The 142,286-nt window shown below is 37.6% G+C and overlaps 3 protein-coding genes across 4 annotated transcripts in view; 1 reads left to right on the forward strand and 2 right to left on the reverse strand.

The window, feature by feature from the left end:
- Positions 1-8,331: 8,331 nt before the first annotated feature.
- LOC149774873 (uncharacterized) lies at positions 8,332-90,472 on the reverse strand. Of its 2 annotated transcripts, XM_089944709.1 has the most exons (14): positions 90,353-90,472; positions 88,252-88,325; positions 86,029-86,158; positions 80,621-80,758; positions 78,275-78,461; positions 76,697-76,797; positions 68,534-68,606; positions 66,802-66,905; positions 49,961-50,332; positions 43,016-43,312; positions 31,765-31,791; positions 27,910-27,933; positions 25,117-25,176; positions 8,332-17,853 (listed from the first exon to the last, which is right to left on the reverse strand). In XM_089944709.1, the coding sequence occupies exons 2-14, from the start codon at positions 88,273-88,275 to the stop codon at positions 17,741-17,743; spliced, it is 1,650 nt and encodes a 549-aa protein (XP_089800835.1). In that variant the 5' UTR covers positions 88,276-88,325; positions 90,353-90,472; the 3' UTR covers positions 8,332-17,740. The 2 variants fall into 2 exon arrangements, with proteins under 2 accessions (XP_089800835.1, XP_089800836.1); XM_089944710.1 differs by lacking the exon at positions 43,016-43,312.
- Positions 90,473-131,313: 40,841 nt separating this feature from the next.
- LOC149774874 (uncharacterized) overlaps positions 131,314-142,286 on the forward strand; it is a 16,592-nt gene continuing 5,619 nt past the window's right edge. The window contains exons 1-2 of the mRNA XM_089944643.1: positions 131,314-131,412; positions 136,189-136,514. Of these exons, the coding sequence (XP_089800769.1) occupies positions 136,197-136,514 (318 nt within the window). The 5' untranslated portion in view covers positions 131,314-131,412; positions 136,189-136,196. The remainder of the gene's footprint in view (positions 131,413-136,188; positions 136,515-142,286) is intronic.
- LOC149774875 (uncharacterized) lies at positions 136,516-138,402 on the reverse strand. Its single transcript, XM_089944649.1, has 3 exons — positions 137,770-138,402; positions 137,539-137,727; positions 136,516-137,308 (listed from the first exon to the last, which is right to left on the reverse strand). Exons 1-3 carry the CDS (start codon positions 137,987-137,989, stop codon positions 137,148-137,150), a joined length of 570 nt encoding a protein of 189 aa, XP_089800775.1. The 5' UTR covers positions 137,990-138,402; the 3' UTR covers positions 136,516-137,147.

Here is a 142,286-nt window from a genome sequence, read left to right on the forward strand (position 1 = left end):
CAAGAATTATAAATCATTTTATATTGTTTCAATGCACACGTTTAATAAGTTATCTGATAGCCATAATTTTGCACTCACTGCCTTAAATCGATAAATGAGTTAAGCAAGAATAGAGAGAAAATAGAGAAAAAGCATAAGGTATTTAAACAATAACAATACTGAAAATGAAAGAAAAAATAATAAAAAAATAACAGTATATGAAAATTAAATTTAATACTTATTCAAATCGATCCTTCATTCGAGTACAACTGTTGTTGAAACATTTAAATCCTTCTGAAAGCATATTTCATCCATACATTTTCAATCCAAAAGAACAACAATCCTGTAAAATACTATTACTATTTCTTGAAACACTTATGTATATACGCTAATTACAGTAGAGCATTAAAGCTCACACTTCACATATTTTTGGAGAAAGCCATTGTATCAACAGTGTGTCAATCAAGTCTCATGGTACTCATTAATGCTTCTCAGGTAAAAAAATCCCCAAAATTGGTGAATTAAACGAGTCCTGCTTTCTCAAAACTACTAATAATAAGGTCGGATCATTCACTCATTGTCACATAAGTGCAATTGTCCTTTCAGCGTGGAGCGGGGGTCTTAGCTGAATTTTACCACCTTTAAGCCACTGTGTTAACGCCATGATCATCAGAAAGTACTGATGGTGCAACGTGATGGACAGTGATGTAGCTAAGAGATCATTCTTATGTACTTTAATAACCGATTGGCCTAGTGTTGTTGGCTGCATCGGCTTCCTTTGATGTTGAGCACTCAAATGAAAACAGCGAAAGTGATTAATCTTGACATGTGTTTTATTTGTGCTCATAGAGATGGAAGTATTGTTTTAGTGTTGTTGGCTGCATCAGTTTTGACTGATGTTATTCACTTGGTCGAAAACACTAAGTATTGAACTTGAGAGGTCTTTGATTTGTGCTCATACAGGTGGTAGTATTGTTTTAAACATTAAAGTGAATGCTGTTTGCATCAGCATAGTGTTATTCTTTTGTATTCTTTATTTTGGGTATTTGTAGAGGTTAAACCATGAAATTAAATACCTATTAATATGCATATTTTGAGAGGCAAAACCATGAATTTAGTTACCCGCGAAAATGACATTTTTTTCCTCACAAAATCACGTGAAAATAAATGATACTACATTAGTGCTTTACCAAGCATTTCAATCAAATTTGTCACGTAGCTGTTGAAACAGTTTGATAACCAGGCTTACACAGTATTATTTCAAGGAGTTATGGTTCCTTATTGTTTAACTTTGGTTTTAGCAGTAAATTATGCCAAGTGTTATTGGATTTCAGTATAGCACTGTTATATAGATGAGACCATGAATTACTTTGATTTCCTACAATCTATTTCATCCTTTATAGGAGTTATTTCACCAGGCTGCGTACTATGTAGCCAGGATTGTGTTGATGTGGTGTTACCTACCTATGTACATTTCTACATTCAGTTGTACCGGTATATCATAAAAACTCAGATGAGTTCCATTCTTTGACATCATCCCAATTTTCGTTTCTTCTACAGAATAACTTTATCCGGGGTGATGATTGAAGTGCAGATAATAATGAGAGAATCTCAAATAACCTTTTTTTCAGAAATCCTTTTGAAACGATAAAGATACAATATCAACACGGTGCAATACAGTTCATTCTTGTTGAGTACACTACTTTTGTTTCCACCAAATTTCTCACTTTTAGGGCCCTGTTGAGCAAACTATATTAAGTGGTCCTTTTCATTGCACCTATCTGAATAGTTCTAGTTTCCAAAATTATTTGAGTTTGTGTGGACAGACTTAAGTGATATATAATGTTCCCTGCAGATGATACAAATAATGAACCAGCATCATCATTGTTGTAATAGTCGTCATCATCATTGTTATTATTATTATTACCTTGTTTTAGCTGGGTTAAGTTTGGTGTTGGCACCAAATCTTAAAGTGAAAAGAAGTAGGCAAAATGGGAAGTCTTGTAACATAAGTTAAAGCAGGTATAACATCTAAGGCTAATGTCAAAAGGTCACTGAAACAATCTTTTAAATTCAGTTATGGATACACTCTGTTAAAGTCTTTTGGATCTGGCAGTATATATGTTGTTGCCATGGAAACTAATACATATTGCTTAGTAACATGCCATGTACTATGAAGTATATAATGGAATTCTTTTTTACAAAAAAGGTCCAAGATAAGGGTCACAGTGACCAGTTATTTATAGTTTCAAGCAAATTAAATTTTTTGGCTATGGAGGGGCATTATAATTGGAATCTGATTCAACATGCATTTGACAAGGATTGCAGATCCAAATATAAAGTAAGGTCAGAGGATGCATGGTTTTTAGGTTTCAGATTAACTGTTGAAGGGGTTATGAAGTTGGTCCATATTTTGTTTCCATTGAAAGTTACAAGATTTGGTACAGGAGATATAAAAAACCTTAGGCATTGGAGCTCAAAAGGTCAAAGATCAGGGACACAGGATATTTATATTTGTTACAAAAGCAGCAGGAAGAAACAGAGTTTATTTTGCAAAGTACAAAAGACAAAGATCAAGAAAGTTTGAGATGTGCCCCCCATTGGCCTAAAAGAAGACTATGTTTCGGGGTCAAGTACATACTGGGTCATGGTCAGAGTAACCTTCATTGTGACCTTTTGTTCTCTGGACTGAAAGGTTTCAAACTATCAAATACACAGATTTAAGTTCATACATTTTCCTTATGTCTAGACAGAAACCCTATGCTTTAGAATCAGCACTTTTGATGTCATTGTTATTTTCCTCCAAACAGAAGGTGAGACATGAAGATGTCCATCCATCTATCTGTATAGTACCAGTGTTTGGGCCTCTTTCTCTTTTCTATATCAGAAGCAGGAGTCTAAGATAATCCTTGTGTCCATCCATCCATCTTTACTTGTGTCTGTCCATCCATCTTTACTTCTGGCAATATTTTATTAGCACAACTAGTGTTGCAGTTCTTAATGAATTTCCATGTAACTTACTGATATTATGGTCATCACATACAGAATAACATCCCTTTGCTCCCACAGTATTGATCGCTTATTGTCTTTACACATGACACAATCTCATTATCTTAACTTGTCTTGCAGTTTTTTGACTGATTCCCATGATATTGTGATCATCACCTGAAGATGACAAAGCAGCTTATGACTTTGGAATTTTTCTTTATTTATTGCACTTTTTATACACACTCCATAAGGTGCAGTATATTATGTAATATCTGTCTGTCTGTCTGTCTGCTAAATTCATTTGATGTAAGTTTTGTTTTCCACAGTCTACAATTATTAAATAATGTGGATGGTCTGCACTTGTGGTAGCAAGCAACCCTGCCAATTTTACAGTCAAAAGGTAAAAAATCAAGGTCACTATGACGAAAAAAAGAAACGTCAAGTTCTGTGATACTGTGAATGGCACTTTGTATACCTGTCTCATGTTTAATCTGTTTATATAGATAAGTGTGCAAAAGCCACTTTCCTTCTTTAATTACAGCGACCTTGACCCTTTAACCTACAGAGGTTGTTTCCCTACCCCATGTGCAATTAGGCATCCACAAAATTTGGCCAGGTTTAATGCAGAACCCATTATTTTTCTATCAGTCGTAGAGATGTTCACCTTTCACTCCCAAACTGATAGGATTCTTCTCTACTTTTCTTTGTTGTCTGGAGACTAATGGATTGTTTGATAATCCCATAGGATTCATCTTTACTTTTCTTTGTTGTCTAGAGAGTAATGGATTGTATGATAATCCCATCAGTGAAACTTGTCTCCCAGTTTTTGATGGACTGCAATAAAACTTGGTAAAATATAGTAGTCATCAACAAATCACATTTCTCCTGCAATATTTGGTTATATCCCTTTTCGTTATGCAGCAAAATGCAGTGCAAGACTTGTGGATGCAACTTGCCTTGGAGTTTTCGTCGGATCACTGTTAAATGTATGGTCATCATAGTGTACATCTTGAAACTGAATGCAGTCGTAAATATATTAAATGGAATTGGGATGGAAGCTTTACACATACAAGGCCTATAATTTACACAACCATTTCTCACAGCCCTTGAGCATTTTCCATAAGACATCCGACTATACCCACAAAGTCCACTGCATACACGGCAAACTCAGCCATTGAGCTGTCTGCATAAGACGTCTGACTATATCCACTATATCCACAAACTGCAAACACTGCATGGTTTGGAGGAAGAACGCTTGGTGTAATAAAGTCAAATGCAGTGATTATCCTCCTGTTTATTCAAACTATAGAGGCCAATCAGAACATTCTTTTCTCTCTTCAATGGAAGTCAGCAGGCTTTGACTCTTCTCAATGGAAGTCAGCAATCTGGCTCTTTTTGATGCAAATCAACAGAGTTAGACTCTTTTTAATGCAAGTCAAGAGTCTCACTTTTTTGATGCAAGTCAGCAGAGTCTGACTTTTTAATGCAAGTCAAGAGACTCACTCTTTTTGATGCAAGTCAAGAGACTCACTCTTTTTAATGCAAGTCAGCAGACTTTGAATCTTTTAATGCAAGTCAAGAGTCTCACTTTTTGTGATGCAAGTCAGCAGTCTGACTTTTTAATGCAAGTCAAGAGACTCACTCTTTTTGATCCAAGTCAGCAGACTTTAACTCTTCTTAATGCAAGTCAAGAGACCCACTCTTTAATGCAAGTCAAGAGACCAACTCTTTTTAATGCAAGTCAAGAGACTCACTCTTTTTGGTGCAAGTCAGCAGACTTTGATTCCTTTTAATGCAAGTCAAGATACTCACTCTTTTTAATGCAATTTAAGAGACTCACTCTTCTTGATGCAAGTCAGCAGACTTTGACTCTTTTAAACAAAGTAAGAGGTGATGATTGTAATGTTTCCAAAATTGGTATTTTTTTATAGGCCAAATGAATATCTGGTTTGATGCGAGATGATTGTTCCTTATAATATAATAGGCATTGAAGAAACATTCAATGATGTTTCAACTATCAATAAAATATATGCGCTTTGATGTTATTCATCAACTGTTAAATGACAAAAATGCACAGAAATCATTCAGTTTCAATAACCTCAAAATATTGCTTACATTGCTGTATGTAATGATGCATCAAGTCTTTCTGGCAAGTGAGGACACAGCAAGTCATTCTGACATCAAATATGTGATGGCACATTAAATCATTCTGACATCAAATATGTGGTGGCACATGAAGTCATTCTGACATCAAATATGTGATGGCATATTAAATGATTCTGACATCAAATATGTGGTGGCACATGAAGTCATTCTGACATCAAATATGTGATGGCACATCAAGTCATTCTGACATCAAATATGTGGTGGCACATCAAGTCATTCTGACATCAAATATGTGATGGCACATGAAGTCATTCTGACATCAAATATGTGATGGCACATCAAGTCATTCTGACATCAAATATGTGATGGCACATCAAGTCATTCTGACATAAAAAATGTGATGGCACATGAAGTCATTCTGACATCAAATATGTGGTGGCACATCAAGTCATTCTGACATCAAATATGTGATGGCACATTAAATCATTCTGACATCAAATATGTGGTGGCACATGAAGTCATTCTGACATCAAATATGTGGTGGCACATGAAGTCATTCTGACATCAAATATGTGATGGCACATGAAGTCATTCTGACATCAAATATGTGATGGCACATTAAATCATTCTGACATCAAATATGTGATGGCACATTAAATCATTCTGACATCAAATATGTGATGGCACATCAAGTGATTCTGACATCAAATATGTGGTGGCACATCAAGTCATTCTGACATCAAATATGTGATGGCACATGAAGTCATTCTGACATCAAATATGTGATGGCACATCAAGTCATTCTGACATCAAAAATGTGATGGCACATGAAGTCATTCTGACATCAAATATGTGGTGGCACATTAAATCATTCTGACATCAAATATGTGATGGCACATTAAATCATTCTGACATCAAATATGTGATGGCACATGAAGTCATTCTGACATCAAATATGTGGTGGCACATGAAGTCATTCTGACATCAAATATGTGGTGGCACATGAAGTCATTCTGACATCAAATATGTGATGGCACATGAAGTCATTCTGACATCAAATATGTGATGGCACATGAAGTCATTCTGACATCAAATATGTGATGGCACATTAAATCATTCTGACATCAAATATGTGATGGCACATTAAATCATTCTGACATCAAATATGTGATGGCACATTAAATCATTCTGACATCAAATATGTGATGGCACATGAAGTCATTCTGACATCAAATATGTGATGGCACATGAAGTCATTCTGACATCAAATATGTTGTGGCAAATGAAGTCATTCTGACATCAAATATGTGGTGGCACATGAAGTCATTCTGACATCAAATATGTGATGGCACATGAAGTCATTCTGACATCAAATATGTGATGGCACATTAAATCATTCTGACATCAAATATGTGATGGCACATTAAATCATTCTGACATCAAATATGTGATGGCACATGAAGTCATTCTGACATCAAATATGTGATGGCACATGAAGTCATTCTGACATCAAATATGTGGTGGCACATGAAGTCATTCTGACATCAAATATGTGGTGGCACATGAAGTCATTCTGACATCAAATATGTGATGGCACATGAAGTCATTCTGACATCAAATATGTGATGGCACATGAAGTCATTCTGACATCAAATATGTGATGGCACATTAAATCATTCTGACATCACATATGTGATGGCACATTAAATCATTCTGACATCAAATATGTGATGGCACATGAAGTCATTCTGACATCAAAGATGTGATGGCACATTAAATCATTCTGACATCAAATATGTGATGGCATATGAAGTCATTCTGACATCAAATATGTGGTGGCACATGAAGTCATTCTGACATCAAATATGTGATGGCACATTAAATCATTCTGACATCAAATATGTGATGGCATATGAAGTCATTCTGACATCAAATATGTGGTGGCACATGAAGTCATTCTGACATCAAATATGTGATGGCACATTAAATCATTCTGACATCAAATATGTGGTGGCACATGAAGTCATTCTGACATCAAAGATGTGATGGCACATTAAATCATTCTGACATCAAATATGTGATGGCATATGAAGTCATTCTGACATCAAATATGTGGTGGCACATGAAGTCATTCTGACATCAAATATGTGATGGCACATTAAATCATTCTGACATCAAATATGTGATGGCACATCAAGTCATTCTGACATCAAATATGTGGTGGCACATGAAGTCATTCTGACATCAAATATGTGATGGCACATTAAATCATTCTGACATCAAATATGTGATGGCACATCAAGTCATTCTGACATCAAATATGTGATGGCACATCAAGTCATTCTGACATCAAATATGTGATGGCACATTAAATCATTCTGACATCATATTGTTATGACATATCAAGCTGTTGTTACATGAAATATGTGATAACACATCATCAAGTCATAGCAATATCAATACTGTTATCATGATGTACAAGCAACCAAAGGCTTGATGGAAGTTAACACATAATCAGTTCACAGCAATATCAATACAGTCATCATGATGTACAAGCAACCAAAGGCTTGATGGAAGTTAACACATCATCGAGTCATAGCAATATCAATACTGTTATCATGATGTACAAGCAACCAAAGGCTTGATGGAAGTTAACACATCATCAAGTCATAGCAATATCAATACTGTTATCATGATGTACAAGCAACCAAAGGCTTGATGGAAGTTGACACATCAGCAAGTCATAGCAATATTAATACTGTTATCGTGATGTACAAGCAACCAAAGGCTTGATGGAAGTTCATAATGACTAATATTTATACCCATGATATTGTTCTATCAAGGTGACGAAAAGGACAATGTCAGTCTGATAATAAGTGATTGCAACTTAGACCAGATGAAAATGATTTTGCTAAAGGTAGGTTTGGATTGTGTTTAGCTTGGATACACTGTTTGGATTGTGTTTAGGTTGGATACACTCTTTGGATTATGTTTAGGTTGGATACACTGTTTGGATTATGTTTAGGTTGGATACACTGTTTGGATTATGTTTAGGTTGGATACACTGTTTGGATTATGTTTAGGTTGGATACACTGTTTGGATTGTGTTTAGGTTGGATACACTGTTTGGATTATGTTTAGGTTGGATACACTGTTTGGATTGTGTTTACATTGGATACACTGTTTGGATTAACCAATAGTCCAGATGAATCAGGTTTGGATAAAGTAGATTCTACTGTCAGAACATCACAAGAACAATAATTTGTATTTCATTTTATTCACAAAATAAACATAATTTACTTAAATATCTCATATTCACAATATACTATGGCAAGATTCTTATATATCCAAGCACATCTTTCAGACTACATGAATGTTTAACTTGTCAGCACTTCCTTGGCATTTTTTCAGTTGGTCCATTTATTCAAGGATATCAAGGTGGAAAAAAAATACCTTGACACTGCTCTTGCTGTAGCTCAAACTCTATTAACAAACTGCAATGATAGAATGTTAATAAAAACCTGTGAATTAATTTTCATCAACATAGAGTTATAATATCAAACTTGAATTATAGAATGCAATTTTCTTACCAACATCTTGGCAGTTTGCATGATCTTGAGATCTCAAAACACAATTGTGACAATTCATCTGCATCACAAATACATATTATTTTGTACTTGGTACCATCAATATAAAGTGCACACAAGTGCCATTGTTCTAGACTCATTTGTAGATGGAGGACAACAACATTGTTGGAATGTAAAATATTAACAAAGTAGTATTACTGCAATATGGTACAAAAAAATGGATAGAAAATGTAATGGTCGGCATTAATCTAGTTTCGTTTTAAACAAAGTTGATTGCATGCATGTATGAAAATGTAAAAATTCCAATACCAAAAAATTAAAATGTCTATTCTTTAATTTCCTACTACTTTCACATCATTATTATGGATGTTCTTTGGCATGTATGTATGCTGTGTGGCTATATAAACAGCATCAATGACAATGGTGACAGAAAATAAAGAATGGATCTGTTACTAATTATTAATTTCTTGTTGTTTTACATGTTGTGGTTTTAATGGCACTTTCCACACATTTATTGACTATATCATGCCAAGTGCCTTTTCCTCAAGGACAAAATAAGCAGCCAAACCTGGTCTGGCCGAGGCAGGCATTGAACCTAAGTCTGACACTGTATTAACTGAGCTACTGGGGTTCCAGTATTCCTCTTGATCCCCAACCCAACCCATACACTTTCAACATGTAATCAAAATTGTCCACGCTGCTGGACTTCCAGTAAACACAGACTATTGATTGCCAGTCTAATGGAATCCTGGGAAAGAATTATTAAAACACCCCTCTTGCCCATGGTTATTGTTATGTTTACCCCGACCCAGAGTAGCCCAGTTTGAAACATGTATAATCAAGGTAATTCTGACGGGCCATTGTTTGATGTTAAACATTGCCGAAGGCTAGCGCTAATCCCTTACATAAGATTGTTGTAGCTAGACGGGAAGAACCGGACATCGGAGTTGCGAAGTCACAGACAGCCAATTATCACCTAGGTGTCGAAATGTTTCCAAGATCAAAATAAATTGCCTGAAGAAGTGGGAGTGTCCTAACTTCTTTCCCCTGCAAACAGACAGACAGATTGAACTGGCCGCTAAGACGATTGGACAGGGGCACAGCGCCACCCAATCAGAATCGAGATAGGGGAGAGACCTTGATTTGGGTAGAATGATATCCCCGCGTCTCCCGGCAAGAGTTAGTTCGCTGAGAGAAATTACCCAGAGTGGAGGTTAGCGTAACTCCGAATAGCCATTTGTTATTGGCGGGAAAATCTTAGAGCAGGAAATTCTAAGTAGAGAGCTTCAAATAAGGAAGCTTTGAGGGACAGACCAGTTAAAGTTTGGTCCCGTTGTCTCAGATAGAGAGACGGAGGGAAGGAGAAGAAGGTGAAGTTGAAGTCTGGGGGCGAAATTGGAGGAGGAGATAATAGAGAGGGAAAGGAGAAGAAAGGAGAAGTTGAAGTCTGGGAGCGAAGTTGGAGGAGGAGATAGTAGAGAGGGAAACAGAGACAAAGGAGGAGTTAGAGGAACGGAAAGAAGGAAGAATCAGCGGGAAGAAATAGATGAGTAGATGCAAGGACAGGGGAAAATCGAACTCACACTGTAAATCACGGGATGAATTAGGCTGTCACTTGGTCAAGGGAAAGACGAGTGATTGGAAGTTATCGTTTTAAATTATCAAAATTTATTAAATTGTTATTGATTGAATTTCATCTTCGTGTTCTCTGTAATTTAACTGCTGGCATTGCTGACTGGGGGCTCAGAGCTGTAAATCTATCTCGTCACTAATTTAACTTTCTAACCTAACGAGCCAGGGTGGAACTTTCATCATAATTTAATTAAATTATATTGGAAGAACCCCACCCCAATACGTGCAAACGCCACAGTTATCAGATGTACAAGTCAAAGTTTTTTGAGTGTTTATCCACTGGTGGTTGATGGATGATGTGGAGGAATGGACTGAAAAACAGTCATCACAATAGCCCCAACAAACATAGGATGGACAGATTCACAGAAGTGTTGCATTAGCCCTGACAAAGATAACAAACAGGGGATGGACAGATTCACAGAAGTGTCACATTAGCCCTGACAAACACAAGATGGACAGATTCATAGAAGTGTTGCATTAGCCCTGACAAACATAGGATTGACAGATTCAAAGAAGTGTCACATTAGCCCTGACAAACACAAGATGGACAGATTCACAGAAGTGTCACATTAGCCCTGACAAACATAACAAACATAGGATGGACAAATTCACAGAAGTGTCACATTAGTCTGACAAACACAAGATGGACAGATTCACAGAAGTGTCACATTAGCCCTGACAAACATAGGATGGACAGATTCATAGAAGTGTCACATTAGCCCTCACATACAATGGACAGATTCACAGAAGTGTCACATTAGCCCTGACAAACATAGGATGGACAGATTCACAGAAGTGTCACATTAGCCCTGACAAACATAATAAACATAGGATGGACAAATTCACAGAAGTGTCACATTAGCCTGACAAACACAAGATGGACAGATTCACAGAAGTGTCACATTAGCCCTGACAAACATAGGATGGACAGATTCATAGAAGTGTCACATTAGCCCTCACATACAATGGACAGATTCACAGAAGTGTCACATTAGCCCTGACAAACATAGGATGGACAAATTCACAGAAGTGTCACATTAGCCTGACAAACACAAGATGGACAGATTCACAGAAGTATCACATTAGCCTGACAAACACAAGATGGACAGATTCACAGAAGTATCACATTAGCCTGACAAACACAAGATGGACAGATTCACAGAAGTGTCACATTAGCCCTCACATACAATGGACAGATTCATAGAAGTGTCACATTAGCCCTCACAAACATAACAAACATAGGATTGACAGATTCATAAAAGTGTCACATTAGCCCTCACAAACCTACAATGGACAGATTCACAGAAGTGCCACATTAGCCCTCACAAACATACAATAGACAGACTGATAGAAATGTCACATTAGCTCTGAGAAACACAGGATGGACAGATTCATAGAATTGTCACAATAGCCTTGACAAACATAGGGTGGTCAGACTGATAGAAATGTTACAATAGCCCTAGCAAACATAGGATGGTCAGACTGATAGAAATGTTATAATAGCCCTAGAAAACATAGGATGGACAGATTGATAGAAGTATCACATTAGTCCTGTGAAATATAGAATACCTTATACATGAACTTGTAATCTTAGAATAGAATATGCATTTTCTTTTTTGTGTGTTGACTACAACTTGATCCTGCATTGATATATAACCATTTGTCTGTGCTACCATAACCTGATGCAATAACATACCTTTCTCTATGGCCACTAAAAAGTTCACTTTACAATTTTGTCAAAAGTTGTACTGATTCAGTTTTTCACATGTCACTGTGATTCAATTTTACACGTCATGATTCAATTGTACACAAATGGCATGAGTTAGTTTTGAACATCTGTCAGCAATTCAGTCTTACACATTTGTCATTGTGATTCAGTTTTAATCATCTGTCACTGATTCAGTTTTATGATTGTTAGTGTAGCTCAGTTTTACCCATCTGTCACAGTAATTCAGTTTTTCCCATCTGTCACTGTGATTAAGTTTTACACATCTGTATGTGTGATTCAGTTTTACACATCTGTCAAAAGTTTTTCCATTTTTACATATATATCAAAGTGATTCAGTTTTACACATCTGCCAAAGTAGTTCAGTTTTATACACCCATCAAAGTGATTAACCTTTACACATCTGTCAAAATGATTCAGTTTTATTCATCTGTCAGTGTGATTCAGTCTTATACATCTGTCACAGCAAATCAGTTTTTCCCATCTGTCAGGTTTTCACATCTGTTACTGTGATTCAGTTTTACACATGTATCCAAGTGATTCAGTTTTAGACATATATCAAAGTGATTCAGTTTTACACATCTATCAAAGTGATTCAGTTTTACACATCTATCAAAGTGATTCAGTGTTACACATCTATCAAAGTGATTCAGTTTTACACATCTATCAAAGTGGTTCAGTTTTACACATCTATCAAAGTGATTCAGTTTTACCCATCTATCAAAGTGATTCAGTTTTATCCATCTGACAAAGTGATTCAGTTTTACACATCTGCCAAAGTCATTCAGCTTTACACATCTATCAAAGTGATTCAGTGTTACACATCGTTCAAAGTGGATCAGTTTTACACATCTGTCAGTGATTCAGTTTTACACATCTGCCAAAGTGATTCAGTTTTACACATCTGCCAAAGTGATTCAGCTTTACACATCCATCAAAGTGATTCAGTTTTACACATCTGCCAAAGTGATTCAGCTTTACACATCTATCAAAGTTAATCATTGTTACACATCCATCAAAGTGGTTCAGTTTTACACATCTGTCAGTGATTCAGTTTTATGTATCTGTCAATGTGATTTAGTTGTACACATATGTCAAAGTGATTCAGTTTTACACATCTCTCAATGTGATCTAGTTTACACATCTATAACTGTTCATCTAATCAACTAACTAATATCTAGCTTCATTTTGGAAATCCCAAATATTCCCTAACCAATATGAATGTACTTTGTCTCAATATTTCATGACACATTACTTAACATGACTGTTTTTTGTCTCAATATTTCATGACACATTACTTAACATGACTGTTTTTTGTCTCAGTATTTCATGACACATTACTTAACATGAATGTATATTGTCTCAATATTGCATGACCTATTACACATGTTCATATTTTGTCTCAATGTTGCATGACACTACGCAACATGTTTGTATTTTGTTTTGTTATTGCATGACACATTACACAGTATGAATGTATTTTGTCTCAATATTGCATGACATATTACATATTAGGAATGTACTTTGTCTCAATATTGCATGATGCATTGTGCAATATGAATGTATTTTGTCTCAATATTACATGACACATTACACAATATGAATGTATTTTGTCTCAATATTGCATGAAACATTACACAGTATGAATGTATTTTGTCTCAATATTGCATGACACATTACACAGTATGAATGTATTTTGTCTCAATGTTGCATGACACAATGTGCAGTATGAATGTATTTTGTCTCAATATTGCATGACACATTACACAGTATGAATGTATTTTGTCTCAATATTGCATGACACATTACACAGTATGAACGTATTTTGTCTCAGTATTGCATGACACATTACACAGTATGAATGTACTTTGTCTCAATGTTGCATGGCACATTACATGACTATTTTGTTTTGATATTTGCATGACACATTACACAGTATGAATGTATTTTGTTTCAATGTACTATGACACATTGCACAATATGAATGTACTTTGTCTCAATATTGCATGGCACATTACATGACTATTTTGTTTTGATATTTGCATGACACATTACACAGTATGAATGTATTTTGTTTCAATGTAGCATGACACATTGCACAATATGAATGTACTTTGTCTCAATATTGCATGGCACATTACATGACTATTTTGTTTTGATATCTGCATGACACATTACACAGTATGAATGTATTTTGTCAAGATATTGCAAGACAGATTTCACAACATGAATTACTTTTTGTTATAATATGTTTAAACTGTCCAAAAGTGCTTACTGTGAACACTAGAGTCCACTTCTTAAAGATTGATCCCATATAGGTGTACACACGTATCACTGTTTAGTGTTCAAGAACTGACCAGCATTAATGATATGCCACACTTTTTATGAACTGATCATACTGTATGAACAGTACTTGGGCTGTGTCAAACACAACCAAATTCTGGGCAGAAAACATTTTCATCTGAAAAATATTTTCTTCTCATTGATACTTAACTATTGTTATGTTGTCTTACATTTCTTTATACATGCCAATACAAAAATACCTTACTTTTTAAATGATGTATTTATACCACCATGTTGGCCAATTCTACGCATCAGGTAATTCTGCACAATGATACATCATTTCTGTAAACATTGGATCATGTGGTTTTATTTGGTCAAAAATCCATTTTGTATCAAGAAAGAACAACTGTACTTTAATTAAGTAAAGTGATATTCATAAAGTGTACAAAAATATCCCACATTTCTCTCAAAATACATATGAAAATGACTTCTAAAGGTGAACATGAAGAACCACTCCATGAGCTTCTTGAACCTGTAACCCTGAAAATCCTATTTACTATGTATCTTTTAGAATCATGCAAATAAATACATTATATAAAGATGGAAATGTATACCTTAAAACAATTCTACATTTTAATCCAAGTTTCAATTTTGCATGAAGTTGTCCCACACATACAAAATCGTCTGCTACCCAACGTGTCAACTTGCCGCTAGAACAAGATTCTCAAGAAATTCCTGGGCGTACAGTCTGTTTCAAAATTCTTTAGTAATTTTTCCCCATAAACAAGACTTTGCAAACACCTTATATCCTATTCGTTGTTGTTTCTCTTCCACATAACAGCTTATTTTTTATAAAATGTTGAACTTTAAAATTTTTTTTTTACAAGATCAGTTTAGTTTTCTTAATAGTGCTTGCCATTTACGCTGAATTTTGTAAAACTAGCTGTAAACCTGACCTAATTACTCAAATGAATTGCTGACAGAAACAGTCCAAAGTAATGTATTTCATTTCTATAGCGCGATGGATAAACATTACATCTTTTCAAAGCTGTGTGCAGAATGGACCAACATATCAAGAGTCATGAAAACAAAGGGGTGGTACCCATGTGTCCAAAATTAATATTATTTTGAACAGAATATTCTGGTTACAATTGCCTCTTTTCAAATGGAAAGCATTGCAGTATTTTATTTTCATCAATTGGTCAAATTCAGTATGTGTTTTGCTTCAATATTGGAAACGGAAACCTTAGATGCGCAGAAATGCCAGACAGCATTAATGTATTAGTGTATAAGCATTACCACACTAACGGCCAAACAGTAGTAAATTCTGATTACATAAAAATGAAGAATTACACAAAACTGAAGGAAGACAAATCATCACAAATACAGTCAAACCTAACAGTTACCAGAGTGGCCATTATAATCTGCCTCTGCAAATTTCCTATATAAATGTCATGTAATCAGCGATCACCTGTGTTCTGTCATCAGCAGCCATGTGATCCTTAGCAATGCAGTGATTTTAGTCTGTCTTCTGTGGTCACTACAGTGTATCAGCAGTGATTGCTCAAAGAATGCAAATTAAATTTCCTTTGTTCGATAAGCAAGGCATGGTGTTTATATAAAGGGATATTACTTGAATCCATAGCTGCAGAAAGCATATTTTCATTCCCTGATCATCAACAGCTGCAAACGAAAGGCGACTGTAATTTGATCTCACTGAGTTTGAGCAACTGCTTAATTCATCAATTTAAAATGTAAACACCTGTTGTTTTTTTTGCCTAATTACACCAGCTGGCCTAACAAAAAGCCAGTCCTGTTTTGGTGAAATTAGGATGCAAACTAAAGAAGCTGCTAAATATTGATCAAAACTTCAACACATGATAGGAAAATCAGTGACACTGTAATGTACATCAGACATCATAGTGAAAATACATCTCGATGTGGAGAATTTTGTATTTTATTATTTTGCTATTTTTTTTTGTTTTTGCTTAATATCTACATTAAATGCATGTACCTTGATAGCATAGAACTACTATTAATAATAATATGTGCAAAAAAATAATAATAATGCTAAAGCTTTTTGGTGCATAATACACCAACCCTTTGATAACTCACACCCTGATAACTAGCAAACCCACTTATAACACGGGGTCTGGCATGGATCCCATTTTTTAAAACTAGAAAATACAAAAATTTACCCATATTTAGAGAACGTGAAGAAAATCACTATCAAAACTGGTAAATAAAACCTTGATATATTGCTTGCTGTATCCTTGGAAACGGTACATAAGACCTGGAAATTTGAATCAACATTGTGAAATTCTCAACTTTTAATAAGAATTTGTTTTGTTAAATTTTCTTTCCATGTGACATTCTTTGTACACTGTAAATACATGTAACAACATTCAACAAAAGTTTGATCACTGAAAGAATCACTAATGCTTACTGGAGGCAGCACTTTAATAAATAAATACCAATTAGATAGTGTTTTTATCTAGTGAAATTCATGTAGGAACTAAAATGTCTTGCGATTATTTTTGTATGTCCAGTGGTGATGGCATCATTATTTCTTGAGGTCCTTTGGTAACTTGCACCCTCGCTTATAGACTTGTCAACCTCATTGGACCTCATTTTGCGTGAGTTATTGACAGTGAGGTGTACATGCATTATCAGGAGTGGCAGTTGTATACGTGTTTAACTATAAAGGTAAATCTAAGAATTACATAACACTTTAAGATGACATACTATTAAAAATAAATACAAAAATGAAGAATTACACATTTTAGGACCATAAACCATTATAAATCAGTGTAAAAATGACATAGTCCAAGATAAGATATAAAAGTTATTGATATTACAATTTAAGATAAAGATACAAAATAGCAAATCCTTAAAAATATATGGTCATGGAATTTCTCTGCTGATACATCACCATAACCTGTGCCAAACTTTAAGAAGAGTAATTGGATATAGCTTTTGCTAATCTATGTGACTGATAATGGCACAATGTAACATGGCTGTTAGATGGTTATTAAATCTTACCTACAATGCAGTATTGCTGTTAGCTGGTTATTAAATACTAGGTCAATATTGACTGTTCAATTTAGTATACATAGCCTGCCTAAACAGAGGTACAAATCTGCTAATACAAACTACAGATAAAACAGAAGCTTTTTAAAATACACAATGAAAAAATCTGATCATACAATCTGCTAATTATGAATAGATATAAAAGAAGCTCTTTGAAATACTATACATGATAAAAAATGCAATATTTCTTGGCAAGTTACAAATGCCAATGCTAATTACAATAAGACTAAAATTGTGTAGTTTGCTCAGATAACTGGACTTGTAAAAACTATAATTTTATAAGAACCAAACAGGCTATATATTCAGGTTCCTCCTATTTTTGCCTCTTGATTTTTTCATGCATAGTTGATCATCCTGTTTGGTTTGTACTGTCATGGTAAATGCTACTGCCAAAAGGAATCCAATTGCTGAATAAATCAGCTGCAGCTCCTTCAGAACTGAATATAGAACCTGAAGGGTACCCTATAAATAATAATAATAATAATAATAATAATAATAACAATAATAATAAAAATAATAATAATAATAATAATATCAATAATACATGTAATAATACTAATAATAACAATAATACATGTGATAATAATGATAATAATAATAATAATAATAATAATAATAACAATAATAGAAATAATAATACATGTAATAATAATAATACATGTGATAATAATAATAATAATATATGTAATAATAATAATAATAATAATGACAGAAACAACAACATTTAGAAGGAATAAATAAACATCATCATCAAAACATCAATAAAACAGAACTAGGAAGACAACATGATACTTACATGCCTGATATCAGACCAATAAGAGAATAGAAGCTGACCAGGTAATCTGGATCAAAATCAGATTCCATATTCTAATGTAGATTTATATAGTTTTAAAACTTTATGTTAGATTTTTCTGTTAAATTAAATACTGAATTCTGCTGAAGTTATTTGAAACTTTATATCATGGTTAAGTACTGTATTCTGCTGCATAATTTATAAGATGGATATGTCTTGAGATGTTTCGTTATATTTCTTGTACATGGCAATATCAGATGGCCCCATGTTCCTCAGTTGAATAATTTTATGTTAAACCAATAATTCTTACAAGTCAATTGACAGTATTAGACATTAAAGTGGCACCTTCATATGACAATATTTTCAGTGGAAGACTAAAACAAACTCTCCTCCACAGAGATCTAATTCAGTGCAGATTCATTGATAACAACAAAATCAAAGTGGATCAAACAAACAACAATTTCAAACTATTCTTTGAATTCACCAATGACATCCAGACTACACTTCAAATTTGCACTGAAATCATCAACGAGTCCAATGTCTTTCTTCAATACTCAATCTATCCTTCTGAAGGGGAGCAAAGAAACCGACAATTAGAAAATCAACCGACTCTCACCAGTATCTGCTACCAACCAGCCGTCACCAATAGCATGTAATAAAAATCTTCCTTATGACCTGCTAGATGAGACCAAATGCTGCTCCAGTCCAGCTGTCACCAATAGCATATAATAAAAATCTTCCTTATGACCTGAGACCAAATGCTGCTCCAGTCCAGCCGTCACCAATAGCATATAATACAAATCTTCCTTATGACCTGCCAGGTGAGACCAAATGCTGTCCAGTCCAGCTGTCACCAATAGCATATAATACAAATCTTCCTTATGACCTGAGACTAAAGGCTGCTCCAGTCCAGCTGTCACTAATAGCATATAATAAAAATCTTCCTTATGACCTGCCAGGTGAGATCAAATGCTGCTCCAGTCCAGCTGTCACCAATAGCATATAATAAAAATCTTCCTTATGACCTGAGACCAAATGCTGCTCCAGTCCAGATGTCACCAATAGCATATAATAAAAATCTTCCTTATGACCTGCCAGGTGAGACCAAATGCTGCTCCAGTCCAGCTGTCACCAATAGCATATAATACAAATCTTCCTTATGACCTGAGACCAAATGCTGCTCCAGTCCAGCTGTCACCAATAGCATATAATACAAATCTTCCTTATGACCTGAGACCAAATGCTGCTCCAGTCCAGATGTCACCAATAGCATATAATAAAAATCATCCTTATGACCTGCCAGGTGAGACCAAATGCTGCTCCAGTCCAACTGTCGCCAATAGCATATAATACAAATCCTCCTTATGACCCGAGACCAAATGCTGCTCCAGTCCAGCTGTCACCAATAGCATATAATACAAATCTTCCTTATGACCTGAGACCAAATGCTGCTCCAGTCCAGATGTCACCAATAGCATATAATAAAAATCATCCTTATGACCTGCCAGGTGAGACCAAATGCTGCTCCAGTCCAACTGTCGCCAATAGCATATAATACAAATCCTCCTTATGACCCGAGACCAAATGCTGCTCCAGTCCAGATGTCACCAATAGCATATAATAAAAATCTTCCTTATGACCTGCCAGGTGAGACCAAATGCTGCTCCAGTCCAGCTGTCACCAATAGCATATAATACAAATCTTCCTTATGACCTGAGACCAAATGCTGCTCCAATCCAGCTGTCAACAATAGCATATAATAAAAATCTTCGTAATGACCTGAGACCAAATGCTGCTCCAGTCCAGCTGTCACCAATAGCATATAATACAAATCTTCCTCATGACCTGAGACCAAATGCTGCTCCAATCCAGCTGTCAACAATAGCATATAATAAAAATCTTCGTAATGACCTGAGACCAAATGCTGCTCCAGTCCAGATGTCACCAATAGCATATAATACAAATCTTCCTTATGACCTGAGACTAAAGGCTGCTCCAGTCCAGTGTCACTAATAGCATATAATAAAAATCTTCCTTATGACCTGCCAGGTGAGACCAAATGCTGCTCCAGTCCAGCTGTCACCAATAGCATATAATAAAAATCTTCCTTATGACCTACCAGGTGAGACCAAATTCTGCTCCAGTCCAGCTGTCACCAATAGCATATAATACAAATCTTCCTTATGACCTGAGACTAAAGGCTGCTCCAGTCCAGCTGTCACTAATAGCATATAATAAAAATCTTCCTTATGACCTACCAGGTGAGACCAAATTCTGCTCCAGTCCAGCTGTCACCAATAGCATATAACAAAAATCTTCCTTATGACCTGAGACCAAATGCTGCTCCAGTCCAGATGTCACCAATAGCATATAATACAAATCGTCCTTATGACCTGCCAGGTGAGACCAAATGCTGCTCCAGTCCAACTGTCACCAATAGCATATAATACAAATCTTCCTTATGACCTGAGACCAAATGCTGATCCAGTCCAGATGTCACCAATAGCATATAATAAAAATCTTCCTTATGACCTGCCAGGTGAGACCAAATGCTGCTCCAGTCCAGCTGTCACCAATAGCATATAATACAAATCTTCCTTATGACCTGAGACCAAATGCTGCTCCAGTCCAGCTGTCACCAATAGCATATAATACAAATCTTCCTTATGACCTGCCAGGTGAGACCAAAAACCTGCTCCAGTCCAGCTGTCACCAATAGCATATAATACAAATCTTCCTTATGACCTGAGACCAAATGCTGCTCCAGTCCAGCTGTCACCAATAGCATATAATACAAATCTTCCTTATGACCTGAGACCAAATGCTGCTCCAATCCAGCTGTCAACAATAGCATATAATAAAAATCTTCGTAATGACCTGAGATCAAATGCTGCTCCAGTTCAGCTGTCACCAATAGCATATAATACAAATCTTCCTCATGACCTGAGACTAAAGGCTGCTCCAGTCCAGATGTCACTAATAGCATATAATAAACATCTTCCTTATGATCTGCCAGGTGAGACCAAATGCTGCTCCAGTCCAGCTGTCACCAATAGCATATAATAAACATCTTCCTTATGATCTGCCAGGTGAGACCAAATGCTGCTCCAGTCCAACTGTCACCAATAGCATATAATAAAAATCTTCCTTATGACCTGCCAGGTGAGACCAAATGCTGCTCCAGTCCAGCTGTCACCAATAGCATATAATAAAAATCTTCCTTATGACCTGAGACCAAATGCTGCTCCAGTCCAGATGTCACCAATAGCATATAATACAAATCTTCCTTATGACCTGCCAGGTGAGACCAAATGCTGCTCCAGTCCAGCTGTCACCAATAGCATATAATACAAATCTTCCTTATGACCTGAGACCAAATGCTGCTCCAGTCCAGCTGTCACCAATAGCATATAATACAAATCTTCCTTATGACCTGAGACCAAATGCTGCTCCAGTCCAGATGTCACCAATAGCATATAATACAAATCGTCCTTATGACCTGCCAGGTGAGACCAAATGCTGCTCCAGTCCAGCTGTCACCAATAGCATATAATACAAATCTTCCTTATGACCTGCCAGGTGAGACTAAATGCTGCTCCAATCCAGCTGTCACCAATAGCATATAATACAAATCTTCCTTATGACCTGAGACCAAATGCTGCTCCAGTCCAGATGTCACCAATAGCATATAATACAAATCTTCCTTATGACCTGAGACCAAATGCTGCTCCAGTCCAGATGTCACCAATAGAATACAATAAAAATCTTCCTTATGACCTGCCAGGTGAGACCAATTGCTGCTCCAATCCAGCTGTCACCAATAGCATATAATAAAAATCTTTCTTATGACCTGAGACCAAATGCTGCTCCAGTCCAGCTGTCACCAATAGCATTTAATAACAATCTTCCTTATGACCTGCCAGGTGAGACTAAATGCTGCTCAAGTCCAGCTGTCCTTGGAAATCAACTCGGAAAGCTCAGTGAGCATCTTAAAATTGGATGAAAATACAAAAGGATATAGAGGGACAAGCTATGAACTTAATTAGATTCTTAGACAGAAAAACCTTCATGAAATACTCAAAGGGACTGATGCTCAACTGACCAAAAAGATTTTCCAGAAATGCAAGATAAGAACATTCATCTTTTTAACTGCTGAATACTGAAACCATCTGGCAGCCAAATTGATTGGATGCATGATCACCACTATTTTCAAATATGACCAAACATCATTAGAAGTCTTTTGGTAAAAGACCCAAGTCAAGATGACCAAACTTTAACAAGAATATCAATGACACACTTTCCAGCTGGCCATTAGAATCAATAATAAAATGTCTGTCTGTACCATACACATGCACACACACACAGAGTTAAGATAGAGAGCCATTATATTGGAGAAATCATACATTTTTTAGGTGGCTTCTGTGGTGAACATACTGTATGAAACATTTGGCACCCATTTTTTTAATTTAGAACCATCTACTTATGTTACCAAGTTTTGCAGTAAAATAACAAGTCATTACAACCATTCACTCAAGAGTAGGCATGATATTTCAAGAGGTCACCATGATAGTCATTTTTAATGCAAGATAGGTACTACTATGTCCTACATGTAATTTCATTCAAGACCAAGACATACTTTAATAAGTGTTTTAGAGAAAAAACTAGGTTAATACAACAATCTGTTCAGCAATAACAAGATTTTCAAGAGGACTACCATGGTGGTCATGTTGGAGATAAGCAGAAATTTTATTTAGGGACAAGTATATAGTGAAATTGTTTTAGTGAAAACCCGATGTTGATGTATCATCTGATCAAATAAATAGCAATAAAATGGATTTCAAGCCTGTAACCATACTGCAGCCATATTAACTGTCTGAGGGACACTATTTTCAAGTCATTAGTCGTACCGCATACACAATATAGTAATTGTACTGCAAACATGCTGACTGTTTGAGGGATACTAGTTTCAGGCCAGTAATCATACTGCAAACATGCTGACTGTCTGTGGGACACTATTTTCAAGCCAGTAATCATACTGCATACATGCTGACTGATGGACACGAGCTTCAAGCCAGTAAACATAATGCAAACATGCTGACTGTCTGTGGAACACTATTTTCAAGCCAGTAATCATACTGTAGACATGCTGTGTATCTGAGGAACACTAGTTTCAAGCAGTAATCATACTGCAAACATGCTGACTGTCTGTGGAACACTATTTTCAAGCCAGTAATCATACTGCAGACATGCTGACTGTCTGTGGGACACTATTTTTAAGCCAGTAATCACACTGCAGACATGCTAACTATCTGAAGGACACAAGTTCCAAGCCAGTAATCATACTGTAAACATGCTGACTGTCTGTGGGACACTAGTTTCAAACCAGTAATCATACTACAAACATACTGTCTGAGTGACAACATTATCAATTAAGACTAATTAAACCAAAAGATGCAACAGCATGCAGATTTTCCAAACTTTTCTTCAAGAAGTTTAAGAGGAGTAGCAATAACAAATTCTAATACATACCACACGATGAATATATGCCTTGTGCAGAGTCTTTGTATAAACTCTTCTGAGCTAAACTAGTATAGACAACAAAATTACAAAACTCTCTGAGGGCAGAATTGGTCCAGCAATTTTCCCCTGCATTTACAAAAAGCAGTCCAATAGGATGGCATATCAGGTTCACTTAAGTCAAAAGAATTTATGGCAGGATGCTGCATCCCTGAAAAGTTTATGTGATTGTCCATGATCTGTCCATGATAATGTGTTGAAATTCCTTGACAGCCACTGAAATAATTGTTCACTTTTTCTCAGCAATAAATTGTCACTATAGCCATATTAGATTGCAAATGTTACAATGGCCATATTAACCCTTTACCTCATGCAAGTGCCTTTGGAGGCCTCTACTCCATTTGTATGGAGGCACCTTTTGATGCCTCTATTCTATTCACATGGAAGCGCCTTTTGACGCCTGCTGTAAACATTAGCCATTTTAAGTGGGTTTTTGTAGCGCCACCTTTGGGGAAACCCCCTATTAGATGCTACATTAATTTCTGAGAATGACCATTACGTCAAATAATGTGGTCACTGTTTACGCTCTGGTCAAAATCTGCTATTTAAAGTAATTGGGTCATATTCTCCATGCTTCAAAATGGAGGTCACAGATTTCATTCAGTACTTACAAAGTTTTCACGATTAGAATCACAACTATGAAAGTTTCAATAACTTAGGTAAAGGCTCTGATATTGATGTAGGCAGCAATTAGTTTTTATACATTATCAAATTCAGATGACTTAGTGATGTAGACGCGGACAAAATCTTGTAAATATCGAGTATGAGAAATGGTAGCTACGTTTGGTCACACGGCTTCACTGACTTGACAGTAAATGAGTTCTCTCAAGATTTTAAAGCACAAAAAATTCTTCCATGAAAAATAATTACACAGCAATAATGATTGGACTTTACTCTTAAATTTTTCCATACATAAAAGATGTGTACCAAAAATGTAATATAGTTAAAATTGCTGTTAAACGTAACATAGTCTACATTGCTTAACAGTTAACAGGCAGGCCTATGTGTATGGAGTCAAATAGGTAACAGGTGTTCTATTTATAGTGCACTGCACTGGGTAACTTTGCTCTATGAGGTAAAGGGTTAAAAGGCAGATGTTAAAATAGTCATATCACCTGGGAGATGTTAAATCAGTCATATTCAATGGCAGATGTTACAATAGTCATATTAAATGACTGATGTTACAATAGCCATATTCAATGGCAGATGTTACAATAGCCATATTCAATGGCAGATGTTACAATAGCCATATTCAATAGCTGATGTTACAATAGCCATATTAAACAGCAGATGTTACAACAGCCATATTCGATGGCAGATGTTACAATGTGAACTGCAAATAAAGGTTTTCTAACCTTCCCCTCGTAATGATCGAGTTTCAGCATTCTGTGGAGGTGGTGAAGCCTGAACTGAAACTGGCAAAGAGAAAACACATTTGATTGAAATTACATACTTCAGGTAGCTTCTCCGAGTTCCTTTTTTTAAACTATAGGTCTACAGTATTGAGGTACAAGTGTCATTATTGCCTCTATTAATAATACAACACTCTAAAAATTTCTAATATGTATAAGTATATCAAATAAGCTTTGCAACAAATCAACTTGTCTGCTCATCCTGAGTGTGGTGGGTGATTGGTATGAGCAACTAAACAAGCAAAAAATAAGAAGACAAGAGGCCTAGGTGAGTATGATATTTCTCATGTGGATATAGTATTAATATAATATGTATCCATTGCTACTGGGTAGATTTTCCTTAGAAAAGGGGCATGGGTCCACACATATCCTCCCTGGACCTTTGTGACACCCCTTTCTTGAGCCTGAATGCCAAAGGAGAGGTCTAAAATGCTTTGAAAAACTTCACATAGCTGAAATCACTTCTTGGCCAGTTTCAATGGTCCTGGAGTGGGTGTGATGGACTCTGTTGTTTCTGATCTATCAAACCTGACAAAGCCATTCTGGGGATGAGCACTCCAAAGACGGTGTATGCATTCAATGAAGCAGCTCTCAAAAGGTTCTTATTGTGCTCCAGTAAGACTATGGATGTGTCCAAAAGCAACATCAATACAGAGGTGGAGCAGCTGACCCCTTATAAAGCAATGGACATGGATAACAAATGCCTAGATATTTTGGACATTGCTTCCAACAAATGCTGAAGGTCAACTTGTGACAGAGATTCCTTCTTCAGCAGGCTGAAAGATGGTGCCAAAAGGAGTTTGATTCCTAGGTACATAGCCTTTGGTTCTAAGGCTTCAAGTGCTTTAACTGGAAGGCAAACCCTGCTCCCCATGCCCTCATATGCCACTCACTGTCAATAGGAGGAGGTTTAAAGGGCCAGGATGGATTATGAACCTTTTAACCAACTTCAAAAACCTAGGATCTCAACATAAAATAAGGATGGGGGTGGAGACGTGTTGGGTACAGACCATCCTTATGGCCCTTTTTAAACATTTGGGAAAACTACTTAATGATAGCTGAGTGAGGAAGAAACAAAAGATTTGATTAAGAGGCAGCCTCCAAGCTGGAGGGAATTTTTGGGTCCTCAGAGCACAAGGAAACAAAAGATGGTAAACCTCATTACTGGTTACTGCTTTGTCAAATGACCAGATCTCTTCCCCCCTGCTGCCCTAACAGAGGAGGCAGGGAACCTGAAGGGACAGGGCACCACCTTGGCCTGTTCTGCATCAAACTCATGAGAATCAGTTAGGACAGAAAGGGCATCTTTATCCTGCTCTCACTCTTTGGAGGTAGAATTATTTGACCCAATATCATTCTCTTGTGGGGAATACTTATAGGAGCTCTCTACAAATATTATTTACTTCTGAGAGAGTGACAGGTGAAGTTGTTTGCATCAGCAACAAGCACAAAGAAAAGAATGTTGTCATATGTCTATCTTACTTTCATGTACTGTGGCTCATATTTGTTTGGATAGTGAACTTGTGGAAATTCTACATAATCTAAGTACACAGCTAACCAAAATGGCTGCTCCCATGTTCTCAAAAAATCAGACTGAATAAGTCCAAAGTGCACTCTCTTTAGCAGCTATTATAACAAGGAAAACAAATGTTGCCAGACTAGCTTCTAAAATACAAAATATATAAAAAGTCAGAAAGAATTTATGGATTATTTTTTCACAATTTATCACTTAAGTCCCTGAAGTGAAAATGACCAAGCAAAACTAGCAGTTTTTGATAGTTGCACAACTGAAGTAAGGCCAAGCTGTATACTCTATAACCCATACTACACCAATCATTCATACACCAAACTAAATATGCCTTTCATTTTGTATACAAATGTGTCCACATCAAAAATTTGATTCGTCTACAAACATACCCACATCAAATTTCATTTTTGTGCCAACATCAAATTTCATTAGTCTACAAATATACCTACATCAAATTTTATTTGCATGCAAATATGCCTACATCACATTTCATTTGTATACCTCAATATTTTTTCTTACTTAATCATGCTTACCATGTGTTTGTCGAAAAGGTCCAAGTTGCAAGAGTTCAAAAGGTATCAAAACAAATTAAAAAATGATGAAAATCTTATCATGTTATCTACATATTCATACAAATATGTCAATAAAATTCTTTTGTCTTTGTTTGTTGACTGCAAACAAGCTTCTCAGTATGTATGGATGGACAGAATGACCCTAAAAATATTTTTTCTGAGCCTCTTGACCTGTTTCCACATTCTGGTAAGTTTTATCACCCTCAAAATAAATCCTGGCAACGCCCCTTGACCCTCTAGAGTCTAGAACATTCTCACAACCCTGATTTGGGTCACAACCCAGGAGTTGGGAACCACTGATATACTGTAAGAATGGATGGATAAACAGAAGGATGTATGGACATAATGTAAGGATGGACTGGACCAAATCAAGACAAGCAGTGGGGTCCTACAAATGTACAAGTAACTGATATGGGAATTTGTACATATTAAACAGGACAAAATGCTAACATATCAGACTATGATCAACAGACAAGTAGCACGTATGAAACTGTGTAATGCCTGTCTGATTGATTTGGATTTGTAATTCAGTAGGTATAACTTGGTGACTGTTGTGGATAGGTCAACTGACTCACAAAATTACCAGAAATATATTAATTATGCTGTATATAAGCTTGTAAATAAATATAAACTTACTATTTTGCGTTTCATTCATAAATGCTGAAGAAAGAAAAAACAAGAAAGAAGTTACAAGGCTGAAATTTCTCAAATAAAAGCATAAAAGGCAGATCTAAGCACCATTAAAGCCAAGAAATAAATCTGCAGTACTGATAGACAGCAAATTACAGGGAAAAAAGGGACTGATTCTTAATTTCACCTATCTTTCTTCCCAGTGGGAAATCTAGACTGGTACTCAGTTGCATAAGGCTTCTCTTACAGGCAAAAAAATCATTCAAGCAAAAACACAAATCCAGGGGCTAGAGAATCATAAACCATCAAGTGAAGTAATATGTGGCATGTTACATTATGGTATAGATTTGAGAAGAATATGGAATTACCAAGGTTCTAATTTGATAAGTCTACTCTACAACTCTGCTATCCAACAATGCACTGGACCATTGTACAAATTACACTATTCAACAATGCACTGTACAATTGTAAAAATTACACTATTCAACAATGCACTGTACAATTGTACAAAATTACACTATTCAACAATGCTCTGTACAATTGTAAAAATTACACTATTCAACAATGCACTGTACAATTGTAAAAATTACACTATTCAATAATGCACTGTACAATTGTAAAAATTACTCTATTCAAGAATGCACTGTACCATTATAAAAATTAAACTATTCAATAATGCATTATACAATTGTAAAAATTACACTATTCAATAATGCACTATACAATTGTAAAAATTACACTATTCAATAATGCACTGTACAATTGTAAAAATTACACTATTCAATAATGCACTGTACAATTGCAAAAATTACACTATTCAATAATGCACTTTCCATTTGTAAAAATTACACTATTCAACAATGCACTGTACAATTGTAAAAAATTACACTATTCAACAATGCACTGTAGTATTGTAACAAATTACACTATTCAACAATGCATTGTACAATTGTAAAAATTACACTATTCAACAATGCACTGTACAATTGTAAAAATTACACTATTCAACAATGCACTGTACAATTGTAAAAATTATACTATTCAACAATGCACTGTACAATTGTAAAAATTACACTATTCAATAATGCATTATACAATTGTAAAAATTACACTATTCAATAATGCACTATACAATTGTAAAAATTACACTATTCAATAATGCACTGTACAATTGTAAAAATTACACTATTCAAGAATGCACTGTACCATTATAAAAATTACACTATTCAAGAATGCATTTTTAAAACCTGCAGAATACTACTGGGACACATTATGTTCTGAATAAATGCTAATGACAATGAAAGAGATTTGTTCCATTTGAATTTTGGCTGATTTGTGCTGTAAATGTTATAATGGTGAAATTGTGTTTTACTGTACAAACTTATTCTCGGCCTATGCTGGTTGGGTTCCTTTATAAGTACAACTATTCTGTGAATAAAGTACCAAGCACAAAGTTATCCCCCTTTACAGTATATTTGCTGCATAAAATGTCACAACAACAAAAAATATACTAATGATGTAGCACAGTTTACCAACTGGTGCAGATATCTAAATTTTTATTTTAGAGCAAAACAAATAAAATTAAAAAACAAGATCAAGTTCTTGAGGGTCATAATTTTACCTGATCTCAGTTATGGAAAGGATTTTGATATAATTTAAGAGAAGAAGCAATAACAAGAATTTCCAGATAGCCACCAAAACTGGCCATATTGAAAATCCTTAGTCAATACATTCATCCAATTCACAGAAGTAGCATTGAGATTTTCCAGAAGGACACCCTGTTGGCCATGCTGAACGTCTGATCCACACCACTGTCTTTTCAGACCAACTACATATGATAAGAAGTCTTCTGATAAAAACCCCAATTTGATTTGACCATCCATTTTCATATGACATGATTATCCGTTATGATACGACACATGACTGACACATGACCATCCATTTTGATAGGACATATGAACATCTATTTTGAATTGTCCATCCATTTTGATATGACACATGACCATCTACTTTGATATGACACATGACCATCTACTTGATATGACACATGACCATCTACTTTGATATGACACATGGCCATCTACTTTGATATGACACATGGCCATCTACTTGATATGACACATGACCATCTACTTTGATATGACACATGGCCATCTACTTTGATATGACACATGACCATCAATTTGATATGACACATGACCATCTACTTTGATATGACACATGACCATCTACTTTGATATGACACATGACCATCTACTTGATATGACACATGACCATCTACTTTGATATGACACATGGCCATCTACTTTGATATGACACATGGCCATCTACTTGATATGACACATGACCATCTACTTTGATATGACACATGGCCATCTACTTTGATATGACATATGACCATCAATTTGATATGACACATGACCATCTACTTTGATATGACACATGACCATCAATTTGATATGACACATGACCATCTACTTTGATATGACACATGACCATCTACTTTGATATGACACATGACCATCTACTTTGATATGACACATGACCATCAATTTGATATGACACATGACCATCTACTTTGATATGACACATGACCATCTACTTTGATATGACACATGGCCATCTACTTTGATATGACACATGGCCATCTACTTTGATATGACACATGGCCATCTACTTGATATGACACATGACCATCTACTTTGATATGACACATGGCCATCTACTTTGATATGACACATGACCATCAACTTGATATGACACATGGCCATCTACTTTGATATGACACATGACCATCTACTTGATATGAAACATGACCATCTACTTTGATATGACACATGACCATCTACTTTAATATGACACATGACCATCAGTTCAGATGAAGTAGCTGCAATAACTAGATGTTCAAGATAACCATCATAGCATGCATGGGATAACTGTGTGTATACATTTTCCAGGCAATCTACTCAGTAGATTAAAAGAAATAACAATCACAAATACAAGATATGTGCTACTGGACAGGAAATGAAAGGTGTATAGCCAATGGACAGACCATGGAATCTGTATAAACAAAGAACATACACTGGAAGCTGGACAAACAATGGAAGGTGTGCAGACAATGGACAGACAATGGGAGGTGTACAGACAATGGACAGACACTGGAAGCTGTACAGGCAATAGACAGAGTTTGGAAGGTGTACAGACAATGGACAGACATTGGAAGCTGTAAATGACAAACGAAAGTGTGCAGACAATGGACAGAAAATGGAAGGCGTGCAGACAATAGACAGCAATGGACAGACACTGGAAGGTCTACAGACAATGGACAGGCACTGGACAGACAATGGAAGGTGTACAGACAATGGACAGACATTTGAAGGTGTACAGACAATGGACAGACACTAGAAGCTGTACAGACAATGGACAGACATTGGAAGGTGTACAGACAATAGACAGGCACTGTACAGACAATGGAAGGTGTACAGACGATGGACAGACATTTGAAGGTGTACAGACAATGGACAGACACTGGAAGCTGTACAGACAATGGACAGACATTTGAAGCTGTACAGACAATGGACAGACACTGGAAGCTGTACAGGCAATGGACAGACATTGGAAGGTGTACAGACAATAGACAGGCACTGTACAGACAATGGAAGGTGTACAGACAATGGACAGACATTTGAAGCTGTACAGACAAAGGACAGACATTTGAAGCTGTACAGATGATGAACAGCAGACTCTTCTGGTCTTTGTCCATATTTGGGAACTTGCATTTAAATAAAATCAATAAATAGGATAAACAAGCTTCCAGTAAATGAAAGTGAAATAGTAAAATCTGACATATACAAAACTTACGGCTCACTACAGCAACTTTCTTTTCTTCTACAAGGAAAAACAAAAATTTCTGCTACATAACTCATTCAGATTATGTGTACATATAATTTTGTTTTAAGCATGGTTGTAAAATTGGAGTTATTAATTAGTTAAGAGGTATATAATTAACAATACATGTAATTTTATCAACAAAGATACAAATCTTCAATTCAATTATTATTACATTAAACATGCAACAAATGGATAAAACTTCATTTCTGTTTTTGCCACATTTTTCCCTTTTGGATACAATCTTAAACTGACAAACTCATTGACCTATTTTTGAAAATGCTACTCAGTGATGGATTAATCTCAAAATGGTAATTATTGTTTAGAGTAACGAATACATTCAAGAGACTGGAAAGGAAATTTTGTAGTAAATTGTTTCTCTAAGAATACTTATCTGAATCACATTAATATTAAGAATATAAGCTGAATACCACCTGAATCCAGCCCTACTGTAAGATGAAAATCGTCTTTCTAGTCTATATCATATAGATATAGGGCAGTAGCTCTTGCTCATTACCTCCCCTTGCCACTGCTTGGTGTATCTATTTTTAAGCTGAGTGAACTAGCAACAAGCATGCACACATAGAGGGGCGGTTGGGTGGGTCTTGAAAAACAATGTGATTGGGTAAGTACTATTCTTTGAGAATCACAATTTACTACAAAATCTGGTTTTTCCTATGAATACATTCCCAAATCACATTAACATTAGGAGAATAGGTAATACATTCCCATATCACAACAACATTAGGAGAATAGGTAATAGGTTGCCATATTATATTAACATTAGGAGAATAGGTAAGAGGTTCCCATATCATGTTAACATTAGGAGAATAGGTAAGAGGTTCCCATATCATGTTAACAGTAGGAGAATAGGTAATAGGTTGACATATTATATTAACACTAGGAGAATAGGTAAGAGGTTCCCATATCATGTTAACATTAGTAGAATAGGTAAGAGGTTCCCATATCATGTTAACATTAGGAGAATAGGTAATAGGTTCCCATATCATGTTAACATTAGGAGAATAGGTAATAGGTTCCCAGATCATGTTAACATTAGGAGAATAGGTAATAGGTTCCCAGATCATGTTAACATTAGGAGAATAGGTAATAGGTTGGTTCCCAGATCATGTTAACATTAGGAGAATAGAAAATAGGTTGACATATCACATTAGCTTTAGAAGCATAGGTAATAGGTGGATGGAATGCTAAGCATCATATCTATACCTCAAGTAAAGTTCTATTAAGAAATATTGGATGCCTCATTTAAAGTTTTCCTGCTGAAAGCAACACAACCTATGCTTATTTGATCTGTGATCACTCAGTCATCTTAAGAAGATGAATTTCAAAGCATTCTTACTGTCAAAATTAACTGCTGAATCCCGCAAAGCTAAGAGGCTGTCAGTTTAATTATGGAAGTTGTCTATGCTGCAGCCACAGGACCAATCCTGATTCAGACTTTGTCTCTACAAAGCTAAGTCCCTGAGTCAAAAACACCGAAAAGGTTGACTGCTTGCTAGCCAACTGCTTCTATGATGTCTTGGATCAAAATACACCGCTCCCTCAATAACTTGTGCCCGGATAACTCGCGATCCCGCTTATAACACGGTGTCCATCTTGGCTCCCGATTTTTTTTCCAGAGAAAATGTATTTAAAATATCTTTAAAATATGCTGCACATGAAAATATTATGATAAGAATTGATAAATTAAACCTTGATACATTGCTCATTTTATCATCAAAAATGGTGATTAATGCCCGTAAAAACATATAATCCATATTTTGAAATTTGCAAGTTCTAAAGAAGAATTAATTTCAGAGATCTCGAAAACGCTTAATTACGCATATATGGATGCCAATTTTTGATCTGGGATGCAGAAAATCACTGAGGCGGGAGTCCTCCGTATGCATTTAATAGGTGCGCGGTAAAATTCAAAGATTTGCCGGTCCTGTTTCAGCCACCTGCTTTGTGGGAAAATGTGTTGATCAGTTAACTGTGCTGATATTTACAATGACAGAATTCAGTGACTGAAAGACTCTTTGATGTACTGTTGCCATTTTATAAGAGTACATTACAAAAAAAAATGAACATGATGCAACAGCTAGGTGGCTAGTTCAAAGGCTTTGACTAGCGGCCGAGTGAGAAAATGTACTGATATTTAGTGATTGAATTCAGAGGCAGAAAGACCCATTTTAAAATCCTAGCGAGACCTCTGTTTAAAGATATCATATATTATGTAAGTTTTTATGATAAATAGTTGTCAGTATACTGTAAATAAACAGTCTGGTGAAATAGCGATCAATGAAAACTTTTGGTAAATGCTAACAGGTAGCAACAGAGAATGAAATAAACACCAATTCAACGTCTTCCTGTGTGAAAGTTACATTCTAATCCTTTAATTCCGTTTCAGTGTAAACATTATAATCACAACATATTCTGTTCATTGAAAACATGAAAAGAGTCAATTGACCGTCACATCGAAACCCGTGAGTACTTCTGTGAGAACCTAATTACATGTACATGCCGGCTTTGTTTTGATCAACAACTTGGGGAAGTGTTTCTTGCATTTAAAAAAAAATCGATATACAAGAGACCTCGGGTGCTGGATTAAGGGTCTTGGAGCTGCCTTTGACGTAAAGCAAAACAGTAACAGAGACAACGACGATGATAGTGACTTCGAATGTTTCAGTGAAACTGATGTCATTAATGCCGAGGCTGTTTGGGAGAAATTCATACAGACTCATGGTCCTGAGATGGGTGTTTCTCTTGATGATATGGAGGAGTGGATTTGTGCTGACAATGATTGCCCCACAGCTGAATACATGTCAGATGAAACTATAATTATTTCTATAGCGAACAAATATGCAGCAGAAGACGATTCTAACTGGAGTAACACAAGTGTTGAAAGTGATGCAGACGCAGATGTTGCACCCCCCACCCCTCTGCACAGGAAGCAATCAAATATTTTGATATTGCCATAAGGTGGCTGGAGACCCAAAATGTTGACTATGTAAAGCTCATGCAGTTGAGAAATCTGAGGGATTTTGCTCGGCGGCAGAGAAACCAAGGAGTAACACACACAAAAAAAATAACTGATTTTTTCAAAAAGTGAATTGATATTTGTCAAGCGTGGCACAAACGGCAAGTATTAACTTGTTCTAATTTACATTGTTTTAAATTTGTAGACCAATTAAATATGTTAGTACTGATTAATCCTTGTTTTTTTTTGTTTTCCATTTTACTTCTATCACATTCAAATCTATTTATCTATCTATCGTTCGATCGACACTGTTTCTCGAAAAGAGTCGATCTTTTGTATATAAAAAAACGTCTAATTTGGATCAAACAATAAAACTAGAATGTATCGTATTCAACATAAAAATTAGTGATGTAGTACACAATGTGTGAAGTGGTACACAAGTTAAGCGAACGGAAACCACGTGGAATAATGTTTTCGATGATCACCTCAATATACTGTAATTTATCCTGAAATTAATGTTGTCCTATGAGGAAATAATAAAGTACACCGTTATGAAGAGATATTTATTAACATTTAATCTCAGAACGATTCTAAAGTGAGTATTCAACAGTATAATCTGCCCACTCCCACCCCTTATTTCTCCGTTATGTCATCAATCACTTTATTGGTTTTGGGCTTATTTTATAGGTCCCTCGATAACTCGCGCCTCACTTATAGTGCGGTCGATGTTTCTGGACCCCGATGTGTGCGAGTTATCGAGGGAGTGGTTGTACTGTGTTTAAACCCAAAGCTTCCAGAGACTGCTCTAATTTCAGGAGTTGCAATCCTCACATGGCAACTTTGATTGTTTCAGACATCAGAGTATGCCTAGTGTATAACACACTTAATCCACAAAGACAGGGCTTAAAAGGTATATCATGTTTCCCCACTTTTACAGAAAAAATGGGTCTTTTGCAGTTGCTACAACTTGTCTATGTGCATTTCATTTTGTGCTTCAGGGCACAGACAGGAGCTTACATGGCCACTGCTCTCACTTTATCCACAGATTAAATAGAGTACATGATGACACTGACTGCCTGCTGACAGTAAATCATTCTTGGCCACAATGCCTTTTTTTATCATGAGGATTACTGGACAATCTGATCTGGACCCAACACAATGCCTTTATTACAGAGACGTAGCTATGATATTTTGCGCCCGGGGATGAACTATAAAATTGGCACCCCAGCCCCCTCCCCGTTTAATCACATTTTTGAATATTACCCTTGTTTACTTATTATAATGTAATGTTGTAAGCCTCATTTTGGCGCCTCTGTACTTTGGCGCCTGGGGACATATGTACCCCCCTGCCCCCCCCCCAGCTACGCCTCTGCTTTATTATGAGGATTACTGGACAATCAGATCTGGACCCACGATAGTCATGGTAGACTGAAAAGGTGTCTAACTAACTCACTGTGCAAGTTAAAGTTAAAGGTTTAGCATGATAACAACTTGAGTGAGGTCCTAGCTTATTTCTTAGACTTCTCTGAGTTGAGCAATGTTAAAACCCAGGACAGATTCCATTTTGGAAATAGGGTTAGGGATTTTGATCTATTCAAATCAAAATTGGCTAGTAAGTCTGAGAGATCTTTATCATGACCCATATCTCCTCTGTCATGTTACCTAAATGTGTCAGATGTCATGGTGCAGTAGCCTTTGATGGTGCCAACATTTTCTCCTTGTAGAACCAGAGATAAATGTCGGTCAGTTGAAGCATTAAGGTACTCAAAGGAATGATGGTATTGGCTCTATACCAGTCCCTGAAAACATGTCACTTTCCCCCATAAGCCATCAGAATGGAGGGCCTTGAGAGTCTCTCCACAATTCAGGGTCTGAACTGTTTATCTTGCAAGGATGTCCTGACAAGAGCCAAGCATGAAAAAGACAGACAGTGCATGGATGAAACATCTGCAACCTTGGTTGTTTTAGATTTGGCATGGCCATAATCTTCCTGAGTAGGTCTGTCATCAGCTTATATAGAATGTTGACCCAGAACTTGTTCCATCTGGGACAGGCTATCAGAATTATCTTGCAATTCTAACCACATATTTCTAAAATTAATTTTGGTTCTAAGACAGTAGGGGGTGTGGTGTGCAAAGGTCCACAAACCTTCCTAACTGACTGAGAGTGCATCCATGGTCCAAATGTGTGGGTCAGGAACTGGTGAGACAATGGTGGGTATTGTGTGGTTCCACCTTGTCACAAATAGGTTGATCATCAGATGCCTCCAAAGTGTAGTCAAATCTAATGAATAACTGGACCCTGTCTGGAATAAACATTTTACAGAACATCATGTCCGGCAGGAATGTGTTTTATTTGTACATCGATTAGAAGTTGGTTACACCAGCACACACTGGTTTGATGATTTTTGACCCCTGTTTGAGGCATTCCTGAACTGTGGACATAATCAGGCCTGACTTCTCCTGAAGTCGGTCTTTTCAGAGGTGAAAGGCATTTATGATTGCTTTAATTTCTTGAAGGTTGATGTGAAGAGGCATATCACCTGGTCACCATTTGTGGCTGATCATATCGAAGCCTGGCAGCAAGTGGGCTCCCCAGCCATAATGTACTTTTCTATACATATCATCATTTCCAGTTAGGGTTTCTCCAGATAAATTCCTTTTGTGAGCCAACCATAGCTGCACTACTTCCACAGGAATGCTTGTATCTCATACATTATATTGATGTTTGGGTCGACTGGACTGGCAAAGGGGTGAAATTGTGCCACCAAAGTCACTTGTAATAGGCATATATATATAGATGGCCTACTGGGTTCAAATCTGCTGCTGCAATGCAAGAACTCCATCTCTGAAATCCATGTCCTCCTGTCATCTTTCCATTTATAAATGAGGATACTGGTGGAGTTCCCATTTGTAAATGAGGACACAGATGAAGTTTCCATTTGTAAATGGGGATAACAGGTGGAGTTTCCATTTGCAAATGAGGATACAGATGGAGTTTCTATTTTTAAATGAGGATACAGGTGGAGTTTCCATTTGTAAATGAGGATACAGGTGAAGTTTTCAAATGGATGAGCAGTTTTTGAGCTGCCTGCCTCTAAACTTCTTCAAGTGTTGTGACCCCAAACAGCAAAGTGGGTCAAATGGAATTGTGATCCCAAACAGCAAAGTGGGTCAAATGGAATTGTGACCCCAAACAGCAAAGTGGGTTAAAGGAATCATTCTTAAATCCAGCACAAGAAGCAGTTTTAGCGATGTTACGCATAAACATGCATCATGACATATCAAAACAAGATTGGAAGAGGCAGTCAGTGCATTAGCCACCAAATTGTGAGCTGATCTGTCAATGAACTGAGCCATTCAGTCCATCAACTCCCAAATGTGTTGCTTTGCTGGTCAGATTCAGCATACAAGATCTGGCAACAATATATTTAACCAGCTTTAATAAGACCAAAAATAAGTTCTTATCCACCTTATAAAATGGTGGGACAGACAAGTTAACTGCCATTATATTCTTATCCAACAATGGGAGTTCATTATTATTTGTATAGGAACGTGTCCAATATCAGTGCATTGAGAACATGATTTGTACCTATCTTCCTGAAAAGAAGGCTTTAGCATTCCCCATGTCACAGATATGTTCAGACAGCTGACTGTTAACTTCCTTAAGTTTTTCTGACAGAGGAAGCAGGCAGGAAGAAGGCAATCTTTCTTATCCTCGATGTTGACAGACACTTTGACTTTAGAGTCATGCATGGTGGTAGGGGTGGGGGTTGGGGCATTCTATAGCTGGCAACACCTAGTAGACAGCCACCTTAAAACTAAACTCTGTCCTCTCCATGGTCAAATCAGATTAGGGCTGTCACTCACTGTATATATATACTTTTATCCTTTGCCTGTTTCATATCAGGATAAACCATGCCCTTAGGTAATAACGAGACAGTGCCTTCATCCCTAAATGAAACACCATGAATACGATGTGAGAAGAAAGTGAAAATCGTGCATGCATAAACCAGACTGGTCAGATTTGGTACCAGTCATGCTGGCAGAATGAATGGAGGAAAGGATTTTCTGTTACCATCCCCATCCCAATCTGAACATGTAATCTTCTTCCTGGCAACAAGAATTGATCTTTCACTAAGATTACTATCCTTCAAAATATAGAAAGCCATATTTCTGGTGAAATGGTTGGATCTGTCATTATGATTCCGATAATCAAGTCCAGGTTGGAACTGACTGAGTTGGCTGGAAAGTGAGACACTACTTCATGCCATCATCCCTAAATAAACCTCTGAGAATACCTTGTGGGTAGAAAGTGAAAATCATATGTCTGTAAGCCCTGATCTGAACATGTAATTGTCTTTTTGGTTATAGGAAAGGATCTTTCACTAAGATTTCTGTCCTTATAAATAAATGAAGCCATATTTCTGGTTAAATGGTTGAATTTATCACTAAGATCCAAATAATCAAGTCCAGGCTGGGATGGCAGGGTTGGCTGGATGGTCAAGTCCAGGCTGGGATGGCATGGTTGGCTGGATGGTCAATTCCAGACTGGGATGGCATGGTTGGCTGGACGGTCAAGTCCAGGCTGGGATGGCATGGTTGGCTGGATGGTCAAGTCCAGGCTGGGATGGCATGGTTGGCTGGATGGTCAAGTCCAGACTGGGATGGCAGGGTCGGCTGGATGGTCAAGTCCAGACTGGGATGGCAAGGTTGGCTGGATGGTCAAGTCCAGACTGGGATGGCATGGTTGGCTGGATGGTCAAGTCCAGGCTGGGATGGCAGGGTCGGCTGGATGGTCAAGTCCAGGCTGGGATGGCAAGGTTGGCTGGATGGTCAAGTCCAGGCTGGGATGGCAAGGTTGGCTGGATGGTCAAGTCCAGACTGGGATGGCAGGGTTGGCTGGACGGTCAAGTCCAGGCTGGGATGGCAAGGTTGGCTGGATGGTCAAACCCAGAATGGGCTGCCTAAATATTAGGGAAAATTCACCACTGTATCAAAATTTTCTGCAAATGATAAAAAGGGAATTAAAATTTGGCTTAAAGTCAGGAATTGTGTCAAATTATCCGAATGGATGGCTTATCCAACTGTGACTGCAAATTATCTGCATCTGTCTCCCCTAAATCTGGTGATGTCACAGTGGAAGGCATTATCCATCTGATTTCTGGTGCATATTGGACCACAGTAACCCCCTCCCAGACTCACAACTGATTCTGTATTCAGATGCATAGTCCGTAAATGCATTCTGGTCTTGAGTGCTTTTTCCTTCTCTTTGCCTATTGCTGATATCTGCAGAACAGCCTACAACTCCTCAGACCATGAATTAGACATACTGCAAGGGCTAGAAGAAGTACATTGTTTACATGCCTGTCAGAACTCAAGCATGTCTTCCCTTGCTTTGTATTTATTGCATTTACTGCTTTTAGAAGGACAAGATCTGAGCCAATAAAGAAAAAGAAACAATAGATAACACATAAGTGTACTAAAAATGAATGAATAAAACATAGCACACAAACCCTTGAAAATCAACATACATCAATGATAGGATGTTGTACCATGTGGTCTAAAAAGACCAAGTCGGAGAAAGTAATGAATTTCACAAAATATCTGCCAATTAAAACAAATAATATATACTGCCTGTTTATATCTAAATTTTGAATGGATTGTTTGAATTTTGCAAAAAAAGACTTGGATTAATGGTACGCTTCCTCCATCCAATGTTGTGCGCTGAAGTTAACCTTAAAACTGGTGACACTAAGGTGTGGCATGAGGAGGTACTGCAAAAGAGTTACTGCCCTTTGTTATAATGATACAGACAGGAAATAATAATCTTTGTCTTATAGTAGGGCTGGATTCAGGAGGCAGCAGGCTTATATTCTTAATATTAATGTGATCAATGAATATATTCCAAGAAGAAAATGACATAAAATAATAAAAAAGAATCTTTTGAACATGACATCCAAGCAGTGGTACTATAATGAATTGGTTAAATATGAATTAATTTTTTTTTCTTTTCTTTTTAAAATCACTGAAGAATTTTTCAAATCAGCTTGAGAAGCTATTATCAATGTCCACCCCTATAAGTCAGAGTTTACAGTGTGAAAGTCACAGACTTAAAGTTACTTTGAAGTAATTACCTTGAGGTGACAAGCAGTATGACTACTATTAGAAGAATAGTTCATGCCTCAGTAATTACCTTGAAGTGACAAGCAGTATGATTACTATTAGAAGCATAGTTCATGCCTCAGTAATTACCTTGAAATGACAAGCAGTATGATTACTATTAGAATCATAGTTCATGCCTCAGTAATTATTTTGAAGTGACAAGTAGCATGTGGGTTGTAGTACTAAGGGAATTATATGTAACCTTTTACCATAGTATAATGACTGAAGCATAAACAGAAGAAGAAAAAAAAATATTATACTAAAGTTAGTGAAATCTGAAATATGGGCCACAGTGACATATTTTTATGATTAGGGTTTAGTACAGATCAAGATGTATTTTCTCACCAAGTTTCATGATTCCAGGTATAACATTATTACACTGCAGATAAAAAGAAACTATGGGGTCATGAGGTCATGAGGTAAATGCAAACATTTAACCTAAACCAGTAAAATGTCAAATGTAGGTCACAATGACATTTGTTCTATGAGTGTGGTACTAACAGAAATTCACACAAGCAACCAGTTTGATGGTTCTGGCTTGATAAGTGATTGAGACTGAAACCCAAGTGAGCTGTACTAATCAAGGAGCATGCTCTCACCAAGTTTTATCTTGGTACAGAATGATGTATACAGGGTGATAAAAGTCTCTTTGGTTATGAACTGAACAAAATAATTTAACTTAAGCCAGTAAAATGTAAAATACTGGTCACTTTGATCTTCTTTTGTTCTAAGGGTGTGGTACTAATAAAGGTTCATACAATCATCCAGTGTGACGATTCCAGTATAGATAGATATTGAAAATTTAACTTAAAAATTAAACTTAACCAGTAAAGCATGAAATAAAGGTTGTAGTGACCTACACTTGTGATGAGGGTGTAGAACCCACCAAGATGCATGCCCTCAACAAGTTTCAAAAATCTAGATATAACATTATATATCGATGGTAATATAAACCTATTTCATGGTAAGGAAAGCAAAGAAAAACTTGAACTTTGCCAGAAACATGTGAAATGTAGGTCACAGTGAACTTGCTTAGTGGAAAAGGTGTGATACGAATAGAAATCCATAAAATCATCTAGTCTAATGATTTTTTAGCATGAATAGAGCTTGAGGATATTAAATTAAAACACAACAATTTACCAAAATCAGTAAAGGGTGATATACAGGTCACAGTGACTCTACTTTTGAGATGTGCATGTTGTACTCCTCAAGATACTTCCCCACATCAAGCTTGATGATTTCAAGCATAACAATATTTACACAGTATGCAAAACTCTTGAGCTAAATGAAAACATTTAAAGAATGTACAACTAATTTACATGTACAAAGACAGCCCCTACCTTGGGGATAGGTAATAAAAAAAACCCACAATCCAAGCCATTGTTTAGGATCTAGGAAGATTTTTTTGTTGTTCTTGTTGTAGGGTTTAACGCCATTTTTGAGCACACGATAGGCTATACATGGCGACCAGTATTAATGGTGAAAGAAGAACCCGGGAAAACCCCAAAAAGAACCACTGAACCACAAGAAGCTACTGGCAAGCTTTCTCACATACGATCTAGGAAGAAAGAATGATCAGTATACAATGATGGTGTAGATACATACAAATCTGTATCTGGGTGAAAACTAATGTTGACAAGACGAGTAGTACAATAGCTTAAATCTACTTCACAAAGTTAAACAAAACAAAACCAGAATTTTAGAACAAGCTGATAATAACTGATTTTATGATACTGAAAGTTTCATGGGGTATGCATGACTCAAAATATATATACAGTAGATAGTCATTGAAAATGTACATTCACAGCAGATAGTAAATAGTCATTCAAAATGTACATTCACATGCCTATGCATGTCTTCAAAATTTAGCGAGGACAAAAGATACTGACTGAATGAATATACATGTACACCCAGCTGAATGAACACACATGTACACCCAGCTGAATGAACACACATGTACACCCAGCTGAATGAACACACATGTACACCCAGCTGAATGAACACACATGTACACCCAGCTGAATGAACACACATGTACACCCAGCTGAATGAACACACATGTACACCCAGATAGACTTACTGTCTAGAGAGCCATCCTCGATCTCCACAACTGTTGTGGGTTTTTCTCTCTGTCTTGGTTCCTTCTGCACTTCTAACTGACATAAGCTATGGGCTGAATCGAGGTCAGTTACATGACGATCTGCATAATTTCCATCTGTGTGATGCAAATTTGTTCCATGGTATGAAATGGATGTACTTTTGCAGTGGGTTGCATCTGGATCATCTGATCCATTGATCAAGTTGTTGTTTGGATTAGTTTCCCTTGATTCAAAATTTTCATTGGATTGCTGACTCAAGTCTCTCGTACTTGGATCATCTGGTTTGTGAATGAATACTTTGAATTGGTAATCTATTAGTCAAATCAAAACATGTTATGTTTTTCATCACTTAATTAGATTGTAATCACAAGTATTCACATTTGCACCTACTGTAATTTCCATTGTGATTCTCTTCCAAATTTAACATCCCAAATATTCAAAATAAGTTTCTTAAATAGTTCTTTATTTTGTTTTGGAATGGAAAGACGATAAGCTGAACTCGGTCTTAAATCGACAGCATTGCCTTGTTTTCCAACATGAAATAATTTACTGAGATATAATGGGGCCACTTAGTGCACAAGCTTAGACTTTTTTACAAAATATTTTAATATCATTCATTAAATTTGGGAAATTTTCATCATTATCTATTTTAACATGTGGAATAATTTACAAATATTTCTTACCCCCCCCCCCAATATTACAGCTGTCTAGTTATTGTTGTACATGTATGTAGCTTTTGTATTATAAATAAATAAATATATAAATTTGGGAAATTTTCATTATCATCTAGGCTGAGTAAACATGTGGAATAATTTACAAATATTTCTTTACACCCATAAATATTACAGTTGTCTAATTATTATTGTACATGTATGTAGCTTTTGTATACACCGTCAGCTCCACTTAAATGCATATCACTTAATTGCATAGATCGCTTAATTGCATAGATCGCTTAAGTGCACAGCGAAAGTATGGTCCAGTTTTTCATTGTAAATATAAATGAATTCAGCTTAAATGTATACTCCGTTTATATGCATAGCTTGGGTCTGGTCCCAAGGCTATGCATATAAGCGGAGTTGAATGTATGTGTATATATATATATATAGATATATATATATATATATATATATATATATATATATATATATATATATATATATATATATATATACAGTCAAACCCAGTTATCTCGATTACGTCGGGGGTGTAAAAAAATCGTCGACATAACCGGGTCCCGAGATATCCAGGTTCATAAAAACCGGTAATTTTAAAAATGTCCTTGAGCATTACTCCTGTCTCTTGCTGGTGTTTACTGGAATCCCCTCCCACTGCATGTTACAATAAAATAAACAAAACGCTTAATTGATAATAAAATGAAATGAACTAACCTGGTGTTGTTATCATTTATTCCTTTTTTATCATCATAAGTAATTTATTAAAGAAAAAATATATCTATGAACTCCTTATATCACATGTAGCGTATGCATCCATTACTGTAGTGTGCATCACTTATGTCAGATAACACACGACGCATTTTTATAATTGATGTGAATATTGAAAAACAAATCATGTTTGGTTGTACTCAGAGGTTTGAATATGTTATCAGATTGAAAAATGGATCAAAGAAAATCACAAACGAGAGAGTGAGAGAGAAACATCCACCGATTGCTTTCAGGCACCCGCCATTCACGCATAACGCGGTGTTAGGTGCAAAATAACCAAGATTGTATTATATCCAGGTTAATATATGACAGTATCTCGCAGATAAAGATCAATAAATGTTTTTGAAAATACATGTACATGTACATGTACATTGACTGTGAGTGCAAATGACACTCCTTTCGCTAGCATGGGTTACAAAGAGTATTTATTAAAGCAAGTTAATGTTGAGTAGACTACTTACCCCGCAGGCATCAATGCGAGTTTGTATCAATTATGATTCCAGATGGCAAATAAATAGATGCGCGGGTGGTGAATAAACACATCCGGTAGCGAGCAGTAAACTAATTCTTTGAACTTACCGGCAGGATATCAAATACAAAGGTTATTTTATTGCAAAGGAAACCGACCCTGGAAACTGACTTTTGATTCTTTCAAGTGTGCCGATTCTTATTTTCTTTTCTGTTTTTCTTTTTGCCGACTTGGGTTCCCCTTTACTGGTATTCACAGGAATTTTGAAAATAAATTAAAACAATGGAAGCCAATTTTTCTGCCAGACCTAAATAAGATATATTACAAATAAGAAAACAAAACAAAATTAAGAAGACCTCAAGCATGAGAACTAAATTATGGGGCCTCGACTGCCATTGTATAGAAGCCAAGTGCCTGAGATTATCCATTCGCGTGCATATATACGAGCATATATATAGGGTGATATTCTGCCTAGAAATATATCTGTTCGTAAAATAAAGTTACATTGTAATTTGTACACACTCTTGTCTTTGTGAATCCTTGAATATTTTATGTAGTGAACATGATATATTCTTAATAAACTAATCGATTAAGCTACTCTTACGAACCAAAAATAGAAAGAATATGAAATAAACATGTGACTACTGCTGTAACGGACCAAAATTGTGCCTGAAAATCGATCGCTTTTGCTGACTATTTCTTGTACAATTTCTGTGAGATTGACGTTAAAAAGTTGCATTTCGTCGAATTAAGCGGGTCCACATGTTACTTCGGACCGAAACTTATGCCCGACATAACCGGGTTATCGACTTAACAGAGGTCGAGATAAGCGGGTAAAAAATAGCATAACAAAGAAGAATTTTTTTGGGACCGGACCAAAACGCTCAACATAAGCGGGTTGTCGAGATAACCGAGGTCGAGATAAGTGGGTTTGACTGTATATATATATATATATATATATATATATATATATACCTATGCTGGTTACTTACTTTCCACTTTAGCTCATTATGTTAGGTAGTACTAATACTCTAGTGTTGTCTATATTTACTATCATGCACCAGGAATCAATTGTAAGTAAGGCTATCTGAAGGTGTGATTTTTAGCTACTTGAAGTCTGACAGAGTGGTGTCATCTGTATATAAGTTGGCACATGAAACACAGTTACCTATTTTCTGAGACAGATCATTTATTAAAAGCAGAAATAGATTAAGACTGACACCATTTTCATTAAAGACTGACTAGATATCACATATCAATGTGGCCATCCATTCAGACTGTCTAGATATCACGTATCAATGTGCCCATCCATTCAGACTGACTAGATATCACATATCAATGTGGCCATCTATTCAGACTGACTAGATATCACAAGTCATATTTTGGTGAATACCACAAGTCTTCATTCAGGAAGAGTAGCAATAAGAAGACATTTGAGATGGCCACCATGGTAGACATTTTGGAAGACAGATCAACATTATTTGTATTTAGGACAAACTAGCATAAGAAGTCTAGTACCAAATCCCCATGTTGACACAACTTTCCCATTTGAAAGGGTAGCAATAACATTGGTTTCACAAGATGGCTAGCATACAGCCAAATCTTACATTAGATTGGCACCATTTTTACTTATGACCACCTATACACCAGTAGAAGTTTTGTATTGAAAGCCCATGTCGATATGACCATCAATCAAATAAACAGTAATATGAAGATTTACAGGATGGTCACTATGGAAGCCATACTGTAAGTTAGGTTGGCACCATTTATTTTGGATCATATACACATCATAAGAAGTCTTTTGGTGAAAAACCCAGGTCATATGACTTTCCATTTAGGATCTGTGGTGACATGATTTTTAAGATGACTGTCAAAAAGGACATATTGAAGGTTAGATTGGCATCATTTTCACTTAGGACCACTAGTGTTAAAAGATATGCAGATATGTGGGAGTTTTGGTGAACAAGCTAAGACTAAACCAAATCTGCACATTTTTAGATGCATATGTTATTTAATTATTCCAAAATAATTAGGATGAAAAAGCTTCCAATTAATGGAAGTGAAATAGAATGATCTGTGACAAAAACAAAACTTTCAATTTACTGCAGCTAATCTTTTTACTCTGCAAGGAAAAAAACAACATTAATTGCACAATTTCGTTAATATATATATATATATATATATATATATATATATATATATATATATATATATATATATATATATATATATATATATATATATTTTGTTCCAAGCAAGTTGCTACTGGAGTTATTAGCTTTGCCAAGAGGTACATGATAGACAATATTCTGCAATGTTAATTGCATTAGAAAATGTAGGACAAATATTTACATTTCTGCTTATTGACATCTTGATATTAATTGTGCTGGGGCTGGTCAAAACTGAATCAGACGATGACAATATGATATTAATTAGGTTTCTGCAAATGTCCTTTCTTAATTTTGATGCATTACAAGCAAGATATTGAAATATGCAAATACAGCCATTTCCTTGGTCAGAACATTTTCAATTACGATCTGGAACCAAATGAAGTTTCATGATAGAAAGGCCCGTGGGTGCCTGCTGTATAGGTCAAAGGGGGGTCACATGACCCCCACTGGAAATCATACAGCAAACATAAATTCCAACAAGTTTAATCATGCAAATGAAGCTGAAAATACATCACAAGATTCTGTTCAAAACACTTAGTAAATATTAGCTTTAGTTTCAGATAGCTTACTGTACTAATACTACCATCCGTGCCAGTCACTTGTAATAATATAGTATAATGTGACTGAATGACCCCCCCCCCCCGAAAAAAATCCTGTGGGCGCCCAATGGACAGGCCCATAATGCAGTTGTCACTCTGACTGGTCAGAACATTAAAAAATCATGAAAAGCAGAATTTTCTAAATAGCAAAGTATTATTAATTGTACTGTTTACCAGACTGAAATCTTATTATGTATGCATTCTTCAAGATATATTTTTATTACATAATCATGCAAAATGTTATTTCACAGGTTTACTTACATCTTTGTTTAAAATTTAATAGTCAAACCCGGTTATCTTGATTGGGGTATAAAAAAAATCATTGACATAACTGGGTCCTGAGATATCAGGGTTTAGTTGTCCAACCTATTGCATAACAATGATTTTGTATCCGTAGTACCAAAAATGTGACGTTTTGTTTCTAAAAACAAATGGCATTTCTAATGCACAATAAAAATAAAAGTTCAGTCATGACCAGATTGGCTGTCTTTTAAATGAGATTAAGTAACAACTCGCACATTTTTACAACACTTAAGTATGTTCAGTGATTTAAATTTGTTTTATCTTACCCTGTGAATAGCCTCATCCCTTCGGTAGCCTCAATAGTTTTCTCACGCTGACCAAAATCTGGGCCAAATAAGTACATGTACATGTATGACTGTACTTTTTAAAAATATTTTCTTTTGTTTGTGTTGACTTTAACTAGTAGCAAAATGTAAACGACCACAATTGTCCATGAAAATTGATCGCTTTTGTTGATTATCAGAGGTTCTTTTGCAGCGGTATGCTGGTTTTTGCCCATAAAATTAGCCTCTGTACCACAAAATAGATGAGGCTGTCAGTATTCCTGTACTGAGAAACTGTAAAATGTGTTCAATATCTTTAAAATTAACTATCTCAACATCAAATTGTGTATAAGCCAACTTAACCTATTGATACAGTTGTAGTCCCATGTCCCTCCTGACCTTGACCAGTGACCGTTGGCAACAACACAGCGCCAGAAAGAGAGTCGGTGTATCACTTTGATGGACTGAAAGGCTTTGATATTTGATTTAAGATAAAACAATACAAATTAAAACACTCTTTTCTTTCTATTTCATAGACAATAATCCAAGCGGTCACTTTTTGCTATGTTTTGTTTGCGTTGATGAATCTGTAATCATTGCACAGCCATTGATAACTTCATTAAAAAAAATAATGGACATTATGGATTTTTAAAATACCGTATGTGCTTTTATTTACTCTTGTTTAAAACAAATTAATAAGCATGTTTGTTGGGGGGGAGAACCAGCATGGTTTGGAATTTTGCCAGTTTCTATTTATAGATGATTGTAAGTCACGTGATCTAGCCATGCAGATGGATGAAGGTTTACACTTATACCAAACTTGGAAGCACATATTAACTACTGATTTACTTTATAACAAAAAACTCTGAACCAAAGTTGTTAATTGTGTATGGATTAAGATGGTAACTGACTATGACAATATTGGAATGGGCTTACACTATAGTTTGTTCCACAAAGCATGGTGAATTTTATCCTACCTGTAACTGCATCATTATATTTAGCTAAAAGTACCTAATTCATTTTAAATATACAGTGTAAAACGAATTAGGTATTTTTAGCTACAATTATTGATGTTTACCTGATAATTTATCAAGTTACAGATAAGATAAAATTCGCAATGCTGTGTGGAACGAACTATATTGTCATGGTGTTGACATGTGAACCTGTCCATTATGAATGCATCTCCTGTAAAGGTCAGAAACGCATTCATTCAATTTCTTTACTCTAAAGTATTGTTTATAACATAATTTTCTCCACTCTATGCAAGTCATAAACCATGCAATGATGAGATTGGTTGATTAACATTTGTACCAGTAAAATATTTGGTCTTGTACCAACTTTTTTCCATCCCTGCCAGTGTTAACGGAAACTCTGGATCATTTGCTGTAAAATTTCCTCCAAGATGGACATTAAAGGTTGCATTTTGTCTAAATAAGCAGGTCCACTTGTCACTTCAGACCAAAACTTATGCCCAACATAATGGGGTTATTGATTTAACAGGGGTTGAGGTAAGTGGGTAAAGATTTGCATAACAAAGAAGGATTTTTTTGGGACTGGACGAAAACGCTAAATATACATGGGTTCTCGAGATAACCAAGGTCAAGGGTTTGACTGTAATACCAATACTGTATTTGTAATTTTTCAAGCTGCAAAAGATAAAGCTAAATGAATGGATGTACCTGCACACTCATTTATGTTTAGAAGTTGGTCACTTTCTTGAAAACTGTCCTCCTCAGCTAATGTGGGTTCTTCCCTAAGTTTTGAATCCTTGTGTACGTATACGTGGCATAAACTCTGGCTTGGACCTTGATCAACTTTATCATCTGATTCATCTCCAACTGTGATATCCAGAATTCTGCCAGTTTCCATATCAGATCCATTGCTCAAGTTTATGCTGCTTGGATCAGCTTCCCCTGGTTCATGATTTTCATTGGATCCCTGACTCAAGCCACACACACCTGAATCAGTTGCTTCTGATACTTTTTCTGCATCTAATCCATTGTTTCTATCTGCGGGATCTGATCCTATCATCTTGATGCTTTCTCTATGGTCTGTAGAAGAGATATTCAATAATTTCAGAACTAGAAGTGCAAGTGTGCCTGAAAACTTTGCTTAGCAGGTTTATTTTGCTGCTGTAGGATAAGAAAGTTGGTTTTCTTGACATTTATCTCGGTATTTATAGGTTACTGCATTTGTATGAGAAATTATGAACTAGTTTTTTTGGCTGGATACTGTACGACCTTGAGAGTGCAGTATATCCATTCGACATAACGAGTTCGTATTTTCCCATACAAATGCAGTATCCTTTTCATTACATACTCATTTTCTTATTCTACCTAAGGCTTAATTCTGCAAACAAAAAATACACTACAAGAAACAAAGTAATTGAATTCATGCTGTATTCCAAACTAAATATACAAGCGCAGACTCGTCTTTACACAACAACAATATTAATGTGCACATAACTCTGCCCAACAAAGTTTTAACTTAGTCTCAAGCTTGACATCACTTTCTAAAGAAACTGTCATTTTGGTCTACTTAAAATTGAAATCAAGAGTCATATTGTGAATGAATACATTTTGCAACAACATTTTCATTTCATCTGGAATAAACGGATTTAATATTTTGTCATTTCTAACTAAATTTCATGATTATGGACTGGCTCTATCTGTGTCAGTTCTACATGAAGTACATCTGATCTGAGCAGTGAGGCAGGTATCTTGACTCATCTGCATGTTTCTGTTTTGCCATTGAACGTTTGGAATCAAAATGTGGGAAAAATATGAACCCTTTCAATTGTAAGTATCACTAAGATGCTGTGGAATATAATGTTCATTTCATTTTGAGTGCAGTAAGGAGGATGTTAATGCACTTGGAATGTAGTTGAGATTACGTTACAATTTTGAAATGTAATCAAACTTTAGAACCCATGACATGGAATGTATGTGGTATGTGGCAGTCCACAAAACAGCTCTTTAGTTCATTCAGAAACAAATTTAATCAACCAATACCTAAAGTGTCAACTACATGAGTGTACATGATTTGTTTACATCATCATCATTGGCGACTCGGTCTCTAAAGACCATGCGAATAGCGCCCTTGGGGTGTTGTCTGTCTCTGTTGGCATCGTCTGCTGTGGCTGTGCAGGCCTATACGTGAGTGACAGTCCCTACTGCAGTTGGTGCAGACATACTGGGAAGTCTGCGTTACTGTGGTTGCTGTTGTGTTCTTCTTTCTCTTATGTTTCTCTGCCGCCAACTGGCCTCTCCTTGCATCAGCGACTGATATGCCATTGTTTACCATCAGCCTCCAGGTACCTCGGTCCTCAGCCAGCTCTTCCCAGCCATCGGGTGAAATGTTGCATGCCTTCATGTCCCTCTTGCACACATCTTTGAAACGGAGTGAGGGGTGTCCGACTCTTCTCATGCCAGTGGCCAGCTGTCCATATAAGATGTATTTGGAGCCTTCCATCCTCCATGCGTCGGACGTGACCCAGCCATCGAAGGCGGCGTTTAATTAGCAGGGAGTACATGCTGGGGGTACTTGCACGCTGCAGGATCTCGCTGTGTGGAACACGGTCTTGCCAGCTGATTTTCAGGATGCGTTTTAGGCACCGTATATGGAAGGAGTTGAGCCGGCATTCTTGCCTCATGTAGGTACTCCACGTCTCACTTCCATATAGAAGGGTGCTGGGAACGCAGGCCTGGTAGACTCGGACCTTGGTGTGCTCTGTCAGCGCGTTGTTTTCCCAAACCCTCTTTGTTAATCGAGCCATGATGGTGTTTGCCTTTCCAAGCCTTCTGTCCAGCTCCATATCAATCGAGAGAGTGTTGCTGATGGTTGACCCTAGGTAGGTAAAGTTGTTGACTGCTTCCAGTGTGACACCGTTGATTTTGATTGAAGGGGCAATGGTGGTATCTTGCACGCTGACATTTGTTTTTTCCAAGCTGATTGTGAGACCAAACTGCGTGCAGCCAACAGCAAAACGGTCTCCCAGTCTCTGGAGGGCTTCCTCGGTGTGGGCCACAAGAGCTGCGTCATCTGCAAAAAGCATCTCCCTGATGAGCACAGCTCTCACTTTGGTCTTTGAGCGCAGTCGTGCCAGGTTGAACAGCCTCCCATCAGACCTGGTGTGTAGATATATGCCATCCGTGGACGTGTCGAAGGCGTAGGACAGGAGCAGGGAGAAGAAGATGCCAAAAAGTGTTGGTGCCAGCACGCAGCCCTGCTTCACACCACTGTTAATTGGGAAGGAAGTTGAGGATGATCCATCATACAGGACTGTTCCCTTCATATCTGCATGGAAAGAGATTATCATGCTGAGGAGTTTTTGGGGGGCAACCGATCTTACTCAGAAGTTCAAAAAGGCCCTTCCTGCTGACCAAGTCAAAGGCCTTGGTGAGGTTGATGAACATCATGTAGAGTGGTTGACCTTGCTCTCTGCTCTTCTCTTGGAGTTGTCGTAGGGAGAAGATCATGTCTGTCGTCGACCTGCCTGCTCTGAAGCCGCACTGTGATTCCGGGTACACACGGTCTGCCAGCAACTGCAGCCTGTTGAGTATGATGCAGGTGTACACTTTACCAACAATACTCAGGAGCGAGATCCCTCTGTAATTATTACAGTCACTGCGGTCGCCCTTGTTTTTGTAAAGGGTCACAATTGTGGCATCACGCATGTCTTGGGGGACTACTCCTTCCTCCCAGCAGCGGCAAAGTAGCTCGTGCAGTGGTTTAATCAATGCTGGTTTTCCACGTTTGATAGCTTCGGGCGGGATGCTGTCACTACCTGGTGCTTTGTTGTTTGGAAGGCAGTCGATTGCTTTGCTGAGCTCCTCTAAGGTTGGCACTTTGTCGAGCTCTTCCATGGTGGGCAGATTCTTTATGCTGCTGAGGGCTGCATCAGTGACGGACGTTTCTCGGGAGTATAGTTCTGAGTAGTGCTCCACCCATCTGGCCATCTGTTGCCCACGGTCTGTGATCTTCTCTCCCGTCAGGGATTTCAGGGGAGCAACCCCTTTCACTGTAGGGCCTAGAGCCTTCTTGATGCCACTGTACATGCCTTCGATGTGTCTGGACTCGGCACTGCGCTCGATCCCTTCACACAGTTGTTGCCAGTACTCGTTCGCACACTGTCTAGCAATGCGTTGGGTGTTACTTCGGGCACTTCTGAGAGCAGCAAGCGTCCGTTCATTAGGGCATTTTTTGTAAGCATTGAAGGCTTTTCGTTTCTCCTCGATTTGTGGTTCCATCCTTGATAGGTGTGCATTGAACCAGTCCTGGCTGGGTCGTTCCTTCTTGCCAAACGTTGACATAGCTGTACTGTAGATGGCACCCTTCATGGCGTTCCACTTGGCTGTAGCGTCATACTCAGGCAGATCCTGGAGAGCCTTGTTCAGGGCAGACACATACTCCTCCACCTTGGCAGGGACTGACATCTGTGCAGTGTTTATGGGAGGACGTCCTTTTGGTTTTGAGCGGTGTAGCGCGTGTGGCTGTAGTCGCACTCTGCTGCTCACAAGGGCATGGTCGGAGTCACAGTCTGCACTGTGGTAGGTTCTGGTGGAGAGGACGCTGTTAAGGGCAGAGTGCCTGGTGATGACCAAGTCGAGTTGGTGCCAGTGATGAGATCTGGGGTGTTTCCATGACACTTTGTGTTGTGGCTTACACTTGAAGAAGGTGTTTGTGATGCACAGGCCATGGTAGGTGCATAGCTCCAGCAGTCTCTGGCCGTTTTCGTTGGTCTTTCCAGTGCCATGATATCCGAGGCAGGTAGGCCAGGACTCGTGGTCCACACCTACTCTGGCATTAAAGTCGCCGAGGAGGAATAGTGGTTCATTTTTGGGGCATCCTTTGATCTGTTCGTCCAGCTGCCCATAGAACTGATCCTTCACGTCTTCTGATGACGTGAGGGTTGGGGCGTAGACACTGATGATGTTGACAGGACCTGAAGTAGTGGTGAGGCGGATGGACAAGAGACGCTCAGTGCCCCCGTGGGAGGTTCAACCGAGGCCAGGAGATTGTTTTTGATGGCAAAGCCCACTCCGTGCTGACGGGGCTCCTCAGGTTCTCGACCCTTTCAGAAGAAGGTGTAGTTTTCCTCTCTGAGGGAGCCACTAGAGGCGAGCCTGGTTTCCTGGAGGGCAGCTATGCTGATATTTAGTCTGGTGAGTTCTCTATCGATGATGGCCATCTTTCTGGTGTCGTCCACTTCTCTGAGGTCATTGGAGATGCCTGTACACATGGTGCGCACATTCCAGCTTGCAAATCGAAGAGCTGGAGTCTTCTTTATTGGTTTCTTGTTTCTTTTGTCTGGTGTGGAATTACCGTCTGCTTGTCATGCTGAACAACACACTGAGCTCCAGACACCCACTGGAGCAGGCAGACAATGGTGGGTCAACACCTTATTGACCGGGGGCTGCCCGGCTTGAGGTGGGCGATAGTTGGCCAGTGGGACACGATGATCCCTCCCACCATCAAAGCTGACCCGTGGCGCCCCTTCCCTACGCCAATCGGGTGGGACTTATAACCTGTAAACTGTCAGCTTCCGTGTTGTTTCCTCACTCAGTAGCGAGACTGGAGTGTCCTCTCCAGGGTGCAAGCCTGGGCGTGGAGTATGGAGATCCTGGGCTGCCCAGACGTCAGGATCCCCCTCTCGTCCTTGCTGGTGGGGTCCAAAGGAATGCTGAGCATGACATTTGGCACCAGTTTGGATGCAGGAGATGCTGGAAGGAGGTCGTAGTTGACCCTCATCCCCTTAGGGGCTCCACTCCTGATTTTATGTCTGGGTTTACTCCCGTAGCCTTTCCTTCTCCCGAAGATATCCACAAGGCAGTGGAGCCATAATCCAATGGATGGGACTTGGTTGGTTTTGAATCAGAGTTTCCTTCTCCTAGATGAACTGCCTGACAAGGCTAACGAGCTTCATCTGCCCGGGTTTGGGGTCAGAGTTTCCCTTCTCTTAGACTGGTTGCCTGCCAAGGCTAATGAGCCCAGTCTGCCCACCCAGTTATACCGCCGGGTACTCGGTCGCGCCACACAGCAGGCTCTGTTAAAACAGGGGGCACCGCGTGAAGGTGCTGCTGTGGACACAATAGTGTAGGAGAGGCCATATGCAAGTAACCTCCCGCCCCGCAGAGCGAGACAGTGGTCCTGCGGCGATCGCTACACCTGGGAAGGAGAGGCTATGAGAGACGCTTCACTTTCCTTTGGCAAGCGGGATGTCAGGCCCAGGCCACGCACTCCACTAAGATGCTGTGGAATATAATGTTCATTTCATTTTGAGTGCAGTAAGGAGGATGTTAATGCACTTGGAATGTAGTCGAGATTACGTTACAATTTTGAAATGTAATCAAACTTTAGAACCCATGACATGGAATGTATGTGGTATGTGGCAGTCCACAAAACAGCTCTTTAGTTCATTCAGAAACAAATTTAATCAACCAAAACCTAAAGTGTCAACTACATGAGTGTACATGATTTGTTTACAAAGTAGTACTTAATACACTATACTACTAATGGGCACATGTGTCTTGCAAGTGCATACAATATGAAGGTGTTCAATATCGTAAAATACTGCACCATTCTGACAATGTAAAGATAATGAAAATGAAAATGACCATATAATAAAACCCATTGACAAATCCTACAAAACTGTCATTTATTTCTGTACAGCCTGTCTAGAAATTCCAGTAATTTGTTATTTATCTCTGTACAGCCTATTATGAAATCCTACAATCAATTCATTATAAAGTGATTAAAAACATCTGACTACAGAGAAAGAGGCATAAGAAAGCAAATTTTAAAGTAAATTATGGTTCTCTGAGAATACTTACCCAATCACATTATGCTAGGAATATAAGCCTGCTACCTTGTGAATCCAGCCCTACTAAGACAAAAATCGTCTTATTGTCAATTTTTAGATAGACAAAGGGCAGTAATTCTTGCCTATTACCTCCCCTTGATACCACCAGGTGTTGCCAGTTTTTAGCTGAGTGTGACATTAATGTGGATGCTCGCATGGTGGGGTGGTTGGGAGGGTTTTATAAGTAATGCAATTGGGTATGTATTCTCCGAGAAATATTAATTAAATTTAAAATTTGCTTACTGCTTCAAATACATTCCCCAATCACATTACGTTTTGAGAATAAGTAATAGGAAGAGTGAATACTGATCATCTGCCTCTATGTCGGATATCCTTCAGGAGATGAGTGGCTGGCTTCCCCATATGAAAGATAACCTTTTCTCCTAATAACCTAAGAAACACAGCCCATGATCACTTATGGGACTCGTGTGTGTGTGTATATATATATATATATATATATATATATATATATATATATATATGGCACAGTAGATTAAGTTGAGATCTTCTCAAATACCAAAATTTACACTGGCAAATCCAGCGAAGCTAATGGGCTGTGTCGATTGGTCAAGTTGGGTCTGGTGACATCTGTGCTGCTGCCACTGGCCCTCCCAGATCCAACATTTGTCTATGCAATGCTAAATCTCTGAGGTAAAATCTTGAAATGGTTGACTCTGCATGCCAGCCAATAGATTATATGTCTCAAATTGAAACATTGCATTTAAAAGCAAGTCTCACAGAAATGGCTTTAATCTCATGAGCTGTAATCCTCACGTGGCAAGTCTATCCTTGAGAGATTTCAGAGTTCGCCGAGCATATAAACCACTTCAACCATGAAGCAAGGGCTTGAATGGTGATGCCTTGTTTTCTGACCTTGACTGGGAGGAGTAATATTTGTGCATGAAAAGACTTCTCTCTCTTGTGTCTCACATAGTGTTTGAGGGCACAGATGTCAGGCTACTCTGATCTGGTGAGATGTCAGAGCACACCAAGCATATGACCCCATTCAGCCAGGAATAAAAGGCATGAAGCATGATATTCTGTGTTCAGTCTCACAGAGATTCCTCAAAACTTCAGAGGAGAAAGCTATGTGAGAAGAGGCATTGCTTGTGCCATGACTTGTCTCTGTGCATCTCAAGTAGTGCCTGAGGGTGCAGACATGATCTTGTGCGGCTGCCTCTCTAGACTTGTCTATGGAAAAGAGAAGACAAATGTTGACTCATCAGTTACCTACAGATGACAACTGATTCTTGGCAACAAAGCCTGGTTATGTAAAGAGGGCTACTGAACAATATGAACTGAACAGAAGGTAATTCATGTCGACTAAAAGGACACGTAGCTCACTAATCCTACATGTGAAGGCTAAAAGTATCAGGAAGCATGTCTTGCATGATAGGAACTTTAGTGAAGTGTGAATGAGAGGTTCAAACATGCTTGAGTTAAGCCAAGTTAGAACCCAAGACAAATTCCATTTTGGAAACAATGTTATGGAGTTTGGTTGCTGGAGAAAATTCTCTAACAGATCTGAGAGATCTTTGTCATGCCCAATGTCATATCTGCTAAGATGTCAGAATGTTTGAGATCCCTGATCCCTGAGGGCACTAACTGAATCTTGCATGGCTGCTGTTCTTGATCTGGCTATGGAAGAAAGTGAGCAGGGACACTGGTTGACTATCAACAGTTGGTAATCTGTTCTGGGCTATGGACCCAATGGTATCTTGAGAACTACCACAATCTCCAATCTGAACTGAAGAGAATCCCAGCGATCACGAGGGGGGATGCAGCCCTCTTACCCTGCATGATGAAGCTAAAGCTATCAGTAAACACGGTCTGCATGATATTGACTTTACTGATGTGTAGGCCAGAAGTTTGAAGGGGGCCAAATCTAGCCATGTTAAAAAACACTGATTAGATCACTCTGGAGACAAATAAGGGATAATGGTCATCTTGCCATTCTTACCCCATAATTGTAGCACCATAGGGGTGTGTGGCACTGGCCCACAACCCCTCCCAGATGGCTAATAGTGAATCTCATGGCCTATGGTGCTGTGTCTGGAGCTGGGGGGGGGGTACAAAAGTGGTAGTTGTTGATTCCAGCTCATCGCCAAGGAGACAGTGGAGTACTTAGTGTGAGTGAAAGCCCAGGGGTTGATGAGGGCCGAAGGGAAGAATGGTGAGTTGAAAACAGTTTGGCAGTAAACGTGGAAACTAGCAATAAACTGGGTGGTAAGGGAAATGGAAGTATACATCTGTCAGATTGAGACTAATGGCATACTTGCCACATCCAACAGCACAAGGACATCGTCCTTCCCATCTTGAATATAGTGAGGAGATTCCAGTAGAGGATGGGCCTCCACCTGCTGTTTGCACGCCAAATGCAAGTCTTGAGTAACTCATCAGGGGACGAAGGACTAGCACCATATCATCGAAAGGCATCCATCTCCCAGTTTGAAGGTGTATCATGTCGAGGGGCGAGGGGATTGTTGATGAATGAAACCCAAAGCCCCTCTAACTGATCTGGATCAGTCCACCCCCCGTGCTTCTAGGAGAACAGGGATGTTCGGTGAGCTCAAATCAGTTTCTTACAGCCACTGTACTACTGCATGATAGGGGTTGATGTATAAGATATGATTACTCTAACATCTGGCATTGCTGGTAAAGACAGCGCTGCTGCCCTTCATCACCGTACTGCCAGTATCTCTGGCCTTTCCCATACTGTCAACATTGCCACACTACTGGCTTTTCAAGAGCCATCACTTCATATATGTCCATCTGGCATGCACCTGTGCAGGCCACTCCATAGCCATGGCTGAATGGGCAGATTTCTCACTGAAGTTGATGGTGAAATAATGACATGTTGCTGACTGCCCAGCTACACAAATGGATCTATTACCATGATCACCATAAACATTGTGTAGTTGGCCCATTCTGGCCAAGAGGTCTCCATGCTGGGATGACTGGGCTGCTGGTAATGTTGAAGCAACTGCCGGTGTTGGATGGAAGACTGGTGTTTCTGCAGCAGTATTATTATTATTATCTGAGTCCAGCTGATCAATCGTAAATCCCATGCACCCTGACTTACTGGCCTGAAGCCATGCTCTGACATATGTGGAAGCTTTCCCAATCTGGGTTGCCTAAATATGGGGAATAATCCTCTAATGTTTTGCTCAGATTGAAGAGAGTGCAGCTTCAACTGCTGTATCGATTGACGCATCTTATCCAGTGACAGATGATCCCCTACTTTATCCTCTCCGTCCCCTGACATAATGGTATGTGTTGGTTCTGTGTGACAAATTTTAGCCGGGGTGGGGTGGGGTTGTTGTTCCAGTGACTCCTCGGCCATCTTTCTTTCCCCTAAGCCATTTTCTGAAGTACAGCAGTACATGTGTTTTCTGACCAAACACTGCTCCTTCCCTTCAATGCTGAACAAGGGAACCTTTGTGCACATGCATGTTATGCTGGTAGTAAACATTCCTCCTGAACCGACAGAAGATGAGTGAAAACAAAGCATAGATTAGTAAATTAGAATGTGACTAACTGGCAAATAGTATAAATCATCTAACTCAGCAGCCCATACTACATACTATAGATGTTGTGTAACAGAAACCATGTATACATGACATAAACAAAACAAGAGTCATGGTAAATTTCCATGCTCTGAAGTGGCCTTTTGGACGTTTAATCGATATATGCTAAAAATGCACAAGAAACATAAACTGAAGCAGAAACTAGTAATGTATGACATTATTAGGTTGCTAAAAACACCGCTGTAACAAACAGATCAGTGAAGTGTCATATCATAAACCTATGGCCCTATTTAAAATTTATGCTGCATACTTGGTTAATAATAACTATATCAAAACAGCATGAAATATGAATAATATAAGCATAATTATCAAGTAGTGCTTCAGAATCCGCTATTAAGAGCATCGTTGTTGTTGTAGGGTTAAATGCCATTTTTCAGCACATGATAGGCTATACATGGTGGCCAGTATTAATGGTTGAGGAAGAACACTGGAAAACTCCGGAAAGAACCACCGACCCACGAGAAGCTACTGGCAAGCTTTCTCACATACCCACATTGGCCGAATATTAACAGCACCGTAGTTTACAGAGTAAGTGAATAAAGTAAAATGTACACTAACCCATAAAGTCAATGAGAGCATGGTGGGATGGTTGTCCTACAAAACGAAATCCCTACAAGTGACAAATTTCTCAAATTATTGGCAGAAATTGTAAAATAAAGCATACCACCTGCCGTAGAGTGATAAAACTGTATTATAAGTGCAAAATTAATGTATGCTGGGTCCATAGGAACACAAAAAACGGGCTGGGTTGTCAGAGGCTATTGAAAGCATGTGTCTCAGGACACAGTGAGGTTAAAAACTGGCAATGCCTGGTTGTATCAAGGGGAGGTAATGGGCAAGAGTTACTGCTCTTTGTCTACTCAAACAATAGACAATAAGAAATTTTCATCTTTGTTTAGCACTGGATCTGCAAGGTAGCAGGCTAATATTCCTAACAAAATGTGATTGGGGAATGTATTTGAATAAGAAACAAGTTCAGCACAATACATTTTACTGGCCATGCTAACTGACTTAATTTGCTTGCCATAATTTCAATATTCATTTAGTCAGAATGTACTGTCTTGTGATGCAAGTTTTTGCATCATTGTGCAAATTATTATTTTTTCAGAAAGACACTGTACAGAAGGTGCCGTTATCTAACTTGACCAACCTGAGGCTGATTATCTCAAAACTATCTCATAATCAAACATAACATTTAGGTCATACAGTATAAGCAAACAGACCAAGTTTGATTAAATTTATTATAAAGCATTGCATTCTGGGAGTAACAACCTTGATGAACAAAAGGTCACCTCAGGTTTTGTCAAAACTAGGATGTACATTTCAGTAAATAACCCTTATTAATATGCATAAATTTGTCTCAATACTGAAATCATGTTAGATTATTTTAAATGTTAACAACCTTACCAAACAATTCTTATTAAAACTGCTAAGAAATATAGCCTCTAGGTTTGGGACAAGCTAAGTCAGTAAGATTCCATCTAACTAAAGATATGGAGTTTAACTTCAAGCTCTCAATAGCAATCATCACAACAACTGGCTTTAATGCCAATAATCAAAACAAGACTCTGCGGTCCAAATGTTAAGGCCAATACTTTAAAAAGGGAATGACTTTGTGATCCGAATTCCAACAATATATATTGATCAGAGTAGGTAAGCTAGGGTCTATTCTAGAACTGAAAACTGTGGGCAGGGAAATTCTCCATTCCCCCACATGAAAATAAAAGCTCCTCAAAGGGATTGATGCTCTACTGTCCAAAAAAATTTCCCAGGAATTGAAGAAAGATGATTTCTTCTATTAACTGCTGAGCATGGGAACTATCTGTGCTATTCTTCAGTGAATAGATTTTCAAATGAGCCACTGTGTCAGCCAAATATCATTAGAAGACATTTTGTGAAACCCTGCTGCTGATATGACCATCCAATCAGAATTATGTATAACAAAGCAGTAATAACTGAGGTCAGATCGGCAAAGTCTTCAATTAGGACCATCCAGATACCATACTTAGTCTTCTGGTGAAATCCCATGATGACATGACTGTACAATCAGGAGGAGTATCAATTAGATTTTCAAGATAGCTGCTCTAGTGGCCATACTGGATGTCAGGTTGGCTGGTGACAATAGCATGCTGATATATATTCCATACAAAAGGAGTTTGAAGAACAAGATTTTCAAATGGCTATCATAGTGGCCCTATTCGACATTAGGTCAGTATCATAATGGCCCTATTGGACATTAGGTCAGTATCATTTTTATTTCGGACCAAGACAACATCATAATAAGACTTTTAGTGAAACCCCCATTTCATATGACCATCCATTGAATAGGATTAGTGATAACAAGATTTTCAAGATGGCCACTGGGGTGTTCATGCTGGATATCCAAGTGGAACCATTTTCACTTAGAACTAACAAGACATCATAAAATGTCTTCTGGTGAAAACCCCATGTTGACAAGACTTTCCATTCAAGAGGGGTAGCAATAGCAAGATTTTAAAAATGGCTACTGGGACATTTTCATTTTGGACAAACCAGACATAACAACAAGTATTATAGTGAAAGCCCATGCTGCAACAACCATCCATTCAGGAGTAGTTTGAATAAGATTTTAAAGATGGCTGCCCTGGCAGGTATATTGGATGTCTGAGCAGCACCGTTTTCATATAAGAACAACTAGACCTTCAGATAAATGTGTATATAAAGTTTCATAGCAATCTTCCAACAGTTTAGTAGTAGTAGTGATAATAAATTGTGCTAACAGACTGACAGACATCTGACAACAGATAGTAGGCCATCCTACAAGCTCTTTTGGTCTCTGACAAGACGATCTAAATGAGAGAAATTTTCAGAATATAACAGGGAATTACTGAAGAAATGAATAGAGAACTTGAAAATTCAATGTGTGAGGTTTACTCCTGTTGATTTTGTTATGCAATTTGTAAAAATAATTTGCTCTACAATTGTGCATCCCATATAATAATCCCAAGTTTAACCGCTTCATATGAAGCAAACAATCCCAACATGCAAAGCAGTTACCCCTAGTCTACCTGTAAAAAAATTTCCAGGTGGACTTAAGCGGATTTCAGACAGGTTTCTTAAGCGATTTCTGCCTAAACCATAATTGCTCATATTAAGGGAGATTAGGCAAATTTCAAGTGAAATTCAGGTGGATTATGGGCAGAATTTTAGGTGAAATATGCAAATTAGTTGTTCTAATATTCCACTTAAATAAAAAGAATCCATCTAAGGTTTCTGCCTGAAATAAAAATCCGTTTGAAATCCTGTACAAACGTTTCCAGGCGGACTTAAGGCAGATTTCATACTGGTGTCTTACGCATTTTCTGCCTAACCATAAACTTAAAGATGCTTAGGCGAATTCCAAGCAGACTTTAGGTGGATTTCTGGCAGAATTGTATGCAGATTAGTTGTACTAAGATTCCGCTTAAACAAAATAATCCATCTAAGATTTCCGCCTGAAATAAAATTATACCTGAAAAATTCCCGCCTGAAATTTCCACCTGAAATAAAAATCCGCCTAAAAAAAGGCTGCTTAAAATATCTAAATAAATATCATCCAGTAAAAAATCTGCTTCAGATTTCTATTAAACTGCCTAATGATTCTTAGACATCATTGGGAATGAATGATAAATATTCACAATAATTTTTAAAATGGATCATACATTTTATTTGGATTTAGGTTTTTCTTGTCCTCATTTTCTTTCTTGCATACAAAACCTAATCCATGATGGCATCATTTAAGTCATTCATTTCACTGCAAGTCTGGTGAGATTTCACAAAATTTTTGACCAAAACGTTCACTGAAAATTTGGTGGGATCTGACAAAAATATCACTGAAATATTTGTGAGATTTCACAAAATTTCTGACCAAAACTTTCACTGAAAGTTTCATGAGAGTTTACTAAAATTTTGGTCAGATTTCACTAAAATTTTGACCATTATATAGTATTTTACTGAAGTTTCAGTAATTTTAAACAGACATTTCAAAAGGTTTCAAATAAATAATGGAAACAAATTAAACAGGACTTCATTAACCAAGGTAATTTTTCAGTGTACATAAAACAAAATTATACAGATGTTGTAATTATATGACATCCTAGGCAAGAGATATGGGAGTTGTAGTGCAGACTTGATTTCTGACTAATGTACAAATTATGCTGCTGTTGTGGTCTCTTGAATTAGTCCTTGTTCCATAAGCAGCCATGACAAACGTTTATCATGATATTATTGCTCTTATTTTACACTGAATTCTAACACAACTAGAATATTTTGATAATAAAAACAATAATACCACTCACGATACTGAAGACTGATTCAACTTGTGGGCAAAGAAAACTCAGCAAAAATATTACTATAACTGATATACATGGGTATCTGGCAAACAATATCAACAATTCCCACCAGTGATCTATACTTTGTCCCTCCTGGAAGTTAATCAATTTGGATTTCAATAACTGTGAAATCACCCTGGTTCAATTCCTTGTCATATTTAGCATGTTAGCTGCTACTGTAAAGCTCTTCATGGCATAAATAACAAAATGCTGATATTACTGCCTTTGTGGAACTGATGTTTGTGTCTGGATTTTCTTTTTACCTTTTGCACTTAGATCTAAAAAAGGCATCTAAACTACACAAAGAAAGATAAAACTTTGCACAGAAAAGTTTGATGATTGGGGTAGAAATGAGCCATGACACAAAATATGAGGTCCAATAAACCCAAAATATTGTTCAATTTTCACTCTTCTGTATATGCATGAGTGGAATAGCCAATCAAAAGCAATAGCTTTTAGACCCCTAAATAACCAACAGTGCATTTCCCAGCCTAATTTTAGGCAAAAATGAAAAGAATCTCCAGAGGAAAATGAGTTAAAAGTTCTTAATGCAAAAGTTCCAACAACTAGAATTTATGCTACTATGTTCAATGACTGGACAGACTGGAGACATAACAAGATTATCCATTTACGTGTCTCCACACAGATGCAGCTGGGGTCAGTTATGACTTGCTGTCAATGACAATGACATCATCAGTTATATCTTAGCATCAAAGACAATGACTATGACTATTGTAACAGAATTGTAAAAATCCCTTTGTTATTTGCTGAGTACTAAAATGCTCAGGTTTTGTTTTTTGCATACAACAATGCCCGAGGGTAATTTATGCATATTGTACAATATTTTGAAACAGTGAGTTTGGTTCATCCTATGCAACACGTGCGAAGTGCTTTCAATGGGAAAAACTGATTTTCATCAAGGGCACAGATGACGTTGGGCTACATCATCTGTGTATAAATACCTCACCATTGGACAAAAACATTACACAACAGAAACATCTTGTCAGTGAGCGGTCTACTTAATGACTTGCGGATCTCCAGCTGTAGAGGTATATGAGTTATTTATTAATTCCTAATGTATATTTTAGGTTATAAATATTGTACTTCCACTTTTATTTTTTTGTATATTTTCTATGTAGCTCCAGCTTGCGCAGTATAATGCATATATTTTCTATTCATGTATGTGACTTAACAAGAGATCTATATTAGCAATAAAGTTGCATTTTATTAAGAAATGTTTAGTACCAAAGGATTCTTATCGGACACAGGTAGGTTCACTTCTAAACCTGTTTATTGCTTTGTAATGTTATGCCAATAATGTAATGTGTATAGCTTACCGTATATAACATCATTACATGTTATTGTATATGCCCATGTCATTCTTAGTACACTGTGTTAGATTCAGTTTTAGCTGACCAGAGTTGATGGGGTAGCAGCTGTAGAGCTGACCATAAAGCTGACCATAGCAGCTTCAGATCTGACCATAGTCATCAGAATTGACAAGGTAGCAGCTGTAGAGCTGACCGTAAAGCTGACTATAGCAGAGCTGATTGAACATCATTTTGCTGGTTGAATAGTAGGTGATCGGACCTTGCTGACTGATTGGTGGGTGCTGATTGCCTGATTTACCAAGTGATTGAATGGTGGTCAGTGATTACCTGTAAAACTGACTGCTTGCTTGACCAGTATGACTGATAGTCAAGTATTCTAGTGACCGAGTGTTTTGTGTAACTACATACATGTATTCTTTTAGCTGTGGGCTAATTTAGGGGTTTGTTATACCCAGTGTTTTGGGGCAGTAAAGATATATTGTATGATATCTGTCCCATTTTTACATCATTTTACTATTTGAGTAAAGTACCTCATTTTTCACTATTTGAGTGAATCCATCATTTTTACTATATGAGTAAAGTACATAAATTTTACTATTTGAGTAAAATACATCATTCTTTTCATCATGTGATATTACTGTGAATCATTAACCTTTGTCCTTGTACTATGTAAGGTCATTTACTTGTATTCACATTTATGTTACATTATTAGGTTTGTGCAGATTGTGTTAATTTGTCCAATACTTGGATCTTATACATGCACATATTAATCATAATTCTTTTTTTCATTCGAGTCATTCATCAATAAACACTGTATTTGTATCAACCATCAAAAGTGTTCTGTTATAAATCTGAACCCAACCCGGTTATCTTGTTACAACTATGACATTGTCAGTCATAACTTGCTGTCAATGGCAACAATTATGACATTGTCAGTTATGACTTGCTGTCAATGGCAATAACTATATTTTCAGATATGACTTGCTGTAAATGACAATGGCTATGACAGTGTCATTTATAACTTGCTGTCAATGGCAATAACTATGACAATGTCAGTTATAACTTGCTGTCGATGACAATGACCATCACACTGTCAGTTATGACTTGCTGTCAATGGCAATAACTATGATATTGTCAGATATGACTTGCTGTACATGACAATAGCTATGACAGTGTCATTTATAACTTGCTGTCAATGGCAATAACTATGACATTGTCAGTTATAACTTGCTGTCGATGACAATGACCATCACACTGTCAGTTATGACTTGCTGTCCATGACAATAATTATGACACTTAAGAGCATGTGATTTGTTAACACTCACATTTAGAGAACAGCTTACATTTTTCATTTTAAATGAAATAAATATAACTGGCTTGGTTTTCTCTTACCTTTTATCGGCCTATTGGAACACTGTTTGCAGACACATACCATAACTGAAACCACTAGTATGACAAATATGCTGCTGATGATGATGACTGGAAGAAGAATTCCCCTGTAAAAAATATTTGAAACAGAAATATACATTTCCAGTTTAGTATTATTTTACATACAATCATCAAAATTAAACTGTAATAGAATTTTATTGAATAAACTCATATGTGAATGATTACATACCTTACTAATTCTACAAACAAGATCACTTATGAAATTAAAGATCACATGAAGAAAACAAGCTCATTTTCTATGAAACCAATACAGTAGTTTGCATGTCTTACCATTTTCGAACTTACAAGGTAAAACTGATTAGATTTGTATTTGTCTAACTCCAATAGCACCTAAACCTTAGAAAAATGGAAAATTTGCTGTAATGGTAATAATAATAAGGCTTGGATATCTATTTATGTGTTCCAACATGCATATAACATTGTTTTCATCTAAATCAAATTGTATTTGGCTACATGAAATTGCTTTTGGCTTAACATCAAATTTCTTTTGGCTATGTCAAACTGTATTTGGCTACAATTAATTGCATTTGGCTTCATATCAAACTGTATTTGGCTTCATCAAATTGCTAACTGGGTAGGCCCGTTTGCACAACACAATGATTTTTTAAATAACTTGGTAGACTCATTTTCACATTCACCCTGAACTCTGAACTAATTTGGAAGGCCCCTTTTTTCACATTCACCCTGAATTTTGAACTAACTGGGTAGAGTGGGCTACTGTTTTCACATTCATTTTTCAATCTGAGCTAACTGGTGGGTGAGTTTGTTTTCACATTCACCATTAAGTTTGAACTACTGAACTAACTGTGTAGGCCACTGTTTTCACACACACACTGAAGTCCGAGCAAAATGGGTAGGCCCCTGTTCTCATATTCACCCTGAATTTTGAACTAATTGGGTAGGCCCATTTTCAGAGTCTTCCTGAATTTTGAACTAACCGGGTCAGCCAGTTTTCACAGTCACAATTACGTAGTTTCTCATATTCAATGCACATGACCTTCGACCGTTAGACTCCAGAATCTTATTATTCACAGTGTAAACCATCTACAAAGTTAAGTCAAGGAACTTACTCTACAACAAAATTTATTCTGCAAAACTCAGTTGTCTTCAAGACCTTTGTCCTTTAAATGCAAAATAAATAGGCCTCTTCCATACCTTAAGAAAAACTCCTCCACAAACTTTGGTGAAGGTACAGGGACACAGTGACCAAACCATTGACCTTTTGACCCCTTGCCCAACATGTAAGACATCCACAAACTCTGGTTAAGGTACACAACTGAGAAATGAAGTTTTGTTGCAAATCAATTTTTCCTTTCAGTCCTTAATCTTTTACATTCTGACCTGAACAGGAATTAGGCATCTTACCTAGCCAAAGTTTGGTTCAGGTCTCTGATGCAAAATTAATGCTAGTGTGCTGAAACCATTTTTTTCCTTCTATGACCTTTTGACTCCAAAAGCCCTGTTCTTCTTTCTTTTATTAACAGGAATTTGGCAATAAAAGTTGGCAATGGTAAGCAATTGTAATTGTAAATCTGAAGGCATTGTGTAGAAAAGGAAAACCACATGGACAGACAGACAGGTAATGTCACAGAATAATACACTCAACCTAAAGCTGAAGAACTAAAAATCAAATGAGGATTTGTTTTGATTGACACAATGCAGCCTGTATTCATACACTTCATTTCCTTTGGCTTCTGTGTCAGTTCCATCCTTTGTAGCATCACTCTTGTCAGTATTCTTTGTTGTGTCTGCAAAAGCAAACAATATAACAGATTTGTTTTTATTTCATGTCTCATTTTACAATGCATGGTTAAGGTAGAATACATTAAAAACTGGGAATAAACAAATAATAATATAATTCCTAAACCAGGATTAACAGTCCTTCATCAGAAAAAAAGAATCTTCTGAAATTCAAGACAAGTCTATTTCTTGTTTTTAACTTGAGCAATGAAACCATCTCTGATATTCTTGAGAAACTCTAACATACCAAATTTGGTAACAAAAGTATTTTGTCTATATTTAATAATTCAAACTTCTATGAATTGACTGTACTTTCTAAAATTAGATTGGATGTAAATGGTCATGTGATACTGATCTGGCATTTTTAACAAATTGATAAATTCTTTGGACAACTTTTGGATCCTGTTTCAAGGTCATTTTATGTGAAGTTTTATCTCTATCAATGCCTTGCACCATAATAATAACAACAAGCCCCTGCCCACCCACCCCTGTTATTTCCAATCAAAATTTACAAACCTCAGATTAAAATTGCCCATTACAAGTTTAACGTAATTGCACAGATCTTCGTGCACTCAGTACACTCTCCTTTTGCCAAAAAATCCAAATAGCAGGCTTTACTAGCCAATCTTTAGAATTTATTGCATTTTGCATCTATAACATGTTCCAGTAGCTGTTAAAGGTCATGGTCATATCACGAGTTGGGGATCTCACTAAAATGGACACGAGTTTATTTTTGAAAGATTGAAATGCCCAGAAAGGAAGAACAATGAATGCTATAACAACAATGACCATATGCAAACATAAAAACAGGAATAGCCTGGTTTAAATAGTATCAACCATTCTTTTAAAATTAAAAATCGTGATCATAACAAGCTCCCTAGATAACTGCCATGACTCATTCTGACACTACCATATACTACTTCATAAAAATGGATTAACAAAGATTAGGCTATGCATTCAGTTGCAATGAAAAGGCTAATGAAAGAAAACTTCAAGCCACCTAAACGTGAACACTTTGTTAATGAAATCTGCTGATATGATGACAGAAATAAATTCAATGTAAATTGGAATTATAAGGATTAAATGATCATGGTAGGGTATTTATCGAGGTGTAAATTGTTACCTAATCAATCACACAGTTAACATAAAGTAAAATACTCCACCATGATCATTTAATCCTAAAACATCTTCATAAGATACTTGTTGTATACAAAAAAAAATCATGGTCATCTCCTTTGACCTTGAACCTGAACAGAACATCATTCAACTTGCCTCATACAAGGTCAAGATATAACCAAGGCATAGTTTAGTTAAATCTAAAATAAACATATTTTCAAAAGAGATCTTCAAAGTTACTGATGTTTTAGTGGCCAAAAGATTTTTCAGGAATCAAAGATAAGAAAGACAATTTCTTCTTTTTAACTGCCGAGTAGGTGTACATGAATTAGCATATTAATTGCAAAATTGGTACGATAATATTTACTTATCATGTCCATAATTAACTTAACATAAAATTAAGAGTTACATGAAATGTAGCATATTAATTACACAGTAAGTGATGACAACGCTCATGCTTTGTGCAAATACAGAATATATATGTACCAATCAGGGCCAGCCTAAGGACGATTGGACCGATTTGGCCAATCAGCGCTATGCTCATAGGACCCTGTGCGTTAGTAATTTTTAAAAATATATCTATAGAGATAAAGTAATTATAAAGTGCTGGAAGAAAGTTTTAAGTTCAATATCATAAAAACTTATTTTAAAAGGTTATTTCCAAATGATGTGCTCACAGGGCTCCCTGCAAAATGATCCAAATTGGCCATGCATTTGCTAAAGCCATTACTAGTACGAAAGAATGACATCAAAAGACAGAATAAACCAGTCCAGAAACAAAATAAAATTTATTCAGAGACAAAAGCCGAAGGCTTCATACACTGATGACACAAAAAGATTAATTTGATAAACAAAGAGTGTCACAGGCTGCACTACAGTGAACAGATGACAACTTGATGTGTGAATTTCAATAACTGTAACATCAAAATGGCAACAAACAACATCAACCTTTTACAATGACTATCAAATCTGGAAAACGATGATCACTTATTAAAGACAAAGACAAGATGTAATTCAGCCCAGGCTTTACGGATTGAACTTTAATGACAAACAACATACTCAACCACTAAAATGAAGCCATTTAAGAAGGTTTCTGATTATGACGTTATTGGGATTGCATGGGTTTTTGCCAAATATAACGAAACAATATGAACTGCTGAACTGACTAATTATATCCAATGACTACTCAATTTAGAGAAGGAAAGGTTAATTTTAATTGGGATTCATTCAACTTCAGAGTTACAATGACAGTTAGTGACTGGTTAATGGCCTGTAGCATAAGACAGTACCTGCTATCAGTAGGATTTAGAAAACCAGTCACCAGACTCAACTACTGTCTTGTTTAGAACAAACCATCTTAAGTAGTCATGGTTACAAAGAATTAAATACAGGTCTATGGTGCTGATCTCTGTTTTCGCAATACAATCATTCATAGCAGTGTGGAATTGCTTATTTTGCAAACAAAACTTATAGTCACTGTTCAGTTCTGCAGTTGGTTACTAACAACAGTGTATTTATATAATAAAATCCATCTGTGCAGGATGAATGTGGCTGTATATGACAGGTTTTTGCTAACAGCTGTGGTCATTCAAGGCAGGATGTACTGTATACCATCCATTCAGGAAAGGTAAGCATAACAAAATTTTAATGATATGGTGGCCATACTGGCTGTCCAAGCAGTGCCATTTTCATTTAGGGCCAACTAAATCATGTCCAAGCAGTGCCATTTTCATTTAGGGCCAACTAAATCATGTCCAAGCAGTGCCATTTTCATTTAGGGCCAACTAAATCATGTCCAAGCAGTGCCATTTTCATTTAGGGCCAACTAAATCATGTCCAAGCAGTGCCATTTTCATTTAGGGCCAACTAAATCATGTCCAAGCAGTGCCATTTTTATTTAGGGCCAACTAAATCATGTCCAAGCAGTGCCATTTTCATTTAGGGCCAACTAAATCATGGGTTTCATGTCTAAAGTTTCATGTCAATCCTCCAGGTAGGAGAAGTAATGATGACAAATCTGTGTTAACAGATGTCCAATAGACATCAGACATCAACAGATGTCCAATAGACATCAGACATCAACAGATGTCCAATAGAATCAGACATCAACAGATGTCCAATAGACATCAGACATCAACAGATGTCCAATAGAATCAGACATCAACGGATGTCCAATAGACATCAGACATCAACAGATGTCCAATAGAATCAGACATCAACAGATGTCCAATAGAATCAGGCATCAACAGATGTCCAATAGAATCAGACATCAACAGATGTCCAATAGAATCAGGCATCAACAGATGTCCAATAGAATCAGACATCAACAGATGTCCAATAGACATCAGACATCAACAGATGTCCAATAGACATCAGACATTAACAGATGTCCAATAGACATCAGACATCAACAGATGTCCAATAGACATCAGACATCAACAGATGTCCAATAGAATCAGACATCAACGGATGTCCAATAGAATCAGACATCAACGGATGTCCAATAGAATCAGACATCAACGGATGTCCAATAGAATCAGACATCAACGGATGTCCAATAGACATCAGACATCAACGGATGTCCAATAGACATCAGACATCAACAGATGTCCAACAGACATCAGACATCAACAGATGTCCAATAGAATCAGACATCAACAGATGTCCAATAGAATCAGACATCAACAGATGTCCAATAGACATCAGACATCAACAGATATCCAATAGAATCAGACATCAACAGATGTCCAATAGAATCAGACATCAATGGATGTCCAATAGAATCAGACATCAACAGATGTCCAATAGACATCAGACATCAACAGATGTCCAATAGACATCAGACATCAACAGATGTCCAATAGGCATCAGACATCAACAGATGTCCAGTAGACATCAGACATCAACAATGTCCAATAGACATCAAAAGCCATCCCATAAATGTTTAATCGGTGAAACTAAAAACAACAAACATAGAAAGTGGTGCCATATTTCAAGGTGTTCTTCAGATATATCCACCAATTGATATAAATGATAAAAGTCCCATCACATTTCTTTGTGTTAATATGCTTACAAGCCAGAAAGCTAAAATCCTAATGTCATGACCTTTGACCTAAAACAGCCAGACAGTTGACTATCATCTTTTTAGATGGAAAGCAAAAAAATACAAAGTCTGCTCCAAATTCACTTGCACAAAATCACAATTTTCAAGAGCTCAATGAATTACAAAAATGTAAGCAATGATAACCAGCTTCACCCCTTTCTAAACTAGGTCTGGTTGTAAGCAATGATAACCAGCTTCACCCCTTTCTAAACTAGGTCTGGTTGTAAGCAATGATAACCAGCTTCACCCCTTTCTAAGCTAGGTCTAGTTGTAAGCAATGATAACCAGCTTCACCCCTTTCTAAACTAGGTCTGGTTGTAAGCTATGATAACCAGCTTCACCCCTTTCTAAACTAGGTCTGGTTGTAAGCAATGATAACCAGCTTCACCCCTTTCTAAACTAGGTCTAGTTGTAAGCAATGATAACCAGCTTGACCCCTTTCTAAATTAGGTCTAGTTGTAAGCAATGATAACCAGCTTGACCCCTTTCTAAACTAGGTCTAGTTGTAAGCAATGATAACCAGCTTCACCCCTTTCTAAACTAGGTCTGGTTGTAAGCAACGATAACCAGCTTCACCCCTTTCTAAACTAAGTCTGGTTGTAAGCAATGATAACCAGCTTCACCCCTTTCTAAACTAGGTCTAGTTGTAAGCAATGATAACCACCTTCACCCTTTTCTAAACTAGGTCTGGTTGTAAGCAATGATAACCAGCTTCAACCCTTTCTAAACTAGGTCTAGTTGTAAGCAATGATAACCAGCTTGACCCCTTTCTAAATTAGGTCCGGTTGTAAGCAATGATAACCAGCTTTACCCCTTTCTAAGCTAGGTCTAGTTGTAAGCAATGATAACCACCTTCACCCTTTTCTAAACTAGGTCTGGTTGTAAGCAATGATAACCAACTTCACCCCTTTCTAAACTAGGTCTAGATGTCAAAACTCCTTAAGAGATGCAGATATATCAGTGGTCAAATGTGCACCATTTTCATTCAGAACCAATTAAATTAGTGCATGAACCATTTTGGTGAAAACTCCATGTCAACCCCACCAATCATGCAAGATTAGTAGGGATAACCAGATTTTCAAGATGGCTAAGGTGCCATGTTGGACATGGTATGAAGTCTTTTGGTAAATACCTCAAGCTGATACAGCATTCCGTTTGAGACAAACAATGATAATAAGATTTCAGAGATGACTGCCATGTTTGACATGATATGGAGTCTTTTGGTGAACACCCCATGCAGATATAGCTTTCAGTATGCAGCCCTATTGGATGTTAAAACACAGACCATTTTCAATTAAGACCAACTGGACACTATAAAAAGCCTTTTTGTGACAACCCCATGGCAACAAGACCATCTGTTAAGAAACTAACAGATTTTCAATATGGCTATCATGGCAGCCATACTTGATATCCGATTGGCACCATTTACATTTAGGACAAACTAGATGGCATAAAAGTCTTTCTGTGAAAGACCCTTGCTACAAATTATCCATTTAAAAGAGGTACAGGAAGCTATAAGGAGATTCTCAAAATAGCCACTATACTGGCAATATTGTTAGCCAGATTGGCACCATTGTATTTAGGCCTAACTAGCTGTAAGATGTCTTTTAGTAAAATACAATGTTAGGAAGTTTTTAGTAAAATACAATGTTAGGAAGTCTTTTAGTAAAGTACATTCTTAGGAAGCCTTTTAGTAAAATACAATGTTAGGAAATCTTTTGGTTAAATACAATGTTAGGAAGTTTGTTAGTAAAATACAATGTCAAGAAGTCTTTTGATAAAAAAACAAAAACATATGTAGGTATGGCATCTGTTTAGAAGCTGTGATAACAAAGATTTGGTGTTCCTGTTGGATATCAGATATGCACCATTTTTGTTTAGTATCAAGTTAACATCACAAGTCTTTAAATTGTAACCACATGTAAATATAACTGTCCATTATGTAGCAGTGATACAGTGTTTTCCAACACTGAGACTGTGGCAGCCAGAATGGATGTCAGAAGGGAACCATTTTTAATTCATGACCAACTAGACATAATAAGAAGTCATTCAGTGAAAACTCCATGTCAGTAAAACAATTTTTCTGTGGGAAGATTTTCTGGTTCATTGCCATGGTCGCCAAATTTGGATGTCACCTTGGTACAACTTTCAGTTAGAACCAAATATAAGATTTTCAAAATGGGTGTTGTGTTGGCCATATTGCATGTAGTTCCATACCCTAGCTAATAAAAGACATGAGAAACCAAATTCATGTTGGGAGCAACTTCCTCTGGTTTACATGTTTTTGAGCAAATGGAGGAAAGAAAAGGTGTGTTGAAGTAATGTAGATTTTACAACCTATGACTACAATGGGAGTGAACAGAAACCTTGAGTGTGAGACACAAATGCTTTTTCACAGTTTGAAATATTCTTAAATATTGTGGATTATTAAATATTTCATGTTTGGAATAGGACTCAGACAACTATCTGGCAATTATTAAATGAACAAGGTACCAGTCTTCAAGTGGGGAATACTAGATACACTGAACAGGATACCAGTCTTTAAGTGGGGAATACTAGATACACTAAGCAGGGTACCAATCTTGAAGTGGGGAATACAAGATTCACTGAGCAGGATACCAGTCTTGAAGTGGGGAATACTAGATAGACTGAGCAGGGTACCAGTTTTGAAGTGGGGAATACTTGATACTCTGAGCAGGGTACCAGTTTTGAAGTGGGGAATACTAGACATACTGAGCATGATACCAGTCTTCAAGTGGTGTGTGTGTGTGTGAGACTTAGATTTTTAACGTAGCTTTAACAATTTTTCAGTCATATCACTACGATGTCTGCAGTGTGACAGTTTATAGTGATGTCTAGCACTGGGGAATCATGCCACAGACATGTAGCATGATGTCCCATCCGGTCACATTATCCTGACACCAGGCCGACCAGTCCTAACACTAACCTCTTAATGCTGAGCGCCAAGCAAGGCAGCTGTGTGTACCATTTTTGTAAGTCTTTGGTATGACTCGGCCGGGGTTCGAACCTGTGACCTCCCACATCCAAGGCGTACACTCTACACACTAGGCCACCGGAGCGGTGTCTTGAAGTGGGGAATACTAGATACATTGAGCAGGGTACCAGTCTTGAAGTGAAGAATACTAGATACATTGAGCAGGGTACCAGTCGTGAAGTGGGGAACACTATATACCATACTTAACAGTTCAAGTTCAAAGCCATTGACTGTATTATCAACATGAAATTTTTCTTCCTTAATTTTCCAAGACTGTTATGAGTGCATTCAACTTCAAGATAGATTTTGTTTGTGCATGAACACAATTTTGATTTTTTTTGCCAACCAAGACTCTTGATTAAATGCGATTTTAAAGGTATCTTCCTTTAGGGACATATATCTAAAAAGATACAGCAAAAAGAACTCGATTTTGTTTCTTTTGAAACTTTGTGCTAATTTCACTGAAAAAGTAAATGGGTCAACTAGTGCAGAAAACAGTCCTATTTTCTCAAAGTTAACATTGATGTCTAAAGAAAATGCATGTTGACTATTCAGTAATCATGGTTACAGTGGATTAAATAAATGTTAGCAGTTTTAATATGTTATTGCGATGCAGTCATTTACAGCAGTGTCAAAACGCTCATTTTATTTAACCATCATGGCCACTAGTTGCGTTTCTTTAGAAAGTCAAACATTCCATGACTGTGGTCATAAATGGACAGTGGTCACTCAAATCAAGTTTAACTTTATCACCACAAACAACTGTCTTCTTCATTTAGAAACAACACTCTCCTAATTCCAATGAAAAGCAGAGAACATCAATTCCAGGAATTGGCTTGTTAACATTTTTACTGATCTGTATTTTTATCCTATTTTTCACATACCAGTCCATGGTTTATTTGTTGGTACTGGTAATGAAGTCTTTGCTGTCCAATCCGGGTTGATGGGTTTCAAAATAGCGCTGAAGTTGCTTCTTGCTGGTGAGCTGAAGTACAATTTTTAAAAAAGTAAATTGTATTATTGACCAAACATGATTCAAATGAATCTATCTAAGTGTTTAAAACATCTTTACATACTCAACAGAACATAACCTAAATGAATATCAGTCAAAAGTAACTAACAATGTCTTTATACACTCAATAAAATAGTAAAACTTTTTATTCCAAGGAAATTATGGACCAAACAGTTTTGTTGCTTATGGATCCCTGTGGAGGCGGTAGAGTCCTTTGTGGGGAATTTCAATATACAGGTGAAATCAGGGAAGAAGTTTAGGAATGTTGCTCTCTCTCAGATCAGGTGCCCATTAATTCAAGATGTCTGATCATAGCTTGACTGTACAATCATTTTTGATCTGCCATAAATAGCTTCTCAATTACAACCATATTTCAGGAGTACAACCATGAATAACAATTACATAAGCACTAAGAATCATATTACATGCAAGACAAAACTTTTATGGTAATATGCTAGCAATATCTTTACTACAAGTATGCCCTCCATTTTGTTTGTACACCACTACTGATTTTAAACATGAAAAGCATTCAAATTAATTAAAAAATGCACACAACTTAGTTATTTCATTTACTGATTTATAATTTCTAAGCTGATTGTTGCCTAGGGGTCCCTGACACTGTCAACTTATTTGCTTCATTGCAAACAGATGCTACCAATGTAAACAAGAAGACATACTGCTTGTTGTCTATTTCTGGTTTTTAGATTGGTCTATTTTGGTTAAAACCTGTGTCATCTGCATTTAATATCTGCAATGTCTAGCTATAATATTTCTAAACAATTTAAAGAAATAAACAGGAGGAACTATTGTATATATGTTTTCAAAAATATACAACTCCAAGATTTATCAAAGACTGCAAACTACATCAGATCTGCTACTTGAAAATATAGACTGACCCAAGCAAATGTGGCAACCGCATTGCTAAAGAAACTCAAAACAACAAAAAGCTAACAGTGTTTGGGATCCCACAGCAACAATCATTTTAGAACTTATAAATCAATGAATGAAATGACCAAGTTTAATGCATTTTTTTTATACACTTGATGCCTTTTGTTTTTTAAATCAGTAGAAGAATATAAAAAACAGGATGGTGAGAGAATACTATAGTACTGTGGTGACTTTATCTTTGGTAATATGCTAGTTATATTAAGGGGTAACGTTACCTGGTAGGTAATATACTAGATATACACAGGGGTAACTTTACCTGGTCAGTAATGTCCTAGCATTAACTAGGGGTAACTTTACCTGGTCAGTAATGTCCTAGTATTAACTAGGGGTAACTTTACCTGGTCAGTAATATCCTAGTATTAACTAGGGGTAACTTTACCTGGTCAGTAATGTCCTAGTATTAACCAGGGGTAACGTTACCTGGTCAGTAATGTGCTAGTATTAACCTGGGGTAACTTTACCTGGTCTGTATAGTGCTAGTATTAACTAAGGGTAACTTTACCTGGTCGGTAATGTGGTAGTGTTTACTGGGGGTGCACAAGAACAGTCTTGAAGAACCTTCCCTATACACCTGATGTCTTTACTATCAATGCAGTTTGAAGGGTCCAGTCCACATTTTCCAACCTCTAAACTGCAGATACAAACTGTCCAACAATAACCATCAATGCATTTCAAGTCCTTCTTGATTCCTATAATAAAAACAAAATTGACATAGAAAACCACCTGGAATTCCAGGTTTCCTAAAAATAGCTATTCCATTCATTAATTAACTTCCCTACGCATTTAAAGTTAATCAATCAAAACAAGAAAATCCTATACAAGGACATGATCATGGTAAACGATGCAAACATTTAAATCTTTTAATTTTCCAGCATAAAATTCCTTTTTACTCAGTTATAATTAAGAAATAATGTATGATTTGTTTGGGAAAATGTATTTTGTCATGCAGAAAAGTGACACAGCATTATACAAGTTCATTTATAAGGAAAGGATCTTGGATAACAAATGTGGGTATGCTACTAATGCTGAGAAAAATGGAAAAATGTCCAAGTTGACCCAAATGGGGTGTACAAGAAAAGAAAGTGGTCAGATCAAAAGCTGTGAGTATATAGAAATGAAGGTGATTTGATCAAAGGCAGTTAGTATATGGAAATGAAAATGCCTGGATCAAATGCAGTTTGTATACAGAAGTGAAAGTGATCTGATCAAAAGCAGTTTGTATACAGAAGTGAAAGTAATTGGATCAAAATCAGTTTGTACACAGAAATGAAAGTGACTAGATCACAGCAGTTTGTAAATTGAAATGAAAGAGCAAGAGGAATTTATTTAATCATTGTTGGACAACATGACAATGGTGTACCAATAAGTAAACTAATCAAATAAATCACAAATATAACTCTTATCAGTTGTCTTATTAGGAGTTATTTTTTTTACTTACCCAGAAATTACAAATAATAACAAATCTCCCATTTTTCCCTGCTTGGAATTCATAGCATTTTTGCTATGCAGTAATTTCTGGTAAATTAAAAACTTCAAACACCACAATTACTCATAAAGTGCATTTTCTAGACAAAGAAAACAAAAATGAACATTTTTTTTACATATCTGAATTTTACATGCTTTACTGTATTAAACTTTGTTGGAAAGTTAAGTCATATAATGAAAGATTAATTTCCTTAAAAGTTGGTTGAGAAATTACACTGAATAATTCTACAAGTATTCGTATAGTAGGCAACTCTCATAAACTGTTTGCAAAAATACCCATCATGATCTGTCCCATATTTAAGCATACCAATGTGGTTATGACAAACATGGACTTTCCAGAGGTACTTTTTATAAGTGAAGTCCAAACGGACTCAACACAGATCCTAATCTGCTATCACATAATGTGCCAGCAGATCTTCATCTGTTCAATCTGAAATCAGACTTGACTCGAAGTGATTATACACAGTACAGACACCCTGCTGAAGGCATTTACTTTGCATAAAATCTGGTGCAAGCATGCATCCCTCAAACTATGGTCATACATACTATTTTAATTTGCATTTCTTTTAATATAAGACTTATTGTTTCATATACATACAACTAAGGATTGCATGCCTATTATATTTTCAGTGTGCCAATCTAAGAGATCTGACATTTGTAAAACTATCCAACTTATTCAAGAAATGAAAAAACAAGCAATGAAAAAACATTCATTTAGGTACATTTGTACTTTATCCATTAAGTTGCAGTTTTGGAATATTCATAGGTCAATGCAGGAGGTTAGCTTCTCATGAATGAAAGAAAAACACAGTCTGTGGCTGTATCATTGTAATGTAATATTGGTTTTCTGCAAAAACATAATTAGCTATGGTGCATTTACACTAATTTATAGAGACTTTGTGATTCTGAAGCAATAAGCCTTTATATTTATAGTTACTGTGACATGGAAGGGGGGGGGGTAGTGGGAGGGGGTAGAGTGTTTACAGCTTTAGCCATTGGGATTGACTTGACTATTGGGCAGGTAGATATGTTAGATTTTGCTGCATAATCAGAGAAATATAATGGTTGTAAATTTACATTTTGATTTTTCTTATTATTTTTCAAGGCCTGGTCATTCTCATCTTATGATTTTTCAAGGCCTGGACAAGCTGACGTAATCTCATGTGATGATTTTTCAAGTCCTGGATGAGTTGAATTTTCTCATCTCATGATTTACCAGAACCATGGATGAGTCGATACTTCCCATATGATTTTCAAGGCCTGGATAAGCTGACCTAATTTCATGTGATGATTTTTAAGTCCTGAATGAGCTGAATTTTCTCATCTTATGATTTATCAATGCCTGGATGAGTTTAATTCTTACCCTCCTCTGTACACTGAGGTTCTGCAATGCACATGGGTGAACTGCTAGAGTTTGTCTCATCTGGCTGATATTGACCAATCAGACACTTCCTTATGCTGTCCTCTGCTCCATTTTCTGTGCATGGTACCGCTTCAAATCCTAGCCAGGAAGGAATTAAAAATAATAAAAAGATAAAGGAACGATAATTGCACAGGAGTCAAGAAGTCACACCTCTGCTCAATCCACAATGATTAATTCTCTATGCCATCTCATCATTTCTGATCCTGTCCAATCATTTCATATCCTATCCCATCATTCCCCATCCTATCCCATCATTCCCACCACAAGATTCAGATTGTGATTGTAAATTGTTTTGCATCACAAGCAATTAATCACTAAAGTTTCATACTGGTATCTTAATTTTAAAAAGGAATCCCGTTTTGTCTCTAGTGGTGTGTATAGTCAGTCCACTGTCAGATGCTACTGTTTGTTGAAAAGAGGCCATGAAAAGCATTTCTGTCTGCTCATAAATATTACTTATATGTTCATGTACTACTGTGATAACAAAGACAGTTTAGACCTAAAATATTGTTTGTTAGTTATTAATTTCCTCTGTCATTTCCAAAGACATTACAGTCCAGACAAATCTAAATGGGACACTACTTGCCTACATAAAAATTAAGATAGCTTTTTTATAATTTTAAGTAGGTAAAACTAAGAGAGTTTAGTACAAATTTTTGTATTCTGATTTATAACCTATAAAAATTGTCTTGAAAAAATAATGTTAAAAAATTAAAAAATTTCACTCATTGATACATGTGATGCATCTGTCTGACAGATGACGTGATGCTATGTCATAATAATTTATGGAAACTAAAGAGTAAGATGTGCATTTTGTAATGTGTTTGAAAACTAAAAAAATTTATACATTAAGCATTTGACAATTTACGAATTTACATACAAAGCGTCTGCAATCTTCCACTTTCACTGTCATATGAGTAAAATTTACAGTTGTATTGTTTTTAAAAATAGATGTAATAGATTTATGTTAATCCTTATCCAGATAATGAAAGAAAACATCAGTTAATTATCTAATTTTTCCATCCTGTTATGTGAGTTACAAGTAAACGACTGTGATGATGTGGCAAGCAATATTTTGAAACGAAAATTGACAGTTAAGTTACTTTATTAAAGATATGATATTTGATCATTGATCCATAACTATTTTAATGTAAAAATGAAACATTTAAAATTTCATGGTATTTGTCCCACAGGATTGGTTAAAGAGCATATCTTATACCCTTTCCCCTTCAATCTGGGTAAAGATTGTTCCAGGTCCAAACTTGGTTGCATATCTTAAACAGTAAATTAAAAAATAGCTATAGGGTGGGGATTTTGCCCAGTTTGTTCAAATATCTAAATACGTTAGATATGAAATTCTCCCTGACCCCACAAAAGGACTTTATTTCTATTATCCCACCAAAGACCAATTCATTTGCCCTTCAAAAAATGTTGACAAGAGAGTGAAAAATGAGCGGGATCATACATTGGTCCTTTTAAAGGTTATGAAATTTGTGGATAAACTGGCTCCAAATAACAATAGTCCCTCACTATAAAGCCACCACATTATAACTCTTATAATATGCATGGTATATGGATCAAGTGAAATTGGTCAAGTTTAGTTTTATCATTGTTACTTAGTTTACTGCACTGTTTGGCTGTTTCTTGACTCATGTCAACTAATATGTTTTGTTTTTAAATTATTATACTCTTTTTGTTTTCTTCTCTACAATGCACATCAAATTATAAGTACTGATGTAACATCCACATCCCTTATGTATAACATGGGTCATTAGTATGGCTCCTGTAACCAGCATCATAAAGGGAGAGTACTCTGCCATATATAAGTATACTAATGAGAATGGTGGTATAAGAACAAGGCACAGTGATGGCTAAGCTTTGCTATGTAGCAAACAGCAATTTTTTAAAACTTAATGGTGACAAAGTATACCATCTGGCAATTTTTTGGAAAATTTTGTTTTGGCTCTTTAAACTTGTATATGCAGTCTTGGGTTTGGGGTGGAGAAATTCAAAGGCACGATGCAAGGAAGACAAAATTGGATATATAATGAACCAGGAGCTATCTATTGTTACATAAACAAATCACTTGTTCATCTTGACAAATACATCTTAAGCACATTTATACATCATAATCCGACTATGCAGACAACTAGCTTGGCTACTGTAAGATCTGATACACATTTATACATCATAATCTGATTTTACAGACACCTAGCTTGGGTACTGTTAAGATCTGATACACATTTATACATCATAATCCGATTATGCAGACACCTAGCTTGGCTACTGTAAGATCTGATACACATTTATACATCATAATCCAATTATGCAGATACCTAGCTTGGCTACTGTAAGATCTGATACACATTTATACATCATAATCCAATTATGCAGACACCTAGCTTGGCTACTGTAAGATCTGATACACATTTATACATCATAATCTGATTATGCAGACAAATAGCTTGGCTACTGTAAGATCTGATACACATTTATACATCATAATCTGATTATGCAGACACCTAGCTTGGCTACTGTAAGATCTGATACACATTTTTACATCATAATCCGATTTTGCAGACACCTAGCTTGGGTACTGTAAGATCTGATACACTCAGGTAGTCATGCTGCTGGATTAATTACAATTGATTAATGGAGGGCCCCGAGTGGCCGAGTGGTCTAAAGTGCTCACTATTACAGATCACTGCTATCTCACCTCTGTCTGCATGGGTTTGAGTCTCGGGTTCAACCTATATGGATATGTGAGAAAGCTTGCCAGTAGCTTCTCGTGGGTCAGTGGTTCTTTCCGGGATTTTCCCGGGTTCTTCCTCCACCATTAATACTGGCCGCCATGTATAGCCTATCTTGTGCTGAAAAATGGCGTTAAACCCCACAACAACAACAACAATTAATTAACCTTTGATGATGTTTTGTTTTCAAAAGTACCCCAAAAAAATAGTTTTGCATAAAGTTCACAGAAAACTGATTACCTCTGAAGCACTATTTGTTCTATTTAAATACTAAGCAGATAAACAAAATCTGACCTCTTCATCAAAGCAAGCTGACTACAATTTAGAATAAAATTAAAGCACCTTTCATAAAATGAAGCCAGCACCAAACTTAAATAAAAGCAATGGAAGCTGATTGATTGTTGCATTTTCCAAAGTGAATCAAACACTTTTGATTGTGCCGTGAAAGTTGCTATTTTGAAGGACAAATGTATAGGCTTACGATCACTACCACAGATGGCATCAATGGCAAATAAAATTTCAAATCTTTTGAAACCATATACATGCAAAGATGTTTGTTAAACTTTTTATTCATTAACGTGTTTTCATTCCCCTATTAACAGCCTCATCCCCTTAGTAGCCTCATCAACACAGCTGACCAAAATCTAGGCCATGTATATGTGACATGTAAACAACTATAAGTCACGTGCTTCTGGCAACCATGAATTTAATTGTTTAGTGACACGTTTTTATTGAGAGTGGGACAGATCAAACAAGGACAAATTTATTTTCTACTTACTAGTTATTTGTGCTTTCTAATGTGATGTGAATGTTATATAAATTTTCTAACATGTGATCCATACTATGGAATTTTCACATACACGTACATTACTTTATTTATTATGGATTCTTCTACACAGTTGTAAGTTGTCAATACAAGTGTATTTCAGATTAGTTTTGTCTTCAATGAATCAAAATTTTAACTGTTTATTTTCTCTCAGTGTCAAATCCTACTCACTAACGTCAGGTCACCTCTTACAGATTTCACTTGTATATGACATTTGATCTTGTAGCACTCCAACACTTTTCTCTACATCTACATAAGTCGACAATATTACCATAGTAACAGGAATATCGAGATAAACGGGATGTTTTGTATCATGAAAATGGCATTTTGTTGTTTTAAACTGGCGAAAAACTAATGACGTTAGCGAATGTTTGGGAGACAACTTTATTAATGCCAGTGCCATCCCTGCAAGAACAAAGAACTAAATCAGAATTTCTTAGACCATAAAAAGACATATCCTTTCTTGCATATATCATACTAGACTGTGAAAAGTTATCTTCCTTGGCAAGATATGAGAACAAGGTACACTGTTCTTGTAGTTCTTCTTGCCATAATTCCTAGAACCTTCTTTATAACCATTAAGAACCTTGACAGATATTGATATGTACATGTATCGCAATCTATATTTTGATAAAACTAGGCTTTGGCAGTAAAATATGTATTTGTACCATTGATGATTATTATGAATGGCAAACAAATCTGACATTGCAATAAGATTATTATGAATGGCAGACAAATCTGACATTGCAATTATGATTATTATGAATGGCAAACAAATCTGACATTGCAATAAGATTATTATGAATGGCAAACAAATCTGACATTGCAATAAGATTATTATGAATGGCAGACAAATTTGACATTGCAATAAGATTATTATGAATGGCAAACAAATCTGACATTGCAATAAGATTATTATGAATGGCAGACAAATCTGACATTGCAATAAGATTATTATGAATGGCAAACAAATCTGACATTGCAATAAGATTATTATGAATGGCAGACAAATCTGACATTGCAATTACGATTATTATGAATGGCAGACAAATCTGACATTGCAATTATGATTATTATGAATGGCAGACAAATCTGACATTGCAATTATGATTATTATGAATGGCAAACAAATCTGACATTGCAATTATGATTATTATGAATGGCAGACAAATCTGACATTGCAATTATGATTATTATGAATGGCAAACAAATCTGACATTGCAATTATGATTATTATGAATGGCAGACAAATCTGACATTGCAATTATGATTATTATGAATGGCAGACAAATCTGACATTGCAATTATGATTATTATGAATGGCAGACAAATCTGACATTGCAATAAGATTATTATGAATGGCAGACAAATCTGACATTGCAATAAGATTATTATGAATGGCAGACAAATCTGACATTGCAATTATGATTATTATGAATGGCAGACAAATCTGACATTGCAATTATGATTATTATGAATGGCAGACAAATCTGACATTGCAATTATGAATTGGAGGTGAAGATTTGGACTGGGTACTAGGCTTATGAAAAGGGAATAATATAATAACAGTGGTAATGTATTAACTTCCTATTAAACATGGGGTCTTTTGTGCCAATTTCGCAAGATATAACCATAACTGTTATTATGATTTTATTGTTTTATTCAAGCTTTAAGACTGAAAAAATTCTTTTTTTTGTTGTTTTGACTAAATTGCTCAAACAACATGAAAATGCCATCCTAAAACAAGGAAGCTAAATATTAGTTTAAATTACCTTGTTTAACAAGGATTTCTCTGCAGCATAGTAATTTCTTTGTTTCTGGATTCCAGAGCTCATAAAGGCCATCTCTGCATAAAGGTTTGGCAACCAAGAACTTGATATATAAGACTATAAAACCAAATGTCTGGAAAAAAGAAATAATACATTCTGTATGTATGAAAATGATTTGATTACACATGGCTACAACTACTTGTACATATGAAGATGATTTGATACACAGGGCTACTACTACTTGTACATATGAAGATGATTTGATTACACAAGGCTACAAATAAACATTTATGAAGATGATTTGAATACACAGGGCTACAACTAAGTATGTAGGAAGATGACTTGATTACACAGGGCTACAACTAAGTATGCATGAAGATGATTTGAATAAAGAGGGCTACAACTAAGCATGTATGAAGATGATATGAATACAAAGGGCTACAACTAAGCATGTATAAAGATGATATGAATACACAGGGCTACAACTAAGCATGTATAAAGATGATTTGATTACACAGGGCTACAGCTACTTGTATAAATGAAGATGATTTGATTACACAGGGCTACAACTAAACATGTATGAAGATGATTTGATTACACAGGACTACAACTAAACATGTATGAAGATGATTTGAATACACAGGACTACAACTAAGTATGTATGAAGATGACTTGATTACACAGGGCTACAACTAAGCATGTATGAGGATGATTTGAATACACAGGGCTACAACTAAGTAGTTTGTATAAAGATGATATTCTTACACTGGTCTACAACTAAGTATGTATAAGATGATATTCTTACACAGGGCTACAGCTACATGTATGTATGAAGATGATTTGATTACACAGGGCTACTACTACTTGTAGGTATGAAGATGATTTTATTACACAGGGCTACTATTACTTGTACATATGAAGATGATTGGATTCCACAGGGCTACTACTACTTGTATGTGTGAAGATGATTTGATTACACAGGGCTACTATTACTTGTACATATGAAGATGATTTGATTACACAGGGCTATTACTACTTGTACATATGAAGATGATTTGATTACACAGGGCTACAACTACTAGTATATATGAAGATGATTGGATTCCACAGGGCTACTACTACTTGTATGTGTGAAGACGATTTGATTACACAGGGCTACTATTACTTGTACATATGAAGATGATTTGATTACACAGGGCTACTACTACTTGTACATATGAAGATGATTTGATTACACAGGGCTACTACTACTTGTACATATGAAGATGATTTAAATACACAGGGCTACTACTACTTGTGTATATGAAGATGATTTGATTACACAGGGCTACTACTACTTGTGTATATGAAGATGATTTAAATACACAGGGCTACTACTACTTGTGTATATGAAGATGATTTGATTACACAGGGCTACTACTACTTGTACATATGAAGATGGTTTAAATACACAGGGCTACTGCAACTTGTAGATATGAAGATGATTTGATTCCACAGGGCTACTACTACTTGTAGGTATGAAGATGATTTTATTACACTGGGCTACTATTACTTGTATGTATGAAGATGATTTGATTACACTGGGCTAGTGGTCTCCCTCATGAATGGCCTGACTAGCAGCTACCCACTTTTTACAGCCAGAATCCCTTGGTACTGACACGTTTGTGTTCAAAAGTACCCCTTATGAAAGATACTCTTCACTGTTTTGCATCATCATCAATGTTTGATGACAGATCAACATCATTTCTATAAAATAAATGGCACTTATGCCATGATTCTTTCTGGTAAAGTTTACTTTATTTTGTTAATAAATTGTTGTTGTTTTGTTTGGGTTATCACTTGTGCAAATTTTACAGCCTTTTTACCAGACTGTTTTCTTCTATTTAATTTCTTAGGATCACATTACAATAAAAGTCCTCTGAAGTTACTGGTTCGTTGTTCCTTTTAGCAACAGCAGTCATATTTGATAGCAGATCAGCAATATCTGTGAAACAAACACCCTCACACTAGGATACTCTTTCATCCCAAATGTTAATTCACTGATGTAGAATAGGTCTGATGTCTACTCCTTAATGTACTGAGAGGCAACTGTTGGAGGTAGGAGTCATGATGGCACAGTTCACAACATGCTTGATTCAAGGCTGAGAGGGTACAGGTTCAAGTATTTCTCTCAAGGGAAAAATATAGTATAGTTTTATCAAATAATTTACATTTGAAACGTCTCACCTTTGAGGTACCTCTGTTCATCATCTATTGGAATAAGATCTAGCATCCTGGAGTACTAAACTTGCACACTTTATCTGAAAGATACATAAAACAAGAGGCCCAAGTAGGCTCATCTGATTCACATAACTTAACAATTGTCCATTTCACTATGCAGACTTAGATATTATTGTAAGAATACATCCTGTGTAGGCAATCTCCCAAACTTTATATCACATTACATAAATATCCTAATAAATGTACTTTCAAAAGATATAGGATATTTTTTTTTAAATTGGTGAACAATGGACATTTTTTAAAAAATCGAGTGGTGAAGAAACTCAGTATTTCCATTAGTGGCAAAGTCACATATTTACTCTTGAGACGACAATTATTCCCTTGTCATAAACAAATTTTCTTTTTATGCTCGAACATACTGGCTATCAAGATTTACTTCATAAAAGACTAAGTTGTTGCTGCTGTTGTTTTTGTAGGGTTTAACACCATTTTTTTAGCACATGATAGGCTATACATGGCGACCAGTATTAATGATGGAGGAAGAACCCGGGAAAAAACCCGGAAAGAACTGACCCACGAGAAGCTACTGGCAAGCTTTCTCACATACCTACATTAGCCAAATCCAGGATTCAAACCCATGCAGACAGAGGTGAGATGGCAGTGATCCGTAATGGAAAGCGCTTTAGACCACTCGGCCACTCGAGGTTCCAAAGACTGAAGTAGCATATATCTTACTGGATCCCATGTGATGTCAATGGTTTACTGTTTATGGTCTTCTGTGTTTTGTGATTGTTCAATCAAACAATATAAACAGTAACATGATTCTCTGTTCCAATTTGAAGTAAAATAGCACATTATGAAAAAAAGGATTTGCACCTTAATGGATTTGAACTGGAGTCATCTTTAATAGGAACAGCCATATTAACCTCTGGACAATGAAGCATCTATGAATAAATTTGAATTTCTTACTTATAATGTCATTTGCATCTATTTGACGGCCAGTGAAAAATTATATCCTATAAGCTAACATTTCAAGTTTGATCAAAATTAGAGAAGAAATATCATCTCCAGGGTGGAAGAATGTTCAACCAATCAGATGCAGAATCACCTCATTAATATGCACAGATCTCACTCATATCTAATTCATCAGGGATCCTGATGACATAAGCACATATTCCAAGTTTGAACACTAATAATACAACATTTAGCCTCTTGAGTGGCAACAAGGTGAGCTAAACTGATACTAGATTGCTTCAATATGAATTTATCTCGCTCATTATTAAATCCATCCATGACCTTGATGATACAAGTCTATGGTTCTAGTGTGATCAAAACTGGATCAGAAATACGGCCTCCTGAAGTAAAAAGCATGATCACCTCATTATTATGTATAGACCTCATTCATGATCAAACTCATCCATGATTTTGATGATAAAATTCTTTATCCCAACTTCTATTGAAATTATATCTGAAATATGGAATCTATAGTGGCAACCATCAATTTTTGACAGAATGATGATGCATGAGAGACAATACATGACACATGACAAGATAAATGATGCATAACAGACAAGACATGATGTGTGACAGACAATACATGATGTGTAACCGAATACATTATGCACAAAGTGCTATTAGCTCACTTGACCTGATATTCCGGCCAGTTAAAAATTAATAGTGTATAAGGAGTAATTGATACCGTGCTGTATTATGATGTTTGCTTTACCATACAAGAACATATGGGTATAATGTGTGACCAAAGAAATATATAGCGAGAGATGATATGACTAACGAAAAAGACTGTATGGTCCTTGTGTTTTCAAAGGAAGCTTTATAGGGGACAGAGAGCTTCGGTTCCATTGGGTCCCAAGTCTTCTAGAGTTGAAGACAGAACGGAAACTGTATCCAAGAAAGCTGAAGTCGACAGAAGTGAGGTGGCTTGACACCGCATCCAAAGAAATTCACAGACCCAAAGCTCAGAAATATCTGCTCGATATGCCAAGGCATAGATAGGTTTATCAGAACCTTGGCTATGGAAGATAACCCCACCCCAACCATATAACTCATCACAAAGTCTATGATTTATGTATGTTTTGCCCTAATTTACCTGGTTTCTGGATTTGTGGCATAGTTGCTTTTTTATCAACCCCTTATGTCGTGCCTATCATTTCTGTATTTTGAGCGCAGCACAAGTATTTTAAATTGTTGAATAAATGTCCAATAATATAACATCATAAAAGCTATAAATAGTTACACGACACTTATTCACATATTACTGGGAAAAACTAGGGAAAACCCGTCAACCAGTAAGGCTATATATAGAGTAGCAACAGGATACGCCGCTAAAGGGCACTGGCGAGCAAGATTAAAATTGTCTCAAAATGTCAACCTCATTACACCCGGTACTTTCTTTGGTTTAATATGTAAAAATGCAACATTATTACATCTGAATATATTCATGGTTGAAAGGTCAAATGTCTATATTTAGTGTATATGACACTGGGCCATTTCTACAACTTATTCAGCGGAAAAAAACGAAAACCGAATTTTTCAAAACGCTGAAAACTAAGTAAAGAACATATACGCTCACCTACACCTACGAGAATAATGGTAAAATGTGTGCGAATATTTGCAGAAAACCCAAGAATTACGTTTCTTTTAAACGTCACCCATGCCAGCAAGAACGGTAACTCTCCCCGGCACATGGGTACGTACAAAATGTAAACAATGACAACAATACGACATAATTTGGACTAAAAAACACACGAAAATTTGACTGTATCAAAAGGCAGACGTTTATAGCAAGGAATCGGATTATACAGACGCTCTGTCATTCATTATACCAAACTTATTACAAAATATTTATACAACTTTCGTTGTGTAATATATTTTCGAGGTTAGAGACTCGCCGGGAGTATCACTCACCAACTCAGTGATACTATAGACATATTGATAATATTATGTGATTGTGTCAGGTCATCTGTTCTTCGTACGGTTCTTATCTAGAGATACTGGTATTAAAATTAAAATGTTCATGTTCATGTTTAGTAGGGACGGAAAAGAGGTAAATTTTGAAGAATGAAAACAAATTCATTTAAAATTATCATGCCATTTTTTCGTGAATATCAATATGAATATTGTCATCATAAGCCAAGGAATAGAGAATTGATCTGTAGTATTTCTCCATTTAAACAAACACATAATCATAAATATTTCTTGAGAACCAACTAGGTGCCAGTTTCATCTCTATCTCTGATACCACAATTGTCTTTACTTCATGAACTATGTAATATTGCTCAAAACAATGGTCAGAATTATTTTGAAAATATCGCAAATTTAGGACATCCAAAATTTAATGTTGCATCATCGTAAGTTGGCACTATAGAAATCCTGACTTACTGAAAATGAAAACTTAGTGGAAAACCTTTTGTCATTGATTTTATTTTATAGATATAAAAACTGACCAAATATATCTTATGATAATTAAATTCTAGAATAGCAATTGTTATTTACTAAATTGTGATTTCAGATAAATGTATATATGTAGAAGAACACTGTATGGTATGACTCATGATTATGCTATTGCATGCAAAAATGTTAGGTGGCGTGTGATAAAAAGGCACAGAAAGTCTTCAGAAGTACCTGGAACATAGAAAAAGTAAATTTATTCTTGAAGCTGAATGTTCACAACACATTTATATTTAATCTTATGTAAAAAAAATATGCAACTTTCAGCATGAAGTAACATAAGTTCAAGAATTTTCAAAAAGTGACCAAAGACCAATATTAAAAATGGTGTGGTGGACAGTGCATGTCATTGAATGCTTCCTGTGAATATATTTGAAAAGATATCATAAAGATGGGCTCATTTTGTATATCTACACACTCAAATTAAGCAGAAGACATTCCATTTTAAAAGCAATATATAATTTCAACTTGTGTATGACTCAAAAAATAGTATTTCATGCACAAAAGTTTGGGGGGGTGATAAAAAGGCAAAGGGGGGCTTCTGAATTGCCTGGAACATATAAAAAGTCAATTTATTTTTAAAGCTGAATGTTCACAAAACATTTCTATGTAAAATATATGTAAGAAATATGCAAATATCAGCTTGAAATAACATGAAATCAAGAATTTTCAAAAATTGCCAAAGACCAATGTTAAAAATGGTGGACAGTACATGTGTTTGAATGCTTCCTGTGAATTTATTTGAAAAGATGTCATAAATATGCGTTAATTTTTGAAATCTGAACACTCAAATTATGCAGAAAACATTCTATTTTTATATATATTCTATAATTATGAAAAAATCATCCCCTGTTGCTGTATAGAGCCATAAACATTTTCTGGTCGGGATGATTCGAACCACATTAGTCTTACAATGTAACTATAATTTCTTTAGTCGGATTACTCTGATTCCTTTTTCTTGATGGAATAAAATTCTAGAAGTTCCATTCACCTGCAGTTCCGCTGGTTGAAATGTGATGGTAATCAAGCACTGCCTTAGTAGGTTACCAATAAGTTGGTTTCCTTAAAGAAACGAAGAAAAATGGACATGTGGTGGGGGGGATGGGTATGATATTAAACAAATTTCAATACAAGCACCAGATAAAGCCCTGGATTCTCATGACCTTGCTCTCGAGGTATAATGGTACCAATTGCACAAGTCCAGGTGGGTGGACCTTAAGGTGTAGGGAACATTGTATTCCGAAATAAATAAGAAAACTAGCTGTGATTGGTGCATTATGTAAGAGTTGTACTTTCTGTTAGGCTTAAAAAAACGTTGTGCCTCCTGGCAACATGTGAGATTAAGTTAATTCCTATCTAGATGATCTTTTGTATTTTTTTATGATTTTTTTAAAATGTGGTACACATGTCTGAAACTGTGTCTGTTGTGACTAGATAACTCTTACCCCTGTCTTGTTCCAGCAGAGTTATCTCTCTTAAATGCAACAGAGTACCTGGTTTTGTCTTTGTCCAATTGACAATCTAACACTGCTCTCTAGAAAAGTGTGTGACATGCATGCTAAAGTTGGATAGAAAATATATTTATTTCCCCAAACATTAGCATTAAGGTCTATGGAAAAACAATTGGTACCGTGATACCTCGAACCTTATGAGGAATTAAAAATGGTGACAGACCGGTTTACGTTATATTTCATTCTGAAATTTGCATAAACATTCCAGGTGAGTCACTAATCAACCCCACCTACCCCAAGACTCTCGATGGAACCCCAAGACAGGTGAAATTGCGTTTACAGTTGAAATTCTTTTCTCAGTTGAACATAAATCATTTAATTTAATCTTAAATACCCAACAACTGAAAATCTAAAAAGTGTCTTTTAACTGATTAGTAACGAAAAAGTTATCATTTGTGCATATAATTCCAAGAACTGAATAGCAGCCAGAGCCGGATTACCCATGAAGCACAATAAGCCCGTGCATAGGGCACCAGCCTAACAGGGATACCTGAAATTTCTTTTTCAAATTAACTGTTGATAATAAAAGGTAATGCCTTATATATGACCATCTCGAACTGCATGTACTGGCATTTTGATTATTTTAAGCTTGTTCACATTTTGCTGGGGTGGGGGTGCGGGGGCACGATGATATTTTCAGAGCTTAGGGTCCTCGAAAACCTTAATCCGGCACTGATAGCAGCGTTCTGTTACATATGGATAAATAAATACCAAAAGCGCAGTTCGTTATATACGATACCAGTATTTACAGTGTCTGTTTGTTTGTTGTTTTTTTTTATTTTAATTTTATTTTGTAGGTTATGAAAATAATATAAGAAATATGTAACGCAATGTGACTGAGCTCTATTTAGCATTCCATTCAACACATTCATACCCAATTTCATTTAAATACAGCACACTTATCGGCTGTTAATTTCATATCTATGACATTAGCCTTTATTCAATGTTTGTCAGTAAACATCATTATATCAAAAAGAATTCTATAAATGATCACTCAGTTCTTTAAGGTCACGATGTTTTGTATTCAGTCGAGTCACAAGCAAATGAAATCTATACAAGTAATGTTACCTGAGAACCAGTCATTGCATCAACCAGTTTTAACAACGCATTTACTGATCATGGCATCATAGCTGCTGTCCACAACTTTTTTGTTGTTGCGACATCATCCTCTGATTTTGGATCTCTCACATTAATAATTGTATTTTTGCTCATGTTGAGATCGCCATACATAATATCCCTTCTTCTGATGCGTCCAGTAATCTCTCCCATGAGTGATAGAACTGATTCCTATGAGTTTTTAATTTTACCGTTTTAGCAAACACAACTAAGTTACCTTCGGTCGCACCTGGAACTTTTAGAATAATATCTGTCAACGGGATATTGCTCGTCTTTAATCATTCTTGTTTATCATGAGAAACAACAACTTCATTTTGTTCCACATTTGCGAGACAAAAAAGACTTGCGAGTCCATCCTTGACCTCGTTAAGAGTTGCATATTTGGATAAGTCACCTTGGGGCTTGCCTTTAGCATATCTCCTGTAAATATCTACCATTGTATATTATGCTAAGACCTGTTTAAAATGACCACTTGTATGTTCGGGAACGACTTTATGCGGCGGTGTTAGAGACCATGACACAGCGTCGAGTACAGCAATTACTTCCAGACCGCATATTGGTGAATCAGTTAATGTCTGTGTTGGCAATATTGAATACCAGGTAGGCAGAATGCTATGTATTCCCGCGCTGATAATATAGTAAAACTTCTTTTGGTGGCGCCAACCTATATGAATCAAAATAAGCAAATCCAGTTTGATCAGTCGCGTGTGCAACCCAATGAGTGCCTGGACCAGAACTGCCATCGATATTAATGATACTGGTTTCAACATGGTCCGGTTGTTTTGGTAATTGATCACGCATAAAAACACCTCTAAATTGTTTGATATTTTTTATCAGCATCAAATAAATCAAAGTTGTACATGTGAAGCACGAGACGCTCTGCGTCAAACGATGTGTCCCGGACAATCTTAGATCCGATCTGCTAGCGGCTTGACCATACCATGAATAAGGAGTTCCTGGCAGTCTTAGACTCTACCCTTTTTTTCGAATTCTTTAGTCTGTGACTTGTTGCTTTCTTTAATACCATCCCAGTGGCAGTTACAACAGCACCAAGTGCAGCTGCTTTTGCAAGAGCTAGGGCTTCAGCTACTATCAATGCTGGGATAGCTGTAAGAAGTGGAAATATACCACCCGTCTTGGTTGTTTCTTTAATAGTACTCGCAGAATGATTGAGTCTTACACCGGTCTTTGCTTGTTTGGTATTATTTAAGTGCCTGAGATGACGTTCTGTCAATGATAGTTTTTTTTGGACCACCTGCGACCTGTGATGATTTCAGCAATAGTTTTATCCCAGAATTCTTTTTTGATCCTGATTGCAGATTTTTATACTGACCAGGAGTCAGAGTAACACTAACATGATGATATGACATAATAATATCATGAGCAATTTAATTATGTGTTTTCTACCAGAGGATCAATAACTCTCAACCATCCACTAACACCCTCAAGTAGCATTGTTTTGTCTGAGAGTATAACAGCGATTACTTGATAAGCACCGGCGGGCAGTCGAGTTTGAAAATGTATATCAACGACTGATTGTCTAAACAAATCCAGATTTTCCAGTGAGAAATAATATATCAGATATAATATTGTGAAATATATGCAAAGCGGAATCCACATTCTAATCACGCCCCATAAATGTCTTGAACCGATGATAAGCACGTGCAACATGATTGTGTTCAAAATTCAATAATATATCTTCAGAAGGTTCTCGATGTATATTTATCCTCAAAGAAACTTCATTAACCCCAATCGTGTCAAACACATTGGATTTCGTTCCTACTAATTGTGTTTTCCTGCAACGCGATGAATATATGTTTTGGTGCTGACACTCCCTGTTGTGATGCTATATGCCATGTGAATAACCCAGCAATATTACTTTGAACTGTCTGTAGTCATAGTCAACCATGACAGTGTTGATTTATCACCTTGATCCATGAAAGAGAGCAACCATTGTTCTTCGGCCAGTGATGAAGTTATTACTGGCATCCACAACGAACGTTTTGTTAGTATTACTTTACCTGCATCAATGGCATCAGCATGCCATATTGCATCATTGTCAGTGGCTTTTCAAACAAATACCACAGTGTGTTTAGCACTAGATATAACTTTTCTAACATTTCTACAGAATCCAAATACATGTGATAGTGGAATCACACTGAGAATTATACATCACCGTTCGACATTGATCAACGTAATGCGAATCCCAAGTTGAAGTTTTCATTCATTGATGCAACTTCAGTTCCAGCTGCATTCAGTGTCACGTAACTGCTTTCGGGATGATCAGTGGTATCCTTTGCAAACATCATTGATGGACCGGCTGATTTTGAGCGATCATTGCTGTATCTTACAAGGTCAAGTATCGTCGTGGCGACGTTGACGTTTTATATGCACGATTCAATATTTCATCCGTCGATGCTATACGTGGCACTGTTAAATAACGCCATAACTCCATTGTTGACAAAACCAACTCAATCACCAATTCCATACGCTGTAACATCTGCTTTCAGAAGTCGATCTCAGTGAATGCCTCAGCGGGCAAGAAATATCTGCTTGTATCCTGAACATGTAATTCGATTCTTCCACGCTAGTCAGGTGCACGCGCATCATAAGAAGAATACTGATAATCACGCACCGATTCATCCTTAAGGACTGATGCGTCCATGTCAAATGCTGGATCAGATACACGCTTAAACATTTTATTAGATTTGTTATCATCTAACACGAAGACCACTTCCCGCTATTAGTCTTGCAGTTATATTTTTTCTTTTTCTGACAGGGGTATAACAACCAAATCTGCTAGTTTTTTTTTAATTTGCAGCTTGATTTAATATGTTCCTGACATTTGCAGGCATAACTTCAGTACTGGCTGATTTTACAGGCTGTGGTTTTACTGGTGACGGTCTGCGTATTAATCGTGTTAGCCTATCCTTGATTGCTCAGAATGCTTTACTAGCAACATCACCAACATCACCAATACCTTTACCATGAACGACGTTAATAGCCTTCATTCCCAGTTGCTTTGCAATAGGTATTGCTTTTGGGGCTATCCTTCTAAATAGACCCTGAACAACATCGTCATCATCAATGATTTCATCAATGAGGGACCGATAAACATTATTGTCCATGATTCCGCATGTAAATAATCTCTTACAAATATCAGCCGCTTCGTTAATGATTTATGGGGAATTATTGCCAGCTCGTCTTCCACTGATTAAAATTTATAGTCTGTCTACATCGGCAGGAACGTTATTGGGGCTTGAGGTAATAAGGCCACTTCCTCGAGTAGCAAGATCACTTCCAGTAGCACTAGGGCCAGAATCTGTATGATACCATTCTTCTTCTTCATCACCTGGTGTTAAGTGTGATTCCATCTGTTTTTAATCCTCATTTACTTCCTGTTTGAATTTAGCAAAATTCATATCATCACCTTTGACACCCTGAATATTATTAGCAAAGATATATAATCCAATTTTCGCGCTTCAGAGTTTTAACTTATTTTGGTTTTAAATAATAAATTATTAAACGCGGAAATATTTATTATTTGGTCCAGATCCCTGATAACAGTGATACCTTCAGGTGTAAATTTATATAAAAAAATGTTTGTTTTTAGCTTTTGGCGGTTCAGGTTGTGGTTGAGGAGATTGCAAGGGTGGTGATAGAGTTGTTTTGTCTGGGTTTTTTTTTCTCTTACTTGTTGTTAAGGCTGTTTCCCTTTCTTGTCTTGATTTTTCAAGTTGCATCTTCACTTCTTCTATTTGTCCCCTTTCTTGTTTTGATCGTTCAATATACTCATTTACTGCCTCGTTAAAAATGTTAAACTGATTGACGTCTCTCAGATCTAATCTTTGAAGTATCAGTAGTGATGCGATATACATCCTTAACCCAATCGGCAGATTTCAAAGTGTTAACATATTCGGATTTTACATACCTATCTCTATAACGATATCCATACACGGCAATACTAATTATTTGTTTTTGGTCCCTGATAGAGGCAATACCCTCAAGCGTAAATTTGTTTGTTATGTTAGTTTTAACTTTTGGAGGAGGTTGTGGTTGAACCTCAGGTTGTGGTTTAGCTGCTTGAAGACGGCCAGAAATATCAACAGACAATATCTCAAGAGGTTTTTGTGCTGCAATCAGTGTTTTGTTCGATATTGTTTACAAAAGCTAATCAGAATATGCTGTGATGAAATTAGATACCTGCAGAGTGTGATGCTACAATGATAGGGGCAGTTATATTTTCTTTATAGCACTGGTTGAAACAATTAGAGCTGTTAATTATACTGTTTGCCCGAGGACAGTGATCCTAGGGAGTGAGAACCCTTATCTGCTTTCGTGTGTCAAGTGTCAGGTTTTAACTAGACTGAATTATGGACTGGGAAAGTGGTTTTAATATGATTCACAGATTTGAGAGAGAGGAGAAGTTTTGTAGCTCTGTGTGAAAGGATTAATTAGATTCTCTCTCTCTCTCTCTCTCTCTCTCTCTCTCTCTCTCTCTCTGTTCTAATGGATAGTTAGATTGTAACTCTACAGGAAAGTAGGGATTTTCTTGTGCAACGCAACGCAAGGCTAAATGAGTGTACATAGTGTTTTATAAATAAACATGCAAATAGCAGAATTATTTTATGGATTTATTTCTGAACCCATCACATTACAATTTGTGGTGGCAGCGATGGGATATGTTGTGTTGTGTGGGTTTGTTTTAGTATTTTTGCAACGGAATGTGTTTCAGCTAGTGTATTTCTTTTGGAGAATGATTCTCTTAAAGATGACTTTAGGACTTAAATCACAGTGATATCAATGAAGATTAGGTCTTCGATTTATTCAGATTCAGACAATTCTTATTCATTGTGTAAAAAACAAACGACGGAAAGAGGGCTTGATACCCAACGATTATTTTTGGACATCGGAGAAATCCCGACACAGGTTTAGGTGCAAGGTTACAAACCTCAACTCCTACCTTTAATGTGCATAGTAAGTCGCAGCTGGAGGAAATAAATAAGCTAGACCGGGAATGTAAGGCACTGGAGAGTCAAAACTTCAGGGAAACCTTATAAGTCTGGGAAATGTTGTAAACACCAGTGGGAATAGAAACTGTCACGAAAACCTGAGAAGTCTAGGAAATGGCGCAAACACCAGTGGGAATAGAAACTGTTAGGAAAATCTGAGAAGCCTAGGAAATGGCGCAAACACAATTGGGAGTAGAAATTTTCAAAAGCCATTAGTGAGGCCAGCGACCTATAATGGTTTGGAACCGTGGAAAGACTTGAAAATTCAATTTGAACTTGTTGCTGAAATTGAGAACTGGTCTGAAGACCTAAAATCAATGTTTCTGGCATCAAATGTACGAGGAAGTGCACAGGCAGTACTAGCGGATTTAGAATCTTCGGAGGGAGAGTGTATCAGGAATTGTCAAACGCGTTGAGCAGGAGGTTTGGCTCAGAGAATCAAACAGAATTATTCAGGGTGTAACTTAAAAATCTTACACGGAGGTGAGATCAAACTTTGCCAGAATTAGCTCAGGTGATAAAATGCTTAAGCAGGAGAGCGTACCCAAAGGCTCCAACTGAACTTATAGAAACGTTGCGCCGGGATCATTTTATTGATGCACTGACAGACTCAAACATGAGGCTTCGTATTCAGCAAAGCTATCCTAAAACCTTAGAAGAAGTCACAAAGTTAGCAGTTGAATTGAAAGCTATTCAAAGCGCAGATAAACAACGGGATCATCTCACGACAACTCAAGTTCAAAACATTGGTGTTGATGATATAGAATGCTCAGCATCCGGCATAGTGAGCCTCCAGGCATGCATCAAAGAATTATCTAGTAAAATCTGAGAAATTAAGGTAGAACTGGATTCGTTAAAGAGAAAATGCATTGAAAGACCCTTTAATCGGCAGAATTCGAAGAAGTGCTGGATTTATGTCAGCAAGAAACACTTATAGAAGGACTGTTCAAAATTAAAAGCAAATAAGGATAGGCAGGGTCAATTGGGCAGGACGCTATCCTGTAGCACTCGAATTTCAAGCAATGCGTCAGGAATGTACATACAAGGCACAGTGCAAGGGCGGAAAGTAAATTTCCTCATCGATATGGGTGCAACTGTTACCATAATTAACGTTCCCATCTATGAACAAATATCTGACCTTCAAAATCTGTATTTGAAACTGGCCGTTCAACAAATGAAAATGGCTGATGGAAAGAGTATCCAAACAAGAGGTGTGGGAAAAATGGATATCATAATAAATGATACGAAAGTTAAGCACGCGGTGTGGGTGGCGGAAATCGACAAACCTATCTTGGAATTCTTGGTTTTGACTTTCTTAAGTGACACCAGTGTGTCATAGATGCTGAGACTAATACATTTAAGTTGAATTGTGCCACCAGTGATATGTGCCACTGTGGAATTGAAGAGAGTCAGATGTTGGTGCGTGGTAGTGGACAAAGCAGGTATCATACTTCCGGGAGTGGAAAGAATCATAGCGGGAAAGGTACTAGACATAGAAGCTGCACCCTCGTGTGCAATACTGGTACCACCCGAGAAATTCACCGAGAGGTATCAATTATTGATGGCGAAGTCAGTGGTTAATGCAGAAAGTAAATGTATCTCTATTAGGGTACTCAGTCTGTCAGAAAAATCAGTTAAAGTGAATGAGAAGTATATGGCAGCGACGTCTGAGGCTGTGACAGTTGATAACGAAATCACAGTGTTTCTATATTCTCAGACTAGCATGGTTCCGCCGCATCTTGCAGACTTACTCGAACGGTTGTCGAAATATCTGGATAACTCCCCAAAAAATGAGTTGGTTAATTTCCTTGTACAATTTAACCAGGTGTTTTCCCAAGATAAGACCGGCCTGGGGAGAACAGATATATTAAAACAGGCACCGAGAAGGTAACGCCCATTCGCCAACGTCCTCGACGGATGCGTGGAGAAATGAAAGAAAGTATTGAGAAAACGTTGAAACAAGATGCTATTGAGCAATTCGATGGTCCGTGGGCATCACCCATTGTTCTTGTTCGAAAGAAAGATGGATCAACGAGATTTTGTGTCGACTTTAGAAAACTAAATGAAATGACAAAAAAGGACTCTTTCCCCGTTTCCTGGATCGACGACAAACTGGATGCTCGTCCAGGGTCGAAATGGTTTTGTACTCAAGACTTACAGAGTGAGTATTGGCAGGTTGCCATGGATCCCAAAGATAGATCTAAGACTGCGTTTGTCACAGACTATGGTCTCCATCAGTTCAAGTCATGCCCTTTGGCCTTTGTAATTCGCCTGCTCCTTTTGATGGTGTGATGGGCCGAGTCCTAGAAGGGCTTTCGTAGAAGATATTCCTGGTCTATTTGTATGATGTCATTGTGTTCGGTGCAGATTTCGAAACGACATTATAGCGCCTGCAAGACGTTTTCGAGAGACTGCTATCTTCTGGGTTGAAACTGAGTCAAGGAAAGTGTCATCTGTTTCAAATCAGTGTTTCATATTTGGGGCATATTGTATTTCAAGAAGGCGTCCAATCAGATCCTGATAAAATCAAAGCCTTACAGGACTGGCCTATTCCTATTAACGTCTAGGAGGTTAGGAGCTTCATGGGTCTGTGTTCGTACTACAGAATATTTATTCGAGGATCTGCTGAGATTGCAAGGCCTTTGGCGATACTTACAGAAAAAAATTGTCGATTTGAATGGAATGAGGTATATAAGGGTGCATTTCTGAAATCCAAGTTGTCTTCGAGCCCTATTCTGGCTTATCCCGACCCGTCTGGTTCTAGCTTCATTTTGGATACTGAAGCAAGTAACCTGTCAATTGGCGCAGTGCTCTCTCAGAATCAAGATGGACAGGAAAAAGTTATAGCCTACTACAGCCGTACATTGGGTAAAGCAGAGAGGAGATATTGCGTCATGCGTAAAGAACTCTTTGCAGTTGTCAGTGCTATCAAGCATTTTCACTACTATCTGTACGGTAGGAAATTCGTCATTGGTACTGATCGTAGTTTATTAAGATGGCTGACTCAGTTCAAGGACATCGAAGGCCAATTCGCACGTTGGTTACAAACTCTTGGGACCTAAGATTTCGAAATCGTTTACCGCGGGTGTAAGAAACACCAAAAACGCTGACAACCTGTCACGTAGGCCTTGTGCATACTGTTCACATTGCGAAAATGTTGAAATTAAAGACGGGAGTGCGTCACAAAGCTCCAGTAAACATCCTCGCTGTGATGTTCTGAGATATAGTAAGGAAAACGGGCACAAGGAATAGTCCTCGTGGATTGTATGAATTTTGACAAGAGAACTGAGGAAGGCTCAGCAAGAGGATAAGGATATCGGTCACACAATCAGCTGTATGGAAAAGTCTGATGAGCGCGCGAAATGGCATGAAATCTCTACGGAAAATACAGCAGTTAAGGCTTTATGGAGTCAGTGGGACAGGTCGGAACTCCGTTTTGTACCGTATATGGGAAGTTACGACGGGAAAGTGCAATTCCTCGCAGCTTGTGGTCCCTTTGGTATTTCGGAATGATATTATCGCGAACTTGCATGATGCCGTTATTGCTGGTCACCTTGGAGTGAACAAGACTCTTTCGAGAATACGGGAGCGATTCTACTGGCCGGGTGTAAGAGTAAATGTTAAAAACAGGTGTCGTAGTTGTGGCCAGTGTTCAGCACGGAAGAGGTCATATAAAGTTAACCGGGCCCCCACGAACATTTATAATGTTGGTGCACCAACGGAACGAATCGCCATAGACATTTTGGGACACTCCCCTGTGTCAAATCATGGAGACAAGTACATCGTTGTGATAGGTGACTATTTCATGAAATGGATGGAAGCCTTCGCAATGCCAGACCAGGAGGCAGAGACTGTGGCAAAAATTCAAGAGGATCGCTCGATTCGGTGTACCGATGCAAATTCATACAGGTCAAGACAGGAATTTCGAGTCGAATTTGTTCAAGGAGATGTGTAACCTTTATGGGTTAGATAAAACGCGGACTACTGCTCTTCACCCACATTCAGGTGGAATGTTTGAATGTTTCAATCAGACTATCGAGAACATTCTAGCTACCCTAGTGTCCAAAGATCAGAAACACTGGGATGATATTCTGCCACTGGCACTAATGCTGCTCATGACTCAACGAAATTCTCACCAAATGAAATGATGCTTGGTCGAGAAGTGAGGTTACCAGTAGTGAATGGGGGCACCCTACCGACAATGGGAATTACCATTAAAAACACCCCTGGGGCACTCTACCGACAAGGGAAATTTAACATGGCGAAAAATCGTGGGGCACTCTACCGACAAGGGGATTTAACATGGGAATAAATCGTGGGTCACTCTACCGACAAGGGGAATTTAACATGGGGAATAGAGTTTGGGCTTGTTTAGGGACAAGGGGAATTTAACATGGGATTTTTTTTTTAAAAAATTTTTTTTTTAAAAAAGGGTAGGCAATTCAAAAGGCTATCTCTTTTCGAGAAATATGGCTGGCCCTGAAAAGGGCCTTTGGGTTTTCTTCTTCTTCTAATTTCTTCTTTTCCTCCACCAAGTTCTTATTTTATCTCCTACACTCTTCTTCTCTTTCTTTTTTTTCTTCTCCTCTTCTTTCTTCTTCTCTTCCTCCTCTTCTTTCTTCCTCTTTTCATTTTCTTCTTCTTTTTCAATTTTTTCATTCCATTCTCTCATCCTTATCCTTTCCTCTTCATCCTCCTTTTCCTCCTTTATTTCTTTCAACAGATCACTAATGATTACCTTCATTTTTCTTAAATTATTTATCTACATCTTCACTCTATGGGGACTATATGAGTAGTGATCCTCGTTTAGGTTAACCAACATTTGCTCAAACATTCCTAAATTGTCCATGACGTTTTGCAATTTTTCCATTTTGTTAAGGTGGTTTGACGCCATCTTCTTTGTATTCTTTGCAGAATGGTTTGAACAACTAATACTGTGGGTTCTTATACGAAAAGCGCGAACGTGAAGGAAAACATCCCCCTAAAAACATAAAATTCATCTTACCTAGATGATGACCCAACATCGCGCGGACGTGAAGGAAAACATCCCCCCCTACTTTCTCATTTCATATAATATAACCCTAACTATACTCTCCACATTTGCTAAAAAACCCATAATCTACTATTCACACAAACATACCTGAGTTCTTACAAACACAAACACAAACACACAAGGGGAATTTAACATGGGATTTTTTTTAAAAAAAAATTTTTTTTTAAAAAAGGGTAGGCAATTCAAAAGGCTATCTCTTTTCGAGAAATATGGCTGGCCCTGAAAAGGGCCTTTGGGTTTTATGTTAATGTATTCATTAACATAAATGGCACCGCATTGGTCTTCTTCTTGTCCTTAGGCTGCGTCTTACTGTTGGTCCGTACATCAGCACTCTTTTCAGGCATCCTTGTCTTTCGACGTAGATCCTACGTATCCACAGGCTGGTGTTTGTCCTGTGGACAACGGTCCACTTCGATCGGACATACATGAGCAAGTCTGTCCGAAACATCATGGAAGACACAAGGGTGGATGACTCAACTGTAGTCCACATCTTGAAGCGACGAGAACAGGTGAATCAATGCAGTGAACGGCGCTTATTTATAGGCGGAGGAAGGATTGAAACGGATTGAGTTCATTTACCAATCCGAACACGCGTTACAGAATTCAGTCAGCTCGCATCCAATCCGAAGAGAGCAGTCTGTGACGTCACGTAGTCAATATAGATTCGCTAGCGCTTGTGTGCAGTCAATCTATGCGACAGTGATTCAACATGACGGAAACTCAGAAAACGATCCAGTGGGGTGCACCAGCAGGGGAGACTGCCCAAGGGAACCCGGACTTACTTTCAGAAGAGGTGAATTGGGATTTTGTGGATTTTCTCTCCTCGCAAGAATTTGTTCCGGAACCTTCATTACCGCAAGTGGAGAATTTTAGACAGAGACAGAAAGAAGAATTGGAGAAATTTATACAACGACAAAAGGAAGCGGAACAGGCTTTTCTCCTACAGCAACAAGAAGAAGAGGTAAGAAAAAAACAACAGCAACAACAGCAAGAAGAAGAAGTAGCAGCAAAGAAACAAGAGGGTGAAAATCAAACGGTCACGGTACTGTTGGACATTTTAGCGGAGTTAAGAAGTCTGAAACAAATGTATCAGACTTCTTTATCACGACCGAAGAGAATACGACCTTCCCGAGCCAAACATGTCAACCCTGTGACTAAGCCTACCGTACCACCCTTAGTGATTTCAACCCAATCATTATCATCATCAACATTACGCAGTCCAGAAGTAGGCCTTGGCCGTGGCAAAGGCTTAAGGCAGTTAAAATTGATTGCTTAAACTCACCCCTACACCATGAAGAAAAAAGGCCCTTTTCAGGGCCACCCACATTTCTCGAAAAGAAATACAATTTCAATTTGCCAATAACTCAAAAAAAAACTCACCCATGTTACCCTTTTAGTACGTGTCTGTGTATGAGTGCGTGAGTGTAGCTTCTTATTTTAAAATCACAACTCAAAGACACTTACCTTATATCATTCATTTATTCTTTTCTCCATTTTTTACAATCCAATTCACAATTAATAACACAACACTTTAATAAAAAGTTCATTAATTTTCTCCTTTTTTAGTCTCTCGGTTTTTTGAATTTCTTCACCGTCACACTCTTTTCCTCTTCTTCCTCCTCGCTTTCTTCCCTTCTTCTTTTTTTCTCCTGTTTCTTTTTCTTCACCTGTCTTCTTTCTTCCTCAGAAGAATCCCTCTCTTCCTCTGAAGAATCCCTCTCTTCTTCTGAAGAATTCCTCTTTTCTTCTGACTCCTCTTGTTTCTTTTTTGGGCAATCTGGAGACCAATGTCCTTTTTCTTTACAATAATAACAGGTATCTTGACTTTTGTCTTTTTTATCCCCTGTTTTTTTTCTTTTTTGACGGTCTGGACACTCTGAAGACCAATGCCCTTTCTTCTGACAGATATAGCAAGTATCTTGACTTTTATCTCTAAAGGAAGGAGAGTAGTCCGTAGGCTGGTCTGAAGAGAATTTTCTAATGACCCCTCGCAAAGCTCTGACGAAACGTTCCATCTGGTCAGTCTCTTCCATCGTTGTGCTCGGCTTGAGAGTGAAATGAATAGTGAAAGGACAAGACACACACCCTTTTATATACGCTGGTCTGCTATGACTATAAAGTAGTTTATGGTGTTTGAACTTGAGTCATTTGACTTTTTGCTTTCAAGATGAAACGATCCCATTCATTCGAGAAGAAAGAAGAAGAAGAAAGTAAGAGGCAGAAACGTGATCTATCGCCTCGTACCAGGGCTGAAATCTTGGCACAAATTCATGCCAGTGATTTTGAAGAGGACATGAGTGAACCAGAATCCGAACCCTCTAAACCAAGTTCACCACCCTTAGTCAACCCTGAAAAGTACTATTCCATTCGAGACACCGAAAAGCGCTCCTCTAGAAAATTTAGAACCACGGCTTACAAATACACGGTGAAGTTTAAAGATTTCAAGGCTGAAGTGCCGTTAGAGAAAGCAGAAGTGTTCATCACTGAGGTGTGGGATTCTTTGCTCACTGCACTCAAGCGACAATGTCAACCCAAAGAAGACGATCGCTTGAGACTTTCCATACAACACGACGGTTTGAAATCCCCTGTTTGGATCGAGTTTAGCACCCCTGCAGAATTAACTGCTTCCAAAGTCATGGACAAGATTCAACACGTACAACAATCTAATGATCAGTTTGACATCACCGATGGTAAAGCCACACTGGACATGACCCACGTCTCTCCTCCTCAAGGGACTGGACGCAAAAAGATGTTATTGGTGGACGACCTTCGCAACACCAAAACAAGTCTCGTCCGAATTAAGAACCCTCATGACCAGATGTGTTTAGCCCGTGCCATCGTGGTGGGACGAACCTATGCCAACAAGAACGATACGGTAGAATGGAAAAGAACCTGGAAAACTATTCAACGATCCGATCGAGCCAAACAACGAAACGAAGCAGAACTCCTGTTACAACAAGCCGGACTGTCCAAAGACACACCCTGTGGCATTCCTGAGATGCAAAAATTGCAAGATGCCCTAGCTCCACGCTACACCTTGAAAGTGCACCCTCAAGAAGTGCGCGGACCTCTGTTGTTTCGAGGCCAAGACTTTAAGGACGGAAAATACATTCACCTTTATCATCACGATGAACATTTCGATACCATTACCAGTATCACCGGATTCCTGAAATACAGTTATTACTGTGAGAAATGTGACCATGGTTATAATAATCGAGAGCAACACAAGCATTGTGGATCGAAATGCTCAGGATGTTTGGCCTCTTCACCCTGTCTGAGCGAAGAACCAGTGCCTTGTTCCACTTGTCTGCGCACGTTTGTCAGCCCTACCTGTTACCAACAACATTTGAAAACGCAAGGTTCACAGAAGAAATGCGCTTGTCAACTGCTGAGATTGTGCTCTACGTGTGAACAAGTCATACGTACCAATAGTGTCAAGGCACACGTATGTCGAGGAAAGAAAAAATGTCACATTTGTCACCACATCGTGGACTTGGAACACCAATGTTACGTGCAAAAATACCAGCCCCCACCAGAGAAAGAGGACGGTCACAAGAAGAAAGGCAATTTCATCTTTTTCGATTTCGAATGCATGCAAGAGACCGGCATTCACATTCCTAATTTCTGCGTGGCTCATCGAGCGTGCGAGAAGTGCATTCAAGAACCTATCTTCACTCATTGCCCTCACTGTAGCAAGATTCCCGGAGGGCGTGAAAAAATCTTTCGGGGACCAAACACGTTAGCCGATTTTGCCCAATGGGTCTTAGACCCCGTCGACAAGACGTGGAGCCAAGAGGACATCGAACGTTACGGAGATTGTCATCATCATGCCACGGTGATGGCTCACAATTTCTCCGGATACGATGGACAGTTTCTTCTCAGATACTATACGGAACAAGGTACCGAGCGTCCTAAAGTGACTTTGAACGGAGCCAAAATCATTTTCATGCAAGTGGGACAAGTACAGTTTAAAGATTCGATGAGCTATTTGGCCATGCCTTTGAGTCGAATGCCTAAAACGTTTGGAATGACAGAAATGGCTAAAGGGTACTTTCCACACTTTTTCAATACGGAAGCCAATCAACATGTCGTTCTACCCCATTTACCAGAGGCTCACTATTACGACCCCGACAACATGCGTACCGAACAACGAGAAGCTTTCTACGCTTGGTACCAGATTCACGCCTCGGACCCTTTCGACTTTCAGGAAGAAATGCTAAAGTATTGTCGTTCCGACGTGGACATTTTACGGCGTTGCTGTGGAAAATTTCGAGAACTGTTCATGGAACACGGAGGGGTGGATCCTTTGAAAGAAGCTTGCACCATTGCCAAAGCGTGTTCCTTAGTGTATCGACAACGATTCATGCCTGAAAACACCGTGGCTGTCATCAGTCCTCAAACGACCCACTTTGTCAAACGTCAATATTCGGTCAAAGCCCTACGTTGGTTACATTACTTGTGCGACAAGGAAGACAAGTGGATTCAGCATGCCCGCAACGGAGGGGGCGAAAAGACCATCGGAACGTATTCGGTCGATGGCTGGGACTTAGAAAACCCCAAGATCGTGTACGAGTTTAACGGTTGCTTATTTCACGGATGTCCCGTCTGTTACCCTGACCGTGGTACTAAAAATCAGTTTTTACAACGAACCATGGAAGACTTGTACCAGGACACTTGTCAGCGGCGCCTAAAGTTAGAACAGCAAGGATACCAAGTGGTGGAAATGTGGGAACACGAGTACGATCACCGTTTGAAAACCGATCCCGAGTTTAAACGCCTCGTGGAAAGTTACCAGTTCACGGACCCGCTGAACCCGAGGGATAGTTTGTACGGAGGAAGGACCAATGCCACCTGTTTGCTGTACCAAGCCGACGAAGAGAAAGGAGAAGAAATCAAATACTTGGACGTGTGTTCGCTGTATCCCTACGTGTGTAAATATTGTCGCTTTCCTGTAGGGCACCCGCAATTGCTGACGGAACACATCGACCTGAAAAACATTCGACAATACGAAGGCTTGATCAAGTGTAAAGTTTTGCCTCCCACGAACCTCTACCATCCCGTCTTACCTCACCATTGTCAAGGCAAACTGATGTTTCCCTTGTGCCGTACTTGTGCCGAAACGTGCAACCAAGACCAAGCTTGTCAGCACAGCCAGGAAGAACGGGCCTTGACGGGAACCTGGGTCAGCGTGGAATTGTTCAAAGCTTTGGACATGGGATACCAACTGTTAGAAGTGTACGAAATTTGTCACTTTCCCAAGACACAACAGTACCGCAAGGGTGACCCCACGCAGAAAGGCATTTTCGCAGACTACGTGGATGCCTTTTTGAAACTGAAGCAAGAAGCCAGCGGCTATCCTTCCTGGTGTCACACTCCCGAAGACCAAATAGAATTCAAAGAGAAATACCGGGAACAAGAGGGCATCACTTTAGACCACATCGAGAAAAACGAAGGCAGGCGATCGTTTGCCAAAGTGATGTTAAATTGCTTGTGGGGTAAAATGGCACAACGCCCGTGTTTACCCAAGACGGAATATTTGACAGAACCTTCCCGCTACTTCCAGATGATTCACGACAAAACCAAATACATGAAACACGTGGACGTCGTTCGAGAGAATTTAATCTTGGTCAATTACGAAGAAGATCTGGACTTTGTGCAAGACGACCCTTTTGGAAATGTCATCATTGCGGCTTACGTGACAGCTCATGCTCGCTTAAAATTGTACGAAGCTTTAGAACTGTTAGAAGAACGTGTCCTGTACTTTGACACAGACAGTTGCATTTACATCCATCACCCGATTCAACATCACCCTAACATCGAAGGAGACCGTTTAGGAGCCTGGACAGACGAGCATCCCGACGACAAGATTCTAAGTTTCGTCAGTGGCGGTCCCAAAAATTACGGCTACGAATACCGGGACAAACAAGGAGAAGTGCACACGACGTGCAAAGTGAAAGGACTGACTCTGAATTATCGTACCAGTCGAGTGGTCAACTTTGGAGTATTGAAAGAAGCCTTGCAATCGGGAGAGGATGGAAACTTTAAAGTGACCACCTATCAACCGAACAAGATTGTACGTTTACCCACTCACCACATCGTCAGTCGGCCCTTGGAAAAAGTCTATCAAATCGTGTACCAGAAGCGAGTTCGACTTCCCAATCATTTCACCTTACCGTATGGACACGTTGGTATAAAACATTGGTTGTAAGAGGATAGCCACCCACCAGAAAGATGACTTCGCCACAGCAAGAATCGAGTGAGAAAACCGATGAGAACTCCAAGTTCAAACCCTACCATTTTCAAGTCTTCTTACCTGACTATTGTGATTGTGCCCGTCGATTGGACACGTTTCAGAAATGGCCTACGGATAGGGAAGGATTACCTTCTTCGCATGTTTTAGCTAGAACAGGATTTGTCTACTTGGGACCTGAGTCAGGATTGGGATACGAGGTACAGTGTTTCGCTTGCGGACTGAAGTTACGAATGGATCTATGTATCTATAAAGATTCAGTTATTCTGGAACATACTCGATGGTCTCCGCACTGCCCTTACCTTTCTATGGCCTTTCCACCCATTACACTACGGTACAATGTTGACGGTACCTTAGAGACGGTACCTTCCGAAACAAGACATAAAAAACGTAAAAAAGGAAAGATGTACAAACTGGAGACTGCATTGCGACTAGTATAAAAAGGGGGCTATGGTCAAGATCGATAGTTCATTGTGACTACCAAGACCGAGCTAACAAGATGAATACTTTGAAAAAGACATCGTTCCAGTTTGGGGATTGTAAAAAAGCTGTATCTTCCTCTAGTGTGACTAATACTGGATGGATAAGACCCATGCATTGCGACGGAAAATGTCCGGAAGGAAACTGCGATTGTCCATGTGGTTACCATTGTAATTGCGTAACGGAGTTTGCAGACGAGTGCGATTGTGAGCCTTGCGATGGGACCGATGCTGTACGTTGTGACCTGAGCGATGCCGTAAAGCATCATGGGAACTTTGTTCTCACTACCCCTGTCATGGAAAGTGATGCTGTGCGTGTCAAACCTGAGGGATGCGAAAGCGATGCTGCTCGTCCTCTTGGACATTTTACTGGGTTTCGTTTTAAAGGGGAATGTCAACCTTCACGTTTACCTCCCTACGGATGTCATCCAGCCCTGAGCAAACTCCTGCCCATGTCACTCAACCCTCATCGAAACGAACCTGTGAAAAACGAATATTCGTTTCCTGTACGTTTGTCGGAATACTGCGACTTTGAAAATCGTCTTCAATCGTTCAAAGGAAAATGGCCTAAGTATCTGGGAGGACCGACCCCCGAAGAATTAGCCAGAGCCGGATTTTTCTACTTGGGCGAAGGAGATAAAGTCAAGTGCTTCAGTTGCAGTGTGTCACTTCACCACTGGGAACCGCAAGATTCGGCCTACGTAGAACATGCTCGATGGTCACCGAATTGTCATTACTTACCTTTAGTGGGACCGAGACATTGAAGTAACTTTTTTTACCATAATAATCTGTTCATGAATACTTTACAAGAGAACATTCGTGCTTTGCCTGTGGAGTTGAGAGAACGCATTTATCGAGAACTGGTCAAAATACAAGTGAAACGTAAAGAACAATTGCATCCGATACGTCACCGGTGTTTGAACCACTGGTACCTGAAGGCTATACAAGGACTGATTCAATTGAAAGTGTTCCATTGGACAGACATTGATCAACGACCTCCAGGTTATAAAAAGGAATGGTTTGGTATTGACGATTTTATCTACTACATTGTAAACGTACTGCATCGAATTCCAGAGGAAGAGTTAACGAATTACCAACATCTTGAACACAATGTCAACTTGGTGAAAGAGGAAACTTCTGAACGAATTGTAATGTGTAGATTAGTGACTCAACGATTTAAATTCGACACTGAAGTGAAACCATGTTTGTGCAAAGAGTACATTTCTTGTGTCAGACCAAAGAAGATTTAGTATGACCTATTCATGGATACTTTACAAGAGAACATTCGTGCTTTGCCTGTGGAGTTGAGAGAACGCATTTACCGAGAGCTGGTCAAAATACAAGTCAAACGTAAAGAACAATTGCATCCGATACGTCACCAGATCTTTAACCACTGGTACCTGAATGGTATAAGAGAACTGATTCGTCAGAAATTCTTTCAATGGTCAGACATTGTTCAAAACTTTGAGGTCGCTAATGATCGACATGTTCATGATTATGGTTACTTCGAGATTCACCTAGTGCAATGCATTGAGGAAGACAAGTTAAAGGATTACCAACATATTTTACGTGGAATCTACTTAGAGGAAGAGGAAACACCTAAACGAACTCTAACGTTTCGGTTACAGTATGCAAGATTTAGATTCCCTACTGGAGAACGAAGATCTCTGGCTAGAAAGTACGTCTATTGCATCCGAAAAAAAGAGAATATAAAAACAGGCTGTCATGCCACGGTTTATGTCACATGTCATCCAACAGATTCCGTGGAAGGAACTCAATGACCATATTCAAACCGTGGATCATTACCATCAATTATTACAAGAACTGTATCCATTCAATTTTGGACGACAAGTGGTGTGTGTCTTAGTGACTTGTTTTCTGGGATTTCGTTTACCAGCCGATTCTTTGTGGACTCTTTACGATCAGTACTTACCACCTCCATGGCCTTAAATGATCACGAAAAACTCCTTTTGTTCAAAGCCTTGCGTTTTCATCTGGATACTTCTCGACCTCAACAGGAAAAAAAGATTCGTCAACTTTTAGCGACCCAAGACGTGTATGACGATGTGTGTGTAGCTTGTGACTTACACCCTCATTGGACAGATGTTCGTGATTGGAAAAAGGGGGGTTTTGAGGCTTGGACCCAAGAAGTGGCCCAGTATGCACAAGAGTTGTTCAAGGAAAAAAGTTACTTTTCAACCTGTGTTAGTGACGGTGCCAGAAGAACCCGTCACCGAGAACAACCACTCGCTTCAGGACAGGACTGTCATGGACATACCTGAAAGGTCATTCCGGGAGGACACTTGTGTGACAATACCTCAAGTAGAGACTGTAAGAACATTACACACTGTCCCTAGGACATCTTCGTTACCCAAAACATGTTGTACAGACACTTGTTTATATTTCACTTTGATTGTTTTGCTGTGTTTTATATTCCTGTACATCACTATTTGGGTTGTATGTATTTTTGTCTTTCGTGTTCATATTTGAAACATTCAATAAACGTGTTCTGAAAAAAGTATATAAACTCTTGTCTTGTTTGTTTTTTCGTGTCACAAGTGACATTTCTCATACCATGGCTACCTCTGCTGTCTCTGCTCCCTCTTCCTCTACTGTCAAAGTCATCGACGAACACTTAGATCGTGCCAGTTGGGAGGCTTTGTATCTTCGCCATCCCTTTAACATGCTCATTGCTGGACCTAGCGGTTCAGGCAAAACCGAATTCGTCAAACGTTTGATCGAACATAAACATCATTTGATCGATCGGCCCCCTCAACGGATCGTGTGGTGTTACAAAGAGTGGCAATCGGCGTACAGCCTTTTGCGAGAAAGTCAAGGCGATTCCATCGTGTTTGTGGAAGGCATTCCTAAAGAAGACGACGGCATCGTCTCTGACTCCCGTCAAACCCATTTGGTCATTTTCGACGACATGTTAGGAGAAGACGAAGAAGAAATTAAATTGTGGTTCACGCGCAAAGGGCATCACCGTAATGCCAGTGTCGTTTACATCACCCAAAATTTGTTTCAACAAAGTAAAGCCCATCGCACCATCAGTCTCAATGCACATTACGTGGTCTTGTTTAAAAGTCCTCGAGATAAATCGCAAGTGCAAGTCTTAGCCAAACAGTTAGGAACGCCTTGGCTGACTCAGGCGTACGACGATGCCACTCAAACTCCACACGCCTATTTACTCGTCGATTTGAAACCTACGACTCCCGAGGATTTGCGATTTCGTACCCACTTGTTTCACCACTGGTGCCAAGACGGAGGGCCTGTCCTGTACACGTCTCCGTCCTCGACTTCATTTCACTCCCCATGAAAAAAATCTATAAAAACCTCAGACCCTTTTTCGTCTGTCTCACACAGTGTGAACATGACGTCCCTTCAGTCGCATCTTCCCGTCAAATTGATTCGTGCCTTGTATGGCATCAGTCGAGAAAAAGATCCACAAACACGAGCTCGTGTCTTAGAAGCTAGTCTCAAAGAAGTCTTACGATGGTTCACGGTGACGGCACGTCAATTACTCCAAGGAATCATTCAGATTCCTCATCAAACCCAACGCTTTTTCGATCGAAACAAAGTCGCTTTGGTCCAACTGGCCGATCCCCGCATCGACACTCAAACCAAAAAACAAATCATTTTGAAACCTGGAGGGAGCGGTACTCTAGGAGGGGTCATCATTCGCTCACTCTTAAGATGGGATCCTAATGCCCCAAAAGTTATCCCCAAGACAAAAGTTCAACGAAGCCCCAAGAAGAAAAAGAAAAAGACCAAGTCCCCAAGAAGAATAACTTCTCCAGTGGCAGGACCCTCCTCTTACCAGACACCACCACCATCACCCCGGAAAAAGAAAAGAAGCCCCCAAAAAAAGAAACAGAGAAAAAGTCCTCAGAAAAAGAAAAGTCCACAGAAGAAAACTAGTCGCAAGAGAGGCACTTCGGCCAGGACGCAACCTTACACTCGCAAGCCACGACCTGCCACAACGTCTCTGGCAGCCTCACGTTTGTCCACTTCTCCGTTGATGTCACCAGGAACTGAAGAGTACTTGGAGACGTTGATTACACCAAGAACTTCTCCGTTGATGACCCCCAAAAGAACTTCCCCAGTGGCAGGACCTTCCAATTTAGCGGCAGTGGCTGCTGCTCACAAAGTACCTTCTCCCAAAATCAAAGTTCAAGAAAGATCGGGCATGTTACAAAGTTTACTGGATTTGTCCAAGCAAGAACTGGCTCGATTTAGTCCGTTACGTACCCCTGCACGACGTGTCATGCCTGTCCTCAAACTGATAAAACGTAAAGACAATCAGTGGCGACGCGTTCCAGTATAAAAAAGGCCTGTGACCGAGTAGGGTATCAGTGTTTTTAGGTGCTCCTAAAGACTCAAAGATGTCACCCTCCAGAAAACCCCAAGGAAAGAAAAGAAAAGGACTACCACCACGTTTAGCCAAACACGGGGACCTGTTATCTGTCCTGTCCAAAGCTTCTCCACCCCTACGAAAAAAACTCATTCAAACGGCCTCCAAAGAGGTCATCGATACCGTGTGCGAATGTTGTTTGAACGTTTTGAAAGGCACGATCCCTTTGTCCAAACACCAGAAACAATGCTTAGGCAAACATCGTCACGTTCTTCGGAAAATGGTTCAAAAGAAAATTCCCATTCGTCAAAAAAAGAAGATGTTGGTCCAACGTGGAGGCATTTTACCTCTCTTGTTAGGCCCCATACTGAAAGGAGTCTTGGGAACCATGTTGGGAGGACTGATGGGAGCAAGATAAAAAGGCCTTCGGAAGTCCCAAGATCTCAGAATTCACCCCTGACAACCCCATGGAAGGACGAAAACTAGCTTTAGTGCCTTACAAACGATGGATGGAATACCATCGGTGGCAAGAACAACGCACCCCGCATTTACCTCCCAATCCCAATTTGAGCGAAATGTCCCAGTTGCAACACGAATTGCAATCCTTGCTGGATCGCCAAGATTTGTCCGAAACAGAAAAATCGCAAAAGTACGGTCAACTCTTGCAAAGACTGCAACTCTTTCACCAGAAAGCTTTAGACGAAACAGCTTTACCCACTCTGAAAGATTTTAAGACCTTGATGAAAAGTCCAGCACCATCACCAGTACCAGTACCAGTACCACCAGTACCCGTGACCAAGACAGAAAAAGGAAAAGAAGAAGAAGAAGAAGGGTTTCAAACTCCACCAGAAAAAGTACGCAAGTTAACAACACCACCTACCTCCAGAATTGGATGGATTAAAAAGATGATGGCGACCCCTTCTTCCTCACAAGAGAAAAAGAAAGTGAAGACAGAAGTGAAGACAGAAGTGAAACAAGAACCGATATCCCCTGCTCAGACATCCTCCTCCTCTTCGACACCTATTGCTGGCCGCACACGCAAAGCCTTGCAATCCAAGAAAATACCCCAAGAGAAAAAGAGTAGCCTCTTCCAAGAGTGGGTGCCTTATTAAGACACCAATCAACACAAAAAAAAAAATGGAAAAAGTCTTAGCTAGCATTTACTACGATCCCTCCCATCCTGCAGGTTACGCAGGAGTTCAAAAATTGTATCGTGCTGCCAAAACGCGACTGAAAAGTCTCCGTTTACCTCAAGTGCAACGATGGTTACAAGAACAAGCTACCAACACTTTACACAAACCCATTCGACGCAAGTTTGCCAGAAGTCGCACCCGAGTGGAAGGCATCGATCATCAATGGCAAGCCGATTTAGCCGATGTCTCTCATTTGGCCAGCTACAATCGCGGCTACAAATATTTGTTTTGTGTCATCGACGTCTTTTCCAAATTTGCCTGGGTCGTGCCCTTGACTTCCAAATCGAGCAGCGAGTTAGTGCGAGCCCTGCAACGGGTGTTGAAACAAAGCGGTCGTCACCCTCTTCGATGGCAAACGGACAAAGGCACCGAATTTCTGAACCAAGCTTTCCAAAAAGAATTAAAGAAACGTGACATTCATTTTTTTACCACCGAGAATCCCGAAACCAAAGCCAGCATCGTGGAACGTTTTCAACGCACTTTGAAAGAACGCATGTGGAAATATTTTACGCATCACCACACTCTGAAGTACATCGACATCTTACCGCACCTGGTGCAAGCGTACAACCAATCTTACCATCGAAGCATCGGACGCGCCCCGCAAGACGTGACTCCCGACAACGAAGTGCTGGTGTTCGAGCGCCTGTTCGGTACGTCCCCGACGAGGGCTGTCCCCAAGAAAAGTGGAGAGTTGACCGTAGGAGATTGGGTGCGCATTGGCAAAACCAAACGCACTTTCGACAAAGGTTACTTACCTAACTGGACGACCGAACTGTTTCGCGTCACTGGACGAGTACATGGCCGTCATCCTGCCGTCTATAAATTGGAAGACATGAACGGAGAAGTACTCAAAGGAACGTTTTATTTGCCCGAGTTACAACGTGTCACCAAAAAAGAAGACGACGTGTACGACATCGAAAGCATTCTCGAACGCAGAACCCGTAAAGTGGGCAAACGACGTGTCAAAGAAGTCAAAGTACGTTGGAAAGGATATCCACCCAGTTTCGATTCTTGGATCGACGCTTCGCAAGTCATCGACTATAAAAAGAAGAAGTGACCATCATGCCCTTTCACACATCAGACGCAGCTACGTCGACCAGTCCTTCTTCCCCTAGTTCTTCTGTGCAAGATTTACAAAAACAACCCTTGTGGGTGTGGTGTGGAGAACGTGTGCCTAAAACGCAAATCGTCTTTTTCTGCCAAATCTTCGTGGTGTATTGTGTCATCGGGGCAGCCATCGCCAATTTGAGTTTGCAACAAGGAGACAAACAATTGTGGACCATTTTATTGAGCAGTTGCATCGGTTACCTGCTTCCCAATCCGTCCCTGAAATTCTCCTCGAACGGGAACGTTGTGTCCAGTGCCAGTGTCAGTCACCACTCCAACAACCACAACCAGAACCCCATTTTGGGCGGAGACACACCTCTGACATCCACTAACCCCTCGGACAGCCACAGAACTCTGGAATTATGAGTCACCAAAACCAATTTTACTTAACCTTACCCAGTGACAGTTCCATGGAGGTGTTTCCCAACAACACGTTGTGCTGTTACACGGCCAAATTACCTCAAGCCATCCCCTTAGATCACGAAGCCCATTGGGAAGTGGCTTTAGTAGAAATGATTCACCTGACCCAAGTCCTCAATGTCATTAACCAGCAAAATTGGTTTAAGGTGGAAGTTCATGACTCACATTTGCAGCAAGAGTTGGATAAGACTAGTAGCACACATACCAATAAAACCTATGATGATAAAACTAAATCGTGGACCTACAACTTGTTAATTCCCCCAGGCTATTATTTCAGTGGTCAACATTTGGTCAACACCATAGCTACCAAGTTTAATGGTGTGTTTGGGGAAGCTTTTAAGAATGCCAATACCAATCCCAATGTCAGGAACAAAAGTGTCACCATGGAGTACCACAAAGTAGCTCGTCGCTTCTTGATAAAATTTGAGCGAAGTAAAGTCCTGTCCATTTTATTTTGTCCTGAATTGTTTGACATGTTGGGCGGAGACATGAACATGAGAACGAACATACTCAATAACAACGAATTACCCAACGTTTACGACAACGAGTCTTTTGCCAAGTTATTTCGTACCCCGGTAGAACTGAATCAAGGACTGAATTTGATGTTCGTGTATTCCGATGTGGTGGAGTACAACGTGGTGGGACACACCTCCGTACCGTTACTGCGTGTCATTCCTTTCAAAGTGGATTCTGCCACGAACGCTGACGAGGAAGGTGGAAACACTTATCACGTTCACCGCGAATTTGTCCATCCTCACTATTTGCCTGTCAGCAAGTCGTATTTGGACACGGTCAACATTACTATAAAAGGAGATTTGGGACAAGATATTCCATTCACCAAAGGAAAAGTCACGGTGAAACTCCATTTTCGAAAACGGTTCTCTCACGACTCGTAAGTAAGTAAGTCATGTATCCAGTGTACCAAGGGGTGGCTCGACAGCGAGGACACGGTTTAGGAGACATGTTAAAATCGGCCTTTCGTTCGGTGGCCCCGGTGTTGAAACCGATGGTGACACGCGGATTGCACGCCTTGAAAGATGCGGCACTGACGCAAGGCAAAGAATTTCTCCAAAATGTCATCATCGACAAACAAAACCCTAAAGAAGCCTTCATGAGGGCAGGCAAAAATGTCTTGCTGCAAACGGGCAAAGACATTTTGGGCCGACGAGAGACACCTATAAATGCCCTGCACGCTACCGAGTCAAGCATTCAGCAAGGACAAGGCAGAAAGAGACGACGAAGAAAACACCCTTTCACCAGACTTCAAGCGAGAAAGGCCAAGAAAAGAAGAACCGTTCGAGACTTAGACGTTTTCGATTATTGAGACACAAAACAAAATGATGCACCGAGAGTCTTGCGCTTGTTCCAAGACGGAACTGGATCTGTTTGCCATGCCCCCCACCATGATGACCATGCAAGAATCTCAATGGGTGGAATTTCATCCCGTCTCCTCACTGACCGATTCCGCTCCCATCGAGTTTGAAATCAAAGGACAGCCCGAAGATTACATCGATCTGAATAGCAGTTACTTGTACTTGAAAGTCCAAGTTCTAAAAAAAGAGGATAAAGGACTAGATGACGCTGACGAAATAGCTCCCGTCAACAATTTCATGCATTCCTTGTTCAGCTCAGTGGATTTGTACTTGAATAACAAACTAGTCAGCAGCAGCATGGATACATACCCTTACCGTGCCTACTTGGAAAATCTCTTGACGTACGGAATAGATGCCAAGGATAGTCATCTCAATGCCTGCGTGATGTGGGTAGCTGACGAAGCGGACAGGTTCGACAAAACAGATGGAAGCAATTCCGGCTTTGAGGCAAGAGAAGAGAAAATCCTAGGTAAAAAGAGTTTAGAACTGATGGATCGTTTGCATTTGGACATGTGGTTGCAAGAGAAATATTTGCTGAACGGGGTGAATGTCCGCTTGAGACTAAATCGCAGCAGTACCACTTTCCATTTGATAGCTGCTGATCTTGCTAAGGCTCCTAAAAGCATAATCCAAGAAGCCAAACTCTACGTACGACGCGTAGAAGTGTTACCCAAAGTGGGTAACGACATCAGTCAAACGTTGAGCAGAACGACCGCCAAGTATCCCATACGACGTGTGGAAGTGAAAACGTTCACCATTCCCGCTAACCTGCAATCCATAACCGAAGATCATCTGTTTCAAGGACAGCTACCCAAGCGTTTAATCCTTGGTATGGTCGAGAATTCAGCCTTCAACGGAACTATCACTCAAAATCCTTTCAACTTTAAACACTTCAACGTGAAGAAAATCGAAGTCAGTCGTGATGGCAAGACCTTGTGTACCCGACCTTTCGAACCTGACTTTGCCAACAACAATTACTTGAGATCGTACTTGTCCTTGTACGAAGCCACCGGCCAGTTAGGAACCAACACCAGTCACGGCATTGAGTACGACGATTATGCAAAAGGCTATGCTTTGTGGGCTTTCGATTTCACTCCAGACCAAGGCAGCGACGAGGGACATTTCCACCCTATAAAATCTGGCCAGATTCGTGTGGAACTTCAGTTTGCAGATAAACTACCAACGACAGTGAACGTCATCCTGTATGCAGAATTCGATAATACCATAGAAATCAACAGTTTGAGAGAAGTCATTCTAGATTATTAGAAAGCCATGGAAGACTGTTATCCCTCTTTACCTAGTGGAGAAACTTTGGAGATGGAATGTGAGGAGACCGTGGAAGGAGAAGAATCTCAAGACAAAGACGAAGAAGTTTTGATGAAGTCGAGATGGCCAGAACAAGAAGCCCATTTAGTCTGCTGTTTTGCCAAACACTTGGTGGACAAAATAACAGAATTGATCAAGAAAAATTGCTATGGATGTCAAAACGATCATCCCAGTCAAATTCAACACGATAAATGCCTGATGTTGAGTCAAGAAGAAAAATTGGACGAGTATCTGGACGAAGCTTGGAGTCTCATCTCGAACGAAGACGTGTTGCACCAGTGGTATAAAGACTTGCGTGAACATTCTTGTCCAGCATTAACCACTCAAGAGATCCATCGTATCGAAGCTCTCCTGAATCAGAGTGAGGAAACAGAACGAATAACCGTTTATTCGTCAGACATTTTCAAGCAAAAAGTCAGGATCGAATTGACGACGTATTATTACCTGTGAAGAAGAAAACACAAAACAATGGATACCTGGGAACTTTATTACCTTTTGAACCACAGTTCGTATACGTCTTCTTGGAATCCTGTCGTCTGTGCTAAAGATGAACTCCCTCATCGCAAACCTAAAGACCATCAAGCTTACGTGATCAACACGGACGAAAGTCATCTCCCAGGAACCCACTGGGTAGCCGTCTACTTTCCTCAAGAAGGATGTGTGGAATATTTCGATTCGTACGGATTGCCCCCTTTGGAAGACGATATCATCGACTTTATGAGAAGAAATGCTCAAACCACCCGATTCAATAACGTGAAATTACAAGGCACAGATTCCTTGGTGTGTGGACAATATTGTGTGTATTTTCTGCATCATCGCAGCCTGGGCTATTCCTTAGAACATTTAGTGACTCATTTCGATCCTCGTTCTTCTGCTAGAAACGATGTGAAAGTAGATCGATGGTTTTGTGACCATTATGCTTATCTTTTGTCTCAAGCTAGGAAACGTAGTGTCCATCAATGGCCTAATGATTTCCAACAGTGGAAATCACAATTTCATTCACAACGTTGTCAGCCTTGTTTAAAGTAGATTGTATTTGAAGAAAAAATGTTTGTGATTTGAAAAAAAATTGTTTGATGTTATAGTGTTGGATTATTGTTAAAAATGTTGTTGTTTAGTGTTAAGTGATTTTTGAATAAAAAATGTTGTGTTTAGAAAAAAAATGCCTTTGTGGTTTGTTTAGCTATAAGAATGTTGGATTGATGCTCTTTCATTTCTTACTATCCCTCTCATGAACGTTGCGGCTCGAAAACCGTGTGGGGGATGTTTTCCTTCACGTCCGCGCTTTCACTTTAAGAAACGGGTTGTTCCCAGTCTAGCCATCCATTGTCGACTCATCCTCCTAAGAAGATGTGCTCCAAACTAGCTAAGCTCAACGAAGCCTACGTGAATCTGCATAGGGTCAGACACAGTCTGATACCGAAACCAGAAGAAATAGAGAATGTGAGAATGTTAAAAATCACTGAAGACCTGATAGAAGAGCTCTTCAGAGAAGAAATGAACAGGGAGAAAGAAGAATGGACAGAGAAGTACAGACTTCAGAGACAGCAGCAACAGCAGCAACAACAGCAACAGCAGCAACAGCAGCAACCTGAAGCTGACAGAGGCTTTGTCGATTGTCGTATCGACACCAAAGAATTCTTCTTCTCTTTCCGAAGAAGCAGACCTATCGCCAGAAAGTCTATCCTCAGAGGACATCGCATTCTTAGAAACTAAAAAAGAATGCCATAGCAAAAAAAAAAAAAAAAACAGCCCTTTTCAGGGCTACCCAATACTCTAGAAAAGAAATAACTATTAATTTGCCAATGTGTGAAGGTAGAGTAGTGTGAAAATAAACACTAACTCTTTTTTAAACAAATATTTTAGGGTATGTGTTTGTGTGATTGTGTTTGTAAGTGATAAAGTAGGTTGGTGTGGATAGTAGATTAAAATGATGTTTGTTTTTTTTTTTTTTTTGGGCTGTTTGAGGTGTATATTTGGGGTTAGATTGGATTGCTTTGCGTATGTGGATAGTCTATTGAAGTGATGGGTAGCATAAAAAAGTGAGCGAGTGTTTCTTTTAGGTCCGCGCGTTGTTTTGGTCATGATCTAGGTAAGATGAATTTTATGTTATTAGGGGGATGTTTTCCTTCACGTCCGCGCTTTCAGTATAAATTGAAACTCGTTCGGCAGTCCAGCTACCCTTGTTGATTGATCAACACCAAAAAATGAACACGAGACTGGAGAAACTGTTGGAGCTTCATGTGCATCTGGAATATGCCAGGCGCATATTAAATGAACTGGCCGCTGAAGCCATTGTCGAGGAGGGAAGGATAAGAGAGGAGGAAAGAAGAAAAAAAGAAGAGGAGGAGAGAAGATATAAAGAAGAGGAGGAGGAAAAGGAGAGAAGAAAAAATTTCAGAATCCCAGAGAGTGAAAATTGGGATTCTGAAGCGACATATCCTGCCTCTGCTCTCTCCCCCCAAAAGGTAAAAAGTAACTGGGGGATAAGATGTGTATGTGGTGCCAGGCCTGGAAGGTGCCACCATTAACCAGGTGTCCATGAAGTTCCAAACAAAACAGCCCTTTTCAGGGCTACTCAATACTCTAGAAAAGAAATAACGATCGATTTGCCAATGTGTGTAGGTAGAGTAGTGTGAAAATAAACACTAACTCTTTCTTAAGATATTGTGAGGGTATGTGTTTGTGTGTTTGTGTTTGTGTTTGTAAGAACTCAGGTATGTTTGTGTGAATAGTAGATTATGGGTTTTTTAGCAAATGTGGAGAGTATAGTTAGGGTTATATTATATGAAATGAGAAAGTAGGGGGGGATGTTTTCCTTCACGTCCGCGCGATGTTGGGTCATCATCTAGGTAAGATGAATTTTATGTTTTTAGGGGGATGTTTTCCTTCACGTTCGCGCTTTTCGTATAAGAACCCACAGTATTAGTTGTTCAAACCATTCTGCAAAGAATACAAAGAAGATGGCGTCAAACCACCTTAACAAAATGGAAAAATTGCAAAACGTCATGGACAATTTAGGAATGTTTGAGCAAATGTTGGTTAACCTAAACGAGGATCACTACTCATATAGTCCCCATAGAGTGAAGATGTAGATAAATAATTTAAGAAAAATGAAGGTAATCATTAGTGATCTGTTGAAAGAAATAAAGGAGGAAAAGGAGGATGAAGAGGAAAGGATAAGGATGAGAGAATGGAATGAAAAAATTGAAAAAGAAGAAGAAAATGAAAAGAGGAAGAAAGAAGAGGAGGAAGAGAAGAAGAAAGAAGAGGAGAAGAAAAAAAAGAAAGAGAAGAAGAGTGTAGGAGATAAAATAAGAACTTGGTGGAGGAAAAGAAGAAATTAGAAGAAGAAGAAAACCCAAAGGCCCTTTTCAGGGCCAGCCATATTTCTCGAAAAGAGATAGCCTTTTGAATTGCCTACCCTTTTTTAAAAAAAAATTTTTTTAAAAAAAAAATCCCATGTTAAATTCCCCTTGTCCCTAAACAAGCCCAAACTCTATTCCCCATGTTAAATTCCCCTTGTCGGTAGAGTGACCCACGATTTATTCCCATGTTAAATCCCCTTGTCGGTAGAGTGCCCCACGATTTTTCGCCATGTTAAATTTCCCTTGTCGGTAGAGTGCCCCAGGGGTGTTTTTAATGGTAATTCCCATTGTCGGTAGGGTGCCCCCATTCACTACTGTTACCCATTGATTTGATGTATGGAACTCTAAAGAATACGTCTTTGGAGTCCAGGAATTCTACATAATTTATTTCAAAATGAAGGACATACTTGGATTATGCCTATGAGTTAGCTAGGGAACACATAAAAAATGCAAGCGAAAAGCAGAAATGGTACTACGACTACCGGACACACATTAAAACGTATCAGACAGGAGATGCTTGTGGCTACGTGACCCAAAACGGAAAATTGGAATTTGCCCGAAATTACAATCAAATTGGGAAGGACCTTATCTTATTGTAAAATGTATCAGTGACCTGGTATATCGCATTCAAAAATCTCCAATACACAAAGCGCGCGTGGTTCATTATAATATTCTAAAACCATTCTATGGCGACAGTACAAACTGGTTGAAGGACAATGTTAACTTGGAGAAGGAAAGTCCTAACAGTGGGTCCAGTGATGAAAGTGATTCCGACAAGTCTGACAGTGAGACGGGCATTTCGAATGCTACGGAGTATGGGTGCGACAAGCGAGTGCGAAGCACGCCGCAGAGACTTGACCCTGGAGTGTAGAGTGATCTGCGACATGATCAGGCTCAATAAAGTGACTGTGTTCCGTGACTGTCAAATGACTTAAATTAGTAGAAATGTGCAAATGACTAAATTACCTTAGAAATACTTTTGAACTATTTTGTTGGGCATAAGTGTTTAGTGTGTAAATAAGATTTAGTTGACTTAATTTAAAAAAACAAGTTTTATATCTCATATTTAATTTTATATTTTGTGAACTCGTATAGCAGACCGCTTCATAACTAATGTCGTAAAAGTACTGATATGATGATATAACTCCTGCCAAAACAACAAGCTCATTGTAATCTATATGAAGAAATTGTATTGATTCAGACAGTAAGATGTGGGACACATGTTTTCAAATAGGACAGCAGTGTGGTGAAATCAGATACCTGGGGAGTGTGACGCTACACTGATAGGGACAGTTATGTTTTCCTTATAGCACTGGTTGAAACAATTAAAGCTGTTAATTAAAACGGAACTGTCTGCCCGAGGGCAGTGATCCTAGGGAGTGAGAACCCTTATCTGCTTTCGTGTGTCAACTTTCAGGTTTTAGCTCGACTGAATTATAGTTCATTTTATACGTATATATATATGTAAGATTCGCATCTGGCGGGATGCACCACATAACGTTGCCAGCGCGAAGGCGACTCTGTTACTCCTTGTTGAGAAGTAAAGTCTGTTGTTGAAATGGCGCGTACAAAGCAAACCTAGAAGATCGTGGGAAAGCGTCAAGATAGAGAGTAAGAGCCCTTTTTGAGTATTTTCCTTCAAGATATTGGTTTTTTCCTATTCCTTTTTTTTCTTCATTTTTTTATTCATTTGTTTTTCCCCTTTCCTTTGTGTTTTATTTCTGTAACAGGGGAATTACTTTATTTGCAACTTGTACACTTTTGGAAGTATCTTTCCTTGTAAAATTGGATTGTATAAGATACTATCATAATTGTGTATCCTAATATTTACATGATTGACCGCCTCTTATATGAGACAAGACACCATAAAGACATATATAGTGAGTATCGTGGTGTGCGACCCCCAAAGTGAAGACAGTTCACATTATCGGATTAGAATGGAAACCATACCAGAGAACGGAGTTAACCAGCCTAAGGGTGCAAGACTGAGTACTTACTTCAAGACCCAAGTACATGAAGGTCAGCTGTATGCACATCACCCCCAGGGATGCCAGATATTAGATTTTGGGATGGCAGCAACAATACCAAGACAGGGAGAAATCCTTGCGGTTCTCAATACTATTGTTGATATAGGAAAGATCGAAGGACTGCAAAATGCGGGGTACAATAAATTATGTTTGTATCCCCGACAACATGACACGAAATTACTAGAAATTGGGAATATGGAGGTTAAAGGAGTTATGGCACAAGTAAAAGACGCATTCCCCTTCATCAGACAAATTGAATCAAACATGATATAAGTGCATGTGGTTGGACTACCGCTGGAAGTTGAAACGGCAGAAATCATAAGGAAAATCTAAAACAAATTTAATGCCAAAATGAAAACACACAAAATAGCGACAGTGTGGGGCTTTGGGCCCATAAAGTCTGGCATTAGAATTAGATAAGTAGATAATCAAGCAGCAACAGAAACATATGCCAGTAAAGCTGCATCAAACACCCAGTTTCCCCAACATAAACACTTTTAAATATCAACTTCTCAAGCATTTTAATTAAACAATATCATTTATCTCACAAATAAATGCAACCAAAGCGGCAACCTGGACTAAAGACGAAAATGGAAGTAAAAATTTTCCGGGTTTTGTCTATAAATATTAATGGAATTAACAAGGAATTTTTTTTGTAAAATTAAGTAAATTAACAAATTATGATATTCTATTCTTACAAGAATCACACAACGGTTTCTCAAATGAACAAACAAAACTATGTGAAGAACAGTTGGATGGAATTCTAATCTTGAACAATTACATAGGAAAAGATGGGGGGGGGGTAGCTGTATTAATTAAAAATAAAGTAGGATGTGAATGGGAAAGAAAAGAAGAGGAAGCATTTTTCAAAGGAAGACTGATACACATAACAATTGGGGATTTACATTTAATTAAAATATATTTTCCGGCAAATAAGTATGAAAAACAGCAGTTTTTAGAAAAATTATCAAAATACATAGAAATATATAGTATGGAAACGCTTATAATGGATGGGGATTTTAACTGGGCGGGGGATGAAATAGATAGAAAGAGCCCTTTAACTACAAATGATCTTAGATTTAAACCGGGAATGGATTTTTTTTAAAATAATCACAAACTAATAGACATATATAGACGACTAAATATGCTAAAAAAAAAAGAATATACATATGAATACAAGATAGGAGAAGGTAGTAGATTAGATAAGTTTTATGGTACCCTTTTTGATCAAAATATATATAAAGATGCAGGGATCATAGATTTTAAAATATCCGACCACAAACTGATTTTTTTAGAAGTAGAAATAAAATTTAAAAGTAGATGGGGCAAAAGGGTATGGAAACTTAACTGTAAAGTCTTAGAATCTCCAGAATTTAGCGCAGAAATTAAAGAAGAAATAAAGAATTTTACAACTAAAGGCAATATTGACATTATTAATGAGTGGGATAATCTAAAAAAAAAGTCTTCAAAAAATAGCGATAACGTATTCACAGATGAGAGCATACAGAAATAAATTCGAAAAAGAAATAATTCTAGATATACTAAAAAAACATGTGACAATAGAAAAAGATGAAAGTTTAAAAAAGAAACTAGATAAAATAACAGAAGAGGAAAGAAAGTAAAGAAAATTAGGGCGGGGAAATACACACATGTTTATAAAAAAGCAGAAGGGTTGTACAAAAGAGAGGAGCTAAGAAAGGGAGGTAAGAAAATTTTAGAAACTCTCAGATTAGGCGAAAATAGAAGAAGTTCAGATAAAAATGAAATTCTAAAATACATAAAGGATTACTATAGTAATTTATATAAATCTCAATATATAGATGAAAATGTGATTGATGAGTATCTAAAAGGAATAGAATGCGAGATGATATCATCAGAACATAAAGACTTATGTGATGATTTCATCTCGATAAAAGAAACTACAACTGCTATAAAAAAATCTGTCACTAAGGAAATCGCCAGTGAGAGATGGACTCACCGCGGAATTCTATATTAAATTCTGTGGTGAGTTGTCGCCTATACTAGAATGGTTGTACAATAACATATTATTAAAAAACCACAAAATGACTAGAAGCATGAGGGAGGGAATGATTACCTTAATATACAAAGGGAAGAGTGATAGAGAAGATATAAAAAATTGGAGGCCCATCTCCCTCTTTAATATAGACTACAAAATTTTAAGTAAGATTTTAGCAGAGCGGGTTAAAAAAGATATGGAAAAATAATTAATATAAACCAGACATGTGGAGCCAAGGGCGAGATATACAAAACCATGTCCTAAATAATAGACCAATTATTGATTTTATAAACATTTCTGGCCAGAAAGGTGCCATGGTACTTCTGGACCAGGAAAAAGCCTTTGACAGATTGGAGCAAAACTCTTTATAAAAAGTTCTAAAGAAATCTGGTTTTGGAAATAACTTCCAAAAATGGACCAAAATCCTCTATAACGGAATAACTTCAAGTATACAGGTAAATGGCGCAAGTACAGAGATATTTGAAATACAAAGATCGGTGAGGCAAGGTTTCCTCCTATATATGCTATTATATGTAATAGCAATATAAATTCTAAGTATAAAAATACGACAAAATAAACAAATTGAGGGAATCAAAGTTCCGAATATAAGAGCAGAAGTTAAAATGCTTCAACATGCCGATGACTGTACAAACTTCATTAGGGATTCTAATTCATTCAAACACCTTATGAATGAATTTGATAACTTTGGTAAAGCTTCAGGATCCCGGATTAACCATGACAAAACAGAAATTCTAACAATAGGGAACTGGAGGGGAAACCACTCTGGATTCCCCCACAGCAAATCAAGGAAAAAGTCAAAGCTTTGGGGATACACTTTGACCAAAATGAAGAAAAAGAAAACCATAAACAATTAAAAAACAAAATAGAAAAAAAAATGTGAACATCTGGGCGCTAACGCCATTATGTCTTTTGGAACGGGCCCAAGTGGCCAGGACGTACATGTGTGCAAGCATAAACTACTTTACAAAATCTATAGATTTTAAAAATTATATTTTAAAGACACTAGACAATCAAATCATTAACTATATATGGGATTTCAAAAAGCACTATACAAAAAAGAGGAAACAATCTATAAAGCAAAGGAAAGGGGGGTTGGGTTAGCAATTACTAACCCGGTATTGATTAAACACACAAACACTATCAACAGGTTCAAAGTTTTAAAAACAAAACCGGACATTCCGTGGGAAGGTCTATATATATATATATATATATATATATATATATATATATATATATATATATATATATATATTGGTTCGGCCTATCTATGAGGCATAGAAAAGACATTTATCAAAACAATAAATTAAGTATATTACTGGAAATACCGAGGAAACTTAAAGAAATTAAGGAAATTTTAATAAAATACAGGGACAAAAAGGAATTGTGGGATTTAGAGAGGAAAAAACATACCCATGGATAAGGGAAGAATCAGCAAACAAAACAAAGAGCCAGGTAGAAATAGAGAATGTACATGTGAAATGGAAGAAAGCATGGGGAAACTGGGTCCGATTAGGATCACTCAAGATACAAGCATGGTTGACAGGAGAGGTCGCATTGAGGCGGCATATAGTCAGAGTACCGCCAAAATGCCCACTGTGTAAAAAATCTAATTTTAGTAAAACTCACACCATATTGTATTGTGAAAATAGAAAGAACAAGCGACAAAAAGTAATTGAGGAAACCAAACGTAAAGAAACATATAAGACACAATATATTCTATACCTAGATGGGAACTTTGATAAAAAAAAACTCTATACTCAATTACAAATTACATTGTAGACGCAATGACAGCATGTGGACAGGTGATCAAAATTGGACGAGGCTGAACTCACAGACTCTCTGCGAAGCATTTTTCCCTTTAAAGCAGACGAAATAATATGGGCATTACAAAGTGAGGGTCAGGGCCTTATATAGAGCAAGTACTATCAATGACGCCATGGGGCTATATCACAAGGCGCCACGCGAAGTGAGCAGTCCCGTGGAAGAGATGAGAAAACACTCCACATAGGGATTCACACAAGACACACACACACACACACACACACACACCCATCTGAACACATACATAATCTCCTACCCCATGCTATAAGCCTTTTTCCCTCACCCCTTTTTTTTATTTTTTTTTTATATTTTTAATAATGTTCTGGAAATTTTGGAAAATAAATAAAAGATAACCTGCTTGAGATGGGAGAAATACAAAAAATTTAAATAAAGTATGGACCTCACCTCGGGCACAGTTAATCTTATGAGATAATGCGAGAGCGACACAAAAGCACACACATATAAACCACTAAGGTTTTAATTTCATATGATAGTACAACGCTAACTCGCCTAAATTCTAAATTACAAAAGTCTCCCAGTGGAAACTTAAGGAAGAAGATAGGACAACTGGGTTGGAATTTGATTTAAATCTGCTGTCCCAACACGGAAACAAAACATAGCAAACACAACATATAGCACTTACATATAGCATACACGGGACATAGGTGACCCCTAGCAAGGTCAACTATGAAGAACTAGGAAGGAATTCCGAGAAGGGTGATAGAAATCATTCTCGGATGAACAACTCTATAGACACACTAGGGACCTATTACAAATACTCCAATCAAAATTTCTACATAATCTTAATTCTAAATTCTTTTTTAGAAAAATACACACAACACACCTTTGGGGGAAACACTAACACATAAACACTTTCCACTCTTTGGCTAGGTGGTGGTGGGGGGCATCTGTCTGGTGCCTCCCCCTCCCCCAAGTGGTTTTAATAAGATTCCCAGATTTGAGAGAGGAGATGTTTAGTAGCTTTCAGTGTGAAAGGATTAATTATAGTTTTCTCTCTCTCTCTCTCTCTCTCTCTCTCTCTTCTATCTGATAGATTTATTTCTGAACCCATCACTTTACAATATCTTACACCTTAAATAACGAATTTGCTTCGGTCATCTTCTAAAAATAGCATAAGGAGAGTAGCAGTCTGGGTTACATAATTTTATATTTATTATCTCTGTTTGTAGCACTAATGACATGTTCCCTACTAGGCCCTCGCGGTAACACTTCCTGTGTACATCAGATATGGTAAGTCTGTAAATTGATAGAGACAATCCTGGGGTAAACTTTATCGTTTTAGTAGCGATTAATTAATCGTAATTTCGAGCGGGAAACTATGTTTTGTGTGTATAAGACCAGCTGGTCACCTAAGTTAAACAATTAGGACTAAGTTATCAACAAGTTAAGTAAGGTTACGTTTACTTGAGGACATATCCCAATATTCGAGGACTATACACAGGGGCTCGTATTGTTGCTTACAATTTACCTGTCATACATGTACTGTATAATAATAGTTATTATATAGTATATGTATGACAGGTAAATTGTAAGCACCGATACGAGCTCCTGTGGGACTACATTGATTTATATCCGTACTTGAACGCGAATGTTGTGTTTTTAAGAATTCATGGTACATTGTGCCCTATGATAGTTTTTAACCTTGTCTCTAAACAATGTGCGATTTTTTCAGTAATCATAATAGTTTTGTATTTATATGTATAATGTGTGACAGAAATAATTATACAGTGGAGACTGTATAAACTATTTTTCCTTTTGCATTTTGATATTTAAACACCTGCTATTACCGTTCATCATTCTGTAGGTCAAGTAGTCCAACAACGTAAGACACATCACCCAATATTTTGGTTCGGGGGGGGGGTGATGGGTCTTACAGTCTAAATAACGACGCTGTGTAGCGTGTTTTGATATCGATTAACAGTATAATGAAAGTCAAATTTTCAGAAATATCACACACAACTGGCAACCAATAATGATGCTTTCCTACAAAGTAAAGTTATAATGTTTTTGTCAGACTTTACTTACTCTGATGTCTTTTCTCAAATAAATTCAAATTCTCACAAAAGAAATGGACCAGTTTTCAAGTTTCTTTGGCCTACAGTTCAGTTGACTGGAAAGAGATGAAAGCCGGGAATGCCAAAATATTGAATATTATTCTTTAACAAAATGAATAAAAATATATTATGCCTATTGGAATTGTAAAGCAACATTTCGTTTTGTTCAAGAAGTATATCTGCCACATGAATCTACTTAAACATAGTTCGTCATACCTCGACTACCTTCGCATTGCAACAAATTCAAATGTATGTCAACAGAACATGAACATGCATCCATTTGCTAGTGTCATATTTTCATTCTGTCAGGATAAAGACAGCAGTAGTAAGTATATTAATTACACATAAATTAGTGGAAGAGTGTCGATATATGCTTCCAAATGTGTGAGATATTCCTGAAACTTTGACTACAAGGCCGTTATTTGGATAGTAAGACATAGCACTAAAGCAAAACCAACATGTGCTATGTCTTACATTGTAGGACTAGAGGTCAAGCAAAGGTAGCATTTGATGTCTTTATGTCATTGTCTTTTTTGTTTTTAGGTATTACTTACTTTTTGTTTCTTAATGTCATCACTATATATTGTACACCTAAATATATGTTCTCCTATACACTTTTGTTTCCTTCACACTATCACTCATTTTTCTGTTGCAAGGGCTGTGTCTTCTAACATCATGTTATGTGTCTTCAGTCTTATTCTGCTATAACACAACTCAGTCTTGGTTGCTATAGCACATCACAGTCAACCTCTTTAGCATTCTTCATGTGAGACTTCAGTATACAGTAGTATTGTTAAACGTCATCATTGGTTTATCTACGAAATCAGCTGTATACAAGCTTGTTACACACAAATAAAAATATTGTAAAGTTTCTGTATGTCTGAGTCAATAAATACTGCTACATTGAATTGTCAGGGTTTGGGGGATCTTAAGAAAGAAGAGATTATTTAATTTTCTTTGGAATAAACATTATTCATTATACTGTTGTCAAGACATCCACTTTATTAAAAATGGGAAAACAGCACAAGGGTGATCTTGGTATATAAATGTTTCTTAGTTCGTACTCTATTAATTCAAGAGAGTTACTGTAATACTGAATAATAACCTCCACTTTCCATGGTATAATAACAAATAATATGGGTGATAAACTTATGGATATAAACATTGGTTATATTTGCACTTATTAATATTTATGGACCAAATAGAGACAGTCAAGATTTGTATCTTGAGAGGTCATGGATTCCAACCCCAGCTGAGTCATACAGAAGACTTATCAAAATGGTACTGACAGCTGCCTCACTTGGTGCTCAGCATAAAGATGTTAGTGTTGCGACTGGTAGGCCTGGTGTCAGGATAATGTGACTGGATGGGACATCATGCTACATGTCTGTGGCATCATGCCCCAATGCTAGACATCACTACTAACTGTCACACTGCAGACATTGTAGCAGTATGACTGAAATTTTTGTAAAGCTATGTTAAAGATCGAAATGACACACACACACACACACTTTGAGATAATAAAAGATATACTGCATTTTAAAAATGATTTTATTTTAATGATTGGGGGTGGGATTTTGAACTTTTGATGTATCAAGACTTGTAAAAATAAAGATTGTTTTCCAACGAGAAATCGAAAGAAAAACCTATTTAATAAAAATTTAATAGTTCATTATTAAAAAACCCTGAATATGTGAAAAAAGTAAAAGAAGATAAATTAAAAGTTAAACTTCATTTGTTGATAAAGTTATGAACTATTTCAGCTTTGAAGAATCCATAAGAAATTGGATAAAACATTTATATCAGAACATAAAACCTTGTGGTAGTTATTAATGGTCAAGATTCCAGTTTGGTATTGACATAGAGTGTAGACATGGGGACCCTCTCTCCCCATACATTTTTATTGTGTGTGCAGTGATGTTGGGTCATATAAGAAAAAAATAAGGGTATTAAGAGAATAAATATAGGTAACATAACATGAGTTCTTTCTCAATATGCTGATGATATGTCACTTACTCTGGACAGTTCAGATAATTCTCTGCCTTCTTTGCATCTTTATATCAATATTCCAAATTTTGTTGCCTTGTAAATATTGGAAAAACAGTGGTACATTTGATTTGGAGTAGAATTGACAGTAATATGAAACATTGTCCAGGTTATAAAGTTAACTGGGATGTACTGAGTTTGCTGACTGAGATGTTACATTCAACTAATTTGGAAACAATTACATCTTTTAATTACCCATCTAAAATTTGAAAACTATTTCAGCTGAACAAAAGGATTTTAAAACCACTTGGAAAGATAGTACCTGTAATAATAAAAAGTCTAGTTATCTCCAGAATTAATCATCTTCTATAGTAATTACCAAATCCATCCACACACTCATTCACAAGTTGTTATTACACAGGTTCAAATTAATTTCATAGATTGTCAGAGCTAATGCACAGCGATCAAGTCATACAAAAGTAAATTCAGAATCAGTTTTGGCTCCAATTTACAATAGCCTTCTATAAATACTGTTATGCATATTACTATTAAAAATACAAAAGGATGTAGAAGTGTTCATGACAAATTGATTGAAAACAATAAAATATTTCGAACTTGGTGAGTTAGAAGAAAAAAATTGACAGCCCTGTTTCTTACTACCATATAAAACTACAAAATTTTCAAACCTTAGATGGTTGCAGTTTAAAATATTGCACAGAATTACGGCTATGAATGTATTTCTCAAAAAGATTAACATTATTCCAAATGAGCTCTTGTTTTTTTTGTATATTGTTTGCAGAGACAATATCTCATATATTTTGGGATTGTTGAGTGATAAAAAGTTTTCTAAATGGCACCCTTGATAAAAAGTAAGCATTATCATACTATCATACAAATAATTTGGAATTGAAAAAAATTCTTTGGAATTAGAGATAACACTCAGACTGATTATATAATGAATTTAATAATTCCATATGCAGACAGTATATATATATATATATATATGCAGATTCAACAGAGAAAGGCCAATTTTGTCTCAGTTCAAAAAGAGTGTTTCTTTTAATTTTTAATGTGGAAAAAATATAATGCTTATAGAAATTATAAATAGGAAAAATTTGCCAAAAGATGGTCCCTGTACAAACAGTTAACAGAGCCGTAGATATCTATCCAACTGCTATTCAGGTTGTTGAATCCCCAGTTTATTGCTATAATCTGCATAATGCAATGTACATTATCAAACAAAAGATGGTATCTGATACATGTTGTTAATAATATATATAATAGGTTTGTTGTGTATCTTACCAAGGAATATATATATATATATTAACGAGAGAGAGAGAGACACTTAGATATTTGTTCTGTTGGAATGCAATTTTTTAATATATATTAGTGTGCTGATGCTAAAAATATACTTAGATATTTGTTCTGCTGAAGTGTCCATATGCATGCTATTAATCAAACAGACTTTTTATAATCATGTAGTCAGTTCACTGCTAATTTCTACACACTGTACAGTTAGCATTTATTCCACTCAAAATACATCACATTATTCTGAATGAAAATCTGGCTCAGTTTGGTTGAAGGTGGAATTTGTGTTTTATAGCAATGCTAAGTTAATTGGTACTGAGGCAGTTGGGGTAATGTGCCATCCCCAAAGACACACAAGTGTAGCCAAGCTAGACTGATCTGATGGCAAGATTAAAATCTGTGTTTTAAATATGTGTACTGTTCTGTGTAGTATATTAGTGTATTTGTACTGTGCTAATATTTTGTATTGTGTTGTTTTGTGTTGTATTTGTAACTAGACCTTTCCTTATTTCCAAATTATTTGGGCTGGTGTTTTTTTTTTTGCTTGTCCACATTCATTATCTCTTGTATTATATGAGCGAATAATGATGATAACATACTGAGACAGAAGATAAAAGGCTGAGATTAACCTAATGTATATACTTTCTTCATGTTGCAGCTGATATAATGGCAGAAATAGTGGCCTATAGGCAGGGCATGTGTTTGGGCAGAACTTTTGACCTGCAGAATGGCATCATAGGACCGGATATTTTTCCGAAACAATGCACTTCCAGTCCCTTCATTATAGAGCATCCTTCAACTGAAATAAAATATTCTGTTATAAAAAGTTCACAAGATATTGGCAACATCCTTGACGTCTCAGCAGAAGCCACCCTCAAAATTCTGGCTGGTATCGTCAAAGCCGAGGGGATGTGGAAGTATCTGGAGGAGGACAGATTTGAGGAGAACACGTTGCTTATACTGGCCAGAGCACATGTTGAAACGGTAATGGGTGAGAGAGCCAACAGATTATTATTCCAAGCCACTGAATATTCCCTAACTTTTATTATATTAATAAGCCTAGATTATTACATGCAACATATACTTTAATATATCATCTAAGAATGAATTCAGCAATAAATTTCAAAACAGATGTGACATCAGGTGGAAGAAAAACTTTTTTTGAATGCCTCATCCCAGCTGGCACCTGGCAACTCTACTGTTCCTGTGTTGTCTGCTGTGGGCATTATCTCTTTATCTCCAGAAAGTATTTGATTTAACAAAATTGGGTGTCATCTACTGATATGTCATGTGATGGTGTTACTGGTGGTTGTAATCATTAACTGCAGTGGCCGATTTGTTGAATGCGGCTTGCAGGAGTTGCTGAGTTGCCCACTAGTTGTATTAATTCTGTATCAGGTGTTAAATGTTTTAGCTGTAGCTTTCTGTTTACATTTATCAATTGTGGTTCATGAACTTCAATTTTAGTCTAAACAGAGGAATTTTCTTTTCTGAGAGTGGGACATCAGAGGACTCTGATGGCAAAAATGCACTAGCTGGAATTGCTTGTGCATTTAATGGATATGATACCTCATGCTGAGACATCAGACCATATATTTGGAGGAGGGAAACTTGATCTTATTCTTTTGAGAAGAGTTTTGGAAAGGTCCATTTATTTATAATCATAGGATATGCAGACAGAAATTCAGAATACGCATTGTTTGAAGCTTTATTGAATGGTCCAAAGACAGACCTGTCTAAAGTTTGAAAGTAATGGGTACGGGGGTGGGGGTGAGAAGCTTACAGTGTGGCTTATTTCTTGTTGGCACACTCTAACAAGCCAAGAATTTCATGGGAACTGTGCCTATCAAGTTTAAGCAACAGGGATATCTGACGACCACATTTAGAGGAAGATGTGCTGAAATCAGTGAATGCTTAACTCGTCATTCATCCAACAGTTTGCTTAAAAAGTCCAACAAGTGATGGCCACATTAAAACCTTGAATGGCTTTCCTTGTCTTCCCCTTAACAAGCGCGGGGGGGGGGGGGGGGGCGGTTGGGCGGGTTAATTTTTCCACCAACTGCATTAAAACATGCCATAATTATGATATTGCATCTGCTATTGCTTGTTTTTCCAAAGATATTTTTTGTCTCTTTTTTGGAAACAACGTTCACAGGACTGTGTGTAAATTGCTTCCTGGTTTCATTGCAATTGGAAATTTATTCTGATATGTTGTTAATGTTTAAGGTGTTGATGATTTATGTCAGGTCTTTGAAATATTTAGACACAACTGTAACATTCAACATTCTAGTTCTTGAAGCCCCTAATTTCTCAGGTTTTTTTCTTTTTGAAAGCACTTTATGACAGTGTTTGACACTGCTGAACAAGTCCTTTCCAGGAATCAAGTCTCTGAAAGGAGTTTTAATTTTGATTCTTTGACACAGTCGCCCAGTCTTTAAGAGGAGCTGTTTTCTTGACATCCCCTTTCACATTTGAGCAGCTAACATCATTGTATTTATGGTATTTTGTTCTACATCTGCTGAGAGGACAGGTTTCCTTCTAGGGTAGCATCTGATACTGTCCTTGCATTAGCCATAGCCCCTAATGTGGATCTTTGGATGCTGAAATGTTATGTCCTATGGGCATTGCACCAGACATTACAACTATTTACTTCTAACATCATTGTTGCGATTTCTTGCATAATTGAAAAAAATTGTTGTCAAAGAATTTATCATATTTTTACATGATATTATTCAGAAGCATAAATAAATAAAATAAGTTTAATATTTATATAATTCAATTTTCCTATTGTTTGGAAATTAATAGTAAACTATTCAATTGTATTTATATCCTTTGCACAACAAATTCAAGGATTTTCTAAAGAGACTCATTCACTTTTTATACATTTTGATATTTTCTGTTCTTTATTTTCATAAGAATAAATCAATCTTTGCTTTTTTATCTCTTTACCTGTATATGTGTTCTTGTATTTTGTGTGTTATTTATTTTCATCTGCATATTGTTTCTCTTTTCCTTTTTCTTCTACTTGGGTATCTAGTAGATCCTTCTGTGACCATCTGATTATACCTTCCTTCAAATAAATGCAGGTCAGGTATAATCGGACAGGCAAGATATTACTTTTTGTCTTCATATACATTAAATATTGCTTAAATAACTTGTGTGAAACATTCTGTACATGCAGCAGCTAAAATATTTAGATCTCGGATTCTGTTCTTAAAACAATTATTGTTTAAGTTTTGAAACACAAGTTTGTATGTTTTTATCATCAAAGCAAAACTTGCTGAAGTTGGACAGTGATAGTTGCTAACTTACTGAGGAAAGGGTTAATGGTCAAACAGCTATCAAAAAACATGCGTGCGAATGTGCGAGAGTTTGCTTGTTGAACAGCTATTTGATCGCTTGATGCCTACATTTGGCCATGAGATATAAAACTGGAAGTAACCACGCATAGGCGAGGGAGCATCTTAAAATATATGGTCACTCAATGTACTTCTTAAAAAAATCACAGGGCGAAGTCATTATCGCTTTACTAACAGAAGAACGTGAAGTTTACAACTTTTAGGCGACTTTGTTGTTCACTTTGCCTTTTAGCGTGACCCCTGTACCTTGCTCAAAAAACTGGACCGACTACATTGTTGTGTACATGTAATTTAGTTTTAAAACTTCGCCTAGCCAACACACCTCAAACCATTAACTACTCAATCAGATCTCGGGTTTATGTAACCATTATTATTAATGCTTGCCTGTCCACTGTTTGGAAAATTATACGATCCCTACGCCCCTGAATATACCGATCTCTGCAAAGTTTTAACTTATGAAATATTTAAAGAGCTGCTTCAGCAACCTTTCACCCTTGGTCTTTTGGTAATCAAACACAATCTGTAAGCCCTGTCTAGTTTTGCCTTTCATAGTTACCAGACAGGATCTCGTTATTAATCAATCAAGTCCCAAACAGATGCACTCAAGCACTATAATCCTTAAACGTGTCACCTATTTAACACGATGCAAAATTGCATACGTCAATTTAAAATTATTATATTTTACAGTGTTATCTGCAAGATTCACACACTGACACAGGCCTTCCTTTCAATCTAATTCTAAAATCTAAGAATTTGGATGGTCGGGCGTTGAGCCCTGTTTAAGTCACTCCCTCACTTATGTATATACTTCTGATACAGTCCTAAATATGGGCTCACTTAAATTAGAGTATCCAATTTTTATAAACGATCACTAAAGCCGGCAGTAAGCAGCCTGAATTTATCCTCAAAATTTAACGTAACGCTTATATGCCAAAAAGAAGGCACAATTACTACTTCGGGGCTTACCCGGCTCTCTCTCTTCTCTCAATAGAACATTAAGGTCATTCCCTTCTGAATTCCACAAAGCCTGTACACGATCCCTTTACACAAACAATGACGAATAGTAGCTCAGGTAACTGGTTTCAGGTCTTTTAATGATATTATCATAACATTTAAAGATAATTCCATGCACGTAGTATTTAATGTACACAAAGATTCGACTCATTCTAATCGATGTTGCTTAACCAGCACTACAGAATTTGGCAGTGTTTGGTTAGTTTACGTCCTATTGTATCTTTGCTTAGATTCTTTCACTCGAATAAAATGTTCTATCCTGGACGAGGCCTCCAATTATCGCGGTTGTTTTCTTTTACTTTGGGTGGTTATCGATGCCAATGCTAATATTCAGAAGGTCCACGAATATAAATTAGTTGTGTCGACAAACTAAACTGGAGTAATGAAAAATAGCATATTATAAATTAGAGGAATGGTTAAACTGATAACCTGCATACTCATTACAGTAAGAAACTTACTTGAATGCCAAGTACATTCTGTCGACTTGTCAACATTAAAAAAACTCTCCATTATAGTTACATATATAATTTACATATATAATTTGACACTTATAAATATATTCTCAAAATACCCGTGAGCTGATAGATTAGAAAAGAGAAAAAAAAAGGCGATATACAAGCAATGAGGGGCCGCTCCAGTGGCCTAGTGGTTAGAGCGTCCGCCTCGGATGCGGGAGGTCGTGGGTTCGAACCCCGGCAGAGTCACACCAAAGACTTATAAAATGGTACTAACAGCTGCCTCGCTTGGTGCTCAGCATTAAGAGGTTAGTGTTAGGACTGGTCGGACTGGTGTCAGAATAATGTGACTGGGTAGGACATCATGTTACATCTGCGGCATGATGCCCCAGTGCTAGACATCACTATAAACTGCCACACTGCAGACGTCGTAGCGATATGACTGCCAAAGCTACGTAAAAAATCCAAATCACACACACACACAAGAGAAATGACAAAAAAATGTTTTCAGACCAATATGTAAAGGAAGAAAGCCAGAAAAGATGCATTTCAATGAAAGAAAAGTTTGACAATAGACAGGTTAATAAGTTATTTACATGAAAGCCATAGAATACTTTTCAGTTTACTCAAAATGAATTTCTGGTTAAAAAGTTTAACAGAACTATCCAAACTCGAATGTGGAAATATGAACAAGAATAATGTCTAGCGCATACAAGTTTGAAATTATTTTAACATCCTAAGTAAGAAATATAAGACAATTACACGTATAGTAGAAAGGATATGATGTGAAAGGATAATTTGATCTATTGATGCACCCACGTTAAACCTCGTTTTCCTTTCGAGTGATGAGTTGTTGCAGCAACATCCTTTCCTACGGTTACATTGGTGGAATCACAGTGTATTAGCAGTATCTAGGAGCAAGAAAACATTGAGTTTTTGAAAAGTAATACGTTAATAGAATGTAACAGATGGGGCAAAATAAACGGGTCGAGACATTCAAATTATGCATTTTGGTGTTTATCACAAAATTAATTAGAAAAAGTAAAGTACATTCATTACAGTAGTTAATTTCGATATGGGAAAAACAGCTGTATTACTAAACTGAATTATTGTGCGAATAAAATATTCAACGTTAAATATATATATACACAGTGTATATAGTTACAAGCCAGGGGTATTTGCTTGTCAAATCATGGCGCGATAAACGCTCGAAGTCATAAGTTTACCCCAGATTTCCAAAGACTTCCATACAACTTCAGTTGTGAATTAGAAAGCCCGTCTTGTCCGTTCTGTACATAAATTTTACTCAGATCAATGCAAGACCACAGATCTCACAACCTGTCAAATATCTATCAACCGCACATCTGAATAGTTTCTCTTCGTTAGGTTTCCGTACCGCCAGCAGTTCACGTCTTAGAAACTATACAACTATCCCCTAACACAGGGAAATATTTCAACTACGCCATCTTAGGCTAGTCAATCCATGGTTTACAGGCACATTTCGCCAGTACAGCTGCATCACATTGCCACCATGGCGACATAAACGGTATATGCCAAGTCCCTTCTTGTTGATTCCGTTGTGTTTTTTTTACCGGTTTCCTGCAGTAAATACTGCACCTGCAGTCACACCACAAATGTACACCACTAGATTTGAATAGGGACTATGGTACTCCAGGGACACTCTCATGCAGTTTTGACCCTAATTCACTAAAAGTGAATGATGGAAACTCACTCCGTGACGTGTGACGTTTGCTCCTAGTAATCGGCTAATTATTTCAGGCTAAGGAATATGTCCACTGCACCGAATTCCATTAATCGGACAAGTAATCACAAAAATGTAAGAATTCCATAAAACGGGGCGGTATAACCAAATGCGCTTACTACAAATTTATTACTCTCTCTCTCTCTCTCTCTCTCTCTCTCTCTCT

The sequence above is a fragment of the Sinohyriopsis cumingii genome, unplaced genomic scaffold (assembly GCF_028554795.1).
Source record: "Sinohyriopsis cumingii isolate HCF-2022 unplaced genomic scaffold, ASM2855479v2 utg000127l, whole genome shotgun sequence".
NCBI classification, from domain to species: domain Eukaryota; kingdom Metazoa; phylum Mollusca; class Bivalvia; order Unionida; family Unionidae; genus Sinohyriopsis; species Sinohyriopsis cumingii.

Coding starts and splice junctions, on each gene's coding strand:
- LOC149774873 (XM_089944709.1), bottom strand. CDS start 88,275: ATGATGAACAGAGGTACCTCAAAG. Junction 68,607..76,696: donor AACAAATAAACCATGGACTG/GTATGTGAAAAA, acceptor TTGCTTTTGCAG/ACACAACAAAGAATACTGAC. Junction 43,313..49,960: donor AAACATAAATGAGTGTGCAG/GTACATCCATTC, acceptor TTCACAAACCAG/ATGATCCAAGTACGAGAGAC.
- LOC149774875 (XM_089944649.1), bottom strand. CDS start 137,989: ATGTCAAGAAAACAGCTCCTCTTAAAGACTGGGCGACTGTGTCAAAGA. Junction 137,728..137,769: donor ATATTTCAAAGACCTGACAT/AAATCATCAACA, acceptor TATCAGAATAAA/TTTCCAATTGCAATGAAACC. Junction 137,309..137,538: donor CCCCCCCCCCCCCCGCGCTT/GTTAAGGGGAAG, acceptor CCACACTGTAAG/CTTCTCACCCCCACCCCCGT.